This window comes from Cibotium barometz, chromosome 47 (assembly GCF_041138505.1).
Source record: "Cibotium barometz isolate CiBa-2024 chromosome 47, ASM4113850v1, whole genome shotgun sequence".
Lineage (NCBI taxonomy): Eukaryota > Viridiplantae > Streptophyta > Polypodiopsida > Cyatheales > Cibotiaceae > Cibotium > Cibotium barometz.
This window is the reverse complement of record NC_141092.1, coordinates 47,342,765-47,486,943: the sequence shown is the minus strand read 5'-3', so window position 1 is coordinate 47,486,943 and position 144,179 is coordinate 47,342,765. Positions and strand designations below refer to the sequence as shown.

Here is a 144,179-nt window from a genome sequence, read left to right as displayed (position 1 = left end):
TGATCTTTTTCTTGAGGAGAACAACCATGAGATATCGAGATCGTCATACATGCTTTTTCTTGAGTACATCAACCATCAAGGAAAAAAAAAACCAAATCACTTCCACCCTAAATAGCCTTTGAAATTCCTTCTTTTTTGACAACCAAGCCTTTTCAAAAGAGTGTGTGTGAAAGAGAGAGAAAGAGAGAGAGAGAGAGAGAGAGAGAGAGAGAGAGAGAGAGAGAGAGAGAGAGACAGAGACAGAGACAGAGACAGAGACAGAGACAGAGACAGAGACAGAGACAGAGAGAGAGAGAGAGAGAGAGAGAGAGAGAGAACCAAAGTTAAAAATCTGACCTTTTCAAAAAAAAATTGTAACGTAGAGGACACTTTAAAAACAAGGAACCGCCAAGAAATGTGGCGGGAAACATGTACCACGCAGGTGGAGGCAGCAGTGAGAGAGAGATCGGCATGTTATTTTGTCTTCATTGGGCACACATTAGAGATCCACACTATGGCAGCTATGGAAGTACCCCAACACACACACACACACACACACACACACACATATATATATATATATATATATATGTATGTATGTATGTATATGTATATATATATATATATCTATACATGTATATACATGTATATATATATATATATATACATGTATATATATATATATGTATATATATATGTATATATATATATATATATATACATGTATATATATATAGATATGTATATACATATATATACATATATATATACATGTATATATATACATATGTATATATATATATATACATGTATATATATATATACATGTATATATATATACATGTATATATATACATATGTATATATATATATACATGTATATATATATATACATGTATAAATATATATATACATGTATATATATATGTATATATATGTATATACATATCTATATATATATACATGTATATATATATATATATATATATATATATATATACATATACATGTATATATACATATCTATATATATATACATGTCTATATATATATATATATACATGTAAATACATATATATATATATATATATATATACATGTCTATATATATATATATATATACATGTATAAACATATATATATATATATATATACATATATATACATGTATATATATATATACATAAATATACATGTATATACATATATATACATGTGTATATATATGTATATACATATCTATATATATATATATATAAACATGTATATATATATATATATATATACACATATATACACATATATATACATGTATATATATATAAACATGTATCTATATATATATATATAAACATGTATATATATATATATATATATATATATATATATATATATATATATGAAAGAAAGTAACTGGGGTGGGTTAGTCCCTCACCAAGGGAGTGGCTCATGAAGGAGTCACCACTTAGCATCTCACGGGAGAAGCTCACCATTGATTCTTGGAATAGATAACATTATCATGAATGAGCCATAATCCCATTTACATTGGTATTTATACTCCACCCAAGAGTTCACACCTACTTACTAGTTGTCCATGGCCTTGGGCCCATAATGCTTTCTTACAAACCATCCCTTCCCCAATGGTTTCGTCCTCGAAACCTCAAATGAATACCCCAAATTCGGAGAAGAATGTTCCATGTGGCTGAATTTACACCAACCCATATTGCTCTATCAATGCTTCATATCCCTCCAATGCTGAAATAGGTTGCCATGAAGCTTCTTCCTTAGGTAAACCTTTCCATTGAACAAGATACTCCACCAAGGTACGAGTGCGAAGTACCTTTTTCCTTGTACCCAAGATAGCTTCTGGAATGTATTCAATCATTCCCTCTTCATTCATTGGAGGTAACTCATCAACCATTTGATCGATCATACCCACATATCCTTTCAAGTGAGAGACATGAAACACATCATGAATCTTTGTTGTAGATGGAAGTAAGAGTTGATATGCAACCTCCCCAACTCTTCGTATCACTTGATAAGGACCATAATAGCGATGAGCTAGTTTGGTGTTGGTGCTTCCCTTCAAAGACGCATATCTTGACTTTGGTATTCTCAAAAGAACCCAATCTCCCACTTTGAATTCCAATGGTCTTCGATGAACATTGGCATATTGTCTCATTTTCTCTTGTGCAACCTTCAAATTACTTTTGCATTGTTGCAACAAAGCTTGCATCCTTTCAGCTTCCTCCTTGGCATTATGGTTAGAAGTCTCATATGTACCCACCAACATAGGCAAATTGACCTTGTAACCATATAAAGCCTCAAAGGGTGACATGCCAATGCTCACATGATATGTTGAGTTGTAAGCAAACTCAGCCAAAGGTAACCAATCATCCCATGTGCTTTGAGTATCATGACAATAGTGGCGTAGATATGTTTCCACCCATTTGTTTACTCTTTCTATTTGACCATCGGTTTCGGGATGATAGGCGGTGCTTGGAGTAAGCTTGGTTCCCATATATTCAAACAATGTTCTCCAAAAAGTGCTCATGAATTTGACATCGCGATCACTCACAATTTGTGACGGCATACCATGCAACTTGAAAACCCCATCAACAAATTGCTTGGCAACATTTTGGGCTGAATATGTGACCTTGGAAGGAATGAAATGGGCCACTTTGGTCAATCTATCGACCACAACATACAAGCTATCCCACCCTTTCTTTGTGTGCGGAAGGTTAGTAATGAAATCCATTGATATATGACTCCATTTTCCTTCGGGAATGGGCAATGGCTGAAGCAAACCTCCCGGTTTATGTGTAGGATCCTTGTTCAATTGACATGACCGGCACCCACTTACATAAGCATGAATGCTCTTCCACATCCCCTTCCAAAAGAAACTTTTCCTTATTGCATCAAAGGTTTTGTAGACACCCAAATGACCAGCCATAGGAGTACAATGCATCTCTTCCATGACCTTCTTGATAAATGATGAAGTAGGAACCAAGTAGACTTTTCCTTTGTAGTAGAGGAGACCATTTTTCAGCTCATAATGGGGTAACTCTTCACATACACCTTGCTGTAATTTCTGCACTATTTGTGAGGTTTCTTCATCAAACAAGTACTCTTCTTGTATCTCCATGATCCAATCTTTATGCACCTCAGAAATAGCATACAATGAGCAGGCCCACATACGAGACAAGGAATCGGCAACCACATTTTCTTTGCCCTTTGTGTATGTGATTTCAAAATCATAGTTTTGTAGTGTTGCTACCCACCTTCTTTGCTTAGGAGACAAATTGGGTTGTGTGAGGAAATACTTCAGCACCCTATGATCACTTCTCACATAAAAATGACTCCCATATAAGTAATGGTGTCATTTCTTGATAGCATGGAGTATAGCAATCATCTCTTGCTCATACACATGGAGTTCTCTTTCTTTGTCATTCAGCTTTCTACTTTCATAAGCAATGACTCCATGGTCTTGGTAAAGTACCGCACCAATCCCTCTTCCACTTGCATCCGCCCTTATTGTGAAAGGTTTGGTGAAGTCTGGACATACCAAAATAGGTGCTCATGTGAGCATCTTCTTCATATCTTCAAAGCTTTTGTTGGCAATGGCATCCCAAAAGAAGGTTTCCTTCTTCAATTTGTCCGTCACATTGGGGCTGCAATTTCTGCATAGTGGCCAATAAAGCGCCTATAGAATGAAGATAACCCCAAAAATCCCCTCAATTGAGTAGTGTTTGAAGGAACCAGCCAATTCCTAATACATTCCACTTTCTTTGGATCCACACAAATGCCATCCTTGCTCACAATGTGACCCAAATATTCCACCTCATGTGCCATGAAGGTACATTTTGTCTCCTTAACATACAACTTGTTTTGCCTCAAGACCTCCAAAACCTCTTTCACGTGCTTCAAATGCACTTCCTCATGTTTGCTATAGATAAGTATGTCATCAAAAAAGACCAATACAAACTTGTAGAGGAAAGGTTGAAGCACTTTGTTCATCAATGCTTGAAAAGTTGCCGGTGCATTGCATAATCCAAACGGCATAACCATGAATTGGTAAAGACCCCTTTCTGTACGAAATGTTGTTTTGAACTCATCACCACTTTTCATCCTTATTTGATGGTATCCGGAACGCAAATCAATCTTTGAAAATCATGTGGCACCCTTCAACTCATCCAAAAGATCATCCACCCTTGGTATTGGAAAACGATTTTTGATGGTGATCTTATTCAAATCACGGTAATCAATGCACATGCAGAAAGTACCATCCTTTTTCTTCACAAGTAGCACCGAAGAAGCAAAAGGAGATTGACTTGGCTCAACCCATCCCATGTCAATGAGTTCTTTGACTTGCTTTGCCACCTCTTCCTTTTCAACCTTTGACAAACAATAGGGAGGCTTGTTGATTGGCTTGGCATTTGGTTCCAAATCAATAGCGTGATCAACACTCCTCTTTGGCGGCATTGATTTTGGCATGGTAAACACATCTTCATAATCCTTGAGTAGCTTAACCATGTCCACATTTTCAATGCAATCCTTTTTGCTATTATCTTCCTCTTTGCAAAGTTGTAGTACATAAACATAGCCCTCTTTCTTGAACTCTTTCTTCATTTGAGTAGCATTGATCATGAAGAGCTTGGACCCTTGCATTTCATTCAATGTAATAACCCCTCCATGATGCACAAAACTCATGAAACTTTTCTGTAAGTTCATGGTAAAAGAGTTCAAAGTGGACAGCCAATCACATCCAAGTACTATGTCAATTGGTCCCAACTCAATCACCAAAAGATCAACTTTGCAAGAGTAGCTCTTGGACAACTCCAATTCTGTACTTTGACACTTCATATTGCAACCCATTGAATCACCATTGGCCACTTGCACCATGTGCTTGTTTGGTAAAGAAGTTGGTTGCATTTTGAGAGTGTTCAAAGACCTTTTATTGACAAAACTATGCGTGCTTCCAGTATCAATGAGTGCATATGCTGTTCTCCCATTCACCTTGATCTTCAATCTCAATGTGTTGGCACCCTTACTTCCCGCATAAGCATCATGAGAGATTGTACACAAGGTAGTATGTGCACTATTGTTTTCATTCCACACGCATAGAGGCATCCCATCATCCATTTTGTCATGAGCAAACTTTAGTTTCCCACCCGGATCAAAAGGAAACTCGGGATTTTCTTCATCAAAACCATCATCATGAGAACCTCCACCCTCATGAGGATCTCCCCATCCTAAGGCATCATTGCATTCAAGGAGTTCCTCCTCCTCATGATTAGCATTGTCCTCAGTGATAATGTAGCTTATGGAAATATCCTTGGATTTGCATACTTTGAAGTGATCCTTGTTCCATTTTTCTCCACATTTGAAACATAGACCTTTGAGCCTCATTTCATGCAAACGGTCCTCCTTGATAACCTTGCTTTTTGAACCCCCATTTGCTGGCTTGGACTCATTGTATGTAGCTTTGTTGGACATAAATGGTGGTTTAAATGGAAGTCTATTAGACCCTCTACCATACACGGTAGGAAATCTTGGAAGATTAGGTCTTGTGTTTGCATGAGAACCCATGTCAGTCCTTGTGATCACTTCCCCTTTGATATTCCCTTTGCTAGCCCACTTTGTCAAATACTTCTCTTCATGAATTTCTGCAAGCATCATTGCCTTCTTCAAAGTGGCGGGTTCATGAGACTTGACATCACCACCAATAGGAGCTTTCAAGCCCCTTATATACTTGACAACAAGATAATGCTCATCAAAGTCGTCCAAGTATAATAGAAGCTTTAGAAACTTATGAGAATATTCCTTCATGGTAGTGATTTGCTTTAGCTTGTCCCATTCCACAATGTGATTGTCCCTTTGCATGCGAGAAGTAAACTCTTCTACCATGTCATTCTTGAATTCTTCCCAAGTAGTGATGACATAACCATGAGATTGCTTCCTCCTCCACCAAGTGTGAGCAAAACCTTCAAGATGAAGTGAGGGGAAGTAGACTTTGACTGAACTCCTTAAGAAAGCTACAAATTTCAATTGGACTGAAAAGCAAGATAAATCTTTTGCAACACTCAAGAATGCTTTAACACAAGCACCAGTTCTAACACTACCTGATTTTCAAAGACCATTCTTTATAGTAGTGACTGATGCTAGTGGCAAAGGATTTGGAGCTGTTCTTATGCAAGACAACCATCCTATTGCTTATCAAAGTAGAAAGCTTAAGCCTGCAGAGCAAAATTATAGCACATATGACAAGGAATTAGCAGCAGTAGTGCATGCTTTGAAAATCTGGAAGCATTACCTAATGGGCTCTGAATTTCTCATCAAGACAGATCAACAAAGCATTAGGCATTTGCTTACGCAACCTCTTATTTCCGATAGGCACATCAAATGGGCATCTTTCATTCAAAGTTTTCAACCTATGATTCAATACCAACCTCGAAAAGAAAATGTTGTTGCCGATACTTTGAGTCGAACAACATTTCCATTGTTGAAAGTGAACCATTTGTACTCATGAAAGAAACTTACGAAGTTGATCCAGATTTTTCTCAAATATGGATCAAATTGCGTGAAAACAATTGGACACCTCACGGAAGTTATTCTCATAATGATGGCTATCTTTTCTTTGAGAGAAGATTGTGTGTTACTCAACCTAATAGACAACTTGTCTTGGAAGAGATGCACCAACCACCATTTGTGGGACATAGAGGAGTTTCCGCAACACTTCAAGTAGTTTCTCGAGAATTCTATTGGCCTCATTTGAAGAATGATGTAGCTAAATTTATAGCTGAATGTAACATTTGCCAAACAATTAAAAGCTACAAGGGCAAAGCTTTGGGATTGCTTATGCCTCTACCTATTCCTGATAGACCATGGGAACAAGTGTCTATGGATTTCATTACTGGCTTTCCTACTACTTCCAGTCACCATGACATGATTTGGACAATAGTGGACAGATTTAGTAAGCAAGCCTATTTCATTCCATGTAAAAAGACACTAACTTCTCATCAAGCTGCGAACATATTTGTTAAGCAAATTTTTGTTCATCATGGACTACCCAAAGTGATAGTTTCTGATAGAGATTCTAAATTTTGTAGTCACTTTTGGGTTACTCTTTTCTCAAACTTAGGCACTAAGTTAGATTTTTCCATGGCTTTCCATCCGGAATCGAATGGACAAACCGAAGTTACAAATAGCACTATCTTAGCTATGCTTAGAGCCTATGTTTCCCAGCAACCTAGTGCATGGGATAAGTACATTAACCTACTCCAATTTGCTTATAATAATACTCCTCATACTGCTACTGGTCGAGCACCATTTGAGATCATCTATGGTAGAGCTTTGCCTATTCCAGCTACTAGACTCTCTCATAAGATTGAAGCTGCCGACCAATATGTTACAGACTTTGATCGCATTTTATCTGAAGTGCGTGATTGTATTACAAGAGCTCAAGAGAAGTATACATCTCAAGCAAATAGGAAGCGCAAAGATTTTTCATTTCAAGAAGGTGATTATGTACTTTTGAGAATTGAAAAACGGCGATTAAAGAGTGTGGAAAAATTCCATGCAGTGAAGCTAGCGCCTAGATATTATGGGCCATTTAAAATCCTTCAAAAGATTAATGATGTGGCCTATAGACTAGAGCTTCCATCTAATTGGAATATCCACAATTCTTTTCATATCCATCTCTTGAAACCTTTTCAAGGAACACTTCTAGAGGAACCACCTCTTATTGAAGGAAAGGAAGAAGTACTAGTTCCTGATGCTATCATTGACCAAGAGATAATAACAACAAGAATAGGTAATCAATACTTCAAGTATCTTTTGACTTTCAAGAATCATCCACAAGAAGATGCTAAATGGATGCCTGAGAAATTTTTCCGAGTTTACCCTGAAATTCTTCATTCTTTTCAAACCCAGCAAATCCGCAATTGAGGACAATTGCAAACTCAAGCAAGAGGGATGTCATGAGAATATATTTTAAGTCCTCTATAAAAATATTATTTATCCCCTCTTGAGTAATTTGGGGACGCCTAGGTTACTCTTGCATCATGCCAGCTAGGTTAATATCGTGGGTGATACCACTATAAATATTAATACGTGCGGTATATGACGTATGTTTGAGGCCACCTATGATTATTTCAGTTAGGTTTGTATGGCAGGGTGATTCCTGGGTACTTACGCCTGGTAGTCATGAGTTGGTGATGATTTGTGCCTGTTTAATATTTGTGGGATTAATTTAATAATTAATTGGACTTATATTTTTAGGTGATGAAGACTATGGGAATTGAAGAGTTTACTTTGGAAGAAATGTCTTGGTTCATCACATTTCATTTTTGGCAAGCATAATAGCTTGCAACCTTAGCAAATGATTTTTCCATTTTGAACTTTAGGAAAGATACATTTATTTATGTGGAATTTATTAAAGCCTATGGCTTTACCCTAGTCCCAATATTTGACACTCTATTTTTGTTAAAGAAGAGTGCCATGCTCTCTAAAAAGCACATCTTGTATATTTTGGGGGCTATGGCCTAATTTTGGTGGAAAAGAAAGCTAATAAAGAAACTCTTGTGTGGGGAGAGGCCACGCACAAGAGGGGGGAAGATTGCACCTAATATGGTCTTTTTGAGCTAAGTATTTTTGTTTAAGTATTTAATTTTTCAATTGATTTGATTTAGTTGAAGCTTACAAGCAATGGTTTCTATGGTTGAATTAATTCTTGTGAATTCTCTACTCTTCCACAATCAATTCCTAGAATAAGATTCCGGTTGCAATTATGATTTTCTTCCAATATAAAGAAGTAATATATTCCAATCAACTCTAATAATGTGACATTTAACTTGAAAGAGTGAATCGAGAAACCCAATTATTTGAAATAATAGATATAAACCCAACATTTTGTTGATATGTAGGGAGGGAGGGAAAAAAACACCGACAATTTTTCAATTCGCATACACTTTTTAAAGAAATAAATTAATAATGTACAAAAATTATGATGCTATCAAAAGATAAAGCTCCATGTACCGCCTATTTTTAAATTGACTTTAGAAAGTAACTAAAATTACACTACAAATTCAAATCTGAAATGAAGCTGTAATGCTACTTTTGTAGCGAAGTTAGGACATTTTCTGGAATATATTTATAAAAATTAAAGATAAAAATAAAGTAAATAAAGCAATACATAGTGAATTCCCAAATATATACACACCAAACATTAATAAAGCAAATAAAGCAATACATATAATTAACACACCAACCTGGCAAAGTGAAACTCAAAATAAAGCAAATATATATGCATCCCAGAGTAAAAAAAGCAAATATATATGCATATTGTATAATGTTTCTTCATGATTCTGCATGTATGTGCTTTACGGTCTACAAAGGATACAGAAAACCACGAAGATGGAATCGACAAGCTGACAACAGTAACTAAAAAAAATAGAAACATACATTTCGGGCAAGAAACAAATAAAGCATTGGGGGTGCATATTGTATAATGTTTCTTCATGGCTAATGGAAAGCGGAAGTATTGCATATTATGCATATGTTTCTTCATGCTAACTGAAAGCGAAAATATTGTATATTGCATATTATGTATATTCTAGCAACACATATGTGCTTTTCGACCCACAAACCCATCAGAAAAGCAAGAAGATGGAATCAAGAAGCTGACAGCACCAACTGTAAAAAAAGTAACATGTGATTTGGGCCAGAAACCAACTGTCAACAATCAATAAGTATAAGGATTAATTATTCAACAAATAACATCAAAAAATTTACAAATTAACAAGTTGAAGTATCAGAAGCATGCATAAAATTAAATGAAAGAAAATTACCATAGGAGCGTGCCTTCTCCTTCACTGCACGAAGGCTACGAACCGTCTGAGGGCCCTCAGGGTGGTGTGACTATTCGAGGGCAAGGTGTATTCATTTTTGCTTTGGACACAATTGACACAGACAGGTCATCTTCATGGCAAAGGAGCAGAGAAGAGGTACCACAATGATCATAATTCATCATATTACTAATGTCATCCAAAGGCTTCTTTCTAGGAGGCATGATCACAAGAAAAGGAAAAACCTATGATAAAACAAGGAGCAAAGTAAGAACTCGTATACTGCACCTCAAATAGCACGGCTCTTTAAATAGGCCATAATCATTCTGGAAACAGAAGCAAGCATGTGAACGAAAAGGAAACAAAAATAGAGAGGGCATGGACATCATGAGGAGCGCATGAAGCATGAGGAGAAGAACCACTTAAAATTAGACATCAAAACAACAATCACCCGAAAAGCATTGCAGACAGTAAGGTATAGCACCGAGCGGATGAAAAGCACAGATATAAGTACGAAAAGAAATGAAGTTTAGAGAAGACCCAACGTAGCATGGCCGACAGCTGCACAACAGCGTTGATGGAGGAAACAGAAGAAACTGTCAACTACACCTAACAGCGCACGAAGCAACACCTCTACAGACGACACGAAGCGGAAGACAGAAAACAAAGACGAAATCGACAGCTACAGCAGACGACCCTCCCGGAGAGCTAGGCGCCATAACCCAAACGAAGAAGGAAGAAGCCATGCAAACGAAGGTCATTTTTGTATTCATGCAAAGTAGACATGTGTCATGAATGCAAGGAAAAAAGTAATTAATGGACCCCCAACAAAATGTTTGGGGTGCATTTATTAAGGTTTAAGGTTCCTCCTTTTTCTAGTGCAAGTTTCATACATTCCATCCTCACAAATTCCTCCAAGGGTTCCCAGATAGGACAAGTAAATATCTCTATTTCCTATTGCTATTGAAACGGACACCTCCAAAAGCCTAGTTTTTTTTTCGATTGGAAAAGACGGGATTTTGTGTATGGAAGGTTCTGAATCTGCATTCTTCATGTTCTCAAGTGGTTTTTTGCCTTTTGTATTTGCTTTGCTCGAACCTTCAAAAAATAAAAAAACGATTATATTTAAACTTGATTTTATCATCATTGAAAATAACAAAATATAAATTAAAAATGACTGCATATCCACTCTTTGCTAATTAATTTAGTTGTTTAAAATCATTAATTTAAATTTAACATAATTGATGCTATAAAACTCAATCTATATTTTAGTTCATTTATGACATACTTTATTGCAAGATTGTGTAAATAATTAATCATAATCAATTTAATTCGGTTAATTGAGTTCGATATATTTTCATCGATTTTTTTTGTTATTTTAATCATCTTTTAAAATTTACTATAGTATTTTTTAAATTTAGTGAAGATAAGTATCTCTTAAAGTTTATTATGAAGATAATCATTACGAAATTATGGTTTTATTTATAAATAATTTTTCGTTATCAATTTAATATGTTTACTTCAGTTTATTTTAATTGACCATTTTATTCGATCATGTATGTGATAATATTACTATAGTATTTTATAAAGTTAGTATTTATTTTTATGAATTTATTTTCTAAACAAAAATTATAAAATGTTATGAATTCATTTTCAAGACAAACATTATAACTTGTTAATTATATTTTTAAAATTAATACTATTTTGGGTTTAGCTAGTAAAATAAAGATAATTTACTATTTTTAAAGAAAAAACAGAAATGAACAGTGCATGATTTCTTTAAAAAATAATTAATGGCATATATTTATACGATAATTTTCATACAATAAACAATACCTGGGAGAAAAAAAGCACATTTAAAAGAACTATATAAATCTCTGCCGTTGTAAAATAAAAAAAATAAAGACAAAACAAGATTTAGAAAATAAATAGACATGAATATAACAAATATGCACCCCAAACAATTGTTGGGGTGCATATTTGTTATATTCAAAAAAATAATTAATATCAAATAAATAGACATTAATATAACAAATAATGAAGGGAAATCATTTACTACAGAGAATTAAGAAACTTCATAAATTCAGCATATACGTTCTAGCGTAGAAAATAAAGAGAACACAAATCATTGCATGCTAGTGATGAGCGGTTTCACAAAGATTGTGAAATTCAGCTAAGCATATTATTATGCATATTATGCATATGTTTGGTAAAGGATAACTATAATTCAAAAAAAATAATCCCAACAGCACATATATTATTTTCGATCCACGAATCCATCAAAGAAACATATGGAGAAATAAGCTAATTGCACAACTGCAGAAAAAAAAACATGCGAAATAATCCAAAGAAAAAATTAATTTTCGAAGAATTTTAAGAAACAGAATCATATTAATAAATAGTAATTACGTAATAAATATAAATATGCAGAATAATTACCTGACGATCGCGCCTTCTCCTTCATTGCACGAAGACTGCGATCCGTCTGAGGGCCCTCGGGTGGTGTAACTATTCGAGGGCAAGGTGTATTTATTTCAGCTCTGGGAATAGTCGAAAAACGGACGAGTTATCTTCATGACAAAGCAACAAAGAAGAATTACCATGACAATCAAACATCATGATGTTCCTGATGTCGTCCAAAGGCTTCTTCCTAGGAGGCATGTTCAGCAGAAACAGAAGGACCAAGGCTTCTTCCTACTACAATAAAACAAAGAATAGATAAAGGCATGATCAAGACAAACAGAATGGTTCTTTAAATAGGCCCACATAATCGTTCTAGAAAGAGATTGTCACAAAAATAGACAGAGCATGGACATGACGAGGACGGCATGAAACATGTCGAAAGCACCAATTAAATTTAAACTTCGAAATAGAAATCACCTCAGAAGCACATGACCATAATAGAAATGTAGGAAAAGAAAGGAAGTTTGTAGAAGACCAACACATGACCGACAGATGCGAGAGATGCCACCACCATCTGCACCAGAAAGCGCAGCAAGAAAAAGCTACAGTCGACGTAAAGCAAAGACGAAACCAACAGCACATGAAAGAAAACTTGGAGACAATGCAGAGCGCGGGTGAAATCGACAGCACACCACAAGACCTACAGAAACCAGGAGAGAAGGGCGCCATAGTCGAAAATTACAGACAACGCAGAGCGCTGATGAAACCGACAGCACACCGCACGACCTGCAGAACCCACAAGAGAAAGACGCGAAAATTTCAGTGGGGGTTTGCATGTAAATTGGATAAATGCATGTCTGAGACACGTGTCTCAATGACATGCATCCAACCCCAACAATTGTTTGGGGTGCATAGACACATGTATCAATTTTAATTAATGCAACCCCAACAATTGTTTGGGGTGCATATAGGGTGCAAGTTGGGGAATTGATTTGTTTTTTTTATCTGAGGAATAGGTAGATGTACAAAAGAAAAAGCAAGTATGAAGATCTGGATCTCTCTAGTGGTAAGATCTCTATGTGATATACACGCACAAATGGGCATGCACACCACCCCCCACACACACAGCCTTTCTTTTTTGAAGCAAGTTGCAACTGAGCTTTTTTCAAAAGTCAAATTTGGTGTGTGAGTAGTTAAAAGATTTAAAAAGAGAATCGTAACGTAGAGGCCACTTTAAAAACTCGGAACGGCTCGCGATGCTTTTTGTTGCAGCCGAGAAATGTGGCGGGGAAAGCATGTACATTGTACCGCAGGCGGAGACAGAGAGAGAGAGATCGGCATGTTATTTTTGTCCTCAATGGGCTTGCTTTTCCTCTTCCAAAGCAATAATTAGAGGAGATCCGCAATAATATAAGCAGCTTAAGAAGCTATGGCAGTACCCAAACACGCCGCTGCTCATCATGAACATGCAGGCTTCTCCGCTGCGCGCATGCACGTCCTGCGCGCCATATGCGACACGCTCATCCCCTCCCTACCCTACGATATTCCTGCAGTCGATGCTCCGAAGCACGCGTCGGCGAAGGAAATTGCAGCGTTTTACGAACTTCGTGGATCCGACGATGGTGTCCCAGAAGAGGTACCCTAATCATAATTAAACCCACGTTGATCATAATCGGTGATAATCGAGTGATCCTTACTGATAATATCGATCACAGCATTACATTCTGTATATCTGCTGCATGCAGGTTGCGCTTAAAATGGCCAGATTTCTCCGGCCGGCAGACGTAGCGGCTGTTCGCATCATCTTATGGCTGCTTTCTACTCGGCTCGGAACCTTCGTGCTTGCCGGCAGGCTTAGCTTAACGAGAAGTTTCCCTTACGTTGAAGCCTTCCCCGGCCTTCCATTGCGCAATCGGGAGAAGATACTGCGTGCATGGTCCATCGGCTCCTCTGCAGCACTCAAAGGCTTGTTCCAAGTCTTCAAGGGGTTCGTCCTTCGGCAGTTTTACACAAAGGTAGCACACCCTTTCTTAATCATGTGTTAAACCACAATGTAGCTTTCTCACAGGCTAATTATTATCCAGTCATCTAGCAAAGATTAACGTTTCCAAACTTCTGCTAATCTCAAAATATCAGGGCTTAGACCATCCTCACTATCGGGCAGGATTGCTGCGAGAACTACAGCTCTAATTACCTTCTAATTAGCGCTTGCATTTCCATGTGGATATGGTCTCTTAGCATATACTTGCTGGGCAGGATTGCAAGAACTAGGGCTCTCCTTACCTTTTAATTAGGGCATGCAGTATTTGACTCTTAGCACATACTTGTTTTCCATTGATTATATCACAGGTTGATAAAGATGGAAAGAACCCAATTGTCTGGAAGGCTCTTGACTATTCAGGACCAGATCCAAGGTTGGCTTCTCATGTCACCACTGATGCATGTGACCAAGATCTTGAACTCAAGATAGTGGACATGAAGAATGCAGAAGCCGCACTTGCCAAATTGGGTAGATTGGGCATGATTTCAGAAAGTGATAAGCTTGACAAAGAGATCAGAATAAGCACAGATGCAGTCATCATTGGGTCTGGGTCAGGAGGGGGTGTTGTGGCGTCTCAGCTTTCAGAAGCAGGCTACAAGGTTGTGATCCTTGAGAAAGGAGATTATTTTCCTCGAACCCATTACAGTCTGTTGGAAGGCCCGTCCGGCGACATGTATGAAGGGGGCGCTTTCCTCTCTACAGTTGATGGCGGGGTTATGGTTTTGGCCGGCTCTACGGTGGGCGGTGGTTCCACCATTAATTGGTCTGCCTCCCTCAAAACTCCCCCACATGTGCTGCACGAGTGGGCATATGAGCACGGCCTGGAATTGTTCTCTAGCGAGAGGTACACCAAAGCCATGGAGAGGGTTTGTCAGAGGCTGGGAGTTCAAGAAGAAGCCGAGGAGGAAAACTTTTCCAATTCAATGCTTAGAAAAGGGTGCCATGCATTGAGCATGCATGTGGGGAAAGTGCCTCGAAATGCGCCCCCAGATCATTTTTGTGGGTGGTGTGGCATGGGTTGTAAAAGTGGGAAGAAGCAGTCAGTGAATCGAGCATGGCTGGTGGATGCAGCAAGGGTGGGGGCGATTATATTGACAGGTTGTGAGGCAAGGAGAATCATCCTGAAAAAACAAGAGGAGAGTACAAAACCCATGAGAGCAGTAGGGGTCATTGCTGAGGCATTGGAAGGGACCAATAAGATAGTAGTGGATGCAAAGGTGGTAGTGGCAGCATGTGGGGCACTATGGACTCCTCCATTGTTACGGCGTAGCGGCTTGCAGAATAACCACATAGGACAACACTTGCATCTCCATCCGGTCATGAGCACATGGGGGTACTTCAAGGAAGTGGCACCAATGGGGAGGTCATATGAGGGAGGCATCATGACTTCATTTTCTCGACAAGCGGCCAATTGGGAGTCATCAGGCTATGGGGCATTATTGATGGTACCTTCCTTGCACCCTGGTGCCTTTGCAGCATTGATGCCTTGGATCAGTGGGAGAGATGGTAAGGATACTATGCTTAAGTTTGCAAAAATTTTCCATATCATTGCCATTACTCGAGACTCAGGTTCTGGCCATGTTATTGAGGATGGTAATGGCCGCCTCTGCATCGAATACAAAATGTCTGACACGGACCGATCGAATTGTCTGAATGCGGCCTGCAATGCCCTCCAAGTTCTTGCTGCTGCGGGTGGAACAAAAGTAGGCACTCATAATGCAGATGGTGTAGCCTTTGAATGCTCCAATAATGCAAGTGAATCACACACCTTGGAGGAATTTCTTTTGGGCATCCGATCGAAGTCCCTTCGGAACTCTAGTACACCGCTCGCCTCCGCCCACCAGATGGGCTCTTGTCGTATGGGAACCTCTTCCTCCACCTCAGCGGTGGATCAATATGGTGAAACTTGGGAAGTCCAAGGACTCTTTGTTGCTGATACAAGTGTGTTTCCATCAGCTTCTGGCGTTAATCCCATGATTACCGTTCAGTCCATTGCCCTATGCACCTCCCAATCAATACTTAAATTCCTTGAAAATTGTAATTAGGGCGGAGCATGATAAACAGAAGCGATGTTTCCATCAGCTTCTGGCGTTAATCCCATGATTACTGTTCAGTCCATTGCCCTATAAACCTCCCAATCGATACTTAACTTCCTTGAAAATTGTAATTAGGGCGGAGCATGATTAACAGAAGCGACACAAGAAGTCTTTGCGCCAAGTTCGGCCATGATTATAGACCTGATCCATTGTTAAAATAAATACTTGTTTAATTAGCATGTGGACTCAAGTATTAAGACCCAACATATGGTGTTCTTGCAAAAAAACTCATCGCTCTTGCTTTTCTACCGAAAAATGATTTCTTTTTCCTCGACCCCCCTCCTTTCACACAAACTATGGTTTTGATCTTCTCACAAAAGAGGTTTATTTGTAGGATTAGAGGTTTAATTTTACAAATCCTAACAGGTTTAATTTTACAAATCCTAACACCCCAATTGATTAGAGATTACTAACACCCCCGATTGATTATATGTTACTAACACCACCAATTGATTAGAGGTTTACTTTTACATGTACTAACACCCCACATCGATCTAGCATCCAAAATAGATCAACGTCACTCCTAACCTCCCTATCATTCCCATAATGTGCTTGTATAAAAAAACAAAAGCACAAATGGGTGAAAGCATGGTAAGGATGACCCAGTGTCCTAGACATGCGCTGTTTTTTATGTAGTAAAGCAACTCTCAATTAGTGCTTAGTATATTCTATAAAAAATAAGTATAAAACCTAAGCTTACACTAAGTACATGCTTTTTTAGGCTATAGCCTTATCTTTTGACTCAAGGGAATTACACACAAATACTAGACAAGTGACACAGGGCACACTTATCTTATCCACACCTAAGAGTGGGCTCATATACACCAACACACTTATCCAATTTAGGGATTGTTCACACACACACACACACACACAAGTAGGTACACGTACACAATGGGTGCACACACAGAGACTCCGAAATATACAACAAGAACCTTTCCCCTCCCTAGGAGGTTCCCCTCCCCCGAGCGTGTATACACACTCTTATGAGTGAGTGTGTAAGTGGCCTTATCATGTTACTTCACTTGTGCTTCACTCATTATCATTAATCTACTTTAAGTTCTATGCTTCTCTTTATCTCTGCTTTCTTCGTGCATCTAATATGCTACCTTTGTTTCCACTCCAACAATTGGTATCAATGCGGCATGTTCTCTTGGTCCTCACCCCCTTGTCATCACCTCCTCAAGATGCTCTTCTAATTCTCTCAGATTGACCTATCCTCTTAGGCAAAGAAGGTATATGCTATACTAGGTTATTAACTACATTAATGAACCACTCTAGCATATGACTAGAAGTTTAGGTCGAGTGTAGCATGTTAGGTGATCACATTGAGGGGGGAGTGTTGAAAATCAACACGCTAGAGGGTGTACAAGGGGAAAATGTAGTTGGGCTTTAAAGGTTAAAAGGGCATGTAAATAGCATGTAAATGTTGCAAGTGGAGTAATAAAAGGATACAAAGCTCACCAGATCTAGGTGCCTACTACAAGTGGGCAAGTGGGCATCACAAGTCTCCAATCAACATTTATGAGAGGGAGGTGGAGGCTAGATTATAGGAATTGGATTTAGGAGAAAATTAAGCATGATAAGGTGGATGATTATCACTAACAAGAGTTATTGCCATTATCTTACATCAAGGAGTCACGGTAGATACACCAAAGGGTCATGCATTCATGATATGAAGCAATAAGTCCAAAGCTACAACTTGGACGGGCGCCCGTAATGGTGTGATGGAGTATTTATGGCGATATCCGCTTCAAGAGCATGTGGTAGTAAGTTAGGATGAAGTCCTAAGTGATGTACTTCATGGATGTATTATGAGAGTAGTCATTGTAATAGCATTAGGCCTCTTATGAGCCTAAAGTACCCGGTCGGCCATAGTTTAAGTGAGTGTGAACACTTATGGCCATGTATATAAGTGAATTTCTCTCATAATACAACATACTCTCCCATTGTGCAATTGAGTCTTGCTCTTGCTAATCTCTCTCCCTAATGCATGCTAGTGAGTGTGTGTGTGAGTGAAGTGAGGTGAGAGGAGAGACGAGGACCCGTAATGCACGCGGCGGTGTGATAACGCTCGCGGGGAGACGCGGTGAAATTGCTTCTCAAGGAGTTGTAGAGCTTGGAGACCTCAAGGGTTACAAGTTCGACAATTGGAAAGATCCTCACGACAGTACGGTTCACCAGGTAAGCTCTTTTTGGATGTGTTTCAAGGAGGGTTAGGGTGAGCCTTAACATTTTGGGCGCCACTGTCGGGGAGCCATCCCTTGACTTTTTCCATCGTTTTGTCTCTAATCTACACATAACCCATTGCCCATTATCTTGATTAGTGGTTTTCCATTTAAAAAAAAGATGTGGATTTGATGGTGATTTGTGTGAGATTTGGTGTAGAATAGCTCTTTTTTTTGTTTTTGAAAAAAGAATGCTTTTTACTTAATTTTTAGATTAATTTGTTATTTTTGTTATTGTTTTTGTGGTTTTTCATGTTCTTAGGGCTTGCACATAGTTTGTATTAGGCTTAGTTTGCATCCATTGCATCAAACAATGCAAGAGAATGCATTTCTTAGTGAATGTTAGCTCTCTTTAGTTTAAACATAGATCTAAGATCATTAATTTTAGTTTAATTATGTGTTTTTTGTTGAAATTATTTGGATTAGAGTGTTAGCAAGCATTAGGAGTAGCTTAATCTTTCAAAAAATTTCTTAAAACCATAAAAAAACCCTTGAATTTGACTAATTTCTATTAATGGATTGGTTTTTTGTCATTAAGAGTGATTAATCTTATTCAAAGAGGCTAAAAATTTAGAAAATGTGTTAATTGGGGTCTAAATTGATCATATAAGTAGTCGAAATTGGGATTTTTGAGTGTTTTGAGAGCATCTAGATGCATCAAAACACCTAATCACATCAATTGTTTGATCAATTGGAGTTTGACGCTCTTTGCTTAATTTTGCCTTAAAGAGAAGACTATAATTAGGAGTCTAATTAATCTTCTAATTTAGATTAATTTACACAATTCTTGATACACAAAGATTAGTTTTTCCTTGCTCTATCCGAATTAATTAGGGATTAGTGGTTAATTAGAGTCCTTGATTAGTGTAAAAGAGAGAAAGATTAGTGAAAGGATTAATTATGGGTTAATTTTTAATCACCTTTTTACATAATTCATTAAGGCTAATGAGCATTCAATGAGAAGATGCTCATGACTTGTCAAGTTGTCCATTTTGAGGGTCATTTATGAAGGGTATAAAGTGTGTCATTAAAGGGTTGACTTTTTTTATTCCACCTACCTTTTTTGGAAAAATGCCCTATCCCTTTCATTCTAAATTCAAAAAATATTCCACCCGAAAAGGAGAAATTCGTATTTCCCACTAGACTCCAAAAAAAAAATCGAACTTTAATCTCCACGTCAAGTCCGGTTCACGACGCGGGAAGACGTGAAACAACAGTTCACGCGAAAAAAAACACCCTCATGAACGAAAAAATCACGTGAACGAAAATCTCACGTGAACAGAAAAATCACATGAACGAAAATCTCACGTGAACGAAAAAATTACATGAACGAATAAATCACGTGAATGAAAATCCGACGTTTAAAAAAATCAAAATTTTATCCCACGTGAAGTCCAGTTCACGTGTGAAGAGTGTTTCACAGCGTGAAACAGCAGTTCACGCGGCCAAAAAATAATAATCAAAATTTAATTTCCACGTGAAGTCTGGTTCACGCATGAAGAGTGTTTCACGGCATGAAACAGCAGTTCTCGCAGCAAAAAAAATCAAAATCAAAATCAAAATTTAATTTCCACGTGAAGTCCGATTCACGCCGTGAAGTATATTTCACGGTGTAAAACAGTAGTTCACGCTCAGAAGAAAAAATCAAAATTTAATTTCCACGTAAAGTCCGGTTCACACATGAAGTGTTTCACGGCATGAAACAATTCACGTGGCCAAAAAAAAAACTCTGAAAACCACCCCTGTTTGGAGGCCCGTATCTCCTAAACCGTATATCTGATGAAAGTGCTCAGGGCTCATCGAAAAGCTGACATCGAGCTCTTCAACTTGGACTTGGTTGTCCGAAGTCAAAATCGATCATTTTGGTCTCCGACCAATAGCCTCAAAATTCGACCCAAAAATCGAGACAAAAAACAGCCTAAAAACCACAAAAAAATCGTTAAAAAAAGCGCGAAAATGACGACGAGCCATATTCGGGCTACTTTTTGAGGGTCTAAACGACAAAATCACAGACGAATCAGGAAAACAAAGTTGTAGTACTCCAAAAATACTACAACTACCTCATACACAGAGTTTTTCAAAATTTCTTTTGGATCACCCGAAAAATGTGCTACGATACAGAAAAATTTCTCAAAAAAAATTTTCGTCTTAAGACAGTGATGGAAAATAGGTTTTAGGATCTCCTCTTCCATTTGGAAAGTTCCTAGCATGAAGAGTCATTTGAGAGAGATTGTACAAACTATAGGCTTGAGAAAGCACGTATGGAATTTAATAATTCCCTTACAAGATTAAAACAATCTCTCAAAACCTCATACGGAGGAATGCGCTTCTCTCATGATAAAGTCAAAATCATATCAACACTTGCACCTTTAATGGCTCAACTTGAGTCATATAAGGACATAACGAACTACATAAACCAGGACTGTGAGGATTTGCAAGTTTCCAAACATCTCTCATTAAGAATTGTCAGAGGGCTAAGTGTTCCATTGTACGCATTGGATACTCTTGAAAAAGCTGAGACCCAAACAGAGGATGAAAGTGAATGGAAATATGAAACAGACACAGGATCTGAAGAAGCTGAAACACTTACCGAAACACCTATGGTTCCTTTGGAAGACTCTATCATGGTATGGTTGGATTTTCCTATACGAAATGATGTTCAGCGCGCAAACGCACATTGATTAGCCTTCGAGCAACAAGTCATAACATCATGACAATAGTCATGACACCTGAACTCACCCTAACAAGCAATGGTCTTGCAAAAGGAACCAATGAACAAAACATTGAAGTTCCAGGTTACTTTAGATACACTACTCAAACAATCAAAGGCGATATGGAATTTACATTTCATGTCACCTTAGATTCCCTTGAGAAAATCATTGTATTCACTCGATGAATCCATGCAAACAGTCACCTTGAATACTCTTGCATGCAATGTACAATTGCTATTTACGGGAGAAAGAAAATCATTGTATTCACTCGATGAATCCATGCAAACAGTCACCTTGAATACTCTTGCATGCAATGTACAATTGCTATTTACGAGAGAAAGAAACCTTGCAAGAGCTTGAACTTCCAACATATCTTACTAAAAAGATCCCTAGGATTCTGGTTGGATTGGAAATTGTAAATAAAATCACCACAGCTCAAGCACAGCTTTATCCAACATGAGAACACAATCTCAGGACCCTCGAGCTATGGGATTTGTTAGGTCAACCAACACTCATGGCACATCCTGAAAGGATTACCTTTACACAAGACTTGAACATGCCATGTTTGGGGTACTTTGAACATACAGTGTATATTGAAACTAACCCCCTCACTTGTTGCAAGTTTTTTGTGGTTGAGTATGTGTTGGAAGCAGATTTGATCTTGGGGCATAAATGGACTTTTGCTGCCCAAGCACCACTGTGCTTTGCTAGCGATAGAGTCATCATGATGGTCAATGACAAGAAGTTGACAATACCATACTGCGAGGAAGAGGATCAAACTTTAATGGATATCTATGATGCTAAACACAAAAGGATACTAGCCTCTTCCACAAAAGCCCCTCTACACAATGACCTACCATTTGCATCATCAACAACAATAACCAACTTCGATAAAGCCTCTACTCCATCAACCCCATCCTCACCTACAAAGTTTGATGCCAAAACCTCACAATCAGCAGCTATTCCTGAAGAATTTCCCAGAGCCCAACCATCTAACTCTAACAGGGAACTCAAAGGAAAGGCCCCAACTCTTATGCATCTTCATCGACAAACCTCACCAAAGGAGACAACCACATGCACAAAGGTCTCGTCATCGAAAACCACTCCACAAGAGACTCTAACCTCATCATCAACAATGCCAATGAGTCTCAAACCTGCAGCCTCAACGCCAACCAAAGTCAAGGAGAGCCCCAAACCTTCCACATCAACCCAAAAGAAAACTCCACCGAGAGACTACCACCATCACAATACCCTAATAGTATCAAAATGTGGGTGGAGAAGTAGCTAATTGTAGCTCAAGGCTGCTATGAAGGTGCCAACCACATGTGGGTGCCTTGACAGTCAAAATCTCTTCCTCAACGCAGCACTCAAAAGCCAAGGAAGAACAAGAGTACTTCCCAACACCGTCCATAAAAGCCTATGGGAGTTCCTCAAAGAACTCCACCAATGCAACAAGTGTGGGTACCAAAAACATTGCTGCAAGCACAAGGGTACTACCAAAGAAATACCCAAGCTTGGATCCCCAAGCACATCACAAAGTCTCCTAAGCTTGCACAAAGAAGGAATCCTCAACACCAAGCATATCGGCCACCAAATTATAGTGTTCATCAAAGATGGGTACCTGTGCCTGTGCTTCAACAACAAGGGTACTATGATGGTAATTCCATCATATGGTTGCCAAAATCGAACAATGTGAAGAAAACCTCACCACCAACTTCAACCCCAACAACTTCACCTAAAGTTCGATAAGAATAAAAGCCCAAGCAAACAAAACTACTCTCGTGCATTCAGCACCAACACAAGAGCTTGTCTGTTCAAGAAGCAGACAATCAGCAGTCTTCCCTACTACTACCTCGACATCGTTTCAATAACAAATTCAAAATCAAATACGGGGACTTAAGAGTACATCAAGAACAAAATAACAATGCTCTTGTCACCCCTCTGGAAATGATAAATGATCCATCCTAAGCATGTGCAAACCTAGTTGGTCAGTCTATGTAGATTCACGTCTGTAGTTTCACGTCATGACTTTCACGTCTTGGATCTTCACGTCATGACTTTCATGTCTACAGTTTCACGTCTGCACTTTCACGTCTTGGATCTTCACGTCATGACTTTCACATCTGCAGTTTTCTGTCTGCGCTTTCACGTCTTGGACGTCTGCTCTTTCACGCCTTGGACTTTCATGTCTGCACTTTCACATCTTGGATCTTCACGACTACTCTTTCATGTCATATGTTTCAAGTCTGATAATTCACGTCTGCACTTTCACGTCTTGGATCTTCATGTCATGACTTTCACGTTTGTAATTTCACGTCTGCTCTTTCACATCTTGGACTTTCACGACTGCTCTTTCACGCCTCAGTGTTTCACGTCTTAGCAGTTCATATGAAAAAAAAAAAGGAAAAAAAAAACAAGGTCAAATTTTGTAAAATCAAGGAGTTCCATCTCACGGCTTAAGCACCTGCACTTTCACGATTTAAGTCTCATCTCATGGATTAAGCCATATCACACAATAGCCACTATATAATTGTTAAGCCATATCACACAATAGCCACTATATAATTGTTAAGCTTATTACTTCCTATTATTTTGGCTAATCTAATGTTGCAACTGATCCATGAGTACATATCCATACTCATGCACTGGAGAACATTTGCACCAAAGCCTCACCATCGATAACTTCCAAGTACATTCTGGATGGGGGAGCCATGGTGGGCAAAAGACTGGTCAATGGTACAACCCATCGCCAGGAATTTTTCTTCAAATTACACACCTCTCCAAATGATGCCACCATCTTCACAAATCAATGATCTTCAATCCTTTAGTGAACATATATATATTAGCCTCCCAAGTCGATGTAATTCTTTCAATCCTCACCAACAAGTAGTAGCTACTTCAACACAAAGCAGTTCAATAAGAGTCTATATGACTCAATTCTTGTACTTCATGAAAATCTGCTTCTAAGAGCACCTAAATATACATAAAAACATAAAAAGCACATGGGCAAAAAAAGACAGGATCAGGTCCTACTCAACAAAATTTGACAAGAATCCTGCCACACAAAGGGACATCATCACAAACCATTAACTTCAAATGATGAATGTTGCTTCAATGAATCAAATGAGGAACTGAGAATTACCATCTCGTTTCTGATGATTAATTCTACGTTCCTCCGGATCCTTCTCTCTCTTCTCTCCCATTATTAATATCTCTTAGTGTCCCCACTAACAAAAATCACATGTAATCTTGTCGATGATTGCAAAAAACAAAGTGAAAAAAATAAAAGCCATCGACAAAGCTTGTTCATTCTCCCCACACAAAGGTTTCAACACGATCACGATGACGCAATCGTCATCATAAGAAGGAAGGGGGGAATGTTAATCCAATTCTAGGATTAACAAGAGCTACTGCCATTATCTTACATAAGGAGTCACGGTAGGTACACCAAAGGGTCATACATTCATGATATGAAGCAATAGTGTCCAAAGCTACAACTTGGACAGGCGCCCATAATGGTGTGATGGAGTATTTATGGGCGATATCCACTTCAAGAGTGTGTGGTAGCAAGTTAGGATGAAGTCCTAAGTGATGTACTTCATAGATATATTATAAGAGTAGTCATTGTAATAGCATTAGGTCTCTTATGAACCTAAAGTGCCTGACTGTCCATAGTTTAAGTGAGTGTGAACACTTATGGCCATGTATATAAGTGAATTTCTCTCATAATACAACATACTCTCCCGAGTCTTGCTCTTGCTAATCTTCTTGCTAATCTCTCTCCCTAATGCATACTAGTGAGTGTGTGTGAGTGAAGTTAGGTGAAAGGAGGGACAAGGACCCATAGTGTAATGCAGCGGTGTGACAACGCTCACGGGAGACGCAATGGAATTGCATCTCAAGGAGTTGTAGAGCTTGGAGACCTTGAGAGTTACGAGCTCGGCCATTGGAAAGATCCTCACACCAGGTAAGCTCTTCTTGGATGTGTTTCAAGGAGAGTTATGGTGAGCCTTAACACCTTGCCTCTATTGGAGCACCAATTAATGATTGACAGTTGATGATGACTTGGTTTTGGTCACTTTTATCAATAAGCATAGATGGTGTAATGGTCGATTTCCTTGTGGGCATCTTTAGTTAGTGGCTGCAACACGGTCTAAGTTTGTGTAGGCTCAAAGTCAAAGTGTCTGTTCTTGAAACCCCTAAGATTGCTTGTCTACTAGCTTTAAGGTCTCTTAGAGTAGCATATGTTGTCAACTCTATGTCCTTGGGTTGTCATTCCTAGATCAAGTCTTCTATTTTATAGGGATTCCAAGTAAATTTAATGCTCTTCCTAGCAAACTACAATTGGAGGTTACAATTGGTGAATGTCGTATAATAGGATTTGTAGTCCCCTCTATGACTACATATCCTTGTTGCATGTTAACGTTCTTATCCCTTTGATATATAGATTCCTCTCTAGGAATTGTATCTAAGGATTCTTGGCGGCTTATGCCTGTAACACTCCCTTGAGTGACATCACCTAAGTGATATAGACCTAAGCTTGGGTGATAAAAGGATCTCGGATTGTTTGATGCACTATCGGCTTCAGACATTGTGAGGAGAATTCGAAGCCCGATCCACATGACGTATAGATAGAAGAAGTGCATATAAGAGATTTTATAGATGATCCTTGATGATCGAAGTGACATGGGGCAACCAAGTGGATTTGTGCAAGTGTGAGAACAAAAAAGGATAGTGCATAGGAGAGTGAAGAAGCCGGGCGGCACAGCGCCCCAGAAGGAAATCAGGTGGCGATGGGTTAAAGACAGGGGGGGAGTGTTTTTTTGAAGTGTGGTTAATCAAGAGAAGTGGTGAGTGTGACCACAAGAGGGACTCTCCAAGAGGGTGTGGCTAGAGAGACCACCAAGGAGAGGAAAGAGAGTTGGAGCGACTGCAGTGGTGGAGAGGCCCTGTAGGTCAGCTTTCTTTGATTGAAGTTTGTTAGTGTTCCTATAGTTTTTGAAGATTTTAGAAGAGAAGACCATCGTAATGTAAGAAGGTTTGGTGGGGTTGGACCAAAGGGTGTGCTGAAGACCAGAGAGTCGGCTAGGATATGTGTGCCCTGGGTTCGATGTATAGCATCTCTATTTAGATACATTACTTAGACTAGTTCATGCTCAACTATTGCTATTAACTATCAGATGAAGATTTTAGAAGAGAAGACCATCGTAATGTAAGAAGGTTTGGTGGGGTTGGACCAAAGGGTGTGCTGAAGACCAGAGAGTTGGCTAGGATATGTGTGCCCTAGGTTCGATGTATAGCATCTCTATTTAGATACATTACTTAGACTAGTTCATCCCCAACTATTGCTATTAACTATCAGATGAAGACAATTTTGGTATGTGTTTGAAGAAGACATGCTCCTTGTGGGGCAGTGAAATCTATGAGGTTCGAAGTCGTGAGACTGAAGATAAAGCTTTGGAGAGTTGTGGGCTGAGATCTACCTGTGGGGGATCCTTGAGCTTTTTGGTGTTTTCTTCTTATGTTTGTGCCCACATCTCAAAGCTATTGAGACACTGATGTGTTTTGTCTATATGATGAATTCTAAGAGTTTGGATTGTGTCAGTTGTGTGAATGGATGCAAAGTGTTTATGTTTTGATGTTTTTGTTGTGGTACACGTGTTGCTGTGATTGAGTTCATGGAGATAGAACATCTATGTATGTCCATCTGAAATCTGGGGAGCTGGTGAGATGACTCAATCAGCATCAGTTTGAGAGAGTATAGAGTGGGATAAGGTCAATTGAGTATCAGATGAAATCACCTAAAGGTGTAGAGGGCTTGGTTTGTCTTTTTTGGGTTTGAGGAAAGTGTTTGTGAGTCTAATTTGACAGTCAGAGGATTGTCAGTAGTCAGCTCTCAATCAGCAGTCTAGTAGTCAGCAATCGGGTAGACTGAATAGTGAATTGAAAGGTGATCCAGAGTCAATTGTGAGTCAGCTATAGTCAGGTGTGAGTCAGCTATAGTCAGGTGTGAGTCAGCTTCTATGAGTCAGCTACAGTCTACAGTCAGCTAGTAAGCTATGAGTCAACTGTGAGTCAACTTCTATGAGTCAGCTGTGAGTCAACTGCAGTCAGCTAGTCAGCTAGTTAGCTGCAGTCAGCTAGGTGTCTATAGGATTGGATCCTTGTGTGGTTTAAATAGTGGACAGAAAGGTTATCCAGAGTCAATTGTGAGTCAGCTGCTACAGTCAGCTGCAGCTGCAGTCAGCTAGGTGTCTATAGGATTGGATCCTTGTGTGGTTTGAGGGTTTTGAGGGTCTAAAGGTATCAGCAGACACGGAGAAGAGGAAGTCTGATCCAACTGAGTCAACTCAATCAATTCAATCAACACAGTCGCATTTGAGTCAGATTGGGATCTACTGCTATTATCAATAGAGAATCTTTAGTGTGATAATTCTTTGAATTGCGAGCATCTTGAGATTCCGAGAGATGGCAGACAAGTGAGAGAAAGAATCTGATTCAGTTGAGGCTACTGAATCAATTGGGTCTATTTTAGATTGCTAAGTCAGATTCAATCAGTAGAGGTGTCCGGAAGTGTTAGCAAAAGGTCAACAAAGGGGTAGCAAAATGTTTGGTAAGCCTCTAGGGTTGTGGATTTCAGGTTAGCTAATTTGGAGGATTATAAAAGAGCCTGGAGGACTCATTTTAGATTGGGTCAGCATCAACTATCTGATTCCATTTACCAGTCAACTTACAGTCAGCTATGTGTGCTTGGGAGGATTCTGGTCAGCTGGATGTCAGAGGAGGTCAATTGGGCTATATAGGTGGAAGATGAAAGAGGCGTTGGAGATCAAGTCTGACTTGGGAGGACAGCTGTAGGAGTCAACGGAGTTAGATTGGAGTGCGGTGAGGTGTCTGAAAGTGTCAACTAGAGGTCTGAGGACAAGAGCAGAGCTGATTGGTGCCCTTGAAGCTGAAGCAGTCATGCCCATGAAATTCTTGGTGCTAAGTGCAAGGGTCTATGTGGACTTATCACACATACTTTGGTGCCCCCACACTGAGGATCAAAAGGTTCTTGTTTAGGGCCTTGAATGCCAGGTAGGAGACCACTTGGGAGTCCGCTCAAGCCTTTTTGATGTGATCATGGACTATCCAAAGTTTAGGGGAGTTGATGGAGAGGATCCATCTAGATTTTTGAGATAGGTGCAGTTGTTTTATCTTTTGAGGAATAGAGATTGTGAAGTGGAATGGTTGAAGGCATTTCCTTTGTTTCTTAAGGATCGCACACGCATGTGATATGAAGATTTACAGGATGACATGAGAGGCAATTGGGCATTGATGGAAGCAAAGTTTCTCCAGGGGTTTGCAAGAAAGTTAACTCTAATTGAAGCTTGGAGGAAGGTAGTTATATGTATGCATGATGATGAATGTGTAGCTGATTTCTATGAGAGATTTGAAAATGCATGGCATTCATGGGAGAGAGCAATTATACATGCTAAAGAGATGTCTTTGCCTGAATTGTATGGTGCTTATATGAAGAAGATCAGGTTACAGACATTGATTAGTTAATTGAGCCCTGTCTTGCGGGAGAAGCTGGAGTATAAGAGACCTAAGAGCTTGAAAGAAGCTCTTGAGATTACTTGCAGCAAGGAGAAGAAGCTGAGGTTCTATGCTGGTTTGTGTCGCCCATTAGCTATTCAAGGTATTGAGTTTTTAGATGCACCTTACATGATAGAGTATTGTAGTCAAAAGAAGAAGTTGGAATGTCAGCAGACTCAGTGGTGGTGCATCACGATATGTCTCGTGTTTCTGTGAGCCTAGATGTAGTGTCATGTGATTTGAAGTTTGATGAGATGAAGAAATTGCCGCTAGCACAGTGCTTGAGCGTGAAGAAAATGAAGGCTTGATTGAGAGTGATGGTGATCAGCTGCTGCTGGTAGTCGATGCAGGATTGAGTGATGGTGAAGGTTGATTGAGAGTGATGGTGAAGGTTGATTGAGTGATGGTGAAGGTTGATTGAGAGTGATGGTGATCAGCTCTGCTAGCCAATGTGGGAGACGATGCATGTGTCAATATGGAGTCAGGTAGCACCTGTGATGTCATTGATACCATGTGTGAAGATATGTTTGTGTCAATTAAGGTATGTGAAAGTGGTCAAATGAAGAAGTCTTTCACTATGGATCATGTGAATCCATGTGTTTTTCCTGGTCATCAAGAGAGCCTGGACTTGAACCAACTGAAAGGACTTGGCTTGAACCAATATGGTTCCATCAACTAGAAGTTGACCAAAAGACCTCGCTTTGAACCAAGTGAAAGAGTTAGTTAGATCATCAAAAAACCATTCTTTATAACAAAGCATTTATTTTCCAAAGTTACTAAAGTAAGACATTTTTTTATAAGCAAGTTTAGACAATGTTAACAAGTTCAATCAAAACTCTTTGTGTGTGTGTGTGTGTGTGTGTGTGTGTGTGTGTGTGAGTGAGAGAGAGAGAGAGAGGATAGTTTTGTTAATCCAAAAATGGAATTAAAAATATATTTTTTTCAATCTAAAAGCTTAGTAACCAAATTTTTTTAATGGCTAGACAAATTTTAAAAAACAAATCCCCCCTCCCCCCTCTCCAAGTGGCAAGCTCACCACACCACTAGGGGGTGGGGGAGGAGTTTTGTTTTTTTGAAATTTTTGAAAAAAAAACGCTCCCCAACCCCAAGTGGTGAACTCACCATTTGTAGGGTGGGACAAGGTGTAAGTTTTTCAAAATTCTCTCTCTCTCTCTCTCTCTCTCTCTCTCTCTCTCTCTCTCTCTCTCTCTTCTCTCTCTCTCTCTCTCTCTCTCTCACACACACACACACACATGCATGCATGCTTACACCTCTCTTTCGCTCCGTATAATGGGTAGGTGATCTTTTCACTTGGTGACTTCAATGAGTTACATCCTAGATTTGGTGGCAAAATGAGGGTAGGAGAGGGGAGAGAGAGAGAGAGAGAGAGAGAGAGAGAGAGAGAGAGAGAGAGAGAGAGAGAGAGAGAGATTCACCCCCACCCCCCAAGTTGCAAGCTCTCCACTTGGGGTTGGGGGTTTTCTTTTTTCATGAAAATTTAATTAAAAAAACCTCCCCCCACCCTAAGTGGATCGCCACTTGGGGTGGGGGAGGGGGTATTTTTTTATTATTAATTTTCTTGTAGTCACACACACACACACCTCTCTCTTCCTGAGAGAGAGAGAGAGAGAGAGAGGAGTTTTACTTAAAAAATAAATTTTAAGGAAAATAACGATATTTAATCTTAAAAAACCCTCCCCTCACCCATCCTAAGTGGCAAGCTAGGTAACTTTTTAATTTTTTATTTTGAATTATTTTAATGAAAGAACTCTCTCTCTCTCTCTCTCTCTCTCTCTCTCTCTCTCTCTCTCTCTCTCTCTCTCTCTCTCTCTCTCTCTCTCTCTCTCTCTCTCTCTCTCTCTCCGCATTCCAATGTTCTCGACGCCCATGGTCCCCCGAACACCGACCACTATCCCCTCATCATCTCTCCAGATCTAGGACATGCTCCACCGTCATTAAGCTACCTTTCCACATGACAGAGGGAGACCTCTCGAGACCACACTCATTAGCTCCATGCTTAATATCTTGGAGAGTGGTATACCATCTACTAGGGGTTGATGCTCCTCTAATGTTTCTATGTTCCTGGTATTCCATGATGAGTTTCCATGAACAGTTTGCATCACCCCAGTGAGGTAGCTATGTTTTTTTTTCTATTTTATTTTCCATTCCATGATGAGATATGCCATGAATAGTATTGTGTCACTTTGGTCTCATAGGCCCATTGGGTCTTTAGTATGCTTAATATATCTTTCTTTCTTTCTCTCTCTCCTCTCTTAGAGAGAGAGAATTAGGAGTTTTTTTTAATTAAAAAAACACCCACCTCTCTCAAACTTTTATTTTGAATAAAATTTTAAAATTCCTCTGTCTCAATCTCTCTCTCTCTCTCTCTCTCTCTCTCTCTCTCTCTCTCTCTCTCTCTCTCTCTCTCTCTCTCTCTCTCTCTCTCTCTCTCGCGCGCGATGGAGGAAGAGAGAAGCTGGAAGAGAGAGTGTGTGTGTAATAGAGAGAGAGAGAGAGAGAGAGAGACCTAGATAAGAGTTTTCATTTTTTTTAAGAATTGGAAAAAAGTAAAATCACTGCTTCAAAATAAATAAATAAACTCTATCTCTATCTCTATTAAAGTCTCTCTCAATTTAGATTTTTTTTAGAATTGGAAAAAGTAAAATCACTGTTTTGAAATAAGTCTTTCTCAGGGGTGGAGGGCAGTCTTAAAAAAAGGAGAAAGAGGTGGACAAAGTGTAGTCTTTAAAAAATAGAGAGAGAGAGAAGAGAGAGAGAGAGAGAGAGAGAGAGAGAGAGAGGGAAGAGTTAGAGAAAGAGGTTGAGACACACACACACACACACACACACACACACAGATGAATAAAGAGAAAGGGAAGAGTTAGAGAAAGAGGTTGCGAGAGAGACACACACACACACACACAGAATTAGAGGGAGAAAAGAGAGAAGATTAGAAAGAGATATTGTGAACAGAGATGATATCATAGAGAGAAAGAGAAAGAGTGAGAGTGAGATGAAGAGGATAGGATAGAGAGAAAGAGAAAGAGTGAGAGTGAGAGACAAAGAGGATAGGATAGAGAGAAAGAGAAAGAGAGAGAGTGAGAGACAAAGAGGATAGGATAGAGAAAAAAGATATTATGGATGAAGAGGATAGGATAGAGAGAAAGAGAAAGAGAGAGATGATAGGAGAGTGTGGAAAGAGAGAGAAAATCAAACCATGTTAAGGATTTTCCAGATCAGCACATGCTTCTATATAAAAGATGGCATCGTGCAACAACTAAGGAGGATGCACTAACAAAGTATATGTATATACGAATTGAGGGGGAATGGCAAGGTTGCTAATGGAAATATTGATGCCATGGATTGCTGGTTGAGTTGGTGGAATGTAAGATTTCCTCATTAGAGGCATCACCGGTAAGCAACATTAGTTTTTAACCATTCAGTGAATCGAATGATCAATGCATTAAAGCACTTGTTTTTCACATATAGGTGGTTTGATGAGAAATCCATGGATGTCATATCACTCTGGTGATCCGTGTGTGTGTGTGTGTGTGTGTGTGTGTGTGTGTGTGTGTGTGTGTGAGAGAGAGAGAGAGAGAGAGAGAGAGAGAGAGAGAGAGAGAGAAAGGGAGAGAGATAGAGAGAGAGAGAGAGAGAGAGAGAGAGAGAGAGAGAATGTGTATGTTTGAGGGAGAGAGATAAAATGTGTGTTAGAGTGAAAGAGATAAATATTTGTTTAATACCATCAGTGTGTGTGTGTGTGTGTAGTGGGGGAGATAAATATTAATTTAATACTATCAATGTGTGTGTGTGTGTGTGTGTGTGTGTGTGTGTGTGTGTGTGTGTGTGTGTGTGTGAGAGAGAGAGAGAGAGAGAGAGACACAATGGAACAAAGGAATATAATAGAGAGGGTAAGAGAGAAAGAGAGAAGAGAGAGGGAGAGAGGTAGACAGAGAAGAAAGAGAAATAGGAGGGAGAGAGAGGTAGATATATATATATATATATATATATATATATATAGAGAGAGAGAGAGAGAGAGAGAGAGAGAGAAACAGTGAGTTATGAAAAATGTTCACAAAATTGTGCAAACGACTACTCAACTCCATTTTTGGAAAAAAAACCACAAAATGTACCTTTTTTCAAATTTATGGAGACAAAAGACACACTTTCATGTCAAACATTTTAAAAAAACCACTACTTTATTGAAAAAAAAATGCATAAAACATTACTTACGTTTTACTCTAAACCCAAAAACATCCAATTGAAAAAAGAAATACAAAGGAGAAGAAACTCTTCCAATCAACTAGAAGAGTTATTGGACCTTTTGCTTAAAAATATAAATTGTTTTTTGGCGCAAGTGTCCAGAATTTTTTAACTCAAATACATACACAAGAATTTCTATATCATACAAATTAGGCATATACACACGTCGATAAATTCCACGTTAGCGTCTTATCTACAAACTGATAGGTGGTAAAATTAACGTTACTTTTAGACCCAATATAATTTGATGAAATTCTCTTACATGGGGCTAGTGCTTGTTTAAGAAAATAATTTTTTTTGTATATCCAATGGTTGAATTTAAGAATATTTTGATATTAAGACAGGTAGGTATATGGAGTCCATGGCCATAGAAGAGGTTTATTGAAAGCAAAGATGTCTCTAGATTTAGATAGAAATCCAATGATCCAAACGATCTAATTTTAGATGGTAGTGAGTACTCCAATTTATTACTTTACTTTATTTTGATATAATAGTTCGATTTTAAGTTGTAGTCTTTGCAAAAACATAGTTTTTAGTTTATAAAAGTTAGATTTTGAGCCATGAAATTAGCAATCGTCGTTTTGAAAATTTAATAAAAATTTGGATTCTAGAATCCACTTTCAACAAAGTGGATTCTGGAATCCAAAATTTTGTGGACAGACTAGGGACAGACTGACATTTCTATCGTGATTGTGAAAATTTCGTCTTAAAAAAAGAGAAATTTTGGTCCATAATGAGCAAAAATTTTACTTTTATTGGATGAAAAAATTAGTCCGTCGATGGAAAAAAATTTCGTACAAAAATTTTTCCGTCAACAATTCCATTGATGGAATTTTTTTCCGTCGAGATGAGAATTTGGATTCCAGAATCCAAATTTCCATCGAGACGGATTGAAATTTTTTCATCAAAAATTACATCGACCGACGAAAAAAAAATCGTCCATGAGAATTTGGATTCTTCAAATTTCTGTTGAGATGGATTGAAAATTCCAGACAAAAATTTGGATTCTGGAATCCAAATTCTCATCGACGAAATTTTTTTTATGTCGACGGATTTTTTTTCCCTATCGATGAGTTTTTTTCCATCAACGAAAATTTTTTTACCGTCAACGGACTAAATTTTTCGTCTAATAAAAGTGAAATTTTTGTTCATTATGGACCAAATTTTCTTTTTTTCTGACTAAAATTTCACTATCAATGTTAGCCTTTTGGATTCTAGAATCCACTTTGTCAACAAAGTAGATTCTATGGATTCTAGAATCCAAATCTCCATCAATTTTCAAAATGACAACTGTTGTCATTTTCATGGGTCAAAATATTATTGTTATAAACTAATAAATGTGTTTTTGCAAAGACTACAAATCTAAATCGAACTATTAGATCAAAATAAAGTAAACTAATAAATTGTAGTACTCACTACCGTCTAAAATTTAACCATTTGGATCGTTGGTTTTCTATCTGAATCTAGAGAAATCATTTCTTTCAATGAGCCTCTTCTATAGCCATGGACTCCATATACCTTCTTATCTTAACATCAAATATATGCTATAATTCAATTATTGGGATGAAGTGCAATGATTGGGCTGAAGTTAGTTAAATTCTTGTAAAAGAAAAAGCATATTTTTGTAATTCTAAGTAAAGAATGTATTATACATTACATAGACATGCATGAATTATTAGTGGTTTTAAAGAATATTAGATCTTGTCATTGACCTTGTTTTTTACATTTTGTTATTTGACATGAAAAGTGAAAAAAAAAATCACCTTTAAATTAGCAATATGTACATTTTTTAACAGAAGTTTGAAACTATGCTTATTTTGCAAAAGTTATAAAAACAATTCTCTTGAATGTCTCTAAAAGATTGTAAAATTGATTAATATTTAGGACTAGTGAAAAATCAAGATAGCCTGTACGACTATTCACGACTCATGAACATTTTTCATGACTCATTGTTGAGAGTGTCACATAGCCTATGAAGGTGTGTGGGAGCTTGACTAGATGTGAAGCCCAAACGTCAAAGTGCAGACGGCGAGTGCATCTAGGGTATAGGGGCAAGGGTGCCCAAGTCGGAGCACTTGGGTGGTCAGGCAAGCTTATGGGCGGCCAAGCAGGCTTACGGGTGGGTAGGTCTCTATAAGTGCCAAGAGTGTGGTGTTGTCCACACTCCCCCTCTATGGTTAGGTGGCGACTAGAGCTCCTTACCCTCTTGTGCTATCGCGAAGAGAGAGAGAGAGAGAGAGAGAGAGAGAGAGAGAGAGAGAGAGAGAGAGAGAGAGAGGGGGGGATGAAGGAGTTATGGTGGGGTAGGAAGGAGGAGAGGGGGAGGAGGGAGGAGGCTAGGTCAAGTTGGGCTAGGCGCTGGGAGGAGGAGGAGGAGGAGGGGGGAGGCTAGGTCAAGTTGGGCTCGGCTGGGAGGAGGAGGAGGAGGGGAAGAGAGAGAAGACATGGGTAACAGAGGGCTAGATTGGGAGGAGCGAGGAGGAGGGGGAAGAGAGAGAAGATAGGGGTAATAGAGGGTATAGAGAGATATTGGTTGTCAAAAAACAATTTCTCAGTGCCCACCCCTATATGATCCTAAGTAGAATCCCCACACAGATTTTTTATCAAGCTCGTGTAGAATACCTATCTTTTACTCGTTAGAAAAGGTTATGTAGCACTTCTTTCATAAGCATTATAGTTCAAGAGAGTGAAAGCCTGAGACCATATATAGCATTTATAACTAGAGAAACTCTTCATGATGTGGGAATCTAAGGGGGGAAGTGAACAACTTAGACTTTTGAAGAAACTTAAAAACAATCATATGTTTATTGTAATAATTATGTGACCTTATTGTCCTCGTTAGCTAACCATTAAAGTGATCAAGGTAATGGTGATTGGCAAGATAAAATGTGGACAAACGGTTAGTATAAGTGGATAAGAGATGTGGGATTCACTAACCACTTAAGGGCTCTTATGTTGTATTAAAATATTGTCAATCCATGGGATATGTAATGGTTTGTTTGAAAGTTGAACAACACGCTTATAAATCTTTATCATGGAATGCTACCTATCTCAATGAATTTTGAAAGCTCGTGGCATTCATGAATGACCGCATGTGAAGATTTTGGAATCATAGGAGTACTAAACACCAAGTTGTTTCACTAAAAGGTAAACCTACTATTGGTGGGTAGTGTCTCCTTGTGTGGCTTTGGTTCTTTTTCAAGGAAACTATCCCAATTACTTTCATGAAAACTAGATATGGTTTGGATTGATGGTGGTAAGTTTTGAGTTTTTTGAATTCTTTATCCCAATCTCTCAAGGGTGTAGGTTAATGGAGTATTCTTATTTCTCAAACTACGTTGGTTGACTCCTCATGTGAATACGTAAAACCACCAAGAAGAGAATTGTGTGCAATAATATCTTGAGGGCATATAGAGACATATTTGAGTAGGAGACTCTAAAATATGTAGATATCCTTGGGTATTTGGTTCAAGGATGAATAGAGAAGAATCCAAGTACGTTTGGGTCACCTTGGCATGGAGACTCAAGGTTTCTTACCAAGCTATGGAAACTATAATCAAGTTAGAGAACCTATAAGACTCAAATGAAGACTTATTCAAGATAAATCAAATTTTAACCTTATATTTTTGCATGCTTTAGATTAAGCACCATAGAAGTGCAAAGGATAGTTATGTAATCAAGACTAGAACATTGTTGTGGGATATGTAAAGCATCACTTGAAAAGGTAACTATGAGCTTGGTATCTTGAATAAGTCATAGGATGAATTCCCAAGGATCTTCCAAATTCACCTCCTTGGAGGTGAGATCATAAGAAACTCACGCCAACTCTTGTAGGCCAAGGGAGTGTCACACATACACGGTGTGAGAGAGCTACAAAATTATCCCATATGTGTATGGATAAAAATAAGACCAAAGTCCTATGCAAGCATGAGGAAGGCTCATAACTCAGAGTTAAGCATGCCTTGTTTAGATCTAGATCTAGAATGGCCTTGAGGTGGGTCAAAGGATTATCGAGCTTCTAGGCTGGTATAAGACACATGTGGTACCACAATGGTATGAGCCACATGTGGTGGTACACTAGCATGAGATGGTCTAGAGATCTAAAGGCCCTCATGCTAAGGTGGTGCATGCGTGTGTGTCTCCCAAGCTTAGGGTTATTTTGGTGTAGTGAGCCTACGACTCGGAGGTGAGTCCGTTGCTTCCTCATGTGCCTTGTGTGTGTGTGTGTGTGTGTGTGTGCACGTGCGCATTCAAGATGATATCAAGATGGCATCACGGGGATGTCATAATAAGTAGAATTTTAGTGTTGGTACCTCCCTTCAAATCTAATGGTAGCTCTCCTAAGTGACAGTTAGGAGTGGGAGGAATGGGAAAATCTAATGGTAGCTCTCCTAAGTGACAGTTAGGAGTGGGAGGAATGGGAAAATCTAATGGGGGGTCACCTTAGGCCTTACCCTAGCCCACCTCAATATAGGAGCTGCTCACATGGTTAATGATTGAACCTTGAGAAAGACATTTGTGTGCCCATGATGGTGGCTGGGTTAATACTCATAGAACCATGTGCATCTATCAAAGGAGCTTTAACAGATAAACTATAGAGATGGGAGATTATAGAATCTAGAGTGCAATAGGCACTAAGGTAGAGGATGGGTGAGTGGATGTGTTGTAGTGTGTTTATGTAAATGGGCCTTTTGCCAATGATCTTGGTCACACATGGAACCATCTAGGTGCCCATTTGTACCCCACAACCTTAAGATAGGGTGTCCAAGAGAGTAAAGTATTCTACGGGGATAACAAACCATGAAAGTGTAGCCTATTTGGTAACTATGGCAAATCTATCTAAGCCATCTTTACGACATTTAGCCTCAGAGGCCACCAACCTACATGGACATAGAGACACTCAAGCCGTTTACAGGGGCCGTACATATATGAGCTAGTCGTTTGCTCATGCATTACAATATGAGGGTGGAGCATCCATATTCACTACGGCCCCCGTTTACTCTTGATAACGGGGGCCATACATATATGAGCTAGTCATTTGCTCATGCATTATAATATGAGGGTGGAGCATCCATATTCACTACAACAAGACAATCAAATACTGACGTAAATGCTTATAAAATTTATGATTGTCTGTAATGGTGCATTCAAGTACAGTTCTGTAAAAAGATACACCATTATGCCAAATATCTAAAGATTTTATTACATTTGTATTCAATTGAAATTTTACACAAGCATAAAGAATTAATACAAACAAAGATAAATTGATGTACAAAATCAGACTTCATTACTTGATATCAAAAAAGATACATTGATACAAATTGCATGATATCAATACTTATACGATAAATGTTGTATACAAAAAAGTTGCTGCATATGCGAGCGAACTATACATGCCCAAAAGGGGGTGCAAAAAAAATCTATACAATTCCAAAACTATGCCAACTAAAGTGTGTGTCCAGTCTACAAGCTAGCCTCAACGGGGAGACTCGGGTACTGCTCTCTGCAAAAAAAACAATGTAATACCCATGAATTAGCATATATAAACTTACCGAAACCCCAAATTGGTATATGGTACAACATACTTATCGAAACCACAGCTGTGCAATCTACATTTCTGGCTCTCAATGCGCTCAAGCAAGGCATAAGTTCCATACTTGAATGCATAACACTCCTCCAACTCGGTAGCCTAGCATCCAACCACCCTCTCCTACATACATGAAAACAAAACATATAAAAACATACAACTATATGCTAATTGACGTACAAACGAGAGGCTACAGAAAGCATGGATACTTACAAAATACTCATAAAATGAATCCCATCCACCGCTCCCGAGGTGCGAGCTCCCCATGCTCTCTAGTCACTTTGCCGCTGCTTCCTTTTGTTGCAATTATCGTCGAGGGTTTTTAGCGTGCTTCCTCAGCTCCTCATCCCATCTCTCTTGGTCAACAAACGAAGGCTTTTCTCCCCCCGTTTTCACCGCTTGGGTGACATCGGACCTCTTGTGTTTTATACAATCTCTCATGAGATCGTAGATTCACTTGTTAGGTACTTCCTCGCTACCTGGGGCGGCAGGATTGAACTCGTTCTTGATTTGATTAAAAATTCTTTTTTTCTTCTCCGATGGGAGGTGGAGGAATTTGGCCAGAGTTTCACAAGCAAATACTATGCCACATAGCTCCCTCACAGGACTCTGCATCTCATGACCAACATCATCAAGAACAACCTTTCCTTCCTGCACTGTGTAAAGATGCTGATCTACATTAGGGAGAGGGCTACTACCAAAACACTGACTAGATCGACATGATGAGATGGGGGTGTTGATTGCACTATGTATGGGTGGACGCTCTCATGGAGGGGTAGATGCATCCGTGGCACTACCGCCACCACAACCACCACCACCACCCCTAACTACGGGATGGTATCGGTGTGACTGTGACCATGGTCACGGTTGCCGATGGGCCTACACCTGGCTTGCCATGGGTAAAATAGGCTCTAGCCATGGCTGCTTGCTCGAGGGTGGCTTGTGCAATGAAGGAAAACAATTGGTCAGAGCTCATTACACACAGTTGGTTGGGGGGTAATGTCGGGGTGATTTCCGGGCTATATATATGGTCCTCCATCTGCATATTTGCATGGATATGGTTATGTAGGTAGATATGCATGTTATGCACAGGAGCATATGAACATGTGACATGTGACAAATATATATATATATATATAAAGAATAAGACCAAAGGGCTTACCTCTAAGATTAATTGTCAAAGTTCTTGCATCACAAAAACAAAAAAACCGACACTAATTAGCTACATTTTAAAAGCATAAAATCAAATTAATATGGAGAGATTGGGGAGAGAAAAAAGGAGCTTACCTCTAAGAGATTAGGGATAGATAGTAAAGATATGCAACTTGCAAAAAAAAAAAGATTAGAACACTAAGCTGTTGTAAGAAAACATGAAAGCAAGAAAGATGGTGGTGTAGGAGAGTGCAGAGATGCAGGAGAGAGAGAGAGAGAGAGAGGATAACCAAAAGGTCATGTGGGGGGGGTGAAGATATGCAACCTACAAAAAAAAAAAACCTAAAAAAAGAGATTAGAACACTATGAATCTGTAAGAAATCATGAAAGCAACCAAGATGGTGGTGTAGGAGAGTGTAGGGATATAGAAGAGAGAGAGAGAGAGAGAGGACATGCAATAGGCTCGCAATAGATCATGTGGGGGGGAGGGGGGTGAACTTATCGGTGCCACAAAAGGAGAGCTTCAAAAATGAGAAAAACAAAGTTCGTGTTTCGGCTTTGTAATTTTTTCCAGTGTCAGAATAGAAGTCGAAATGTGCGTCGGAGTGAACGTCTGTAAAAGCATCAAAAATTGTGTCAAAAAATAAACTTTTCGATGTTATTTTTGACCATTGTTTCGATGAATATTCCGACAACCTTTTCGACAACGAAAGGTATTATATAGCAAAAATGTATACAACCTTTGAAATTTCCTGCCCCGACACCTTTCCCATTAGTATTTAAACTTTGGCCGACTAGACTATGGCCTAATATATAAAGGGCCATTCCTCCCCTCCCAAAAAACACAAATTTATAGTCATGGATGGTGTGAACACTATAAACATGTGAACGCCAGAATGTAGAGAAGAAATGCTTGTGCCCTTGCAATCGGTGCAAGTACCAAATCTCTTGAGACGACGAAGAATTTGCAACGACCATGTAAAGAAAAACAGTATATTTCTCGTTGAGCATCTAAATGCATTACTTGGTGTTGCGAATGTGTGTCCTCAAAATGAGCAACAGATCGATTTCTTGGACCTTCAACCCGAGCGGAGCACTAGACGGATAATAACACAAGCAAGTACTAATCAGACTTATGTTAAAGAAGAAACTATGGTGGACTCTCTAACGTACTTGGAGCAAGACATGGATGACATGATAGATGCCCTATATGACGTAGGGGATATTCAACAAAATAACACAAGAGATGGGTGATGTCCATCGACGTATGGAGAAGGCCTCAAGAAAAGAGCAAGAGTTGCATGGGCTGGCTCGTACGCCTCTGTATCATGGTGCACGTATATCTGTTTTGTGTGCATACCTCGCAATATTAAACTTGCAATCAATATTTGGATGGTTCGATACTAGCGTATCAAAACTTTTTGCATAAGTACTTATCACCCTTTCCATTTTTAATCTCTTTCTTTTACCTTTTTTAAATCATCGTTGTCAATATAACAATTCATTGAGAGATCAAATATTGCCAGAAGGCAACGAGATGCATGTGGACCGTATGCGTGCAAGAATCCATATTACAATCCATTGGTATGGACTACAATTCTTACCATGCTTGTCTAAATGATTGTGTTATCTATTGGAATGAGCATGCAAGTATTGCACAATGTCCACAGTGTGGAGAATCCAGATGTAGTAAAGATATCCAAGGAGAAAGGCTTCCTGGAAAAGTACTCACGCACTTCCCTGTCATTCCACAAATTCAAACCATGTTCGTGTAAATCCATGGCGTCTATGATGTCTTGGCATTAAATCACTAGATCCACGAATGATGTTGTGCACATGCTCGCTGATTGCCCTGTATGGAGACACATTAAAGAGAAGTGGCCAGACTGTCATGATGAGGAACCTCGTAATATTCACTTTGGGCTAGCTATGGATGGTGTGAACCCATTCGGTCTTAAAATTTCAACATGGAGCACATGGCCAGTTTATCTTGTGAACTATAATCTTTCACCGTGTGGTTAGTAATAAAGAAGGGACATCTTTTTCTCTCATTAATAGTCCCTCTGGGAAGTATAAGGTAGCCAACATGAATGTGTACTTAGCCCCATTAATAGAGGAGCTACAAAGTTTATGGGAAGGAATTGATATTCATGACATGTCAAAGAGGTTTGGACAAAGAGAGTTCTCATTATGAGGAATACTAATGTGGACTATGCATGATTGGCTAGGCTACGGAGAAGAGGCTACAGAGAATGCAGTGTGGTAAGCTATTTTGTTATTATGTAGCAACTATTGATGTATATGTGGATGGTTGTGTAATATTATTCGTTTTAATATATGTGGATGGTTGTGTAATATTATTCGTTTTAATATAGGACTATGAATCTCTGGATACAATGCATGCCCTTTGTGTGGTCCTAGATTAGATTCTCGTCATTCAAGAGGCTTGAGAAAGATGCTGTATGAGGGTCACAAGAAGTATCTACTAGAGGACCATGAGCTATGTGAGGGCTATTTGGGTCGGCCTCCTCCTACATTAAAGGCAAGCAATTGGAAGAGAGCATGGAAGGACAACAAAGGGTCTCCACCCCTTGGAATGAAGCGGCTATCCATTTTTTACCGACTACCATATTGGGAAGGTCTTTTAATTAACCATTTGCTTGACCCTATGCATATTTTTAAAAATATAGCCATAGTGCTTTAGAAGACTATTAATGGGGTCACAGAGAGCAAGGGCCAAAGGGAGGATTTACAAATAAGTGATCGTATACAACACTTATGGCCATGAACCAAAGGTGATGGTAAGTTGCTACTACCTAACGCTCCTTGGGTATTGACGAAAGAAGATAAAGTTCAAGTTAAGAAGTGCATTTTGGAGTTTCGTACTCCGATTGGATGTATGCACTGCCTAAAGGGGGCGTTTACAAAGGATAATGAGCTCTCCAGCTTAAAATCACATGATTGGCACAAGTTTTCGCAATTGGCCTTGCCTGTGGCCATAAAAGGTTGCCTCACCGACAACATAAGGGATACAATATACAAGATTGGCATCGTGGTCCATTGGATTTCATTGAAGGAGATAAGAAAAGACACTTTGGAAGTAGCTCACTTAAATTTCATAGAAGCATTACATTGGTGGAGAAGTTTCCTCTAACCAACATATTAACCATTCAAATGCATCTCCTAGTTTATGTTGTGGATGAGGTGGCTGTGGGGCAGGGGTCATCCATTCATGTTGGATGTTCTTTTTGGAGAGGTTCATGAAGACGCTAAAAGGGTTTCCGTCAAAGAGCTTGCAGAGGGAAGTATAGAAATGGGATGGCCTATGCAAGAATCCCTCATGTACATCACATAGTTTCTTAGTACCGTAGACCCTGAAATGCCTAAACTGTGGTCAACGAAAGAGGATGATAGGGTAGTTGGAGAAGAGCCACAAGGACAAGGGATTGAGAGAAGGATGGATGTGGCCTTCTGAGACAAGATCAATAAATTTTGCATCTTAAACTCAAAGATTATGCAAAAGTGGATTGAGTGGTATGGAGAGGCCAAGAACGAAAGGAATCGAGCTTGTCAAGCTTTTTGAAGGAGTCGGACTACAGCGCCAACCATACCCTTCATCACTTGTTATACTTCCAGACTTTCCATCAAGTAGATGGCTCCAAAAAACCTTACAAGAAGCAAAAATTCGTGAGATGAAGTTATTACGGATAAGGAAGAGGAGCTTGCATACGGTTGTGACTACCGTGTAGGTGATTTCATTCATTCTAAGCCTCAATATGTTCACATGTTTTCCAAATATTGTTTACAACTTCTCCATAAACTAACGATGTGTTATTTTCTTTAAGTATCAAAATTATGCAGCACTGGACACCATTTTCAAGTGAAGCGGATCGATAAGAAGAGAATAACATTCGATTGTGGTGTTAAAGCAAATTTTATGTAGGAACTTAGGACTAGTGCAAGTGATTCAAATACGGATGTGAACATGCTCGATTACTTTGGAACCATCAAAGATATCATCAAGGTTGGCTTTAGAAAGTTTCATATGCTTATCTTTGATGTTAAGTGGTTCAAGGTAGTCACAACAGGAGCACATGCAACTATATGAAGAGATAAATCCGAATTAGTTCAATTGGACTCCATAAAGATACGACACAGACCAAAAAGACACATTTGTACTACCAAAGCATTGTGAGCAAATAATCTTTAAGGAGGACCCAAGAGATCTAAGATGGTGGTTTGTAATCCAATTGCCACCACATATAGTAAACAAATATATGAAGACATGGAAATAGTAGAAGATAAAGCAGAGATTAATGTGAGCCAACAAGATCAAGTTCCACTACATGTCGAAGTACAACAAGAGCAAGGGCTAGACGAAGGTATAAAGATCAAACATTCAAACACAAGATATATCTCAAACACAGTAGACGGTGATATTGACGAAAAGCCATCAACAAATGAGGAATCAGAGCTAGAGCTAAAAGATTTAGAGGCCGACATAGATGCATCTCCTATTCCTACTACACGATTTGAAGATGGGGAGTTTTTCCTTGAAACAGATCTTTTTGGGGCCAATGATCTTTTTGAAGATGAGAGAGTTAATAATGATCAACTATGATTTTGTAAACATGCAAATATTCTCACATGCTATGATTTGATGGTAATATATTTATTGGTTTCGTTTACTTTTACAAGTATTTGTATATACCAAAAGTGAAAAAAACATATATATTGGTTAGGATATAAATAAGCTAAAAATAACAAAATTAAAATAATTTTCGACTACTATTTCCATGTCATTTTTGATGCTAATACCGACATTTTTAGCGGCACTAATATCGATAATATTTTAGACGTTATTTTGGGCACCGAAACAATCATCGAAACATAAGCATCATGTAGTAGTGTATTTAATGGTTTATTAGAAATTTAAGGTAAAAGATGGCCATTTAGATGCATACATTTATAACAATATGAGGGTGGAGCACTCATATTCAATGGTTTATTGGAAATTGAAGGTAAAGGATGGCCATTTAGGTGCATGCATTATAACAATATTCTTGTTAATATAATGTAACATAGAGGCATCAATGGACAATTTGTTTCTCTCCACCTTCAAGAAGAAAGCCAAGGAAAAGTAAAAAAAAATAGTACCATGATAAGAAGTTGCCAACATTTGCACTCTTTCTAAAAACCTTCTTGAAAGGGTTCCGAAATTGTTATTTATACTATGGTGTGAGGGCACTTTGAATTTTTTAAACAATTTATCAAATGGAAAAAAGATTTGGTTTTAGATTTGTTGAATAGATTAAAGTTTGGCATTGTAAGTGTAAGTGCCATACACTTGAAAAAAGCTAAAGAGCTTGGACTTGAAGTGCAGCAAAGAGCTTGGACTTTGAAGTGCATCAAAGATAGCAAATGGCCATAATATAAAGAGCTAGCCCAGTGCATAAATGGGTTGATAAAAGTGAGTTATGGCATGTTGCCCTAAGATGAAATGCATATGGATTACGAGAGTTATGACATGTTGCCTTAGTGAAATGTATCGTCTTGAATATTTTGATATGAAAGGGAGACTCAATGCTCACTCTTTTAAATAAAAGATGCAATTATTTTTTTCTTTACATGGTAAAAGATCATTGCCTCTAAAACATCATAGTTTTGATAACCATGATGAGTTCAACTCTTAGTAAAATAGCAAACAATTTTCAAACTTACATGTTTAAACTTAGTTAGGCTCTTGAAAAAACCACATGAGGATTTTTATCACATTGTAAAACCTATGTATCTTATTGATGCATGCATGGATACTAGTGTAATTACTAACCATCATTATTTAGGGTCCTTTTGTTTAAGAAAACAATTAATACCTTACTAGTTTATAAGTTTTACATGGTTTTAAATAAGTGCATGCCCACCACAATTGTTACAAGAGCAGGCTTGCATACCTTTAGTGGATCAATGAGAGCACCGTGGATTAAAAATGCATTTGATGAGTCCTATCATTACGTAGAAGTTAATTGTAAATGGGAAGAAAAATGGAATTGTAACTTCTAGTTCGATGAGTTCCTCTTTTTTCTCTACTACTTGTGGAGTAGTTATTGTACATGGTAACACATCATGCAAAAGGGTTGCCTTTTGATGTCACACAATCAAAAGGCATGCTTTCAGAGGGTCGCATGTTTCAATGTATGGGGTTTTTGAGACTTAATAGTCATGTTCATGTTGGAAAGTGATGGTTCGCCACCCTCTTTTTTGTAATTGTAGGAATATTGGCTAGCTTTACTTTGTAAGTTCCTTTGGATGAGAGTGCCTACTTGAGCAAGTCTTGGTTTAAATATTGAATGATGGTGGCCATTGGATTGTTTGAGCCGGCTTGGATAGATTTGGTAGACTACCAAAGATGCTAAAAAACGTTGGAAATGGATGATTTGACCATGATGTAAGATTTTTCCTTCATGCTATCTTAGTTATGTAGATTGAGCATGGCAAAGGAAATCATCAAATGATTTTTATTTAAAGAGTATGAATGTGTTTTTAAACATGCTCTATTTTCAATCCTTGCTAAACCAATCTCTATTTAGCATGGTGCAACTATCGTGTATGATATTTTTTTCCATGCTAATAATGTTAGGATAATCTAAATTGATCATGAATAAGGAAACTATGAAACAATTAAGAGAAATGTTTTTTTTTCAAAACTATGAAATAACACTTTTATGTCCTAGTGTTACAGGTTGAGGGAAATCTTCTTGAGATATCTTGTCCTCCTTCTGTTGTAGGGCCTAAACGGGTGCCTAGATGAGTCCAAATAGGCTTGAAAGCTACACTCATGTTATCGGTTGAGTTAAGTTGGAACATACTGGTGGCTGGGAATGGTTGACCAAATGTAGATTGTTGCTTCTGCACCCTTTGTGTTTCCAGTGCATAGCCTTTGTAATTTCTTATGTTGCACTAATTTACTATAATTATGTTGCACTAATTTACTATAATCATCCCCATCTCTTTTTCAATTGCAAGTTGTGCATAGTTTTGTCTATGGAAGATCCTATGTTTTGTGTTTACACACATTTTGTAGTTTTGTATATTCTAACTGAGCATGCATAAGCTTGGGCATGGGCTTCACTATGCATCAATTTGTTTTGGAAGTAGGTCACATATGGATAGTGAATTTTCATGGGCTTCATTATGCAACTCAGTTCATATTGGAAGCAAGTTGGCTATGGAAAGGGATGTTCTCTTATTCACGGGGGAGTGGGGGGATGATGTATTAGATGGATATCGTGTGTAGACTCTCGAGAGAGGCAAGAAAATCATGAAATATGATTTTTTCATAAGGACCCCTTTAAGCATGAAAACCGTGAAGTACGATTTTTTTCATAAGGACCTCCTCTTTAAGTAGCATCACGCATCCCAAACATGAGACCATTTTATTGACGTGGCGAGTTGATGTACCAGCCATAAGGACCTCCTCTTTAAGTAGCATCACGCATCCCAAACATGAGACCATTTTATTGACGTGGCGAGTTGATGTACTAGCCAAAAGCCCAAGACTCAAGTTCACATGGGAAGGAGTCATGACTATGAGGTAGGTAAGTTGTGTAGAGATGTCCTAGCCCAAGATTATGGAAAAGCTAGGTGCTCTTTAGCTTATAGCTGATGTAAAATAATAGAAAAATCCAATGTAAGTAGCCCAAGGTTCGAGAAAAGCTAAGTTCGCTGTAGCCTATAGAAGAAATTAAAATTTAGAAAAAATCCTTGTAAAAAAGATGAGAGAAGGAAAAAGGTATCCTCTAAATGTTAAATGTTCTTATTGAGAGAGTGAAGAAAAACTTATGGTTTTTCTCTTGGACTCATGTGATGCAAGGTACTAAGGTCCAATAATCAAAGGCTAGTCTCCTCAACAAGGGGGGGCAATGGCATGTGCATATTTTGACTCTGATGGTGGTTTGATGATGATGGATGTGTTGACTTTGATCGGGTAGTCTTTATACACAGGCAATAGCCGTTGATGGGTTGCCTCGCTTGCCTGGTGGTGGGTGGCCTTTAGCTACAGCGCAGAGCTCCCCCCTTTCCACGTTCTCCTTTGCACGTCTACACTCCCCCTCTTTTTTTTTTTCCCCCTCTTCCCCCTCCGCAGATCTCCTTTCTGTGATCCACTTTCCCTGTTAGCAGAAGAACGCGAAGCCATGGTCTTTTGCACGAGCCTGCCTCTCCTCCCATCCTGCCTGGATAGCAGCAGATCAGTAGTCGCTGATCGTAGCTTGCTGGCGAGCTCTAGCGACCCAGATCTAGACTGTTTTGTCACAGAAAGCAAGATTTCTTGACAACTGTTGTCCGGCATTGCACAGAGCAGCTTCAAGCATTTCTCAGGATTCTAGATCTGTAGCCCTTCGTCCTTTGATTCAGATCTTAACCATCTTTCAACAGATCAAACAAGTTTCTTCCCTCCCAGGTGAGTTTGTCTGATTAGGCATGGGGCAATTTTAGGGTTTAAGCAAGCGGACATTTCAGCTTTATGCTTGTCAGAGCGCACAAGGCTTTTGCAAGAGGGGATGATGGCTTCAGGAGGCTTGCCCCACCAGCCGCTGCCAGCCGCCTTTCTGGCACATTTTGGCAAGGATCCTCTTGGACATAGCAATGCAGGCCTGTTGGACAGCAGGGGACCTGCTACCACAGCATTGCCGCCGCCTGAACTCCTTTCCAGGCACATTGTGCCAGATGAGAGGGATGCTTTCATCTCCTGGCTCCGAGGTGAGTTTGCAGCTGCAAATGCCATCATTGACGCCATGTGCCACCATCTCCGCATGGTAGGAGAGCCTTCAGAATATGATCTTGTCTTCACCTGCATCCAACAACGCCGGTACAACTGGACCTTAGTCCTTCACATGCAGCAGTTTTTCTCAGTGGCTGAGGTTATTTATGCCCTGCAGCAAGCAACTTGGCGAAAACAACAGGCCCGGAGTGCAAACCAATCTCTTATGCAGCAGGCATTTCATATCAAGGATCCCCGAGCTCCCAACATCCTTACAGGCTTGAAGGGTGAAGCTCCTAGCTTATTTCCACAGCCTGATGTTTCTGTTCCTGATATGTCTGCTGCAATAGACAGAGATCTCTCCCCTGGTGATTCTTCTATATCTCTAGAGGTTTCAAGCAGCAAAGGAATGCAGACTCCTGTTCCTAGAATTGATGACCCTGGGGCCTCCCAAAACCTTCCAAGGTCTGGCCTTGATCCCACAGATCAGGGCTCCTCAGATTTGGGACATCGAACGATATCAGAATCTCTGGAAGGACAAAAAGCTCATACAGATGCTGAGAAGGAAGGCCTTACCGCATCGTCAAAGTCTCCGGGTATCTCTCCAAAATTTCTATCCCTCATATATTGGGCTGCCTTTTTGGTGTATAATACTAACAGATATGGTATGGTTATGCTTGCCCTTTGTTTGAAGCCTACTGCTCGCTCTTCATAGTTATACTGTAATTTCTTTGGTTCACAAGATCAACTGGTCTCTTAACATCCAAGACTTACCACAATGGAGCTAGTTGCATGTGTGTGTGTGTGTGTGTGTGTCTGTCTCTCTCGTCTTCTTCCTCCTATTTCATCCACCCTTGCTTTTTCAGGATATTTAAGACTTAACAATAGTCTGAGTGGTCACGTTGCGAACTCAAGAATAGATGCAAAACTCACTATGGATGAGAATTGTTGAGGCTAGGATGCCATCTAGGTTTGAACAAAAACAGAAGGGAATTTTACATGTAGCAATGAATGCTCCATGCAATTTCTTTGGCTCACAAGATCAACTGATCTCGGAACATCGAAGTCTGGCCACAATGGAGCTAACTACATCTCTCTCTCTCTCTCTCTCTCTCTCTCTCTCTCTCTCTTCCTCCTATTCCATCCACCCTTGCTTTTTCAGGATATTTTAGACTTAACAAAAGTGTGAGTGGCCATGTTGCAAACTCAAGAACAGATGAAAAACTCACGATGGATGAGAATTGTTTTAGCAAAAGGCTAGGATGCCATCTGGGTTTGAACTAAAAACAGAAGGGAATTTTACATGTAGCAATGTATGCTCAAGCTTGTCAGTTTAAGAACTACTACAGGGGTAAATCTTACATGTGTGGACTGAATTGCAACCACATAAGCACAAAGCTTCATTAAGATACACTATGCTGCAGTATAGAAAGTTGATTACCTTATTTTCAATGTCAAAGCACTCTCCTGCTGACGGGTAGGAAAAGAATAAATTCCTGTAGTGTCAATACCATGGGCATATTATGAGGAATATTGTTGATTTTGGAGTTGATCACCGGAGGCGCTTAATCCCTTCATTCATGCATCGAGTTATTCAGGTTTCCTCTCTTTCTTGAAGCAATTTCCAACTTCTGTCACGTTCTTTTGTACAGGATCTTTATTGTGTAAGGGTGAACTATGTTATGCCACACATTGTGTTTTGTTATGTAGAGTGATAGTAATGGCTGCTTAGAGCTTGCTGGTTTGACCTTCTGATGGTTGAACATTGACCTGAACAAGGAGTCAGAATAACGAACAACATTAACCAAACAATTCCCAACATACAAGGGTAAGAATAGAAGGATTCAGACATCTGTGTCGAAAAGTTTGAGCAAGCATGGAAATTCTAGAGTCTGTGGTCCAAGGCTAGAAGAACTAAAGAGAGACCAGTTCGCAGCCACCTTTGGTGACGTGTGCCGATGGAGTGGTTCACACAGTTCGATGATGACCACTTCGGCACATACGGAGGAACTCAGGGACACATTTCTGAAGAGGTTCCAAAAGGTCAAGATCTCACATCAACTTACAGACATCATGAGTGAGCTAAAGCAAGAAGATACGGATGTTGAGGCTTGTGCACTTCTTCTGGCACACCAACAACACTTAGCATAGCTGAGCCTGATGCTGATACAATGTTGCGTGGTCACCACACCACCAAAATATCAAGACACGGGCAATGGATATGCACATGGACATGCAAAGCCCCAGGCTCAAGCCCTGATTTGCAGCAGATAAACACTAGGCTAAGGGCATTTGCCAGGCTCAGACAGGACCAGAAGAAGCCTAGTTGGACAAGATATCAGTTGGCCAGGTGGACAGCAGTCCACAAATGAAGTCGGCAGCATTTATATGAATTTTAGGTCCACTGAAGCTAGCCAGCAGCAGTCGGCCGGTTGGACTGGCAGCCAATGAGCCTATAAAAGGCATTACCCTATTCATTGTAGAATTGTCTCACTCCTTGATGGAGTAGGGCATAGAGTAGGGTTTCTTTACCCCTTTTGGGAAGGCCTAAGGTCAAAGATATTGTAACCTTTTATATATCTATGAATATACTGAAAATACGGCCAGCTCTCTCTCTCTCTCTCTCTCTCTCTCTCTCTCTCTCAATTTCAGGTTTCGTTTTTTTCCCCTCTTGATTTTTCTGGCATTTTTTTATTTTTGTTTTTCTTCCATATCCTCGTCATCACCTTCCTTCTCTTTTCTTCTCATGCGTCCCTCCTTCCCTTTTCCATCTTCTGCCACATCTTTCACCTCTACTCCTCCTTCTGTCATTCTCTTCTTCTCTCTTCTTTCTTTCTCTTCTTCTCTTCTCTTCTTCTCCCTTCCTCTTCTTCTCCTTTTCTCTTCTTCAACTCTCTTCTTTCCCCTTTTTCTTCATACACCATCCTTCAATGTCTTAAATCTTTCTCAATTTCTATTGTAGAGTCCTTGATTGAACCACTTGTGACATCTAATCAAGCAAAATTGGCATAATGCCTCACCAAAATAAAGATAGTTCCCCGAGATGTGTGAGAAGACATCATTTTTTCATCATTACACTGTTTTTTTAGATGGCTACTATAAGTTCTTTAAGTATTTATACTTTATGAAATCATTGATTTTTTGAAACCTCGCGGTTTCTTAGCCGAGGGATGATGAAACCTTTCAAAACAAAACCCGAAAAACCTCGAAACCAAAAAAACCTCGAAACGTTTCTTGTGACTATGCTCGCACCTAAGAAGAATTTCCTAAGGGGGGGTCAAAGGTACCTCTTACCTATTGGAGGGTGTTGAGGGATACCTCTACCTATTGGAGGGTACGCCTCTACATCCTCAAGAAGCTTCTCGAAAAATCAAACTCCAAGGTGGCAGATATGAGGGCCTGACTGCCAATCCCGTTGCTGAGGATTTGGAGAAAGATGCTGGCAGTTAGAGGCGGCAGCCATACTGGGAGACAACTGTTGTAGTATAGGGTGGCGACTGCTGTAGCACAGGTGGTGCAGTCAGCGACAACTCTGGGTGGTGGTGGTAGCACGAAGGTGGCCTAGGTGGCGCAGCCGGGTGGTAGGCGGCTGATGGGGAGGATGATGAAGCTAAAGATGAAGACGGTGATGTTGATGATGATCTCCACACACTTCATGCCAAAAGAGGAGCACAAAGTACCTTTTTATACTTGGGGAGAGTCTTACTTTTTGTCAGAAAAGCTATAGTGCTTTACTCTTGTCTTTTTGATTTTATATTTTAATAATAATAAAATATTACACGTCCTTTGCCAAAGTTCTTGATTTATTGCCTTTCTAGCTTCAAGGCCTTGCTTTTTAGCCTTGGAGTTGCTTTTTGAAAAAACGGCTTTTAGCTTTTCGATCGGCTCAGTCTCCTCTTTCCAATGGTGTCCTTGGCTTGCGGTCAACTAAGTTTGACTTTTTGCTTTACATGCTTTCATCAATTTGTCATGTGTTCGGGCATGAGTTCCATCATGTGAATAAGAGCTAGGAGGGCCAAATAGCTACATTCTAGCTGTCCTCAATTGTGGAATAGAAATGTTCCATATGTTCCAAGTACTAGCCCCATCTGGTGATTTTGTGCATCTGGTCTTCCCTCATATATGTGGTGTCTTCTGCTCATCTGGCAACATCTCTATGCCTTATCTTTGACGGATGTCCTTGTTCTTGATGGTACATCTACAAGGCTTGCTACATGTGTTAGATATAATAAATGTATACTAACCTTCCGCAAAAAACTAGACACAAGCCAGTCAACAAATAAGTATACATCATTTGCGTCTACTGGGTACTCTAGGTACTAGCCAGGTAGTCTAGAGCCTGGTGGACTATCACATGCCATAAAATCCAAGCATTGTCCACACATCAAAAACATTACACAAAGTCAAAGAAATTCAAACATACATCGGTATGTAATGCATAAGTAATGATCCTCTTGTTCATGGATTGTCCTGTTTGGTTTCATCGAAAACCATGTTGAGCTATCTGGCTCCCGGGGGAAACCGCTCAAGACCGCCCGACTGTGAAATCCAATATAGTCATCTAAGCCATTTGGTCGCAATGACCGCTCGACTGTGAAATCTAATACAGTCATCTAGGTCATCGGGTCGCAATGACCGCCCGATTGTGAAATCCAATATAGTCATCTGGGCCATCTGGTCGCAATGACCGCTCAACTGTGAAGTCTAGGATATCTGGCATTGTTGCCGTTTGGTGGGTCATTTGGAATCTTTGCCTCCCATATACAAATCTTGCTCCTTGGGCTATCGGGCATCGTTGCCACCCAAAACTAGAGCATGTGCAGTTAACCATTACATATACAAAGAAGAGGACTAGAGGTACAATCCCTCCCTCTTAAATTTGTCTTGTTCACAAGACGTCTATGCCTGCACTTCAAATACATTTAGACCAACCGCTTCCTCATAAGCTCGAAGTATCTCTGGATAGTCCTTGAAGTACTTTGCTGGCATCCATTTCGCATCCAAAGGCGAGTAATTCTTAAACTTCAAGAGGAACTTTCTAACCATTGTCTTTCCTCTTTTTCTCACGGAATGGAATACAATCTCTTCCGTTTGCAAAATTTTTTCTTGTTCTTTCACTTCTTGTGGATCCTCTAATACAGGCTCCTTTGGGGGTAGTCCTGTTTCAATAGGCTGACATGGAAGGCATTATGTATCCTCCAATGATCTGGAAGGTCCAATCGATAGCATACATCGTTTATCTTCTCTATAACCTGAAAAGGTCCATAATATCTGGGGGCAAGCTTGGGTCCTTGTGCTTCTTAGCTTTAGACTTTTTGAGTCTAGCTTTTTCGAATCTCAATAAGACCCAATTTCCTTGTTCAAAAGCGACTGACCTTCTATGCTTATTTACAGCTTTCTTTTGCTTGGCTTGAGATGTCTTAATAGCCCTTCGAACCTATGCAAAAGCTATATCCAAATCTTGAACAAACTCCTCCGCATGGAAGATCTCTTCCTTGGTCTTTAGAATGGGCAACAACAATGGTTTGCCATAGATAATCTCAAAGGGAGCTTTGCCTGTCGAGGAATGAACGGTGTTGTCGTAAGCAAACTTAACCAAAGGCAAATACTTCTCCCATTGATCCTTTGATTCGAGAGCATAACACTAGCATATCCAAAATAGTGAGCTCAGTTGGCAATCTCACTTTGTCCATCTGTTTGAGGATGATAGGTCGAAGAGAAATTCAGCTTTCTTCCCATATTGTCAAAAAGAGCTCTCCAAAAGAAACTAGTAGTCCGAGGATCTCTATCCCCCACCATGGATTTGGATAATCCATGGTGCTTGAAAATTTGCTGAATAAACAATCTTGCCATATGCTTTGTGTGGATGGTCTTCTTTACTAGTGGGCTTGCTTAATGAATCTATCAATAATAGTCCATATTCCGCATTCCCAAATCCCGACTTCGGCAATCCAAATGTAAAATCCATAGCAATACTTTCCCATGAAATGTTGGGGATTGGCAAAGGTTGCAACAATCCTGCGGATTTTTGGTGATCAAACTTGACCTTTTGACAAATCAAACATTCTCTCGAACATATTGCTCAATGTCCTTTCTCATGCTAGGCCAATAGAACTAACTCTCGGAAGCTTGAGTTGTTGTCAAGATACCTCTGTGCTCCATATAAGGTGGAGCATGGCATTCCTCCATTACTTTTGGCCTCAAGTCTTTAGTTACACATAATTGGGTTTGCATCATAAGGAACCCTTCCTTGATAACATAAGAGGTCACCAAAGTCTCCATTCTGCAATCTATTCCAAGTATCTTTGAAATCCTCATCTAAGATCTTTCATCATAGCGAAGTCCATATGATATCCCATAGAAACTGCATGAGTCATGGGTCTCCGGGATAAAGTATCTGCTACTTTGTTATCTTTACCATGGGTATGTATAATTTGAAAATGAAATTGGGCCAAATAACTAGCCCATCTTATTTGCTTTTCGGACATGAAATACCTAAGACTTTGATGATCCGTCTTGATAATAAACTTGACACCCATAAGATAGCGCTTCCAAATATTTAAGGCATGAATGATAGCCACCAATTCTTTCTCATATGTAGGTGTGGTCTTTTTGTCTCCTTGAAGTCTTCGACTCTCGTAGGCCACAGCATGGTTCTCTTGATTCAAGACTGCTCCAATGCAATCTCTTGAGTTATCACATTCTACCATAAAAGGCTTTGATAAGTCTGGAATAATCAACATTGGTCCTTTGCTAGCATAGAATTTTAATGTTTCAAAGGATTCTTTTTCAGCGTTGGCCCACCCAAATCCCACGACTTTCTTTGTCAAATCATGTAGTGGACTAGCTACCACGGCAAACCACTTGATGAAGTTTCTATAGTACGAGCATAAGCCAAGGAAACTTCGAACTGCATGCACGCTAGTCAACTCTGGCCATTCCATAATAGCCTTGACCTTGTCTGGATCCATCCTGACCCCTTCCTTGGACACTAGGTGGCCCAAGTAGTGAATTTCTGACAAAAAGAACTCACTTTTCGTGTCGTTAACATATAACTTGTGCTTCCGTAGTTCCTGAAATACAATAACCAAATGCTTTTGATGCTCTTCCTCAATTCTTTGAATGCACAATAATGTCATCGAAGAAAGTAGTTGCAAACTTTCTATGTGGTCGAATTATTCTTCCGCAGTTCCTGAAATACAATATCCAAGTGCTTTCGATGCTCTTCCTCATTCTTTTAATGCACAATAATGTCATCAAAGAAAGTAGCTGCAAACTTTCTATTTGGTCGACATATTCTTTTCATCATTCGGTTGAAGGTAGGCGCGGCATTGGTAAGACCAAAAGGCATCACCAAATACTCTCAGAGTCGAAAAGTAGTCTTGAATGTGGTCTTGTAAGAGTCCTTTGGAACAATCCTGATCTGATGGTAACCACTCTTCAAATCAATCTTGCTAAAGATGGTGGCTCCATCCAGTCTATCTAGGATGTCGTCAATCCTAGGAATAGGAAACGTGTTCTTCACAATGATCTTGTTGAGAGCCTTGCAATCAATACACATACGCCAAGAACCATCCTTTTTCTAAACCAATAAGACTGGAGGGCAAAACGGTGATGAACTAGGTCTAATCAAACCCTTTTCCAATAGCTCGTTCACTTGCTTTATAATCTCCTTCTATTGTGCTTGATTCACACGATATGGAGGTGTGTTAGGAGGTGAGCTTCCTGGTATGATGTCAATTTGATGATCTTCTGATCTCTTTGGAGGTAGCTCTCGTGGAAGACTATCTGCAAAACAATCTTCATATTTCTTTAAGAAATCTTTCCTTTCATGATTAAGAGTTGGGAGTGATGCACATGGTTGATGAGTGGAATAGAATTCCCCTGAACTTCTACATCAAAAGTTACATATCTCCCTCTCTCTTGTGCTGTATTTTTTTCTGCATGCGTTTTTGCTCGTGTTTCCCAGATCTGGTCATCATCTCCGCTGCGTATTTTGACATGGTATCAGAGCCTAGGCTCTAGATAGTTCTTGGGATTTGTGTGAGCAAGAGGGGGACTGTTGTGTGGCTGATTGGTGGACTGTACGGGACTGTTCGGGAAGAGGAGAAGCAATAGGACGGCGGGCTGATTTGCTGGACAGCCACTTGCAGGTATTAGTTCTTCTTTGTTCCCACCCACCCACCCTTTTCAGAGTACATCCCCGCAATGGTAGATCTTCTTGAAATGGCCGAGAGGCGTGTGAAGATCTCGACACTCCCCACGTTCTCGGTGGACCGTCAGTTGGACGGGAGCAACTACGGCATATGGAAGGTTATGATGGAATCTGTTCTGGAGTCTTACGACCTCGCAGATTTTGTCGTTGTTGGTATTCCACGGCTGGAAGTAGAGGAAGGGGAGTTACCGTCAACCCGAAAGGACCGGGAGGCTCTGACACAGATGTGGGATCGTGTCAACGCCAGGGTCTGTCCGTTTATCTTTCTGAACTGCACACCGCAGGTGATCAATCATGCAAAGCATATGACGCTGGCCAGAGGTATATGGCAGCATTTGGCCTCTCGTTACAACAGGGTATCGCCCATGAAGAGGATTTCCTTGGAAGTACATATGCGGGTTATGAACCCTGCAAAGTCATCGACGATGCGGGAGCATATTAACAAGCTGCAGGCTCTTCAGCAGGAAGTTCTTCAAGCTGGGAAGGAGATATCGTTAGAGGACATGGCCATCACGTTGCTGTCACATTTGTCCTCTTCGTACTCAGCATTTTACTCGTCTTTGATTACCAGTGGCAGGCTCAGCACCATCACGTGGGAGGAGCTTGTGCCCATGGTCCTGGACCAGGAGGAACGATTCACGAACCCTCCTCAGGGTGGAGGTTCGGAGGCCTTAACTGGCCAACGGACGAAAGGCCGTAACACGGGCAAAGGGAAGGCTTCGTCGGAGAAGTCTTCTGAGAAGAAGACCGTTACTGACCGCGAGAAACTAAAGGCAGAGAGGACCTGTAATGATTGTGGCGAGAAAGGCCACTATTGGAGGCAGTGTCCCAAGCGGAAGATCGAGAAGGGTGAAGATTCCTCAGCAGTAATCATGAAGACTCCGGCTTTTGTGCACCTGGAGGTGATGGACACCGATGTTTCATTTTCTTCAGGCAGGGAGGAGATTGGAGGACTTTGCACCGTAACAGGTGTTGATCCTTGTGAGCAGTGTGATGCCTCTTTGACTCAGAAGCAGAATGGTTCATTGATCTGGTTGATGGACACCAGATTGGATGGGAGCTTCCTGATGTGGTAGTTGAGCTCATGGTTGCGGATGACTCTTTGGGAGGTAGGATTGCGTTTCCTGTGGTGTTTCTGCGGCATGCGAAGAATCATGGACTCTTGTACACAGGAGGGGGATTGTTGGATGGAGTCCGACTCCACGGTTGGAGTGACTCAGTTTGGGGAGGAGATCTGGACACGAGGAGATCTACTTCAGGCCTAGGAGCAGTTTTATGGAGCAGTAAGAGACAGTCATCTTTTGCCTTGTCGAGCACAGAGGCAGAGTACCAGGCTGCTTGTGATGCTGCTTGTGAGGTGGTGAGGATGCAGAGGTTGCATTGCAGGTTTGGGCTTCCACTGGAGGAACCCATGGTCATCCAGAGGCACTTTGTTCGTGAACAGATCGTTGCTGATGACATCTTGCTAGAGTTCTGTTCGACGGAGGACAATACGGTGGACCTCTTCACGAAGTCACTCTCTCAGGATTTGCTCAGGCGGCACCCCAGCTCCCTGTGGTTGGTTTCACAGCCAGGAGCTGAGAGGGGGTGTTAGAAGTCATCTCCTGTCTAGTTTTATACACCAGGGCCTTTGTTGTGGGTGTGACCGCCCTTATGAGGTGTTTTATCATTTTTCCCCACTCTCCGCATTTTTCCCCTATTTTTTCCCATTTTTTCTGTGGCTTGGGAGGCAGCCCTGAGGTGGCAAGAGGACCTAGTAGCTGGCCGATTGATGGCACTGGTCCATGACTCCATTACTGAGATGGCCGACTGCCGACACCTGGCTGACTGGTTGTTTTGCTGGTCGTGGAGATTCAGCACCAGTCGGCTGCCTGTAGCACAGGCCGACTGGTCTATGGGGCCATATAAATAGGCCCCCAGCCCCCTTGCCAGTTTTGTATCATACTCTGGGATCTTCTTGTGTATATAGAGCAGAGTTACACGCCTCTATCTCCCTCTCTCTTGTGCTGTATTTTTTTCTGCATGCATTTTTGCTCTTGTGTTTCCCAGATATGGTCATCATCTCCGCTGCGTATTCTGACATTGCTCCCTTAAAAGGAAACCTAATCTTGTTTCCAGCCCAATCAATGGCCGGATCTATCTTCTTATGCTAGGGCATACCCAAAATTACATCACAATGTGTGACTTTATCTACAACAAAGTTCTCATGGTCCACATAGTCTCCAATCTGTAAACGAAGCTTCCCCAAAATAGGGGTCACTTCTGCTGACATTCTCTCGAAGGCGACACCTGCAGAAATAGGGGCTCTGAACCTATCCAGAGGGAGGTTCATAGCTTCAACCACTGGGGGATGGATATAGTGGTGGGTAGCACTAGTGTCAAAATGGATAAGCACAGGTTGGTTTGCCACTTTGTCCCAGGACTTGAAAAGTTGCCTTCTCTCTGGCGGTGTATCATCCTGATGTTGAAGTTCCTTTGGCAATGCATCGGTTTGCGGCGGCTTGGCTTCTTGGCTTGGCTTCTCAGGACATTTTACAGCCATATGTTTCTTCTTTTCGCATAGGAAACATTTACCTTCCTTGATATACTCTTCAAGTTGCTTGCGGGATAGCTTCTTTCAGTAAACTGGAGGTTTATTCCCACTCGTCCTTCTTCTCCCGTGGTTCGTTCCTTGATTGAGATCCTGCTTTAAACCTCTTCTTTTGGGATGGATCTGGATTATTGTTCTTTGATTTGCCCACCATCCGAGGCATGTGTAGGGCTTCAGCTTGTAGAGCTTTTGTCTTGTGCTCCTTTGAAGGTTTTCGGTCCCGCCATGTAAACTGCTTGCATAAGCTTAGGTTGCAATCCATTGACAAACTTACGCATTTCCATTAGTGATGTAATGGGAGGAAATTTTAATGAGACGACTGAAAAGCTATTAAGGGAAGTTGCCACATTCTCACCGACTTTTTGCTTTACCTCATCCCATTCTTTTTGCACATCTGCTTCAAACTTTGCGGGAACTTGGAAGGAACTTCTTGTTGACCATGGTCTTGAAATCGGTCCACAACTTTGGCTCGGTCCCATCTTGCACCACCATTAGCCACTAATTCAAGGTGGCATCCTTCAAATGCATTCGAACCATACGAAGCTTGGACTTTTTAGAGAAGTCCTCGCCTCCAAAAGCGGCATCAAACTGTTTGATGAAGGATAAGGCTTTTTGGGTGTCCCGCTTTCCATAAAAGACATCGTACTTGACGCTCTTCTCTCCCGGCTTGAAGTCCACTTTGCCGGTTGTAGAAGGCTCCTTTACCTTCTTTTTCTTTTGTTGGTCCGATGAAGCTACATCCGAGAGAGTGGGCCTAGGGATAGCCTCCCTATTTCCTCCATGAGAAGCGGAATAGGTAGCTCCTTGTGCAATAGTGACTTCTTTGGCCTAGAGATGAGCTTTGGCAACTTCTACTCCTTTGGCTTCGACGGCTTGGTCCTTGATGAAGTCTTCAAACATCTGAGCTCTTCTATGGGCCTGTTCTTTCTTGGCTTCGTGAGAGATTCAACCACGTGTCCAAGAGATATAGATAGAGAGAGAGGCGAAAGAGAGAGAAGGGTGTACGGATCTTGCACAGTACACCACACTGAGTGGGGAACATGCCCCGTCCGCTTTCAAGAATTTATTCAGGAACAATCCATGGGCTTTTCCAAGCCACGACCAATACAATCAATGAATACAATATGTCAATATTAAACAAATATGTTGATGTAGAAATCTGGGTCGAAGTTCGTGTCGAGGCACAAGATCTTTGATGCCGAGCACACCACAAGGATGATCCACAAGAGTCTCCCCAGGGTAGTACTAATGTTCAAAGTCTGAATCAAATCCCAATTCTCAAAGATGTCTAAGGGAACTCAATACCCAATCTGTAGGAAAATCCTCAAGAAGCTTCTCGAAAAATCAAACTCCAAGGTGGCAGATACGAGGGCTCGACTGCGAATCCCCCTGCTGAGGATTTGGAGAAAGATGCTGGCACCTAGAGGTGGCAGAGGCGCTGCATAGGGCGGCGGCAGCTCTGGGTGACGGTGGCAGCACAATGGTGGCGTAGGTGGCACAGTTGGCGGCAAGTGGCTGATGGGGAGGATGATGAAGCTGAAGATGAAGACGGTGATGTTGATGATGATCTCCACACACTGTCTGCGAAAAGAGCAGCTCGAAGTACCTTTTTATACTTGGGGAGAGCCTTGCTTTTTGCCAGAAAAGCTATATTGCTTTGCTTTTGTCTTTTTGCTTTTATATTTTAATAATAATAAAATATTACACATCTTTTGCCAAAGTTCTTGATTTATTGCCTTTCTAGCTTCAGGGTCTTCCTTTTTTGCCTTGGAGTTGCTTTTTGAAAAAGCGACTTTTAGCTTTTTGATCCGGCACAGTCTCCTCTTTCCAATGGTGCCCTTGGCTCTGTCAAAATGAGCAGTGGAAATGAGACAAAGTACTAAGAGCAAAAAGTACATAAATGCAAGAGAGGAGAAGGTTGTATAAACTCTGCTATATACACTTGAATCCGGTACAAAACCGGTGTGGGGGGAAGAAATGCTATATATACATGTAGGGGAAGCCAGTCGGCTAGTAGGAACTGGGCCGACAGCCCCTGAATGGGCCCACGACTAGATAATATCCAGTCGGCCAGCAAATAATCAGGCGGCCAACTCATAATCAAGCGGCCAACATAAAAGTTAGTCGGCCAACACAGGTCAAGCGGCCAACTCATACAGCCCCCTCACGACTAGCAAAACTAGGAAAATATGGACAATGAGGAAAAAAATGGAGAAACTCCTACATGGGTGGGCACACCCATAACAATGGCCCTCACTTCCTACTGAGTAATATGGTACAGACAGGAGGTGACTGCTAACACCCCCTCTCAGTTCCTGGATGTGGAACCAGTCCTAGTGAGCTGGAGTGTTGACGGAGTATATGCTAAGGTAGAGGCTTCGTGAAGAGGTCCGCCACATTGTCCTCCGTCGAACAAAAGATAAGCAAGATGTCACCAACCAAAATCTTCTCACAAACAAAGTGATATTGTATCTCTATGTGCTTGTTCCGGGCATGGAAGACCGGGTTCCGAGCAATAGCTATACAGCTCTGGTTGTTGCACCGGATGACCGCGGGTTCCTTCTGTGGAAACCCAATCTCGCCAAGTAACCTCCGCAACCACACCACCTCGCAAGGAGCACCACAAGCAACCTGACACCGACACTCTACCTCAGTAGAAGACAAGGTAATAGTTGGCTGCCTCTTGTTGGTAATAGTTGGCTGCCTCTTGTTGCTCCAAGAAACCGCTCCTGAGGAGCCAAGGGTGAAGCCGTATCTTGAAGTAGATCTCCTCCCTAATCAGAGTCACTCCAACGTGGGAGATTGGCTTGGTCCTTCGCCCCCCCTCCAGTGTTATAAAAGAGTCCAAGATCCTTAGTACCGTGCAGATACCGCAAGATCCACAATCGTGCGTCCCAATGAGTCTTCAAAGGTGTCTGCATGTATGAGCTCAACAGCCCCACCAGAAAACTCAAGTCCAATTTGGTGTTTAGTAACCAAATCAATGAATTGACAAGCGTTGTCGAGATTTCGTAATTATGTAGACAAATGTTCTAATAATTTTGTGTTTACATGCAAAAAGTTCTATTTAGAATGTCTTTTGAAAGAAGTTAACTCTTCTACTCAAACGTATGAAAGTAGCTCTCCCTCCCTCCAAGACTGCATTGCAAATAATGACCATTGTTCTTTTCTGGACCTTAAGATTTCTCAATCTTCTGTTGGTTTAGGTGTAGATATATATGATAAACGTTTACAACCCGAGGATTCCAACTTAAATATCATAAGAATGCCTCACTTCACTTCTAACATTTCTAAATAACTAAATATGGCGTTGTCTCTTCCCAGTTATTTAGATTCTCTCATATTTGTTCAAACAAGTTTGCTTTTATTACTCAAGTTTGCCAACTCATCAATTTGCTTGTGCAAAAGGATTGTCACTACCAAGCAAAAAAGGAATGTCAAAAAAAAGTTTCATACAAAAAATGCAAAAATGATAAGTTTAGAATATACATGAAAATATATATTTAGGCCATGGCCTAGGCTGTGTATTGCTGGGCAGAGCGCTGCAGGCTGTGCACAGGGCAGAGATGGGTGAGGTGGTGCAGGTCAGTAATATAGACAGAGGCAGCGCAAGTTCTTCAAGGCGGCGCCAACTGATAGCGTGTTACACAGGGTAGCGCTGCTGCAATATAGGTGGCGGCGCAACACAGTAGAGGTTATAGGGCAGAGGCGCATGAGTCTCCTCCAAAATTTCCAATAAATCTTTCTATTTTCCACCGTGAGGATACAAGCTTCTTATATACTTTGGGGGGGGGGGGTTCCATGCTTTTGCCTTGCCTTGCTTTTTGCTTTGCCTCTTGCTGATGATTAATTTTCTTGCTTTTGCTTTTGTTTGATTAAATATTAATAATAGTCAAAGTTCTGGATTTGTGCTTTTACAATCTTCAAGGCCTTGGAGCTACTTTTTGAAAAAGTGGCTTTTAGCTTTTTGATCTAGTTCGATGTCCTCTTTCCAACGGTGTCCTCATCTTTTTGGTCAACGAAGTTTGACTTTTGCTTTTTCTTGCTTTTTGACCAAGACGGGTGCTTTTTTCGATGCCATCATTAGGAACCCTGAGTCCATCATCCTATCCATGTGTCCGGGCATCATAGTCACCAGAAACGTTTCGGGGTTTTTGACGTTTAGGGGTTTTTGGGGTTTCGTTTCGGCCTTCGGCTAAGAACACCAAGGTTTCGTTTTTATATATATATATATAATATAATTTTGCATTGCTAAAGTTCCAAACAATAGGAACTTTTAACATTTTTTTTTGAGAAACCAAAAAAATTAGGAGTTTCTGAAACGTCTCGGGATTTCTCACTCCAGAAATGCGTTTTCATGTGACTATGCCAGGCATGAGTTCTATCATGTGAAATAGAGCTTGGAGGACCAAATAGTTACACCTTTCCAAACAACCTGGCCTAGCAAAATGCTTACGAAACTCCACCCGCATGCCAGTCTTGCAAACCTCGTGCACTGACAAAAGATGAAAGCCAAGAGATGGGACATAAAGAACGTGGGAGGAATGCTTCCCCCCTCTGCCATCGGGAACAATCTCTAGCCTGCGCTCACTATGCATCGGGATAGTGGACTGGTCACCAATAAAGATGTGACTTGTTTTTGCCTTCGAAGATCGTGTAGCAACTCTCGGGAAGGAGTCATGTGCCTGGAAGCACCACTGTCTAGAATCCACTCCCGAGTATCCCCAACGGTGAGACCAAGCGCCTCCCTACTCGAAGAAGATGAAGCTCCGGTGTCCATAATCTCCAAGTGCACAAAAGCTAGAATCTTTCCGGTTGCAGTTGAGGAATCAACACCTTTCTCGATGCTCCGTTGAGGACATTTCCTCCAATAATGACTCTTTTGGCCACGATGGTTACAGGTTCGGTCAGTCTGGCTTCTTCTAAGAAGACTTTGCCGGTGAAGACTTCCCTTTGCCCTTGTTGTTGTTGTTGTGGCCTTTTGACCGCTGGCCAGTCAAAGCGTCAAAACCTCCACCCTATGGAGTGCTCAAAAACCGCTCTTCTTGGTCCAAAACCATCGGCACAAGCTCCTCCCATGTAATGGTGCTGAGCCTCCCACTGGTGATCAAAGAAGAATAGAAAGCTGAGTACTAAGGGGATAGATGAGACAGCAAGGTGATGGCTAGGTACCACATCTGTTGGTTTTGCTGTTGCCGGAGCCTGCACTACATCTGCTTCATCATCATCGGCTCTCTGCTCCAGCACACCAGCATTTTATCTTCAGTTCATGGGGACAACAACCCTCTTTGCTACATAGAGTACATCATCGTTTTTCTTCTACAGTTTACCTTGGGACAGCAGCCCACTCTTTGCTACAGTGTATCATCATTTTTCTTCTAGAGTTTACCTTGGGACAGCAGCCCTTTGCTCACCATCTCACATCACTCGGGACGGCAGCCCTCTCTGCTCTTCATCACCCTTCAAGTACCGCAACACCCTTGTCACACCAGTCTGCATCACTTCACCTTCTGCTGCCCACTACCACCTCGGAGTGCCTCTGCATCCATTGACGAGAGCCTTCAACACCGACCACCTCTTGCAGTGCCTTTGCCTCATATCGACGCGAGCCTTCGACATCGACCGTGCTTCAGCTCTGACCTTGTCTTTGATTCTGTACTAGTTTTCTACTACTCAGAGTCACCTCACATCAGAGGACCTCTTGTACATATTTTCACTCACCATCATACATACACTCGCTCATCCATTTCATGCTGTGTTGTTTTGCTCTGATCTTTCGTTCATCTGGTTCTTTGGACTTGCCTTCACATGGTATTAGAGCTATCGTGAGCAAAGGGATTGAAGACCCTCGAGAGCACACAACATGGATCGTCTATCCGCACTCTAGGAGGACCAATTTTTCTCACCAAAAGTTGATTCTCCAAACTCTGATCTGGACCACAAGGAATGGGACTTCTTACTCAGAGGAGAGCCCCGTCCAAGATCTTACTTTGGGAGACAATCAACCCATGTACATCTACTCACCTTTACTATCTTTGCCATCGTGATCTCCCTCTTTGACTTTATCAGACTTTGTTCTAGAGGGGGATACATTCCTTCTGCCAGTGTGTCAGTGTGGGACCTTGGCATCCTTCTTTTTTTCTCATCTTCTCTCATGGTCCCCTTTTTTGGCCTGAGAGGGGGTGTGTGAAAATGGCATTTTATCCAGCCCTAAAAAGGAGTTTTTACTGTATTTATTTGATTCTATTCTTGTCTTTAGTGTCTTGCTGCTGGCCAACTGCTCCTTGCACTGGGCCGACCAGCAGCCCACATACTATATATAGAGTCGCCTCATCATTCAGCATCTTGTACCACTTCATAGACACATCAGGTACCACATCTACTGGTGTTGCTGTTGCCGGGGCCTGCACTACATCTACTTCATCATCATCGGCTCTCTGCTCCAGCACACCAGCGTTTTATCTTCAGTTCATGGGGGCAGCAGTCCTCTCTGTGTAGTCTGCTACACAGTACACACCAGCGTTTATCTTCAGTTCATGGGGACAACAGCCCTCTCTGCTACACAGTACACATCAGCGTTTTATCTTCAGTTCATGGGGATAGCAGCCCTCTCTGCTACATAGAGTACATCATCGTTTTTCATCTAGACTTTACCTTGGGACAACAGCCCACTCTCTGCTACAGTACATCATCGTTTTTATTCTACATTTTACCTTGGGACATCAGCCCTCTCTGCTCACCATCTCATATCACTCGGGGCGGCAGCCCTCATTGCTCTTCATCACCCTTCAGGTACCGCAACACCCTTGTCACCAGAGTCTGCATCACTTCACCTTCCGTTGCCCACTACCACCTCGGAGTGCCTTTGCATCCGCTGACAAGAGCCTTCGACACCGACCACCTCTTGGAGTGCCTTTGCCTCACATCGACGCGAGCCTGTCATTGACCGTGCTTTAACTGTGACCTCGTCTTTGCTTCTGCACCAATCTTCTACTCGGAGTCACCTCACATCAGAGGACCTCTTGTTACATATTTTCACTCACCATCATATATACACTCACTCACCCATTCATGTTGTGTTGTTTTTCTCTGATCTCTTGTACATCTGGTCCTTTCGTCCTTTTGCCCTCACAGTACCTCTTGCTGAAGAGCCTGAAGTGTTGATGTGCTCCAGCATTGTCGAAGACTTTGCACGATTCATCACTCACATTTGCAATTTCCAAGGAAATCCTCTTCATGGGCGATACCCGATTGTACAAAGAATCAAAGTGCTGCCAAATCCCTCGAGCGAGCGTCATGTGTTTGATATGGTTGATCACTTGGGGTGTGCAATTAAGAAAAATGAAAGAACGCACGCGGGCATTGACACGATCCCAAAATTGTGCCTGAGCCTCCAGCTCTTTCTTGGTGGATAGTGAAAGCTCCTCATCCTCCAACTCTAGCCTTGGAACTCCAACCACAATGAAATCAGCCAAATCATAAGACTCCAAGACAGACTCCCATCATTACCTTCGAGATGCCATAGTTGTTTCCGTCCAGTCGTCGTCGGTCCATTGGGAACGTCGGGAGGGTGGGGATCTTCACATGTTTCTTTGCCATCTCGAGCAAATCTACCATCTCGGGGGTTCACGTGGTCTTGTGAAGGGAGGGAGGGTGGGTGGGGAAAAAATTATGAAGAAGAGGCTGCACCTCGATGCAAGGTGGCTGTCCAACAATGATGCCGCCTTCTACCTTCTTCTCCACGTCCCGAACAGCCCAACAATACTCCAATCAGCACTAAACGCAGCAGTACCGAATGCTCTCACCGTCTCCAAAGCTTCAAGCCACCGGGGGCTCTGATACCATGTCAAAATGAGTAGCGGAAATGAGACAAGGTACTGAGAGAAGAAAGTACAGAAATGCAAGAGAGGAGAAGGTTGTATAAACTTTGCTATATACACTTGAAGTTGTACAAAACTGGTGTAGGGGGAAAGAAATGCTATATATACATGTAGGGGTAGCCAGTCGGCCAGTAGGAACTGGGCCGACAGTCCCTAAATGGGCCCATGACTTGATAATATCGAGTCGGCCAGCATAAAAGCCAGTCAGCCAACACCAAATCAAGTCGGCCAGCAAATAATTAGTCGCCCCTCCCCCCGCCCCCTTGGACAATGAGGGAAAAAATTGAGAAACTCCTACACGGGCGGGCACACCCACAACAATGGCCCTTAGTCCCTATTGAGTAATATGGTACAGAAAAGAGATGACAGCTAACAGGCTCGTGGTCAACTAAGTTAGAATTTTTGCTTTTCCCTGCTTTTTGAGCAAATCTGGTGCTTTTTCCTGTGCCAACTTCATGAACCCTGGGGGGTCAAAGGTACACACCTCTACCTATTGGAGGGTGTTGAGGGATACCAAATGAAGTGGATGTAGAAGGAAGTCGAGAGGCTTCAAATAGAGATGGCTGTGCTGCCTTGGTTGACTTATACGTTTCTTTATGTTTTATGAGCTTCCAATGCGTTGTACTTTTAACAAAGGAAGGGTTGGCAATGGCAACGTGGAGCTCTCTTATGAACAGCCTTGTGAGCGAGGCAACCCTTCGTAATAAGAGGGCACATGCAATGGGATGTGTTGATGTAACCTTGTGTGATACACATTTGTAATAAGAGAGCATTTGCAATGGAATGTGTGGAATGTAACCTTGTCTGGTATGCAACATTTGCACATGCAGGTTATGTCACCCACATTGAATCTTGCCATGCAACCTTGAGCCCAAAGGAAAAAAGAAATTTTGGCATAAAATTAAGTGTCTAAAGTTATTTTTAGGAAAAAAATTAAAACGATAAAAAGCCTTATTTTAGCTCTTTTTTGGGATGTAAATATGAATAAATTGTATGTTGGTAAGTATTAAATGGCTTGCATAAAAAATAATCATGTAAAAAGATCTTGAAAATAGAAATGTTGGAGCTACACTTGTATATAAATGGTACTTTGTAAATAACTTTGATTGGGTATTAAATAAATAACATTACCTTGCATTACATAATTAGCATTGAGTTGGAATTTAATGAAACCAGATAAATTTCCAAGCCCCACAAATTGCCATTGTTTCAGGGAAAATTGATTTACCCAATTTCGTTTATGAGCTATGCTTGTTCACGTGCAATGCAGGAATGAGTGGGCTGTAATTTTTGGGGCAAGAAACGAGACGGCCATCGAGTATGAACAAAACAATACAGAAACACGGCTAAAGACTTGTCAAAGATCATCTTAAAAGACAATGTGTGCATAGTGAATTCGGGATTTGATGTTGCCAAGAAGGTTTCGTAGGAGTAGAGGAGAAAAATGCCCCATGATCCCATTCCCTAAAACAGGGAGTACACTTAGATTGTGTAGACTTGGAATGACCCTTGGATAAGTCCCCATGTATGGATAATTTCTCTCTAGATGATGCATATCGATTGAGTATAGAAAGTCTGTGAATTCATAGCCTCTATGCATATGGCTCTCCAAATCTGCTGTGTCATGATAATGAGGTGAGTGGGATGTCATAGCACATAGTTTATACTATGCCTGATGGAGTTGATAATTTGAAGCTTTGCGAATAGACGCCCATGGAGTCAAAATCGCCCCATGTATGGATAATTTCTCTCTAGATGATGCATATTGATTGAGTATAGAAAGTTTCTGAATTCATAGCCTCTATGCATATGGCTCTCCAAATCTGCTGTGCCATGATAATGAGGTGAGTGGGATGTCATAGCACATAGTTTATACTATGCCTGATGGAGTTGATAATTTGAAGCTTTGCCAATAGACGCCCATGGAGTCAAAATCGCACTTTGGTGTTTGTTAAGTTTGGGAAAAACCTAAGCTTTCCATTGGTATATTCACTTTCGGTGATCTTTGCTTCACATTCGAATAGGGAATGGTTTACTCTGCCCATTTTTTTCCATTACTAATGCATGCATTTGTATGGGAGGTCATGAGTGTTGTGATATCCCATGCTACTTATGTTGAAACATGAACATTGGAAGCAAAAGCCTCCTCATCCCTGGATCTGCTGTTGGATTGTCTGCAACAAGTGAAGATGTTGGGTCCTAAGAGAACTGGGCTTCAATGGTCATATTTGGGAGAAAAAGGCGAGACAGGAGAAGATGGATCTAAATCACCTTCCCACAACAAATATCTAATGCTTTTGTGTATTTGTGAAATAAAATTTAATTGCTATAACAAAAATATAAAAGTTGTTGCATAGCGCACACCAGCATAAGCTTGCAATGGACCCATCACTTCCTGAAGATTGCAACTCTGCAAGCCTAAACTATGCTGCCAATCAAGGACACAAGGCTCAATTAACATCTTTAGGGGGAGGGCCACTTCTCATAAGGGTGCCCTAGTTTGTAGGGTCAACCAGAGACATTCATCCAACTCCTCACCTTAAAAAGACCCATTACCTGGGGTGCCACCAGCACTCCGTGGTCAATGGCCACGTGGTCTCTTTCTTTGGGTGTCTATCGCTATTTTCTACTAGTGTATAGCAGATCTGTCACAAGATTCTTGGCTGGTCGTTTGACCAAGGTGGGACTTGGCTGACTAGTTTTGCAAGCTGGGTGGACAACCCTGTCCCTTATATTTTCAACCCCCCCCTCCCCTCCACTTCCCTTAGTGTTTTCTCTTCCTCTCGCTGCACATGATTAATGTTTGTGGTGTGTTCCAGCATTAATGGCTCCATGATTAAAGTTATTGTTTTTTGGTTTCTTTGTCTACTCTCAGGTCTACAGGGCTGGTATAAATTAAGTTTTTGTTAAGCTTTTCTTCTTTCCAAAATGACTCTTGTTTCTATAACTGCTCCAGGATCTTATGATGGGAAGCTGTTCAACAATGACTTTACCGCTCTTTCCAAGGAAGAGCAAGATGCACGCCTTTCTATGGTCAAAGTCTCGAAGCATTTTCAATGCTGGGAACATGTTGAAGGAAACTTGGTAAGAGGAGATAGAATTGTTGTTTCGCTTGAGAGAGAGAGAGAGAGAGAGAGAGAGAGAGAGAGAGAGAGACTTGTCTGGACTGGCTACTATTTCTGTCCCCCCTCCCCCCCCCCCCTTTTCTTGAGTTTGTTTGTGTTCTAGCCTAGCTGTTGGCCATGAGGCGTGTGTACATTACCTTTGCATAATATTACGTTCTTACCTTTACGAGAGAGAGAGAGAGAGAGAGAGAGAGAGAGAGAGAGAGAGAGAGAGAGAGAAATGAAATGAAATGTTATATTAACGTCTTCAAAAGGCCATAATGACATATGAGACCAAAAAGTTACATCATGTTGGATCTGATACAATGTCTGGATAAAAAACCAGAAAATGAAAAAATAAAGATGCTACTACTGGCACCTAGAAAATGAAATTGGAACTGGAAGGTAAACAGAAACCCTAATAGGGTGTGAATATAGTGAAGGGGGGGGGGGTACGCTATGGAGGTGAGTGGAGTACAATGAGGGGATACAATATCATGCGGGACGGGGGGTACACTATGGAGGTGCCTCCATCTCATAATACGTGCCGCATCGGACGCTGGCGGATCTCCTCAATATCCTCTGTGGTCAGCACCCTGATTGGGGCATATTCGGCATATCCTGGCCTCAGCTGGTATACCTCTATATTGGCCAATCTCAATCTCAAGCTGGTGTGAGGATGTGTGAATCTGACCAATAGCACATCGTACTGCATGAGACAAGTGTACATCCATGTAACTGGGTCTGATCACAAAACCATCTGCTGTGAGCTGAAGAAAATGCTCTCTGTAGAAAGCCATCTTCGTGCCCAGCTCCTCAGTCGGCTGTATCCATGTCCTCCTAATGTCCAGCTGAACTAAATCCTGACGGATGAGTCTGGTAATCTTTGTCCGTGTGAGAGGGTGCCTCCAGAGAATACTGGAAGGGAGGCAATCTGTCCATGCTAAAAGCATGTGCCTGGAACCAAGATGTCATTTGTCCATACCAACAAGCCGTGTCTCCCTGTAAAGCTAACTGTCGCGAGGACTCAAGGGTGAGGCGTGCATACCTGTCTCGAGGGAGATCCCACAAGCCATGTATGTAGGAGACTGATCTCGTAAGAGCCTCAATCACCAGAGGGGCAGCCGCCAGCTCTGCTCGAATAATCTCATGAGGTACCACGGCCTTGGCTCTAATAATCCTAGCAATCATAGATACCAAAGGCCTCTCCATACCTCTCCACCCGCCTGCGCTGTGATGGCCCACTGGAGGTCCCCATATCTGCACTCCATAAAGCATAGCTGATGTCACTAGAGTGTCAAAAAGCCAAAGTTTCGTTCGAGGTTCATGAAACTGAACCTGCGAACACATCCTCTCCAAACCACCCAGGGCTGCATGTGCTCTAGTCAATCTAGTCTCTGCTGCTCTCCTCATCAAAAACACTGGCCCACTGAATACTACCCCAAGATATGTATATACATTAGTATACTCCACAATCTCCTACCCATATGTAAATGTGGGAGCTGATCGCCTAACCCACTGTGGCGTGGTGTTAAACACCATAACCTTGGTTTTGCCAAGGTTGACAGACAATCCACTATCATGTGCAAACTCATGTAAAGCATCCAGATGACGCTGCATTCCCTCAGGGGAGTCAGAGATCAACACAATATCATCAGCATATAACATTAGTGGGATCCATGTACCTGCTAGCTGGGCTCCTCTGTCCCCCAATCTCTCAATGTAGTCAGAGGCCTCATCCACATACATACCAAACAATGAAGGAGATAACGGGCAACCTTGCTTCACTCCTATAGTGGAGTGAACCAAAGTAGAGACCCCCTCTGGGGTGCATACCTGTCCTGCAACTGATCATATAAAGCCATAATCCCCCATATGAGCTCTGTGGGTACCCCCATCTCCTGTAATCGCCTCATCAATCTGGCTTTGGGCACTGTATCAAATGCTTTGCGGAAGTCCACAAAGCTACAATAAATCCGTCGCCCATGCGACCTGCCCTCCTCAATAATGGCCCGCAGAGTCAAGATGTGGTCAAGAGTAGAGAAACCTCTCCTGAACGTTGCCTGTCCCTCTGCTCGAATGCCCTCTCTCTCTGCCCATCTACTCAACTGCTGCTCAAGAATGGATGCATACAATCGTGCTAGTGTGTGACCAATCATAATAGTGCGATAATTCCCTGGCTCCATAGGGTCCCTTGACTTGAAGATAGGCACGATGGTGGACCTACTCCAAGTCTCGGGTAAGCCTTCACACATAGCACGATTGAACATCACTGCTAGAAGCTCTGCCAGCATGTCTCTCGCATGAATAAAGTGCTCAGCAACCAATCCATCATGATCATATGCTCTCCCAGTCTTCATCCTATCAATGGCCTTCCTTACCATCTTTGCGGTAAAGAAAGTACATGTCTGTGGGCATGGTGCTGGCGGGTCAGGAAAAGGTGTCTGTCCAGGAACTGTATATAGAGATGCTGCATAACTACCCCAGATCTCTGTAGAAGTGATGGCCAAAGCAGGGGAGGACTCATGAAACAAACGCCAAGCCTCCCTCGAATCCTGGCTCAAGAACAGCTGGTATAATTCTTGCTCTAGCTGAGCAAGGAAGGCCCGCTTCTTCCTTCGCACAAGGCGCCGGAAGGCAATACGTGACTGTTGGTGAGTAGTGACTCCCAAAGCAACCTCCCGTTGCAGTCGGGCTCTTGTCTCTCTGCACTCCTCATCATACCAGCTGTTCTGGGGGCATACACCTAGAACGCTGTCTCTGTCCAGGCTAAGTATGTGGATATGCCTCTCTCGTTGCATCCTGTAAAGTCTCTGTCAGTATATGGGTCAGCTCCTCCAAAGGTCTCCCTGGCTCCTGTGTGTACAGACGTCTATAAATCCCATCGCTGTAGACAGCATCAGTCTCTGAAGTAAAAGTATATCGAGTGTGATTTGCCCCTCGTGTCCTCTGAGCTGTGGTAAAGTGAAAAGAGATGGTCAATGTCAACAATGCATGATCCACTACTACCCCAATGGGCCGAGATCCAACTGTGAAGTCCTCAATGCATGGAACAAAGCTCGGCATAGCCATAACATAATCCACTATGCTAGCACCATGTCTATGTGGAAAGCAAGTAAATCCAGCTGCTGACGGAAACCTCTGCAAGCCATTAAGTATGGCCAACCCATGTGCAGTCCCCATATCTACCAAATATCTCCCATACTCTGTGCACTCCACATCCTGTGAGTGTCTGTCTAATCCCATATCCAGAGTGTCCAGCTCTCTCAGCATCTCCTCTGAGGTATCATAAAAGGCTGTCTGGCGGTTGCCCGTGCGGGCATTAAAGTCCCCTAACAGGATGATGTCTCCATCCCTAGAGAACTCCCATATGTCATCATCTAGCAAAGAGAAAGGAGACTGCCCTCTAGGTGCTGCATATGTCGATGTACTAGGAGCAAAATAGCATATGGCAATATACAAGAATCTGCCTGTGTCGGCCCTCAGTCTCACCCACATATATCTGGCCTGATCATCTCTCCGAACGATGTGTAGAAGCAGTTGCAGCTCCTCCCTGAAAAGAACTGCCACCCCCCCTATTCTCTTCTACTGTGTACCGATCTCGTCCCTACTCTGCAAGCTGTCTCCCATCTGTATCCTGTCACCTGTGGCATCATTTGATCAAGGGCCTGGTGAGTCTCCGAGTAGAAGACTATATCTCTATCTCTAAAGTTGTCCTCAAAGGCACCTACATCAAGTCTGAGGGATCCATTGCAGTTCCAGGCTGCCAGCTTTAATTTGGTTCCATAGGTCTCGCACTATCATGTAGAGCGTCGCTCCACGATGACTACCCTCCCTTCTCCATAAAATGCTATCTTTCCCTTTTCTCTTGCCGCCCTAATCTCTGGCATGACTTCCTTCATATGTGCAAGCTCTGAAAGAGTAAGATCGTCACCAAGAAAAATGCCTGTATTCTTTAAAGTGGGTCGCCTCTTCAAGAACTCCTTCTTCGCCTCAATAGAGGGGAAGCGAAGTATGAGAGCTCTTTCCTTTGATGTTTCCCCGTTGCCTCCGCTTTTTTTGCCCACTCTCCAGGCTTTTGCGTGTGCCGGACTGTCAATCCCCATCAACACCATAAGCTCTTTCACCTCCTCTTCAACTTTATCCCCGTCTTTAAGGCCGGTAATCCTCACATGCAAAGCACGTGTACGTCTTCGTTGTTCCTCTTCCAAAGTAATGTTAATGATTGTAGGTGTAGGGGTTGTTATCTCCTTACCTTTACCCTTCTTGGCGACCTCTATCCACTTCTCCGCTTCATCCATCTTCCTTTGAGTCTTGGTGATGACTTCCACCCATGAGGAAGTCTTTGCTTTGTGTTGCTTCTTTTCTTCCTTAATTGCCCGTACTTGTTCCTTGATAACCTTGAGCTCTTCTATCATGGAGGGCTGAATGTCACCTTCTTCAAGTCCACCATTTGCCTTAGCCTCTGCAAGCTCCCTTTGAAGAGAGAGAAAAGAAAGAAAGATATATTAAGCGTCTACGAAAGACGCAATGGGCCTATGAGACCAAAGTGATACAATGATGTCCATGGCATACCTCATCATGGAATGGAAAATAAAACAGAAAGAAAACATAAATATAGCTCTCTCATTGGGGTGATACAAAACTGTCCATGGAAACTCGTCATGGAATACTAAGAACATAAAAACATGGGAGCAACATCAGCTCTGAGTAGATGGTATACCACTCTCCAAAATGTCAAGCATGGGGCTCACGATTATGGCCGAAAGATCTCCCTCAGCTATGCCACATGGAAAGGTAGGTCCAGAGCAGCTCGTGGATGTTCCACAAGATCCACTTTGTCGGTATCCTCCACCTCCTGGGTTGATGAGACCAAACAATAGTACAATGAATCCATGAGAAACTTGAGTTATGGAAAAAAAAACTGGAAAAAGAAAAATTTCGTCATCTATTCTGTAAACATGTGATTATGAAAATGTGTGGCTAAAAGCTTGTGATGTGGTACTAGTGCCATTCAGAGATAAAATGCATGGCCCCCTATCAATGAAGGGAACGAGTCACTCTGTCTGGGCTGTGCACTGACCTCATATGGGCTCTGTGTATCCACCGTCTGGGGGAAGCATTTCGTTGTTGTTGAAGGATCTCTTGGATCTGGGCATGGAAGGCCGCTTGGATCTAGTGGTCTGGGGGAAGTGGGTGCGTTGGAACTGGAGTGCTCTTTCCAGTGTAACTCTGGGAGTCATGGTGCTCCCAAGCTTGCTTGTATGTGCTGCCTTGTCCCTCTGGGATTCAGGGTACTGTGTGGCCTGCACCTGGTATCATGAAAGAAGCTAGTGATGGGTTGCTGTGAGGTATTGGGCGCTCAGGTCCTGGCCTCCCTAAGTAGCAGATCTCTATGCCAGCATAGCTCCATTAGGTACAGACCTAGACAGTGCAGGTTCGGAAAGTCAATGATCATGGAGAGTGGACCAAAATCAGTGGAATCCCCTCCTTATCCCATTATCCATAACATACCGGGCATCTGCAGATTTATTGGTCCTTGGTCTCCAGGGAGCATAATCTGCATATCCTGTCCTCTTGTGTGATGTCCTCGATTCTTCCGATCTCTCCTTGCAGGTGGTGTGATGAGACTTAGGATTTTCCCGATCGCAGTTTGCATGGCATGTGACGTGTGTCTATGAAGGTATCTTGGCTCCTAAATGTGTGTGTGTGAGAGAGAGAGAGAGAGAGAGAGAGAGAGAGAGAGAGAGAGAGATATTAACGTCTACAAGAGGCCAAAGTCGGCCTATGAGGCAAAAAATAATACAACTGTGTTCTTCCGGTCATCGGAAGAAAAGGAAAAGAAAGAAAAGAAAAAGTGTGCATGTGTCTGGATACAACTGTGAATCATCATGGATCGGTGGAACCCATATACAAAATATAGAAGGGGGTGGGGATTGAATGGGAGAGTTCAGGAATTAGGGTTAGAGTTCATGTGGGAGACATACACAGAGAAACAAGAGAGAGAGGAGAGTTGTGGGGATAAGTCAACTCACCAAGTGTGAGTGTGTGACTCCCCTATCACACATGTATATTGCACTAGTACACATAGTGCACTTAGTACATTAAAAGTACTAAGTGTACTATGTACTATAACTTATGGGCTTGTACACACTATAAGGGTGGGCATAATGCCTTTACCCCAACAACCTCCCACTTAAAGGCAAAGTGCCCTTAAATGAAGGAAAAGAAAAATCAGCATGTACATGATAATATACAAGGCCATATCAAGGCTGAAACTGGCCTCATCCAATGCCCATCAAGTGTCTGCAATGAGCAAACCGCTCCGGAGGCAAACTCTTTGTCAACAGATCAGCCGGGTTGTCATCCGTGTGAATCTTAACAAGCTGAATTTGCTTGTTCTCTATCACCTCTCTGATGAAGTGATACTTCACATCCACATGCTTCGTCTTTGCATGAAAGACAGGGTTCTTTGCCAACTGGATGGCACTTTGACTGTCACAATGCAACAATGGAATATCCCCTGTATAACCCAAATCAACCACTAACCGAGATAGCCATAATGCCTCCTTGCAAGCCTCTGTGGCTGCAATATACTCGGCCTCTGTAGTAGATAGGGCAGTGCACTTCTGCATCCTGGATATCCATGACACAGCACCTCCTGTGAATGTGAACACATAACCGGTAGTAGACTTCCGGTTATCTGGATGACCGGCATAATCCGAATCCGTGTAACCATGCACTAATGCATCCTGTTTGCCAAAACAAATGCACATATCCTGTGTGCCCTTCAAGTATCTCATGACACCTTTCACTGCTTCCCAATGCTTCTTGCCAGGGTTGGCCATGTATCTAGAAACCACTCCCACTGCAAATGCAATGTCCGGCCTAGTAGCAACCATGGCATACATGAGACTGCCACAAGCTGAAGCATATGGAATCTTGGCCATATCAGCCCTGCCACTATCTGACTGTGGGCTATCCATAGCACTGAGTTTCACATATGGAGGCAAAGGAGTACTAGTCTTCTTCCCCTCGTCCATATTGAACCTCTGCAAAACTTTGCCAATGTATTCCTTCTGAGACAAATACAACACATGCTGATTTCTGTCCCGAAGTATCCGCATACCCAAAATGTGATTTGCATCACCCAAATCCTTTATATCAAAGGTTTGATGCATCCTCTTTTTCAAGGCATCCATCTCTTTACGAGATTTCTCGGCAATCAACATATCATCAACATACAAGATGAGGATCAATAGACTGCCATCCAAAGCTTTCTTGGTGTATAAGCAGTGATCTATGTCACTTCTTCTGAATTTCTGGGATTTCATGAATGTATCAAATTTATGATACCATTCCCTTGGTGCCTGTTTGAGTCCATAAAGACTCTTTTTTAGCTTGCATACAAGCTTCTCCTTTCCACTCACTGCATAACCCTCTGGCTGTTGCATATATATCTCCTCATGGAGATCACCGTGAAGAAAAGCAGTCTTCACATCCATCTGAATCAAATCCAGATCATCATGTGCAACCAAAGCTAACACAGCTCTAAGTGTGGTCATTTTGACCACTGGAGAGAAGATCTCGTCAAAGTCCACACCATATTTCTGCTTGAAGCCCTTAGCCACTAACCTGGCTTTGTATCTTGGCTTTGCATCTGGTGCAACTTTGAGCCTGTAAACCCACTTGCATGGCAAAACCTTCTTGCCTGCAGGCAAATGCACCAACTTCCATGTTCCATTTTTGTGCAGAGAATCCATCTCTGACTTCATGGCACGCTCCCAAAGAGCCTTGTCTGCCCTCTGTAAAGCCTCCTTGTAACATGAGGGCTCCCCACAGTCAGTGAGCATCAAGTAGTCAACCCCTGGAACAAACCTGTCAGGGGCTGTGGAGGGTCTTGTGGACCTCCGTACCCAATGACCATCATTTGCAGGTTGCTGTCCAGCCTGCATATCACCTATTGGTGGCTCCTGTTCCATGCCATAAGGCTGAAAAATCATGCCCGGTATCTCCTCCAACTGTGGTATATCCATAAGGATATCTTCTGCCATGTCTGGCTGTCCATTTGGACCATTTTCAGCACCATTTAAGGGCTGGTTTTGCTGCTGTAATGGCTGATTTACAGCCCTTGGTTGTTGTCCATGATGTCCATCATCATCAAAGATGACTCTGCCAGGCTCCTGTTGCCTTGCAGGCTCCTTATACATGCATGTTTCATCAAAAATGACATCATTGCTGCGTATAATCTTTCTATTCACGGGATCCCAAAGTCTATACCACATTTCACCTCTGTCACCATATCCAAGGAATATGCATTTGTGAGACTTAGGATCAAGTTTGGTGCGCATTTCCCTGCGTATGTGCACGTACGCAACGCAACCAAACACTCTCAAGTGCTTGTATGACGGAGGCTTCCCTGTCCATACTTCCTCTGGCACTTTCCCACCAAGCCTCGTGTTAGGTGACCTGTTTATAAGGTGAACGGCTGTCATAACAGCTTCAGCCCAAAAACCATGAGGTAATGCAGCATGTGACAACATAGAACGGACCTTCTCCTGAATGGTCCTGTTCATCCTCTCTGCTGTCCCGTTTTGTGGAGGATCATAAGGAGTAGAGAGCTCTCTCTTGATGCCTTTAGCATCACAAAAGTCCTGAAACTGTTTGGACATATACTCTCCACCATTGTCGGAACGCAAAGCCTTCAGTGTTTTGCCAGTTTGATTCTCAACAAGAGCAACAAACTTCTCAAACACTGAGAATGTATCACTCTTCAAACGAAGAGGATAGACCCACACCTTGCGTGTGGCATCATCAATAGAAGACACAAAGTATTTTGCCCCTCCCAAAGAAAGCTGAGGCATCTCACATACATCTGTATGCACAAGCTCTAATTGAGCATCTTTCTGTCCAAGAGCTTTCTTGTGGGGGCACTGGAGTTGCCTACCATATATACAATGCTCACAAAACTGAAAACTTGAAAACTTTAGAGAAGGCAAGTAACCCAAACGAGACAATTGCTCCATTCCCTTGACACTCATGTGTCCCAACCGGCTATGCCACATAGAGATTTCCGGCAGCTCGGTTGCATTTACATTAGCATGGTGACAAACACCTGCATGCATAAAGTAAAGAGTGTCCACCTTAGACCCTCTGGCAACAACCAGTGAGCCCTTACTAATTTTCCACTTTCCACGACCAAATGTGGTAACATAATCAGCATCATCAAGCTGTCCAGTAGAAAGCAGATTCTTCTTGATCTCAGGCACATGCCTGACATCATGGAGCATAAGCTGTGAGCCATCTGAAAACACAAGCCTCACATCACCTCTGCCAAGAATCTTGCATGCATGGTTATCACCCAAATAAACCACTCCTTCATTGCCAGCAGTATACCTGACAAACAAGTCTCTGCAACCTGTGACATGAAAGGAGGCACCTGAATCAATGATCCATGAGTGCATACCATGACCACCTGTAAGAAGTGAATGGGCATCAAGTGAAGACGTAAATAGGACCTCATCCTCACTGTCACCTGCATGTGACACATTGATTTCTTCAATCTTGACTCCACTTTTGCCCTTTGGCTTTACATCTTTGGCTTCATCTTTGTCTTTGTCTTTGCCTTTTCCCTTTTCCTTTTGATCATTTTTCCATTTGTAGCATTGCTTTTTAATGTGTCCCGTCTTGCCACAATAATGGCATTCCAAATCCTTTTTGGAGCGAGACTTGCTCCTTCCCCGTTCTTGGCTTTTACCCCTTTGCTGGGATCTCCCACGTGCATTCATTGCATTGGACTTTCCAACAGAGTTGTTTTTCCTGTTCATCTCTTCTGGAAGAAGAGTACCCTCAACATCTGCATATGACAGCATAGCATTCGAATTGCTAGTGGCTGTCCTGAATGTGTCCCAACTCTCTGGCAAAGTGCATAAGAGAAAAGTGGCTTTGAACTCATCGTCCATTGCCAACTTTTGATTTATAACTTGGCTGACAATACCATTAAACTCATTGAGATGGGCTGTCATAGACGCCCCTTCCTTCACCTGAAGACCTATGAGTTTCTTCAACCAATACACTTTGCTTGAGGCACTTTGCTGGGCATACAAGTCCTGCAATCTTTGCCACATTCCCCAAGCTGTCTTCTCTTCACGAATGCTGAAAAGTAAAGAGTCTGACACAGACAACATGATAGTAGATCTTGCCAGCTCATCCATATCTTCCCACTCTTCAGCAGTAAGAGAAGCGGGCATTACACCCCTTTCTTTGATAGGCTTGTGCTGCTTCTTCTGGAGCAACACATTGTAGCACTGGGTTTGCCAAATATCATAATTATGCGAGCCTTCAAGCTTCTTGATGTGAAGCAATGAAGAGCTCTCACCTGTGGTTGCCATAGCAATATGCAACCTGTCAATGCCTGACTCCCTGCAAAATGTGCAAACACTGCACCAAAAGCACACAAAGTGCTCACAGTTGTTCTCCCAAGCTTTATCTCCCAGTGCGGAAGCACAAATGCAACTCTACTCCCACTGTATGTGATGAAATCACCAAAATCTGGTTGCTGCAGATTTAGGACAGCACCTTAAATGTGCTCTGTTACCCTTCCAAAGTACTGTACAGCAGTACTAAGTGCTCACGAATGCCAAGCTCAACAAGCATAAAATCTTGAAAAGCCCCTTGATTAGCAATTTGGCACCTTTACCTTCTCAATTGTTGATTGTACTTGCTCAATTGCAAATTCCAAAAAACAATTGAGGACAATACCTTGTAATTTTTGATTTTTCTTTTTGTTGCAAGAAAAGGGGTTGATGATTTTTGCTGTTGCAGAAAATCCGATGCTGTTGCAGAAGGGGGGTGATGAAGCTGCTGTAGCTGATGTACGGATGCTTCTGGGAGCTGCTGCCGGGTGCTGTGCTGAAGCTGATGTTTGCTGAATGGCTGCGTGCTGGTTCGTGTGCTGCTGTGAAGTGCGCCTGGCTGCTGCGAGTGGTTGCTGCTGCTGCTGCTGCTGTAGGCGCCTGGCTGCTCAGTGCTGACACGTAGTCGACCAACGCCACCAGTCGCTCGCCTGTTGTATTGACGCCTAGCGCAAGTAGCCAGCCGACGACTTCGCCTAGTAGCCTTCGCCGTGTAGCGCTACACGCTACGATGCGCTCGCTCACGCCCACTTGCTGCCTTCGCCGTCTCCGCCTAGCAGCGCTACACGATTAGCGCTGCTGTTGACGCACGTCTGCCTTGGCTGCTGCGACTGTTTCCAGCCATCCTATGCTGTCGACTGTGGTGCGCCTTCACGATTACACGCCTGCGTAGCCTTCGCTTCACACACCTTGGCCTTTCCAGAGTATACACAGACGAAAGGGAGTCTTGGGCTTTCTTTGCTCGATCAAACAGAGAGGACGGGCCTGCTCTTGCTTCTGCGCTTATCCTCCTCCTCGCCAGATACCTCAGCTTCCAGGCTTTTAAGAAAAGGATCCAACTCCTACATGGCGTTTCTGCTCGAAACAGTTCTGTCAATGCACTCTCAAATTAGAGGAATTTTGAAACCCTAAAACACAACCTGCTCTGATACCAGTTGAATGGGAGAGTTCAGGAATTAGGGTTAGAGTTCATGTGGGAGACATACACAGAGAAACAAGAGAGAGAGAGGAGAGTTGTGGGGATAAGTCAACTCACCAAGTGTGAGTGTGTGACTCCCCTATCACACATGTATATTGCACTAGTACACATAGTGCACTTAGTACATTAAAAGTACTAAGTGTACTATGTACTATAACTTATGGGCTTGTACACACTATAAGGGTGGGCATTATGCCTTTACCCCAACAGGGATGTGGATGGAGTGCTAAGGCAAGATGCATTTGTATATGCTGAAGGGGTAGTACAAGCATGCTATGTAGATCCATGTCTAACCATAAGAGGGATATAAGATATCATACATCGCCGTTGTTGAGGCTGTGAGTGGCGTGAACATGTTATCTGAGTCTGAATGAAAGCGAGCTAGCCTCTCCTGTGTCTCCATCTGGTGTCTCATTCGGATAGCTCCTATCTCTCGGTGAGACGGAGTCGGGGTGCTCTGTGTCCAGTCTGTCTAGGTCTCCTCCTGGCTCTCAATTCCTCTGCTCTCTGTGCGGTCACCCCACGTGGTACATCAGCTGGCACTGGCATAGCTCTCTGGAAGAAATCTGTGAGCTGGGATTGTCTCCCACCCCTAGTGGGAGCGGGTGTTTGGAGGAGTCTCTCTCGAGAACTATGAAGCTCTAGTAGTAGTCTGCCAAGTTGTCGCTAGTCCGAGGCCTCCATCAACTGATGTATAGAGAGAGAGAGAGAGAGAGAGAGAGAGAGAGAGAGAGAGAGAGAGAGAGAGAGAGAGAGAGAGAGAGAGAGAGAGAGAGAGAGAAATGAAATGTTATATTAACGTCTTCAAAAGACCAAAGTGACCTATGAGACCAAAGTTACAACCATGTGACATCTGATACACTGTCTGGAAAAGAAAAGAAAGAACTGAAGGTAAGTATCTAGCCCTACAATACATCACTAGGGAGCATCCGGAAGCAGCAACTAGGGAGAGTGGGAAGCTAATGCTACTAGTCAAAATGGGGTACATGAGTACATGGATACATGAATACATGAATATGGGGGAGTACAAAAGTGACAGTGAGTACAACAGTATATGGCTAGAGTCGTAATCATCCTAGGAGCTCTAGCATGGGTCTCTGTCGGATGGCGTGGATATTTGCCATAGTGAGATGCCTGGTCAGACGAGCCCGATGCCTCACAATGATGCTCTGAATCCTCCGGTGTAGGCACCGTCTCCGATGTAAGGATCTGCGAACCCTCGAGCGTCTGGATCTGCCCAAGTGGATAGCTCTCTCAACTAGAGTCCCACGGGGTGCCCACTGCTAGGCTATCGGCTGTCTCTCCTCCCGGGTAGTCCCTCTAAAGAAGTCAGTAATCTGTCTCTGTGTGGACTCCCTGCCAGTTGGGCGTCTGCTCGTGATAATGGACTCTCTGAGCCTGCGGATCTCGAGGAGATAAAAACCCAAGCATCGTTGATCACAATAGTCCATGACTCTAGCCAGTGGTCCAAATCCCTCTCTGAAAAGGCAATGGTAGTGCCCTCGAATCTCATAATATGCTGTGCAGCGACAGATGTAGTGCTCCTCCGTCTGTGGCTCTATCCAACAAATCTAACAAATCCTGTCCCGTGGAGGTATGCCTCTAAATCTTCCTGTCTCTATCTCTAACTGATGTGAAGAGGTGCGGATCTGCCCAATGGCGCACCTCAATCCATGAGACAGATGGGTATCCATGTAGCTCGGTCTAAGTATAAAGCCATCCTCAGTGGTGCGGAGAAGATGGTCTCTATAGAAAGCCATCTTCGTCCCCAAATCCTGTGAGGGCTCTAGTCATGTCCTCCTAGTGTCCAACTGAATGAGGTCCTGTTTGATGACTCTACTAATCTCAGAATGTGTCAAGGTGAGAGAGGGTGCCTCCAGAGAGTACTAGAAGGGTGGAAGTCTGTCTAAACTAAACCCGTGGAGCTCAAACCAGGATGCTATCTGCGCATACCAACATGAAGTGTCTCCCTCCATGGCTAGCTGATGAGAGGACTCTAAAGCAAGTCGTGCATACCGGTGTCGGGGAAGCTCCGAGGTGCTATGAATGAAGGACACTGGTCTGGCAAGAGCCTCGACTACAATCGGTGGTGCTCCCATCTCGGCTTTGATAATCTCATGGGGTACCGAGGCCTTAGCCCGAATCATCCTGGAGATCATGGACACAAGTGGTCTCTCCATCGATCTCCATCCATCGTATGTGCGTCTTGATCGATTGTGACGATCTAGGCTAGGCCCCCAGATCTGCACTCCATATAGCATAGCCGATGTGACCAGCGTGTCAAAAAGCTACAGTTTAGTGCGTGGCTCTGAAACTGTACCTGTGAGCACATCCTCTCTAGACCTCCCAGTGCTGCATATCCTCTAGTCAATCTGGCCTCTGCTGCCCCCCTCATGGAAAATGTGGGCCCAGTGAACACCACTCCAAGATATGTGTATGAGTCAACATACTCCACTGTCTCTTGCCCATATGTGAAAATAGGCGCTGATCTCCAGACCCACTGAGGTGTAGTGTTAAACACCATAACCTTGGTCTTACCAAGGTTAACTGAGAGCCCACTGTCCTTTGCATTAGCATGTAAAGTATCCAAGTGCCTCTGCATACCCTTTGGTGAGTCTGCTATAAGCACAATATCATCAGCATATAAGAGGAGAGGTATCCAAGTGCCAGCCAACTGGGCTCCTCTGTCCCCTCGTGTCCTAATATAATCAGAGATCTCATCAATGTTTAGTCCAAATAGAGTCGGAGAGAGCGGGCAGCCCTGTTTCACCCCTAAGTACCCTTGAAGTCCGCACCTGCCCAACTACTGTCTCATAAAGTGCCATAATACCCCAAATGAGCTCACATGGAACCCCCAAGTCTTGCAGCCTGGGCATCAGTCTAGCTCTGGGCTCTGTGTCAAACGCTTTGCGGAAATCCACAAAGCCACAGTAGATCCTCCTCCCATGTGCTCTGCCCTCCTCAATGATAGCCCTGAGGGTAAAGACATGATCCAAAGTAGAGAATCTCCTCCTGAAAGTGGCCTGTCCCTAAGCTCGGATCCCTTGTCTCTCTGCCCATCTGCTCAAGTCCTGCTCAAGAATAGAGGCATATAGCTTGGCCAGCGAGTGACCAATCATAATGGTGCGGTAGTTAGTCGGCAGGCTCGGATCTCCAGACTTGAGTACCGGCACAATCGTGGAAGTACTCCAAGTCCCAAGAAACCCCTCACACATGGCTCTATTAAACATGAGAGCTAGCAAGTCTGCAATCATATCTCTAGCATGTATGAAATGCTCGGCTACAATGCCCTCATGATCCTGTGCCCTCCCTGTATGCAATCTGTTGATGGCCCTCCTCACCATCTCTGCTGTGAAGAAGGTAGAAGTGGGTGGACAAGGCTCTGGAGGGTTCGGTAGTGGTGGTTGCTTTGGTATTGTGTAGAGGGAGGTTGCATACTCGCCCCATGTATTTGGAGAGGTAATGGCCGGAGGCGGGGGGTGCACTCTAAGCAATCTCCAGGCCTCCCCAGAATCCTGACTCAAAAACAACTGATAGATGCCTCTCTCCAGCCGAGCTAAGAATGCTCTCTTCTTCCGCCTAATGAGGGATCGGAAGATGATGCGTGACTGTCTATATGTAGTAACACCTGTGGCCACCTCTTTCTGTAGCCGGGCTCTGAGCTCCCTAGAGTCATCATCATACCAACTATTCTGGGGCATGCTCCTAGGATGTGGTCGTACTGTGGGCTGCGTGTGTGGGAAGGCCGTCGCTGCAGCTGTATGTAAAGCCTCTGTCAGGATCTGTGTGAGCTCTGCTAATGGCCTCTGTGGATCCTCTGCACTCAACAAGCTGTAGATCTCTGCGGTGTATACTCCATCAGTCTCTCTACAGAAGGTATATCTCGGCGGGTGATAGGAGGACTGCCCAACCTGGCGGGTACTGTAGTGGAAATCCACCGTAAAGGAGAGAAGTGCATGATCCACCATAACTCCGACGGGCCTGGGGCCAATTGCAAAATCCTGGATACTCGAGATGAAGGTTGGCGAGGCTAAAACATAATCCACTGTGCTGGCCCCATGTCTGTGTGGAAAGCAAGTAAAGCCACTGGCAAGTGGATACCTCTCTAGGCCATTTAAAATGGCCAGCCCATGTGCAGTCCCCATCTCCAAGAGGTATCTCCCATACTCAGTACACTCCACCTCATCTTGTGATCCCCGGGTCAAACACATCTCCTCCACATCTATCTCTCTCAACATCTCCTCCGAAGTGTCAAAGAAGGAGGTCTGGTACTGAGCCGTTCGAGCATTAAAGTCCCCAAGTATGATAACATCTCCCTCCCTGGAGAACTCCCATATGTCCTCATCTAGAATCATATATGGAGGAAAGTAACATATAGCAATGTATAGGGGTCTACCCTCATCTGCCCTCACTCTGACCCACATGTACCTCGCGCTCTCATCACGGCGCATAACATGGATGAGTGGTTGAAGCTTCTCTCTAAAAAGAACTGCAACTCCTCTAGATCCGCGACCACCATGCTTCGAACGGGCCTCCTGTCTACAAGTCATCTCCCATGTGTATCCCGCCACTCTCGGTAATGTGTTGCCTGGGGCCTAATGTGTCTCTGAGTAGAAGATGATGTCCCTATCTCTGAAGCTGTCCTCAAAGGCCCCCACATCTAGTCTCAATGCTCCGTTGTAGTTCCATACTGCAAGTCTCAGACTGGTCCCATAGGTCTCGCACTGTCAGGTGGTGTGTCTCTCTAGTATCACCACTCTGCCTCCTCTGTAAAATGCTAGCTTCCCTTTTTCTCTGGCTGCCCTAATCTCCGGCATGCACTCCCTCATATGTGCTAGCTGTGCCAAGGTGAGGTCATCTCCTAAAAAGATGCCCGTTTTCTTAAGGGCGGAGTGCTTGGCCAAGAAATCCTTCTTGGCCTCCAAGGTGGGAAAGCGTAAAATGAGAGCTCTCTCCTCCATTCTTGTCTTTCTTGCCCACTCTCCAAGCTCCCGTGTGTGTAGGCCTCGAAATGCCCATGCGTGTATATAAATCTTTGGCTTCCTCCTCTACATTGTCACCGTCCTTAAGACCCGTGATCCGCACATGAAGTTCCCTTGTCTTTTTCTTTGTTCCTCCTCAATGGTTAGGTTGATAATCTTCGAGGTAGATGTGCTTTCGGCCTCCTTGTTCTTACCTTTCTTGACCACTTCTATCCATTTCTCCGTTTCATCTACTTGCTTTTGCGTCTTCGTGAGCACCTCCACCCACGAGGAGGTCTCCCGGGCCTTCTTTTCTTCTTTCTCTTGAAGTGTTCTCACTTGGGCCTTGATGGTGTTCAGCTCCTCCATCATGACGGGCTGAATTTCACCTTCCTCGAGCTTATGTTGAGCACGTGCTTCTTCTATCTCTATCTTGAGATTTGCGATCTTTGCATCTTGGGCTGCTATCCACGCTTCAAGCTTCTTGACTTTGTCAAGAAGGCTCCGGTTGACCATATTAATTGCATTGTCCGTCTCTTTCTTGTGTTGTTGGATGGCTGCCTTGATCAGGTCTTCAATGTCGATCCTCTCCATCTTGTCTTGGGCTGAAAAAGGCTGGTTTTGGGTTAAAAATTAATTAACCCTTGGCCATAGGAAGAGCTCTGTGTGTGTCTGCAGCGCTTCCCACAGAGAGAGAGAGAGAGAGGCCAGAGGGGGCTGTTGTGAAGAGAGAGAAAGATAAGGCAGCAGGCGGGAGAGGGAAGGAGGCGGGAGAGAGAGAGAGAGAGAGAGAGAGAGAGAGAGAGTGGCGGGAGGGGGCTACGAGGAGAGAGAGAGAGAGATGGCCGAGTCCTTTTGGGGCGAGCAGGGAGAAGCTAAGAGCATGTGGGGGCGGAGTGAGAGAAGCGAAGAGAGAGGGGGAGTTGGCGGAGGGTGGAGTCGACCAGCTGGGGAATTGTGCAGCAATCGCACGGTGGGCAGCGAGCAGGAAGGGAGCGGCGGCTACACGGGAGGCGGAAGGGTCAGGCGAAGCGAAGGAGCGGCTACACGAGAGAGCAAAGGAGGTGACACGAGAGAGCAAAGGAGGCGAAGCGAAGAGAGAGAGAGAGAGAGAGAGAGAGAGAGAGAGAGAGAATAATATTAATGTCTACGAAAGAACCCAAGGGTCTATGAGACCAAAAGTGATACAAGGGTGTCATGGATATGCCGAGCCATGGAAAACTGAAAGAAAACATAAAAAGAAAACATCTAACACTAGTGTATGTACATGTAATCAGCTAATGATCCTGTTGAGATATGCCGTGATCAGCTAATGATGATACCTGCCTCGGCTAGAACTGATCTGATGGTGGAGGGAATGTTAAGCCTCTGGATGAGAGTGTGTCATGTTGGCGGAGGATCTCTTGGATTTGTCTCTGTTAGATGGAGCTCGTGGTGCTCTGGGTTGAGGGTGTGGCGTGCAAGATAGATCTCGCTCACTGCGAACTCTATGGGTGGTTGCTCTGATGTCGGAGTAGAGGCACTGGTATGGGTGGAGGACTCTGATGTGGATGTCTGGACTGCGAAGAAATCTGTGATGGCTTTCTGAGAGGGGTCCTGTCGAGGCTGAGAGAGAGAGAGAGAGAGAGAGAGAGAGAGAGAGAGAGAGAGAGAGTGAGATTGAAGTAATGACCATTTTGGCAAATTTGGTTTTGCAGATAAATGTGGTTGAAGGTTTAGAACTATATGAGAATGTGTTAAACAATCATGAGACTACACAACTGGCATACCTTATCGATGAAATCCAAGCTGCAGGAAGACGGGGAGAATTGAGTGGTATGTTTTTGTAGCATTTATGTAGACAGACAGTAAGTAAGCATTAGGAGGACCAAGCTTAATGTTATGAATTACTTGCACTATAGTTTACCTAATCAAGTATCTTGGTCCTTGTGTTTAGTCTCTTCCTTTCTCTTGATTGTTTGCTTATTTCATGAGAGCAATATAGAAAGGGTTTCAAACTGCTGGTTGCTGCCCTCCTTACCGTGCACTTGACTGGGGCAGGAGACTGGACTACTTGTGCTGGCTGTACCTTGCTAGAGGCTAGATCTGAGAGGAAAGCTTTCCAAGGTGGCTATATGCTAGACACTATAAAAGCTTGATTGAGCTGGATACTAAAAGCTGAGTGGAAATGTCTCTTTGCTCTGTGCCACGATGTTGGGGTAAAGGCATTATGCCCACCCTTATAGTGTGTACAAGCCCATAAGTTATAGTACATAGTACACTTAGTACTTTTGATGTACTAAGTGCACTATGTGTACTAGTGCAATATACATGTGTGATAGGGGAGTCACACACTCATATCATGAGTTGACTTATCCCCACAACTCTCTCTCTCTCTTCCGATGACCGGAAGAACACAGTTGTATTATTTTTTGTCTCATAGGCCGACTTTGGCCTCTCGTAGACGTTAATATATCTTTCTTTCTTTCTCTCTCCCTTCTTCTCTGTGTATGTCTCCCACACATGAACTCTAACCCTAACTCCCATTCAACTGGTATCAGAGCCTTAAGCATCTCAGCAGTGGAGCAGTCGTACTGGTCGTGCTGAATTCTGATCTGAGGGTCGCCTTGCCTTCTTTGGTCGCCTTTCTCTGCCCAGCCAACAGGCGTGGGCTGCTCAACTGCTGCCCAGCAGCTGGGCGTAGGCAGCCAGTAGCGTGGGCTGCCAAGCAGCCACGAGGACTGCCCAGCCATTCAGGCGCAGCCAGGCATCTACAGCAGCCAGGCGTCTACACGCTTAGTGCGAAGGGGAGGCAGGCGAGCGTGGAGCTTTTCGAGCGTAGCTGGAGGAGTCGGGCAGAAGTTTAGCGTTACGGCTGGCTACTAGGCGGAGTCTGCGAAGCAACGCGTTGGGCGGACAGCGCTGGCGGGCGGCGCTCAGCTCCACGTCACTTTCTCCAAGGCGGACGTCCATCGCTTCGCTCCACGTCACCGCTGACCTGCACCTGCCTCTTGGCGTCGAAGCAAGAATGCGTACCCCTCCGCCTTCATACGCGTTCTTTGCACTCGATGATCTCTCTCAGCACGGCAGCAGAGTCGGTGCAGCCGAACGTGGGCAGCTTCCACATGGTCCAGAAGCCATCTTAAGCACGCCTGAAGAGCCCTCCATCTGCACAACTAGCCACGGGCGCCTCCTCCGTTTCAATACCACTGTAGAAGCCTGACGAGCAGCAGCAGCATCATCGTGCAGCACTCTTTCTGCAGCAGCAGCATCAGCAAACCCCCCTTTCCTGCAACAAAAAATCAGAAAATTACAAGGTATTTTGCTTCAATTTTTCTTGGGATTTGCAATTGAGCACGTACAATCATCAATTGAGCACGTACAGGTGCCAATTGCTCAATTTTTGAGCAAAATTGGCAAAATTGGGTGACATTGGTCACAATCAGGATCAATTTGCAGGAAATTGGATGTCGAAATTTGGGGCTTTTGATGTAATTGTGCAATTAAGCAGTCATACATGCTGTATGATGTGAGAAATCGCACATTCGGGCAAAATTGCAGCAAATTGCAGTGCAAATCAAGGGGCTTTTGTGCCGATTAAGTTGATTTGCATGCAGGCACTCGCAGTTGATGCTTTGGGCAACGTGTTGATGCCTGTCAAGCACTCAGTGTGCCTGTAAATCAAGGGGCTTTCATGTATTGGATGTATATGTGGCCAGGGGGAAGCACCGTGAAGACTTTGGATGCCTTCATGTGCGTCAATGTACCATGTATGATCAGCAATTGATCTTAAATCAAGGGGCTTTTCAAGATTTTATGCTTGTTGAGCTCGGCAAAACAGCAGGCAAGACTTTTATGCCTTGAATCCTCAGAAATCAGCATGGAGTCAAGGGGCTTTTGCCCAATTTCTGTTCGGAACTGTTGTATGCAGTGTTCGGGATTGTAAAAGTCTGATTTTCACTCATTTGGACAGCCAGGAGAGCATTTATTGCTACTGTACCTACTGGTACAGATTTGGCACAGCTTTGTGCAAGTTTTGGCATGGCTGTACACTGATTTGAGTGAGGAAAAGGTTCAATTTCAGCTGCTGTACTTGCCGGTACAGGTTTGGTACATCATTGGTGAGCACTTGGTACTGTTGTACAATACTTTGGAAGGGCAACAGAGCACATTCAAGGTGCTGTCCTAAATCTGCAGCAATCAGATTTTGGTGATTTCATCACATACAGTGGGCGTAGAGTTGCATTTGTGCTTCCGCAGTGGGAGATAAAGCTTGGGAGAACAACTGTGAGCACTTTGTGTGCTTTTGGTGCAGTGTTTGCACATTTTGCAGGGAGTCAGGCATTGACAGGTTGCATATTGCTATGGCAACCACAGGTGAGAGCTCTTCATTGCTTCACATCAAGAAGCTTGAAGGCTCACATAACTATGATATTTGGCAAACCCAGTGCTATAATGTGTTGCTCCAGAAGAAGCAGCACAAGCCTATCAAAGAAAGGGGTGTAATGCCCGCTTCTCTTACTGCTGAAGAGTGGGAAGATATGGATGAGCTGGCAAGATCTACTATCATGTTATCTGTGTCAAACTCTTTACTTTTCAGCATTCGTGAAGAGAAGACAGCTTGGGGAATGTGGCAGAGATTGCAGGACTTGTATGCCCAGCAAAGTGCCTCAAGCAAAGTGTATTGGTTGAAGAAACTCATAGGTCTTCAGATGAAGGAAGGGGCGTCTATGACAGCCCATCTAAATGAGTTTAATGGTATTGTCAGCCAAGTTATAAATCAAAAGTTGGCAATGGACGATGAGTTCAAAGCCACTTTTCTCTTATGCACTTTGCCAGAGAGTTGGGACACATTCAGGACAGCCACTAGCAATTCGAATGCTATGCTGTCATATGCAGATGTTGAGGGTGCTCTTCTTCAAGAAGAGATGAATAGGAAGAACAATTCTGTTGAAAAGTCCAATGCAATGAATGCACGTGGGAGATCCCAGCAAAGGGGAAAAAGCCAAGAACGGGGAAGGAGCAAGTCTCGCTCCAAAAAGGACTTGGAATGCCATTATTGTGGCAAGAAGGGACACATTAAAAAGCAATGCTACAAATGGAAAAATGATCAAAAGGAAAAGGGAAAAGGCAAAGACAAAGACAAAGATGAAGCCAAAGATGTAAAGCCAAAGGGCAAAAGTGGAGTCAAGATTGAAGAAATCAATGTGTCACATGCAGGTGACAGTGAGGATGAGGTCCTATTTACGTCTTCACTTGATGCCCATTCACTTCTTACAGGTGGTCATGGTATGCACTCAAGGATCATTGATTCAGGTGCCTCCTTTCATGTCACAGGGTGCAGAGACTTGTTTGTCAGGTATACTGCTGGCAATGAAGGAGTAGTTTATTTGGGTGATAACCATGCATGCAAGATTCTTGGCAGAGGTGATGTGAGGCTTGTGTTTTCAGATGGCTCACAGCTTATGCTCCATGATGTCAGGCATGTGCTTGAGATCAAGAAGAACCTGCTTTCTACTGGACAGCTTGATGATGCTGATTATGTTACCACATTTGGTCGTGGAAAGTGGAAAATTAGTAAGGGCTCACTGGTTGTTGCCAGAGGGTCTAAGGTGGACACTCTTTACTTTATGCATGCAGGTGTTTGTCACCATGCTAATGTAAATGCAACCGAGCTGCCGGAAATCTCTTTGTGGCATAGCCGGTTGGGACACATGAGTGTCAAAGGAATGGAGCAATTGTCTCGTTTGGGTTACTTGCCTTCTCTAAAGTTTGCAAGTTTTCAGTTTTGTGAGCATTGTATATATGGTAGGCAACTCCAGTGCCCCCACAAGAAGGCTCTTGGACAGAAAGATGCTCAGTTAGAGCTTGTGCATACAGATGTATGTGAGATGCCTCAGCTTTCTTTGGGAGGGGCAAAATATTTTGTGTCATTTATTGATGATGCGACACGCAAGGTGTGGGTCTATCCTCTTCGTTTGAAGAGTGATACATTCTCAGTGTTTGAGAAGTTTGTTGCTCATGTTGAGAATCAAACTGGCAAAACACTGAAGGCTTTGCGTTCCGACAATGGTGGAGAGTATATGTCCAAACAGTTTCAGGACTTTTGTGATGCTAAAGGCATCAAGAGGGAGCTCTCTACTCCTTATGATCCTCCACAAAATGGGACAGCAGAGAGGATGAACAGGACCATTCAGGAGAAGGTCCGTTCTATGTTGTCACATGCTGCATTACCTCATGGTTTTTGGGCTGAAGCTGTTATGACAGCCGTTCACCTTATAAACAGGTCACCTAACACGAGGCTTGGTGGGAAAGTGCCAGAGGAAGTATGGACAGGGAAGCCTCCGTCCTACAAGCACTTGAGAGTGTTTGGTTGCGTTGCGTACGTGCATATACTCAGGGAAATGCGCACCAAACTTGATCCTAAGTCTCACAAATGCATATTCCTAGGATATGGTGACAGAGGTGAAATGGGGTATAGACTTTGGGATCCCGTGAATAGAAAGATTATACGCAGCAATGATGTCATTTTTGATGAAACATGCATGTATAAGGAGCCTGCAAGGCAACAGGAGCCTGGCAGAGTCATCTTTGATGATGATGGACATCATGGACAACAACCAAGGGCTGTAAATCAGCCATTACAGCAGCAAAACCAGCCCTTAAATGGTGCTGAAAATGGTCCAAATGGACAGCCAGAGATGGCAGAAGATATCCCTATGGATATACCACAGTTAGAGGAGATACCGGGCATGATTTTTCAGCCTTATGGCATGGAACAGGAGCCACCAATAGGCGATATGCAGGCTGGACAGCAACCTGCAAATGATGGTCATTGGGTACAGAGGTCCACAAGACCCTCCAGAGCCCCTGACAGGTTTGTTCCGGGGGTTGACTACTTGATGCTTACTGACTGTGGGGAGCCCTCATGTTATAAGGAGGCTTTACAGAGGGCAGACAAGGCTCTTTGGGAGCGTGCCATGAAGTCAGAGATGGATTCTCTGCACAAAAATGGAACATGGAAGTTGGTGCATTTGCCTGCAGGCAAGAAGGTTTTGCCATGCAAGTGGGTTTACAGGCTCAAAGTTGCACCAGATGCAAAGCCAAGATACAAAGCCAGGTTAGTGGCTAAGGGCTTCAAGCAGGAATATGGTGTGGACTTGGATGAGATCTTCTCTCCAGTGGTCAAAATGACCACACTTAGAGCTGTGTTAGCTTTGGTTGCACATGATGATCTGGATTTGATTCAGATGGATGTGAAGACTGCTTTTCTTCACGGTGATCTCCATGAGGAGATATATATGCAACAGCCAGAGGGTTATGCAGTGAGTGGAAAGGAGAAGCTTGTATGCAAGCTGAAAAAGAGTCTTTATGGACTCAAACAGGCACCAAGGGAATGGTATCGTAAATTTGATACATTCATGAAATCCCAGAAATTCAGAAGAAGTGACATAGATCACTGCTTATACACCAAGAAAGCTTTGGATGGGAGTCTATTGATCCTCATCTTGTATGTTGATGATATGTTGATTGACGAGAAATCTCGTAAAGAGATGGATGCCTTGAAAAAGAGGCTGCATCAAACCTTTGATATAAAGGATTTGGGTGATGCAAATCACATTTTGGGTATGCGGATACTTCGGGACAGAAATCAGCATGTGTTGTATTTGTCTCAGAAGGAATACATTGGCAAAGTTTTGCAGAGGTTCAATATGGACGGGGGGAAGAAGACTAGTACTCCTTTGCCTCCATATGTGAAACTCAGTGCTATGGATAGCCCACAGTCAGATAGTGGCAGGGTTGATATGGCCAAGATTCCATATGCTTCAGCTTGTGGCAGTCTCATGTATGCCATGGTTGCTACTAGGCCGGACATTGCATTTGCAGTGGGAGTGGTTTCTAGATACATGGCCAACCCTGGCAAGAAGCATTGGGAAGCAGTGAAAGGTGTCATGAGATACTTGAAGGGCACATAGGATATGTGCATTTGTTTTGGCAAACAGGATGCATTAGTGCATGGTTACACGGATTCGGATTATGCCGGTCATCCAGATAACCGGAAGTCTACTACCGGTTATGTGTTCACATTCACAGGAGGTGCTGTGTCATGGATATCCAGGATGCAGAAGTGCACTGCCCTATCTACTACAGAGGCCGAGTATATTGCAGCCACAGAGGCTTGCAAGGAGGCATTATGGCTATCTCGGTTAGTGGTTGATTTGGGTTATACAGGGGATATTCCATTGTTGCATTGTGACAGTCAGAGTGCCATCCAGTTGGCAAAGAACCCTGTCTTTCATGCAAAGACGAAGCATGTGGATGTGAAGTATCACTTCATCAGAGAGGTGATAGAGAACAAGCAAATTTAGCTTGTTAAGATTCACACGGATGACAACCCGGCTGATCTGTTGACAAAGAGTTTGCCTCCGGAGCGGTTTGCTCATTGTTGCAGACACTTGATGGGCATTGGATGAGGCCAGTTTCAGCCTTGATATGGCCTTGTACATGCTGATTTTTCTTTTCCTTCATTTAAGGGCACTTTGCCTTTAAGTGGGAGGTTGTTGGGGTAAAGGCATTATGCCCACCCTTATAGTGTGTACAAGCCCATAAGTTATAGTACATAGTACACTTAGTACTTTTAATGTACTAAGTGCACTATGCAGACAGACGGCCAGACAGAGATATACAAACAGTTGGCCTTTGATGTGCTGAAGTGTTATGTCCACGATCATCAAGGTAAGTGGGAATCGTATTTGCCTTTAGTTCAAGCTGTTTTGAATGACTCTTTTTCTTTAGCTATTGGCAGGACTCCATATGAGGCAGCGTTTGGAAGACCTTTCCAGTCGTTGTTAACCAGGACTTCGTCTTCAGTACCGGAGGCAAACAGAGTGACGGAGTCTTACCAGGAGATCTTAGAGTCAGTAAAAGATAGATTGGCTAAAGCGCAAGAGGCCTACACTCAACAGGCCAATAAAGACCGAAGGCACATGAAGTTTTTGGAAGGGGATTGGGTTTATCTTCGGATAATGAAGCAAAGATTGAAGCAGGTGGGCAAGCGATGCCCAAAGTTGTCTTTTAGGAGCTTTGGACCTTTTCCCATCTGGAAAAAGATTAATGAGGTGTCTATGCAGTTAAAGCTACCTCCGAGTTGGACTATGCACGATGTATTTCATGTCAGTTGGTTAAAGCCATATGCAGGTCCAGCCCCTTCAGAGGTCAAAGACGAAGCGGAACCAGACATTGTGGATGAAGCATAAATTATGGTTCCAGAACAGATCCTTCTGCACCGTTTCAAGCATGGCTCCGACCGACGACTACGACAGTTCCTCACGAAGTTTCAGGCCCGAGGAACTCATGAAGCGGTATGGCTCGACAAAGAGTTTTTCGAAGACTATCCGGCGTTATTGACGGATTATTTGGAGGCTATGCAGTTTTCATTAAGTTAAGCAAATGGGGATGTCACGTGCATCCCGCACTTGGATGCCACGTAGACATTTCTGTACAGAAGGTGCAGGACCTGGGATGGTGAATTGGTCCCATGTGAGTCCAGTCCGGGACGAGTCAGCCAGGGATCCATCTCAGTTGTCCGAGGTCAAGTGTGCATTGTCCTGCACAGGAGTCTAAGGTCAGGTGTGCACTGTCCTGCACATGAAACAGTGCCAGTCCGCGCTGCGAGCTCCCTCTGGAATGATGTCAGTGATTATGTGTATCTGGTATGGTACCGGATGCCAGATCGCTGAGTAGTTAGTTAGGGTTTGCGTTTAGAACAAGGGGCCAGCCCATAGGGCTACTCGGGGTCTTTGTGTGGGCATGGGGATAGTGTGGAACCACCCCCATGAGGGCCAGGAAGGCCTTGGTTGAACCCACCAGCCATGGAGGAGCTGTAGGACAGCCCTAGGGGCAGGCCAGGGGTAGCCGACTGATTATCCAGCCATGGGAGGGGTATAGGGCAAGTATGGGGCAGCCCATACAGGCTGCCCAGTTCCCAAACAGCCTAGAAAAGGTGCCCAAACTTGACTTAAAGCAGGCGCCTGATGTCCAGCCAGCCAGGAAGAGATGCGCAGACTTACGGGATTTTTTCCAGCATTTAATGGGATTTTTCAGCATTTAATGCTGGATTTACAGTCGTGGGACAGAATATTGCTGGCCACCTGGATTTACAGCTGGCCGACTGCTCATGATTGGGTAGTATAAATAGTGGAGGCCACAATCCCATTCATTCATCTCATTCTCCACCAAGAGCTCAAGCATAAGAGGCTAGACAAAGCCAAGAGGGTGCAAGCAAAAAGGGGTGAAGGATTCAGGTCAAGGGCAGGGTATTCCCAGCCAAGAAAAGGTCCAAGATTGCTATATTTTCTTTCAGATTTCTCATCATTCTAATAAAGCAAATACACCATCCATGGTGGGGTCCCTACAGAGGGAAATTGGAACCCAATACTGTGTCCTCTCCACCTCTCTCTCTCTCTCTCTCTTTCTCTCTCTTTTGCACTTCTCCTTCCAGTTTGTGCGTTAATTTCCGTCGCAAAAAGAGTGCTGAATTTTGAGTATTGAAGTTACCGATTCTTCTCCGAAGCTTCCGCATATTACATATGCCTTGGTCGAGTGCAGTCGATGTTGTAGAAGCCCTGGCTGCCAATCTGCATTAGGTATGTCCATGAGCAATGCACATGACATCCCTTCCTACTAAACTTGATGACGGGCTTCCAACGTTCGACCTTGGATGATGGTCATCATCCTTTCATGTCCTCATGGAATCCATTGTCATCCTTCAAATCTGGGTAGCTTCCTTCCGAAAACTTTGCCATACACTGGATGCCCTCCGATTTTGGTGTAGATATGTGCATCTATTCTGTCTTGTCCCCTTGGTCCTTCATGCCCCGTCCTTGAACACTTTTTTTGGTCTTCTTTTCTTGAGTATTGAGTTTGGTATCCTCACTCCACCCCTTGGATGATCATATCCCTTCGAACCGTTTTCCTGAAAGCCTTTGCTAAATCTGGCTGCGAGTCTGCATTAGGTATGTCCATGAGCAATGCATCCCTTCCTACTAAACTTGATCACGGGCTTCCAACGTTTGACCTTGGATGATGGTCATCATCCTTTCATCTCCTTATGGAATCCGTTGTCATCCTCCAAATCTGGGCAGCATCCTTCTGAAAACTTTGCCATACTCTGGATGCCCTTCGATTTTGCTGTAGATCTGTGCATCTATTCCGTCTTGTCCCCTTGGTCCTTCATGCCCCGTCCTTGAACACTTTCTTTGGTCTTCTTTTCCTGAGTAGAGTTTGGCATCCTCACTCCACCCCTTGGATGATCATCATCCCTTGGAACCGTTTTCCTGAAAGCCTTTCCTGGTATGCCCCAACTGGCATCTGACTCACAGGGCTGCTATTCCCCTTGGGTCTTGTGGAACACCACCAACCAACCACTTGGGAACTTCTTCTTGGTCTTTTTTTTTTTTTTCCGAGAAAAGATCCTTTCATTAGTTATATAAAAACGCCCGAAGGGCTACAAAAGATCGCTCCTGCTCCTAAGAAAGAGAGAGCAGCGAATACATCATGGCAGCCCGGGAGACTCTCCCTAGGTGCTGCAAAATACAAGCATCAGTATAAAAAACTGAGCGGCTAAATCATACAATGGGGAGGGGGGGCGGGGGGGGGGAAGAGCCAAACAGGTGGCCTGTAGTGCCAACGGGGGGATCCCATGTGTAAGGTGTAGAAAGGGCCACAGCGCCAAGTGGTGTGAAAGGCCTGGCGCCGTAAGATCGCCTCATCCGAGTCTCCCCGGATGCGGTCGTACTGTCCTCGCAGGGTGTGGATCAACTCCTGCCAAATCCCCCGTACAGTCTCTGCTGGTGGCTCCAATCTCCCCTCAAAGGCCGTGAAGCACCGGGCCCTCCAGGTGAACCAGATGGTGAGGCTGCTGAGGAGCTCCCATCGTAAATCCCTCTCCTGTGTCCAGCTGGCGGACGAGAAATCCGATGCCGGAACCAGGCGAGGCTGGCCCCTAATAAATCTGATGGCGTGACTGCCCTGCTCCATCTCATAGCCCATAGCAGGCCCTGACGAAGTCGACCAAGCAGCGGCACCCCACGTAAACATACCCTCTGGAGAGAGGGGGGCCAGAATACGCAGCATCCGCAGCCAAATCTGCTGTGCCTGAGGGCAGTCCCAAAGGCCGCATCGGACGCAGGCCGCCGGAAGACCGCTGTAAACAAGCCAAGTGCCAACTGCTGAGCCCCTGTAGGCGACCAGCCACTGAAAAGCCGAGATCCTGCGGGCCTGCCGACTAGCCCAGAGCCGAGCCCAGAAATCCTCCAGGAAATCCTGTGAGAGTCCCTGTAGACGCCAATGCCCCACTGCCGCTGGAGAAACCGTCCTCCTCGCCGTCAAAATATGCCGTCCCAGCCGAACAGTATACTGGAAAAAGGTGATCTCTGTGGCCTCAAGGGATGCATAAGGATCATGCCACTCGTACTCCCCGGGGTCCCACTGTAGCCGGGCCAAGGGGCGCGCTGCATATGCCCATATGCACCAATCCGGGAGCACATCAGCAGGGTCGGGGTCAATATGCCACTTCCGAGAAGCGGCGGCCACTACCCGAATCCTCTGAAAGGTGCACTCTGCAACCACCACAGGCGACTCCACCTCCACTCTCTGGAGTCTGCCCTCATCCTGAATCTCATAGTAGAGGCATCTGCCATTCTCAGTGCTAGCTCTGACAGCAATCAGGATCTCCAACTGTGTAAAGGCTCCCATCCACCGTGGGGCCACTGGCTCGAGAGGCGTGAACCACTCTTCTGTGAGTGCCTCCTGTATATCATCCCTCATAATCAACCCCCCTCTGAAGTGACTCAGCCTCTCCACCTGGATCTCCTCTGGTAGACTGTAGAAAGCCTGCCAGTCTCCAAAACTACGAGCTGGGCCTGCCGCTAAAGGTCCCCAGGCTAGACGAGGCCGAGAACCTAGCATATGACCCTGCTCCGTGCGAACCGCTGGGCTCCAGATGAGCGGCTGTCTGGCCCGCTCCTCAACACAAGAAGGAGGCCGCTGAGAGAGCCCCGGTCTCAGCAGCTCCCAAGCTCTCAGGATACTCAAAGCAAATCTGTCCTCCCATCCTCTACTGAGGCCTGTCCTCCTCATCTCTATGAAGATCCAGCGAATCTCTGGTGCCCAAGTACCCCCTGCTGGGGGCGCCCGAGCCTGCAGTCGCTGCAAGAGGAGCTCTTTCCAAGGCTCAGCGCCTGGAAGCAACCCCCGAACAATAAGCTTCCCCAATAAGGCTCTACTCTGATCGACTGGATCTATAATGCCCAAACCGCCCTGAGCCAGTGGAAGTGTAATAACTGCCCATGCAACCTTTGCCCGAGCTGGCTGACCGTCCCTCCCGGACCACAGAAAGTTCCTGATCAGCCTCTGTACCTGGCTGATGCAAGAGCTCGAGAAAATCCAGCAAGACGTAATGTACCACATGGTCGCTAATAACACCTGATTTGCCACCACCACCCTCCCAGCCAAGGATAGTCGAGCTGTACTCCAATACAATAGCTTCTTCCGAATGCTCAGAAGAAGCGGGGCAATCTGCTGCTCAGGTGACAAATCTAGGCCAATCTGGCATCCCAAATACCGCACTGCTGTGCCTGGAGGAATCCATCTAAAACCGGGGTCCGGACTCCATGCCGGAGTGGGAGCGCTACTGATCCAAAAGGCCACTGTCTTGCGCCAATTGATCAGTGCTCCCGAAGCTGCACTAAAAACCTGGAGCGATTGCTCAGCCCGAATAAGATTGGCCTCATGGCCATGCAAAAATAAGCCCGTGTCGTCTGCAAACTCAGCATCAAGCAGGTCCTCCCCCCGGACTGGGAGCTGCAGTCCTCGCAAACCAACCTCTTCTGCCGTCAAATACATACTCATAGCCTCCGCAAAGAAGAGAAAAAGGAAAGGGGCGAGAGGACACCCCTGACGGACTGATCTGGTCAGCTCAAAACTCGGCCCCCGTCCTCCTGCAATCAGCACCTGGCTGCGAGCTGTGGAATACAGAGCTGCCACCCCTCTGATCCATCCTGGCTCAAAGCCCAGGCGAAGCATAGTGTCCTCTAAGAAACCCCAATCAACTCTATCGTATGCCTTCTCAAAATCGAGAAGCATCACGACCAAGTCCTCGCCAAGAAATCTAGCTCGGGCCGTCGCCTCCCAGAAAGTAAAGATGTTGTCAAGGATACTGCGCTCCTTGACAAATCCTGTGTGAGTAGCATGAATCAACTCCCCCAAGAAGGGCTGGATCCTCAAACTCAAGGCCTTTGCTAAGACCTTGTAGACAGTATTGAGGATCGTAATAGGCCTCCAATGTCGAATGTCATCTGATACTCCCTCCCCCTTGGGGATAAGATAGATCAAGCCCTCTAAAAAGCTCTGCGGCATCACCCCAGTGTCCAAAACATGCTGAAAGCCCCTGCGGAGGCCTGGCCCCAAAAGGTCCCAATAGCGCATAAAAAAGGCCGGCGTCAGTCCGTCCTCCCCTGGGCAACTATGTCGCGGCAGGACCCTCAAGGCCTCGGCAAGCTCAATCTCTGACAGAGGCGCGCCTAGAACTGTACGCATATGGTCTGTGACCCTCCTCTGCACATGGGCCCACACAGTCTGTCTGCAAACATCTCGATCCTCAGTGGCTGGCTCCGCTGAAAGCAGGTCACTATAAAATGCAGTAGCAATGGCTCTGATCTCCCCGAGCTCAGTAGCTACCGATCCATCCGGTCTACCAAGCTGGCGGACTCCTGCTTGCGCATGACGGGGTCCAGTGATCTCAAAAAACTCTCCAGTCACTCTATCACCAAGCTGCGTCCACTGAGAGGCCTGACGACGATAGTAAAACTCATGTCTCTGCTCCTCTACCTCTCTAACCTCCTGGCGTGCCTGGCTCAGCTGGGACGCCACCCACTCACATGCAGGCTGCTGCTCCTGAAGGCGCTGTAGCGAAGCAAGGCTGCGTCTCAGCCGTTGCTCCCGCTCGCGAATCTCTCCCAGTCGTGTCAAAGCTGCAGCGTGTAGAAAAGAGCTAAGATCAATGAGTCCCTGGGCACACTGGCCCGCTGCATCTTGGTCAAAGCACTGACTATCATGCCAGATCCTCTCAATGTCCTCAGCGAGACTGGGATCTCTGGGATCCTCAACTGCAAGCTGGGCTCCCGTGTCCCCTCCTCCAATGTCAGTATAACTGGCGCATGATCTGAAAATGAGGTGCCAGCGAGAATGCCGACGGAGCCCCCTCGCTCCCCTAACCAGTCGCCCACATAAAAGCGATCAATCCGTGATAGATTAGTCCCTCCCTGCCGGCGATCCGACCGAGAGAAGCTAAGACTGTCCTGAGACCGGGAGAAAGCCCCATGCTGCCATGCATAAGTGATCCTCAATGACATGCAAAACCGGTCCCAAGCTGCAAGCTCCGTGCCGTGCACTGTAACATGACTGCCTCCCACCCTATCTGCCGGGTCCTCAAGCATGTTGAAGTCTCCCCCAACACACCAATGTGCGGCCTCTGGCAATGCATCTGTAACCTGAGTCCAGAACTCTGCTCTGGCACTAGCATGATTGGGCGCATAGATGTTGAGCACACCCAATAGCTCATCATGCATCCTCAGAATGACATACTGTGCTCTACCAGGCACAATGATCCCTCGATCCACAATGGCCTGCCGCCATACATCTGCAATAACCATGCATACTCCTCCCTGTCCACCCAAAGGACCAAACCCTGCAGACCAAAAAGTGTCCCATCTACCAGGCATCACCGAACCATATCTTCGGATCCTGCTCTCACCCAAGTGGTGCTCCTGCATCATCAAAATATCAATGCTGCCACCAACCAAGCATCTCTGAAGCTCCTGCCTCAAGCAACCTCGATAGCGTATAAAGTGTGCTCCGCCAAGGCCCTGTACATTCCATGAGATGATCCTCATGGATGCCCTGCTGAGGTGGATGCTGTCTCAGCCGTTCGGCGGGCCTTCGCAAGCGGCTTGGATGGAGAGTAGTGCCCATCCGAACGGCTGCGAATCTGCCCACCCGGTGTACTGCAAGAATCTCGGATCAGGCGCCAGTGGCTGTGGCCAATGGCGACTGCCTCCTGCTCTGACAGAGCAACCTCGTGTATACTCACATATCCAGGGTCGCGTGCCAAGTCTGCCACTATGCGCACGACCAAATGCCGAATCCCTGAGGTATCCACACTCCCGGGATCCAAGAAAAAATGAGCCAACTCCCAAAGTCGGCCTATCACATCTGTCACCTCCAGATCGCTCATGTGATGAGAAAACTCAACTGCCTGAGTCTTCAAAGTGCTGAGAGCGAGCTCTAGAGTCCACTCCCGGTCACAAGGTCCACAAAGAGGGAACGAGAAGGCCACCGCTGAGTCTAGTGCCTCCTCCCCGCGGGCCGGAGGTATCACTACATGAACTCGGATGGGTGCTGGCTCATGGGGGCCCTCTGCTCCAAAAAGCCGTGTGAAGGTATAATCAAAAGCCTCCGAGCGCTGTCTAATGCCAAGGCGACTCAGCCGACTGCGGATAGATGAAATCCGTGAGGCCCTAATCGGCATAGGTCTCCTCCGTGATGCTCGAGCGAGGTCAGTGCTCAGCGCTCTCCGGACTGCAGGTGAGCGCCAGGGAACTGCCAGGGCCTCCCGGGAAGGTGAGGCGGGCGGAGGGGGAGGAGGGGGAGGCGAGGGAGGTGAAGAGGGAGCCGCTGCCGAAACCGGAGCGGAGACGGGAGGAGGCGAAGGTGGAAGCGAGGCGGTGGGAGGGGACGGGGGTGGGGGGGGTGAAGGAGGGGGTGCTGGCATCTCCTGGTCCTCAGTCGCTGCAGGGGTCTCCTCCTGAAGGGGAGCAAAGCTGTTCCTCACGGGAACCCAGTGGGGCTGAGACTGTGGCTGCTGCTGCAGCGGTCTTTGGGCGTGCTGCTGTGGCTGTCTCCCTCGGCGGCGCCCCTGTCCAGGCTGCCACTCCGAGGTCTCTGTGGCCTGAGCAGGTGTCCCGGACGCAGCCTGCCGAGCCGAATCTGTGGGCGGGCCATCAGCAGCCTGCTGCTGTGGTGAGGGTCGAGGTCTCCTGCGAGGGCAGGCCTTGGCCAGATGACCGACCTGCCTGCAAATGAAGCACTGGTTCGGGAGCCCCGAGAACTCCACTCTCTGATCTATCCACCCCCCCCCTATCCTAGGTAGCTGAATGACCTTAGGAAGGGAGGAGATGTCAGACACCAACACTCTGACCGAAGGTAGCCCAGCTGCTTTGGCCACCACTGAAGCAGCTGAGGGGCCCGTCTCTAGTACCGAGCCCACCAATGCTCCGAGCCTGGAGAGGAGCGGAAGATACTCCCGGCGGAGACCAGGGAAACAAACTGTAATATGGAAGAGGCGCTCTCCCTGCTCCGCCGCTGCTGGGTCAAATCCATGCTGCCAAGGTCTGAAGAAAGCCCGAGCACCCCTGATGTCCAGAGGACTCATGGCAAGGACCTTGGCAACGCTCTGGGCGGCCTCGAACTCGATCTGATAATGGCCCCGGCCCAGGAGCTGTACATCCAGGATCTTGCCCACATCTGCAAGAAGGCGAGCCTGAAGAAGATCCCTGATCTCCCCTGTGCTGGGGCGAGTGCCGACTATACGGCAGATGGTGGAATGAGCCTGGAGGCGTTCCACCTCTGCGGTGAGGCTCGCTTCCTCTTTCGGCGAAAGAGAAAGCCTGATGGGGATGTCCTCGGGGGCGGGCGAGGGGGCTGCGGAAGAGTCCCTCTGAGGCAAGGCGGGAGGAGTCTCCATCAGAGTTTGAAGCTCAGGCGAAGGCGAGGCGAAGGCGGAAATCCTGCAAGAAACGGGCTGCACACAAAGAGGCGGGAGACCGGATGAAAATGAAAAAACAAAACCCCCTGGGGGTGAAAAACACAGCATGAAAGAGGAGGGAGGGGGCGAAAAAACGAAGGGAAAGCCCTTGGGGGGGGGGGCGGGGCGGCAACAACGCGCAAGGGAGGGGGGGGGGGCGGGGCGTTGCTGAAGGGAGGCAGGCGCAAACAGGCGAAGAGGGGGGGGCGAACAGGCGAAAAAGGGAGGGGGGGCGAGCAGGCGAAGAGGGGGGGGGGGGGGGGCGAACAGACGAAGAGGCTAGGAGGGGGGGGGACGAGATGGCGAGGAGGGGGGAGGCGCAGCAGCGAGGAAGGAGGGGCGCAACGGCGAGAAGAAGGGGGGGGGGCACAGAAACGATGGCAGGCGGGGGGTGGAAGGAACGCGAGGGAGGGAAAGCGATGGGCGCGCAGCGCAGGGTGGAGGCGGGAGCTTCAGCACTTCTTCTTGGTCTTGTGTTACTCTCCTTGGACTTGAAACCTTCATCTGGGACACTTCAGCAGTTAGCATTGCTGAACCTGCTGTAATACAAATGTCACACGGAAGCTCTGATGTTCTTTTAGCCCTAAATGCTTTTCACACGAACACTAATGCAATCATGTAGAAGAGAGAAGGAGAGAAGAGAGCAAGAATTTTCCTAAATCCTAGTGTATATTCATATATTAGCCTTGGTCCTGAAGCACACCTAAAAGGAATCCTTGACTATCCTATTCCCTATTGGGTGATTGGGACCACATTGGGTGTACTGTGTATGCTCCATCTACTCTCTTGCTCCATCTGCTCTCTCTTTGTCTCGTATCTGCTCTTTCCCCATAATCAACAATAAACGCGCCTAGGCTTGCAAATCATGGATCAACGTCTGCTCACAAATGATTGGGAGTATGACGCATCCATAGAGAGTCGAGACTCTTGTGGATTTTGCCATAGGCCAAGTGTATGGTGTTAGTTGGGAAGGGATTGTCCAATCCATATCTGGGGCCACAACAGAGGAGGAATAATTTTAGGGTATCTGCGATTATATATATATAGGGTCATTGAACATGAAAGGATCCAAAGACCTATGGTGCAACCCTAACCACAAGTTACAACAAAGAAGCTTCGACTACGTTGCATGTAACACTAGGTCACCTAGTTAGGTCTACAATTGCAGAAGTCCAATAAAGGCTGCATGTCTAGGTCATAGTGACCAGTTTTCCGCATCTGGAAGTGGGGAGAATGATGTTTCCTTGTGCTCCAAGTAAGTTGGAGGGGATGCCACGTGCATCACTTACGTGAGTGCCATGTGGACATGCGTTTTAGCATTAGGAGACTCAAGGGAAAATGTAAGTGCAGAAACAGATGCGTTTGGAGCATATTTGACAGCCCAATAGGTGCTTAGAAGTGCCCAAGACATGCACCCATTACGTAAGTGCCATGGGGACATGATTATTAGCAATAGGAGACTGAATGGCAAGTATTGGACCAAAATATTTCTTTGCTATTAATTAATTAATTAGTTGGTAGAAGGGAGGTAACCTTAGACATGGAATAAGAGGAGGATTAGACCTTAGAACAATTGTAAAAAAAAATATCTCGATTCTTCCCTAGCGCTAACTTTCTGGAGTATTCGATCAAGGGTTTAAAAGCCCAACGTTGCCTCGTATTCAAGCTGGGGCAAAGCCAGAGAGAGAGAGAGAGAGAGAGAGAGAGAGAGAGAGAGAGAGAGAGCACCGTATATAGAGATGCAGAGCGAGAGAAAAAGACGAATGCAGGGTGTAAATATATATTTTTTTCTTGCTTGCGAGTCCGAAGAGAGAGAGAGAGAGAGAGAGAGAGAGAGAGAGAGAGAGAGAGAGAGAGAGAGAGAAGACGACGATCAAATAAACCTTAGCTTGTGATTAATTTAAAGCTTGACACGGTCGGGACTAATTAAGTAATTGGGCCCTCGCCTGAATAGGGGTAGTAACAAAACAGATTAATTGGAGCTCTTGCCCAAAACAGATTCGATTGGAGAAGATTTGATAGCCCAATAGGCATGTAGAAGTTCCCAAGACATGCACCCATGGGTTGTATCTTTTGGGCACAACATGAACACAAGGAATGACATTTACGATAATATTTTTGGGTCTAAATGTGATGGCCAACTAGAAAATGATCAGCCATCTGAACATATGAATACATAGTTAAAGAAAGAGATGAAACCATCCATATGCTGGTGTCACACATGGACAGACACACACGAGACTCCGAAATACCCAATAGCGTGGAAGCCTTGTTGTACCTGATCTAGCTCTAAGCCTTTGATTAGGAACACTAATGCAAACACAATGAATAGACATCAGAGAGAAGAGAGAGATGAACTATATTTTTAGTATATTGATATGATACAAAAAGATGTTTTTTGACTGTACAACTTCAGTGTTGTCTTTGGCCTTCCCAAAATGGTAAACAAAAGACCCTATCTAGATTGACTAAGAACTGTCCTTGAGGTGGGGATCAGATGCCTATGACTGAATTTGTGCATGTTATTTATAGGCTCTTAGGAACATCCATGCAGCTATCCGACTGCTGTCAGCCAGCAGAAATAAGCACAAAAATTTATATAATATTATTAAATGCTGCTTTGTCTATTTGTTGCTCTTGACTTGGCCAACTCATGGGCTGTCTTCAGGGACTTCTTCTTTATTTGCCAGAGCGCGTTATGTACTCTAAAACTGTTGACTAAACATGGATTAGGTAGGAGATTAGCCATGTCCACGTGTGCACGTGACATTCCCTTGTGCTAAACTTGATGATGGGTTGGAGACTGCTTCCTCTTGACTCCGTACTTTTACTTGATTTTTGACGTTTGCTTTGAGAATTGTGCATCCGTTCCACTTTGTCCCCATGCTTGCAATCCTGTTCCCTTAACACATCTATGGTCTCCTGCTGATGATCATGCCTGTTGCTCCACCTTTGGAACTGATCCGAGAGCCAATGGTATGCTCCTTTGAGCACACACTCCTAGGGAATGCTTTTGTCTGGCTTTGTTTGCCGTAGACCACCTCATAAATGCTACCCTTGGCTGCATTCTTCCATGGATCTGTGCACCTTTTCTTGGGACAATTGAGTGCTTAGATGGCTTATAGTCTGAATGCTCTAATAACAATGTTGCATGCCCAGAAGCCTTGCTGTACTTGGTCCAGCCCCTAACCTAAGCCTACTGATTAGGAACACTAATGCAAATACAATGAATAGCCAGTGGAGAGAAGAGAGAGATGAACTGCATTTTTAGTATATTGATATGATACAAAAAGATGTCTTTGACTGCACAACTTTTGTGTGGTCTTCGGCCTTCCCAAAATGGTAAACAAAAGACCCTATCTAGACTGACTATGACCTGCCCCTGAGGTGGGGATCAAATGCCTATGATTGAACTATTGCTTGTTATTTATAGGCTCTTAGGAACATCCATGCAGCCATCCGACTGCTGTCAGCCAGCTCCCTCAAAAACAAAAAAAGTTTCTTGCGAGAAAGTGTGCATGCTTAAGGAGTTCTAAATTCCTATTTTTTGCTTTTCAGAATTTAGACGACTGAGTTTGAGTTGTTTCTTGTTTCAGAGAAGACATTTGTTGCCGACAAGAGAATAACAGGAAGTTCCAAGGAAACTCTCCAGTTTGGACCTGACAAAAATAACAACCCAGGTATTAAGCTTTTGGATTAGCACCATGTTCTTTGCATGTCTGACTGGATATTTGGACTTTGGCTGTTGACCTGAGGGGAGGGTCGGCATCAATTGGCATTGCCAGCCCCAAGTGTGCCCCCCCGTCCCCCCTCTCCCTCCTCTCTTAATCCGAAATAAACCGGTCATCTGATCTTACCATTTTCTCCCTTGCAGGAGGATTAATAGAACCAATGCCGATAGTTTTCAACTCTCTCATTGACCGTCTCATTCAGTGGCACATACTTCCTGCAAGCAAAAGACCCGACTATTGTAGCATTAAGGTTTTAGAAGAGGTAGGGTCAAACCTGAGCCAAGCTGCTTGTGCACATCACAGGAATTGCATAATGATTCTAAGCTCTTGTTGCTAATTGTGCTTGTATAAAATTAATCTATTTTCTATACCAAAGGTGATCCTTGCCTATGAGGATTTGACTTGTTTACTTACAATGACAGGGTGAGGATTGCCCTCCTTTTATACACTATCAACACTTAGATCCATATTTTTGCTGTTTCTTCTTGATGGCGGAGTGTACTCTTGTTATGGGGCATAATTTATCCATGGACAGTGGGGACTACAAAAGCCGATTCAAACTCTTACTTCCTTCAGGGTATGATTGCTATACTGAAAGACACCTCTTGTTTTTTTGCCTTTCAAAACACGTGTACATACTGGTACAACCATGCACCCACCTATGTGCGCAGGCATATGCACACGTGTATGCAAATGTTTACTCCCACAGAAGAGAAGTTGCATATCCTTGATTTGCGTAGTGGTGTCTTTGACACCCTTGTTTTAAACACATTTCTACACAGGCGCTCAAACCTCCACCCATCAGACAGGCAAGGGGTTGGAGGGAAGAGATCCCCTCCCCAAGGCTTATGGGCCAGAGCACATTTGTAAAGGGAAGTCTACAAAAACTAAGAACGAGTACATATGATCATGATTGGATGTCAGAAACATACCTAATAAAAGTCTCCCAATTACAGGAAAGCTCCATCATGTACAAGCCCAAACATTTATGATCTCGATACTGCATCACCTGTGAGAGGGGGCCAAAACCATCTTAGAAGAGGCAATGAAATCTCCATAGTAGAGTGAGCATCTACATACGTAATGCTTCTGCGTCTCAATCTCTCCAGTCCTGCGTGCTCATGCCTCTCGTGGAATGCTCTTAGCTCTCCTAGACTCAATTTAAAGGTTGTGTAGGAAGTTTGCTACAAATGCGAGAAGTTTCATAAATGTTTCATACAAGGGGGTTTGGGGGGGGGGGGCAGGTTGGGATACCAGGTCAAAAAAATCATATATAAACGTTTCATACAAGGGGGTGGGATACCAGGTCAAAAAAATCTCCAAATGCCAGAAGTTTCATAAACGTTTCATACAAGGGGGGAGTACCAGGTGAAAAAAATCATATATATGCTACCTATTTTATGTGAGAATGCTGAAGTATGAATAACTATCTCCGTGCCTGGCCTCTATACAAGGAGTGTTTGTTGGCTGCCACCTGGTGAGGTGTTGAGAGTATGCTACCTATTTTATGCCAAAATGCTGTACAGGAAGCTATGAAACAATCAACTTCAAGAGAAAACGTCTCCAAATGCTAGAAGTTTCATAAACGTTTCATACAAGGGGGGAGTACCCGGTGAAAAAAATCATATATATGCTACATATTTTATGTGAGAATGCTGAAGTATGAATAACTATCTCCGTGCCTGGCCTCTATACAAGGAGTGTTTGTTGGCTGCCACCTGGGTGAGGTGTTGAGAGTATGATCTTGGTTTTACCAAGATTCACCGTGAGAGCCCTCTCGTCACAAAAAATCTAAAGTGCATCTAGATGTCTTTGCAACCCCTCCGCTGAATCTGAGATCAGGACTATGTACTTGCATAAAAGAGAATGGGCAATTCTGTTTGGACTAGCTGTGCCCGTGTACCTCCCAATCTGTTGATGAAATCTAAGATCTCATCAATGTATAGCCCAAAGACTGGGAGAGAGTGTGAGCCCTGTTTGACATCAATGGTGCTACAAATCTCACTTGACATAGCACTTCAAGCCCAAACCCAGCCAAACATTTTCCCATTAGAGTGCCATCATCCCCCATATTATTACTGGTGGAAAGGGAGCTCTTGTAGGTGAGTGAAATGCTGTGATCTCGGCACTGAGTCAAAGGCCTTCTTGAAATCCATGAAGCAACAAAAGGCCCATTTCTTATGTGCTCTTGCCTTCTCAATGGCAGCCTGTAGTGTAAAGGTGTGGTCTAATAGCTCCTCCTAAATTGTGGCCCTTTGTCGGTGTCCCTCTGCCTGTGAACTAATCTGATACTCCAAGATTTCTCCATAAATCTTGGTCAATATGTGGCGAATCTTGATGGTTCAGAAGTTATTACAGTTCAAGGGGTCCCTTGCTTTATGAATGGGAATGATGGTGTGGGTACTCGAGGATGGGGGAAACCCTCACAAGAGCCCTATTTAAGATGTGAGCTAGGGTAGGAGCCAAGGTCTTCCAAACATGTTCTAGATGTTCGGTGCGAAGGTCTACATCATCCTTGGCTCTACTATTGTGTAGCTTTCTTTAGTAGGCCATTCGTGACATTAGAGGTGGTAAAGAGGATGGCAGATGCAGGGGGTGGGATGTAAGCTATGTCAAATAGGGCCTAATTTGGGATGTCCTAGAGGTTGTGGGCATGAGTTTTCTATGTGGAGAGGTCAATGATGGGGGTGGACTGCTTTTATTCAATGATGTGCCAAGTGTCAAGATTGCTCCATAAATCTTGGCCAATATGTGGCGAGTCATGATGGTTCAGAAGTTACCCACCCGGTCCTTCCCTAGTCTGATTATCACCCACTGCATCCTCCTTGGAACTATGGTGCGGGAATCCACCACCGTTGGAAGAAGCTACTCACTAACATAGATACACACATCACCTTGGATCCCAGATGGGATGAAGGCGCGTGACCAAAAAGGTGTGACTCCTGCCTTGCAAAATCTTTCCGCATTTGCAAGTACGACCAGTTAACAAATGATGCTCTTGCAGGAAGAGGATGACGATAGAGCCTCCCACTAAGGCTCTCTGCGACTCGTCACAAAGGACCCCCTGCCTAGAGCGACATTGCAGGCCGCCCAATCCTTGAATGTTCCAAGTGACTATCCGCATCACAGGGATCTAGTGGGGTGAGATCTGTCTGTGCTGCCTTCCACCTGTGAGACTTGGGCAAGGGTTTTGGTGGGGAGCAGTCATAGCTGTCCTAGTGAGTAGATGACCAAGGTGTTTGTAGCGTACGCCAAGCTAGGACCGTGTGAAACAACGGGGCCTTCTTTATAGCTGAGTTTAGTGAGTCTTTAGCAATCCTTTACACAACATACATGAAATGAAAGAGTAGTCGAGCCACTTTTGGTCTCAGAGACCCCTTTTTTTGTAGACGGTTATAGAACCTTCTTTCTGGATCCTCATACTCAAACCACCACCATGTGGAAAGCATGTGAGTTTGCTGGATGAGGGCCATCGTGATAATTTATTATATATAAACAGCTCATGCATAGCACCCATCTCTAATAGGAATCTTCCATAGTTAGTCATGGGTGCAATGTTATGTGAGGTCTGCTGAATATCCAAGTCCTGTGTCATAGATGCCACATCTTCACTCAGGGCAAAGTTTCGCGATGATCTTGGTAAACCACCCATGTTCTCGCTTTGCGACTTTTCGTCAACTTGAATCATCCCAATTTTACTCTTCGCCACTTGCATGGTGTGGGGTCATCTCCCACATAGATCTTGGTTCCTTTGAGAGTCTGCCTCTTCTTCAGGATTTCCATTCGAGCTTAGGCATCCTTAAATTCAAAGAGAAGGGGCGTGTGCTTGGAGGGCATGGAAATAAAGCAGTGTCTAGGTGGTCTCCTTCCTGTTGTTTGTGTGCCTTAGAAGAGGGCCTGAGTGCAAGCAAATAGGTATGGCGACATCGATGCAGAGGCGGCAAGGATGGCAAGATGACAAGAAGCAGAGGAGCAGGATAAGGAAGGCAGCAGGTGTAGAGACTCGTGAGGAGAGAAAAATTTCAAGTCTAGGAATTGAGGTGTGAGCTTGCACACTTGCTTGTGCTTTTTATGGATATTATTATTCATCCTGTTGGTTTCTATTCAGCTACATTTTCTGTGCAGGTCTTGAAGCAATCCTTGTTCTTAATTATTTATATAAATGTGGAGCAGGTGTGCATTAGTAATACAAGGAAACAGTGCTGATGTGGCTACCCGAGCAATACTTGCATCACCAGGAAAGCGGATCATGATTACTTTTGCAAAACTTCTTGGCAGTAAAGTCTCTGATGTGTGCTCTTTGGGTGGCAAGTTTGCGCATCCTGCACCAACAACTACTGCCCCCACATCAACAGCAACGGCATGGTCGCCAGTTGGTCTACACGGTGGGGCTTCTGGTGTCCAGGGAATAGTGCCTGCAGTGGTGAAGCATTATGGAATGGCAACTGCTTCTGGTGTGTTGCCCATACCTTCTGTACGGCCGTTTTTATACTCACCTCACCATATTCCTCAACATTTGGCGGCTGCCCCCGTAAGTGTGCAAGCAGTTATCCCTGCAGGCCAAGCACGGACTTATCCACCCATGGGTGCCTTGAGTCAGGGATGGTCTGCTGTTCCTCGAGCTCCGAGACCACCGAATACTGGTACAGGCGTCTTCTTTCCGTCCAGTGGTTCTTCTGGTGGTAGTCCTGGGCAACTGCTTGGTCCTCACATGCAGGCAGGAGCTACCATCGTGTCACCACTCTCACAGAAACCTGAACCTTCGGTAGCTTTTACACCATCTACAACAGAGGCATCTAACTTTGCATACCCACCAAGCAGGATTCCGAGACCTTCAACAGCAACTGACCAGAGTGATCACTTGGTTGAACGAGCCGAATCCTTCCCGCCCTGGCACTCTCCAGGTTCCAACGAGCCTATTATACCTAGGAAAGGGACACGCAAGGAGCCTGCAAATGCTGGCCTCAAATTAGAGGCCAACGGTAACAACAGGAACAACAAAGATGAGCAGCATCAGCAGCAGAGAGGTTTCCATCGTTCCAACAAATCAGGTGGAGGCAAAATTTAAAATCTTTTTTGGCTGGAGGCATTGGTTTGGTGAGGGTGATGATTTTAGCAAAAAAAAATTATTTTCCCACCAGGCTTGCAGTTTTCTGTTGCCTTTGTAAGCTTTATTTGTTCCCTTCACAAAAGCTTTTCATTTGTTGACATTGATTTATTGTTATTTGAGCTACAATTCACATTGAAAAAAGGATTCTTGTTCATGTGGGAGTTTCCACTTCAGAGATTTGATTTAAGAGTTTTTTTTTAAGAGCTAATGTACATGATGGGAGGTGTGTGTTCGTGTGCTCGTGCTCTTTTTATTACATTCACTAGGACAACGGTGAACGCTTTTGCTTCTTGTTTTAAGAATAGGTATGTCTTATTCAAATATGATTTGTGGTTTCTATGGATGGCAAAAATGAGTGCTTAACTACGTAGGAATATGACCACCCCGGTGTGTCCAAGCTTGTTATGTTTCGAAGCAGCAGCACACTCCTTACATGATGCTCTTGTCACTCAGTGAATGCAAAGGCTTCTAATCACAAGGATAATAGGCTTTTTGGGTCTTGGCTAGCAGAGAAGCTGTATACAAAAGCAATGAATCTCATCCACGCTTATTGAGAAGCTGCATATAAAGAAAGTACTTACACTCTCCATCTGTCCCCCCCCCCGTTCTCTCTCTCTCTCTCACACACACACACCCCGTCTATTTTGTGTGCCCCGCCCCCCCCCCCCCTCCCCCCTCCCTCTCCCCCCTCTCTCTCTCTCTCTCTCACACACACACACACACACATTTTTTTTAGTAATGATTATATTAGAACTGGGAAACATCAATGCGAGGTGAAAACCCACGAAGTAATATGCACTGCACAATGGCGAGTCCCGAAAGGACCCATATTAGAGTTCCTAAAAAACGCTCAAAGAAAGTGACAAAGTCAACAAATCAACATCTTGGCTCGCATAACAACCGTGCAGTGTCTGTCTCGCAAGGAGAGGTTGAACGAGGTCTCTGACGTATGTTGTGCAGACATGAATCGGTTTTGGCTGCTCCAAATTGTCCACAGCCTAGAACCGTACTGAGGAGAAGAACGCAACATAAGGACGGTTGGCACTCCCATCCTCTGCTGTGTGTCCATCCCTTGCACCGCCTTCCCAAACTTGTGGTACGCCTTCTTGGACTTGCTTTTCGGCGACTGGCTACTGCCGTGCATCCCCACCCACGATGCCTTCTGTCAGCCCTTGCAACTAGCTACTGTCGTGCACCCCCAGCCAATGCCTTGCCTTGCCTACAGCGGAGAGAATCGACTCTACCACCCGTCACTTTATATCAAGGATGCGATTCAGATCGCTTTTCTCCAAAAACTAAAAGCAATAGTAAAAGCACATCCTCCAAATAAGAATTATTATTTTATCATCAAAGGATTTAAAACCTTATAAACTTAAATCCTTTTGTCCCCTTCACACTTGGGTTGGCCACATAGGTTTCTTTCTCGATTCCAATCTGATGTCTTTCATACTGTCCATCTCGTGCTCGTGCCCGTGCCCACCTGCTTACTGTCCAGAGGAAAACACAGGGTCGTAACATACCCCCCTCTTGAAAAATAGCAAGCGTCCTCGATTGCACTCAATTACACAGTAGGCATCCTATGAGCAAAGACTCCCCATATGACAAAAGCAATGACCATCAAGTGCATCTGGGTGATGAAACAATCATCCTGGACAATAAGGCCACATTGTCACGTCAAAGTGACAAACAACTCTTGTTTGTTCCTTCAGAACCTGCAGCAAAAGTCTAAAACCAAGTGGAAACACATAACCTGTGTTAGCCAAAAACAAAACCATGCATCATTCTACATATGACAAACATATGCATGATACATATATGCATTCGCAAACAATATGCTCCTCAAGATGCTCTACCTACTCCAAAATAACAGTCTCAGAGCTGCTCGCAAGCCTTACACCCATGGATATCCCGTAGGACCCACAATTGGAGGTACAAACATGAGCATATGAAGACGCTCAATGCATCTAAACTATACATCCACGAAGTACTTCCCACATATGTTTCATGGCTATCCCGCAAGAGTCACACCCAGTGGTGCATCCATGCACATAATAAAGTACTAGATGTATCATACCAACATACATGCCTCACACGACAATCCAGAGTATTACTCATGTATTCTCAAGGGTACCAAGATCCAATGGCACCAGAATACAATAATACCTCAAAAAGTGTATGCATACATGCACAAATAGAGTTCGATCCATATATCTATGAACCAAACCAACTCTAGGACTGCACGCAAGACTTATGCCCTTCATAGAGTCTCGAAGTGTTAGCTCAACTTGCTGCAAACTTTGAGCTCAACCAAACCATGCCATTCCAAAGGAGACCAACTCCACAAATAGCATCATCTCAATATCCAATTGACCAACACCCTGGTCAAGAATAACCAGAACCATATGACAAAGATCAACATCCCAATCTTTTTCAGTCATACCTTAGTTCCAAAGGCTGTGACTAGTACACAATATCATAGAAGTCCCATAAGCAGATGTATTGTCAGCCTCAGTACCTTTGGGTGAATACAAAGATGTCACCAAGCGACTCCTAGATGACAACTGAGCGTGTCTGTAACAAGGGAGCGGAGGTTGTACCCCCCTCTTCAGCATCAGGCAATACTCTAGACCAATGCTCTGCTGAACCTGAATGAGCCATAACAAGAGTCTTCTCCAACTCAAAGGCATCAAGATAAAGTTGCAATATCTTAGGTGAATCTGCTAAGTCACCCTCCTCCATCCACTTGAATCCATCGGTGAATAGTTCTTGAACTTCACAAGATAGCGATGGGAAACTTTACCTTGTATCTTTCTTCCCTGGTGTGCTAGTATCTACTCCGGAATAAGAAACTCATCAAGTTCCTCCACTTCCGGTTGAGCCTCATCTGATACATCCTCAGGCACCCAAAACCTGCTTGCACTCCACCCAAGTGGTAAGGACAAGTCCCCAATGAAGCATAGTAGATCACCATTGCTAAACATAGAAAGAAGCTGCCTTCCGAACACATGAAGCCTCCGTGAAGATACCACTGGCGACAAAGTGTCAAAAGCCATAGCGTTCAACCCAAGTTTTGCACCATAACACTTCAAGTGCTTCTTGTTCTTGGCCGACTACTTCTTGTCCTTGGTGTCTTTTCTCTTGAGCTTCATCTTTATCTTTTTCTCTTCACCTCATATAGGCAAAGACTCATAATCCTGCAGTGTCTCCTGCACTTCCTTTTCACTTTCCAAATGTTGAAGCTTTTGATGTGACAACCACGCGCTTGCCTTCTTGAGAAAGTAGACGATATCCCGGCAATGGAACCATGAAACCGGCCTTTAGAAATTTGACGGGCGGTGAAACAAACACTCGCACACAAAACTCTTCAACACCTTTGAGGACCTGAATAGGAAAATAAACAGGGGAGCTACAGTGCTCCTGCAAAACAGTACACGGACACACCGATTGGCCCCAAAATGCAGCGGCATCCCTTGCGGTATTGCTTTACTTGATCAAATTTGAGTACAAAGTACAACTTGTAGAATCCTCCACCAATAGGATCCCTTATAGTTTCACCTAGGTCTTCCACACGAGTGCTTAGCAAGCCTTACCCCATGTCTTCTTCATCAAGAGCCATTCGCAAAGCCTTAACCCTTGATCTTTGTCTTCAAAAAGCCTTCAAGACAAGTGTTCTAGGACCTCGTACACACTCAAGGCTCAAGACTTGCTAGCCGGCACCTCTCATGGCGCCCTTGCTCTCTTGCAAGTCTACCTTAGATGTGTCCCATGATCCAAGTCCTTCCACTTGGTAGCCAAGGCACTTTTCATAACACCCTTGCTCTCTTCGTTAGGAGAGGCTCACAGCTTTTACTTCACATAAGCCATACTCAATAGAGACCTTGACTTTGGAGGGATTGATAGCGATCTCATGGCTGGTGCGGGTGCCTTAGTCAAGGCACGCGGTAGTGTCCTCAGAGGCGGTCTGATGTCCCGTAACAAAAAGGTGCTGCATGCGAGGGGGCGAAGGGTACCCGGTGAGCTTGTCCATAGGCCCGCTCCCATCCTGCTGGTCTAAGCCTGTCCGGTCTGGCTTGGGAGATTCCCCCCAGCGATGTGGCTTGATCCATGCTCTCCAGAAAGTCGCCCGCTTGGCTGCTTCCACACACGCAGTCGACACACCAGCATGTGGCCTGCTCCATGTCCGCCAGCACTCGACTGGTTCGTTGCTGTGCGCCCATCCCTGCACCGCCTTCCCAAACCTGTGGTACACCTTCTTGGACTTACTTTTTGGTGACTGGCTGCTACCGTGCATCCCCACCCACGATGCCTTCTCTTAGCCCTTGCCACTGGCTACTGTCGTGCAACCCCAGCCAACGCCTTGCCTTGCCTACAGTGGTGCCTCAGTTGCCGTGCGCCAACGACCAGCCGACCAAAGAGAAGAAACGCCATACACCGCCACCTCGACTCTACCACCCTTCGCTTTATATCAAGGATGGGATTTAGTTCGCTTTTCTTTAAAAACTAAAAGCAATAGCAAAAGCACATCCTCCAAATAAAAACTATTATTTTATCATCAAAGGTTTTACAACCTTACAAACTTAAATCCTTTTGTCCCCTTCACACTTGGGTTGGCCACACATAGGTTTCTTTCTCGATTCCAAACTGATGTCTTTCACATTGTCCATCCCGTGCCCGTGCCCACCTGCTTAATGTCCAGAGGAAAATAGAGGGTCGTAACACCTCCACCATAGTAATGGTTTTACCAAGTGCCAGAGATCATTACATACAGGCGTAATCCATGGGGGTGGCTGCAACCTCACATATAAATTCTTAGCTGTTATGGCATCCAAAGGCACCACCAAGACTTTCGAGTCAGCCAGGCGGTCATGCATATGAAGCGGCGGTATTGGTGCAAAGGGGGACAACAACTCACATATCTCACACCACAAAGGTCTATAATACATACCCAATCCAAAGGTAGGTCGAGCCATAGGGAAGGACTTAATGTTCCAGCTTGGTCCACCACATCATGGATCTCAATTATGCCCTTTTTTGCGTAGAAGAGAGCTTTTCTTGGCTGTATGAAAGCCAATGGGGGCGGGCAAGAGCTGTAGTCTAATGTATGCTTTCATCCGCCTTAAGCGAATTCCCTCGCACCATGTCACAACCATTCCATGTCGCATGCTGTAATACTTTCTTCTAGTCTTGAATAAGGTGCGTGCTGTACAGGCAACCAGGTATCTTTCCAACAAAACGACCAAACACTACCTCCCAGTGTGTAGTAGTGCAGTCACCAAAGCTTGAGGATCTCATCCTAACACACATGGCCGGTTGCATCCATGACCAAGGCTGTTGCTACGCTGCGAAATCTGACAACAAAGTAGCTTTTTGTGCAAGGACATGTATATGTATGTTGAGAATGTTCAGTCCACCATGCATACGGGGAGTACATAGGTTTGCCATTGACAATAGCCTGAGTGCTCTCTACGGTGTTTTGATTTCCAAAAGATCTCTAATGTTTCTGACATAAAGGCATCATTCTGATCTCACGGCCAAAACATAGGAGGTAAAAAGAGCTGAATATATGCAATGAGTAGGGATATTTTCTAGTGCACATGCAAAGGCCAAGTGGCAAGCTTCTAGTAGTAGTACTTCCCTTTTATTCGCTATAATATCCAGTTTGCCTGTGCATTAGTAGGAGTGTTGACAACTTGCTGAGGAAGAAGCTCTTGGTATTGCTAAAGAACAGCCGGTTGCAAATGACAAGGGAAAACTAGATAAATGGAAAGTGAGAGCCGAGGAGAAATGCTTGCGGGATAAGGCCTGCTTCTCTAAACAATTCTTCCGATAGCTCCACCATGCTTGACAGAAAGATAACATTAAGAGGGTTAAAATAGACACACACACACACACACACTCTCATTCACCGTGTTATGGTTCACTAATGTTAACTCAGTTTTCCACATACTGTAGAGCTTAACTTGAGCGTTTAAGAAAATTTAATGTTCTTTTTTTCTATTTAATGTTTTTTAGAAGGTAAAAATTATTAATAAATCATGTCTATTTTTTATGAACCTCATATTAAATTATAGTTTAAGGTGATAAGGGATTGATAGAGCAATGTGGTGCTAAGGTTAAATTTTAGTTGTAAATAACAACTAGATCTTTATGAATCTTTATTGGAGTTTTGTGATAAGTTAAATTGAATCTAGTAGTTTGTAGAGACACAAATTTGTTGAATACTAGGCTTGTAGTGTTCATTGAAATGCATCTAATAAATATGAGTAAAAGGAGGCTCATTTTTGCCCCTCCCAAGTTAAAAATCCTTTATTGGTGATAAAAACCTCACTCGATCCTAATATCAAGCCTACATAGGATTGGTATTTGCTAGGCTTGGTAGAGTAGGAGCCATAGGCCTAGTTGTGGTTGGATGATGTCTACCACATGATACACTCCACGTGTATCATGTGGTAGACGTGATACACGTGTGTAGCCACTTCATACACTGCACGTGTCTAGCCACCTCATCATAGTGGAGCATAAAAAATGCCCACTAATCACATCATCATGTCACCTCTACATGCCATGTCAGCAATGTTACCACTTAATAATGCCACATCATTGTTGTAAAAAAGGCATGCCATCTCTTTCATTGCCACATCATACACATTAACACATCATCAAACACACATCACATGCTACATTAGCACATGTAGGCGCCCTCTATGACATGCCACAAGTCCGTGTCATGAGATTACGTGCATCTCACCCATGTCATGTCATCAAAGCACTACCATGTTAGCAAATTGGTATCATATCGAGTTGACATGTTAATCACACCATGCATGGATGTATGCATAAATCATGTTACCAAAATGCATGCATATGGCATGTGAAGGGCCATAGCAAGCATGCATGAATGCATATATATATATATATATATATATATATATATATATGTCATGTACCCATGGCATGCATGCATGCCATGGATACGTGTATACATGATATCCAAGCTAAAGACTTAAACTTTAGACCTTAGTATATCGGGTTTAAAAAAAATGTATTTACTTTGTAATAAATTAAACCTTTAACTTATTAAAGATAAAAAACTATTAAATTAAATAAAACATAAGTCTTATTAAACAATTCATGAAATAAGTATCTAATCAAAAAGAAAAATTATAAGATTTGATACATGCATATGGCATGTTAAGTATAGCTTGCATGCATGAATGTATATATATATGTGTGTGTGTGTGTGTGATGTAATCATGGCATGCATGTATCCATGCATATGATGGATACATGTATACATGATATCCAAGCTAAAGATATATCGGGCTTTCAAAAAAATATATTTACATTCTAATAAATTAAACCTTCAAGGTCTAAAGACTTAAACTTTTAGACCTTAGTATATTAGATTTTTATAAAAATTTATTTACATTGTAATAAATTAAACCTTTAGCTTATTAAAAATAAAAAACTATTAAAATAAATAAGTTTTAAACTTCATGAAATATATACCTAATCAAGGAAAAAAATTACAAAATTTGATAAAAACTATTAAAATAAATAAGTTTTAAACTTCATGAAATATATACCTAATCAAGGAAAAATTACAAAATTTGATAAAAATAATTCAACTTAGAAATTAAATTAAAAAGAATTTTAAATTATAAAAACTAAATTGTATTAAAAATATCATGATATAAGATTAAAGAATAAGTGCCAGTGTGGTGATAGCTCAAGAGGTAAAGGTGCTTGTTTTAGGACTAGGAGGTCTTGGGTTCAAAAACCCACAAGGTGCTTCCTTGGTGACATCATCTACGGTCGGGTGCCTATGTGCCATGAAAAACGATAACTATGGAAGGATCTTAGGCTCGGTGATAGTTGAAGTGGTAATGGTGCTTATGTAAGATTAGAAGGTCTTTGGTTCTTGGTGGTGGCGACATCACCTAGGGGTGCGTGCCTCTATTGGGCATGAAAAATGATAACTATGGGAGGATCTTAGGCAATAGTCTAGTCGGGGAAAAAGGATTAAAAATCAGTATTTTATTGAATTTTATAGAGTTAAAATATAAATAAAATTTAGGAATATATATAATAAATTAAAGAATTATAATTATTTAAGTTTATATTTAAAAATTATATGTTTTTAGTGATTTATCAATACATATCCATATGAATCAATCAAATAATTTAATTTGTCACTTAGAATTGGATTTCATCCAATCATGGTTTAGATACCTTTGGATTAAGATTACACAACTAAACTTTTCAATCATTCAATAAAAAATGTTTTATTAACTACATCCACAAACATCTTAGATAGTGTTTTTTTCTACGTAAGGACACACAATTATAGTTCATTTCATCAATCATGTTTCTTTTTAATGTCTCTAGCTTTGCACAAATGGGTTCCCAAAGTCATGGAAATAGAAAGCTTGATAGAAATACGATCTCCCCTATCCATGAGGTTCATAAAGTGGAGAGGAGGAGCTAAACTCATGATCAAAAGAGAGTACCCCCCACTAACATAGCTTCTTATTCTCTTTATTTTGATTTTCATGCTAACAGTCTTGCCCCCCTTGCCTCGAGGGGGGCAGTTGCCTTGAAGCCTATTGTGAGCGGCTTCATTGACGTAACAACACCACCTTGTCGCTTTTACTAGAAGATTATACTCATCAAGATGTTTTGGCATAGCTCACTGTAAAACAAAATATGAAGATCTTATTAGGATTGAGAATCCAATGTTGTGACCCAAGATCTTTCTCACGATTTTGATGCAAATGACATCCCTTAACCCAACAACAAGGTTGTTCCTTGAAAAGGTTGTAGTATATCTCTACGTAACCTCCCATATATGCCATATCCAATAAGGGAACCTATGTTGGAATGAAAAGAGCTCATGACAATGGTAGGGAAAGGAACTCTGTGGGAGAATGCGGATGTCAGTATAAAGCTTGTAAATCCTCATTTTACTGGATTTGCTTCTTGAGATTTGAGTAGTCACATGTATGATTGCATATAGTTACAGGTGATGGAAGAAAGAGCATCTTGTGCAAACATGAGGTGGCCATTTGAAGATAAAGACAAATAATGTAACCCAAGGCAATTGAAGCAAGAGCATCCCGTGCAAACATGGGGTGGTTATTTGAAGATAGAGACAAATGATGTCAAACCATAAATTAAAGATCTGACATACACCTCGAATGGGAAAAGAGTTTCTTATAATACAAGAGTATGGGAAGAATAAATATATGGTCTTTTCCAATGCAACGGGTGAACTCTCTCTTCATGCCAATCAACAAGAGGTTCACCCCAATGATAGTAGCAGTTGAGCAAAGGAAAGACTCTCATTCATGCTATGAATTTCCATTATTTAATCTAGGTCATTTTGACAACATTGAGAGTTAGAGACAAGGCTTTCTTTTGTGGATCAGAGCTTGGGTGCAAGAGGATACCCGATTTAGCAATAGTAGCATCATGGTGTTTTATGAAGTTGATCTTAGTATTAGTTAACTAGAAAAAGGAAACAATTGAAAATTTTGACAAGGAAACACTATGTTTTAATATGAACAGGGGTCTAGGAGGAGCAACAAATTTTGTACTATTATCATCGTGTTCAACGCTTGCCAAGGTATATGCACATAACATTTGAAGACATGATTGATGTATCAAAGTTCCAAGGAATTATATCCATCAAGTAGGGGGGGTGTTAACCCCATTTTGGGCTTAACAAAGGCACTTCCAATTGCAAGTTTACACGAGAAGCACAATAAGTGTCATGTAAATACACTTTAAACATTGTACATATTATGAGAAAAGTTGACAAATGACCAAGCTTAATAAGTTAGGGTTTAATTTTGGGAGCCCAAGTGTGAATAAGGGCCAGTTGTATATAAGTGAATTTCCTGTAATATAATGACATAATCTCCCTTTATACTAAGTGAGATCTAGTTATCTTCTTGCTCTTTGCTCTTGTTTTTGGATGAGAGAGAGAGAGAGAGAGAGAGAGAGAGAGAGAGAGAGAGAGAGAGAGAGAGAGAGAGTTGAGAGGAGATAATGGTAACTTCTTGCACATGTGCCTCTTTATGCTCTTGTTTTTGGATGAGATTGGAGTTACCACCAATGATTGGTGGTGCTTAGGGGTCATCAACAATATCTTGGGCTAGAAGCAAGGTAAGAATCCCATGAGAGTTCTAGTTTACATGTGTGCTTGAATGGGAGAGTTCTTAAAAGAGTAGAAATATTCCATTAGAGAGAGAGAGAGAGAGAGAGAGAGAGAGAGAGAGCAAAAACACAAATTGAAAACCATTAGTATTACAATCCACACAATTCAAGATGTACAATTCAAGATGTAACACTCTTTGCCTTGATTATTTGCATTCGCAAGATCACATAGAAGCATGTGTCTTGCACAAAGGTCAAAATGATGTTTATATATATAAATTTAACATGTATTGTATTCTAGTACAAAATGCATAATATGAGAAATGTGATTTTTTTTCAAGTTTCACATTTTCATATGAAGTTTAGTTCTCTTTTGTACATTGTTTAAAAAAAAATGAAGTTTTCTTTGTACATAGAATACTTGACGTTTCACATAATTATTTACTCAAAATTTTGCCTCCTCCATTCCAGGTATCACCCATATTTTTTAAACACTTTGAGTTATTAACTTAAAAAAAAGGCCAATAGAGGAGATAACATAGAGATGGAAAGGTGAGAGAAAAGAAGAAGTGAAGCAAAGAAAAAAGACAAAAGAAGAAGTAGTGGAATAAGAAAAACAAAGACCGCCAATGAAGACAAAGACGAAGTGAAACAAAGAAATAAGACATAAGAAGCAGTGGAATAAGAAAAACGGAGACCACTAACGAACACAAAGAAGCAAGAAGAAGACCCCACTAAGAAGATGACTGGAAGGCAAAGTAAAGCCAAAAGAAAAGGTAGGCCAATAAAAAGAGAAGGCAAAAAATTAAGGAGAAGAAACTGGAAAGAAAGTGAAGAGATGGAAGAGAAAAAAGAAGTATAATAGAGAAGAAGTAGTAAACCGAAGAAGAAAGAAGTAGTAGACCAAGAAGAAAGCAAGAAGGTTGGTTGGGAAGAAAAGATGAAGAAAGAACAACCGGGCAAGAAAGTGGAAAAAGATATGGAAGCAAACAAATAGAAAGAGAAGTGAAGAGTGTTAATCTATGGGATCCCCTTTTAATCAAAGTGAAGTTGGACCTCATGAAGGTGGTTAAAGTCCCCACCCACTCCTCCATAGTTCCAAGAAATCATACTATTGGAAGCTACCCATGAACCCACTACTTGTACAATTGGTTAATGATTACAATACTTTGTAATCATTAACCAATTAGGATCTTGAATGTAAGTGACATTCAAAGAGGTATAAGCAATTGTGCCAACTTAGATACGTTATGTTGAGAGAGTAGAAGTTATTGAGTAGAGAATAGCCAATAGAGAGTATTTAGCTAAATAGTGAGTACTAATAGAGAGAGGTCAAAACAAACTCACTCACTCCATAGTGTATATTACTGATACACAATAATATGTACAACAATCAATCTTGTCTCTTATTAGCTATGATATAGTCATGTGCATATGCGCCTAACTGTGAAATCTTTTCATTGCATCTGCTTAGTTTCTTCTAGTGGTTTGGCAGAGTACTCTACGTCAGTGTATGTGTTGGATTGCATTGTTTGACTTAGACGATCTTGCACATTGAGCATTTAAGAATTTTTCGGATCCATTTGTCTTGTTGTGTCAATTGTGACACTTAACACTTTTGGTGATCCTTTTGGGGAGGAACACACCGAGTGCTATCAAAGGATCTTCTAGAGCATTGAAGTAGAATCTAGAGTAGAAGAGTGTTAGTGTTGAGGGTGTAGATTCCAAAAGAATCCTAGTAGATAGAGAAGAAGCTCCAACATAGGAGAGCTCAAGAAACAAAAATCCATGCAAGAATTGATGTAGAATCAAGAAGAATCTCAAGAACAAGAAGAAAAGTTGCAATAGGAGAACTAGTTAGGATTCTAACAGCAATTTTAAGAAGAGAAACCCGAACAAGGAGTCATAAATGAAAAAAAACACATTAGCTATAAAAAATTCCCAACATACAAGGGTAAGAATACCATATATGTCAAAATTTTTGAGCAAGCATGGAAATTTTAGAGAGTTCGTGGTCTAGGCTAGAAGAACTAAATAGAGACCAGTTCGTAGCCACCTTTGGTGGCATACCGATGGAGTGGTTCACAAAGTTTGATGATGACTGTTCACCAAAATGAACATGCTTCCTTGCACAAGAGAGAGAAGAGAAGAGAAAGAATACAATTCAAGGGTCGGTTTGAGAACTAGCATTTAGCCAACTCTAATGAGGGTTAGCTCCTTGATGTGAGTCTGCTAGGGGCTCACTGCACCAACACGTGTCACTCAAGTGGAGCTTTCCACAAGCTAGGTGAGGAGCAAAGAGAGAAGGAGCTATGGAGAGCTCAACTCCTACTACATACCGATGGGAGAGGGAAACTCTTTGGGGAGTACGGGCAAGCCTAATCCTAGATGGAGGGATAAAGGGAGTGATGGTGGTGTGGGTGAGGGAGGTGGAGAGGTAATATGAAGTGTTGTAGAAGGAAAGGGAAAAAAGGATAAGGTGGTGGTTGAAGAGGTGGAAGGAGGGAAAATGGTGCTCGAGAGGATTTTTGTGTGGAGAATGCAGGGTTTCAAGGAGTGGTTTTGGGCACCAGTGTTGGGTGCAACAAGAGAGTCAGGTGATAAGGGCATGATGGGATATCAGTGGTGGAGATAGTGGGCGGGGGTTGTGTGGCCTTGGCTTCATTCTAGATCTTTGCTTTCCCCTCATCCTTCATAGTGTTAGTGGTGGCAGCAGCTAGGGCTTTCCTTGATCTCTATTGAAATTGTCACAGTGTGGGGAGCTTGGAAACAGGGGGTATGTTGGTAGTCGTGGTAACCAGATTTGCCGATTGCCCTCATAGAACTTTTGGGGAGTGAGAAGAGGTTTAGGGACCCACCTGAGGTAGTTGTTGCACGTTGAGGCTGAGGTAGGTGGGGATGATCTTGGTGTGGTGGCTAGATGTCCTCGATTTGGTGGGCTTCTGGTGGCTACCATATTAGAGGCCACAGTGAGAGTCCACCACTCTGACGAGGAATAGGAGATTTTGGGTGGCTGAAGCATAGGGTTTTGCCAAGGTTTTAGGAGATAGATTGGATCTTTGGAGAATCCATAGAGTTTTAGCCGCATCTCATAATAACCCTAGGCAATGAGAATTTTGTTGGGTACCCAACAGTGAGAATTACTGGGTTGGGTGGTATGGGGGTGAGTTGGTATCTGCTTGCAGTTAGTAGTGCTAGTAGATTTAGCGGTGATACTGGGCTGAATTGGCGAGGTCTGAGTTGTATGGAGGTGCGGGGGATGAGGCTTGTTGAGTGGATGGGGTATTTTGGTGAAGGAGAGGCCTCTTTTTGGGTGGAATATTTCTATATTGATTGGTAAGTAGGGTGATTGGTAAGTAGGGTGATTGGGCTGGTGAAGGGAAGGGATTACCTTGCGGAGGTAAGCTGGGTGGCTTTGGTTCTTTGTTTGTCATAAGGACGATAACTTGTCTTGAGGCTAATTGTAGTGCTGTCGTCCTTGAATCCTAATGAATTTGACACCGGTTGTGTCCCATCCATCCACGTCCTAGAAGGATACTTTCATCCATTGTCCCTACATGCATGACATAGAACTTGCCTTCCAAGGGGTTATTCCCAATGTGAAATAGAGCTGTAACAACTCCTTAACATTGGACTGAATGTGAAGCAACAATAGTGACGATGGCTGGGGTATTTAATAAGGTTGGGATCCCAAGGGAGTGCCATGTGTCATAAGACATTAAACTGTGGTTAGCACTTGTATATCAACAAGTGCTAGTTTTTGTGTGAAACTTGCCGGAGTGCGCAGGTTTCACTTCCTAGCCCTCTTCTTCAAGGTACTTGGGCCATGTTTACTATGATTTGTTGCCCCTAAACTTTGCATGCCATTCCTTGGCTTCACATTGTGCCATTTTTTTCATCTCTTCGTGTTGATGTTTTTTCTTCTTCTTGAGGTGAATGTCTCTTAAGGGTGTTTTGCATGAGTGGGCCGTAGTAGTGTTTTAGTTTACCACCATTGAAATAATCGGCCATCTTGACACTGTCGAGGGTTTTGATGCGTATTGCATGTTGTGGGGTTATTTCAGTCACTAGATAGGAAAGTTCCTAGGCCTCTCTATTTGAGTGCTGTTTTGTGATTTTTAGTGTTGTAGAGGAGGAACATATCCCCCTTGTGGGGTTATTTCAGTCACTAGATAGGAAAGTTCCTAGGCCTCTCTATTTGAGTGCTGTTTTGTGATTTTTAGTGTTGTAGAGGAGGAACATATCCCCCTTGTGGGGTTATTTCAGTCACTAGATAGGAAAGTTCCTAGGCCTCTCTATTTGAGAGCTGTTTTGTGATTTTTAGTGTTGTAGAGGAGGAACATATCCCCCTTGTTCATTTCCTTGTCCTTGAGCTAGTTATCAAACCATTACTTGCGCCTTAGTTTTTCTACCAACATTCCATACACAGCTCTAAGACATGTTTTATCAAGCTTCCAGAACTCCCAGAGCTGGTCTCTCCAAGAGTGAGTTTTTCCCATACAACCACTCTTAAGCTTGGCACCATGAATTCCATAGGTTAAGCTGAAGGGTGTCATGTTAATGGCCACTTTGTATGCGGTATGATAAGCCCAAAGTACTGCTGGCAACTTTTTTTCCCAATTGTTGTGGCTTGCCTCTACTACAGTTTTGATCAGGATAGTGCATAGGATCTTATTTGTGATTTCTGTTTGGCTATTGGCTTGGGGTAGTAGGGAGAGGATTTTTGATGTGTGACCAATAATTCTTCTAACAAGAATTGTATAACTTCATTAATGAAGTGTGTACCATTATCACTCACTAGCTCAAGAGGGCACCCAAAGTGAGTGATCATGCACTCATAAAGGAAATTTATCGTGGACCTTGCATCAGATTTTCTAGTAGCCCTAGATTCGACCCATTTTTTGCAATAGTCCAGGCTGCTTATGATGTACCGTGCCTGTGTATGTCGGGCAACTGGACTACTGCCCCCCACAAAATCAATACCCCATTTCTCAAATGGTTGTAAGGTCATGACAAGATTTAGGGGCATTCTATTCTTATTATGTGTAATGGATACCCATTGACATTCATCACATCATTTGATGTATTTAGCAGCTTCTCCAAACAAGGTGGGCCACCACAGGCTTGCATGTAGGATTTTTCGAGTAGTGATATCTACTGAGAAGTGTCCTCTTGTAATTCTAGAGTGGGCTTTCTCCAAAATAGAGACATATTCATCCTCACGGACACATTGTCTAATGATTCCGTCTTCTCCTTACTTGTAGAGTTGCCCTACGAGATTAGCTGATACGAGGCAACTTTTTTGATGATGCATCTTGCTTAGTCCTTGTTGATTGGTGCTTCGGTGGGTCTCCCACTCATAGGATGGATCTTTGAAGTGCTTAAGTTGACCCTTAGAATTTGGTCTTTCTTTCAAATGTAGTTATGATCCGTGTCCCAGTCATGGATCATTTTGGGTTCTCTCATGAAGGGACATCCCAAGATGCAATCATAAGAAACAAGCTCCTGGTCAAGGTTCATCACCACGAAGGTGTATCGCGGAAGTTGGTTCCAAGCATCTTAATCCTCAAATCCCACAAAAGTCCTATGGGCTTTGCGGTGGCTTCATCATCAGCAAGTTTCATGATTAATGCCGTGTCATCCATAGGAGGTTTTCCCCATTTCTCCCAACGTTGTTTGGTAACAATGCTTACTTCGGCCCCACCATCTAGGATGGTGGTGACTTGAAGGTCAAATTTCATCTCCTTTAAAGTACATACCTACCTTGTTTACTTTGATCGTGGGAATGCCGGTGATTCCATTTGGTTCTATGAATCTATCCTCATCGATCTGGTCGGAACTCCCTAGCTTGGCCAATTCTTCCATTCCTACTCCAAGCCATCCTTCCATCCAATATTTTAGTAGACTCAGGATGCCTTGAAGTAAGTTGCCACAATGGGAATCTGTACTTGTGAAGAGAGGAAGGAGGAAAAAACTGCAATGTCTCTTGGGGAATGGGTGCAGGTACGTGGATTGGATTATCCCTATTTTTGCTTAGGCTCTTCAGGGTGTAGGGTATTAGGATATGAGCTTTCGTGTTTGTTCTTTTTGGGTGATCGTTCCTCAAGTTTTTGAGATACTTAGCAAACAAGGTCTACTTGGTGCAGGGCTACGCTAGCTTTTGGTTGTATGTGGGAGTGCTTGGTTGTCAAGACCTCTGTGAAGCTCTTGGTTTTCTTGAGTTGGTTGTAATTGTGGTATAGTAAACCCTTCCATAGCATGTGTTGCTTGAGGTTCCTCCTCAAATTGCACTTGATACTCCATAACCAACTCATGAGCGGCCTTTAGCTTTTCCTTCTCCTCGTCCATGGGGTTTGGGTATTCAGCTAACTTTTGGGGTAGCCGATTGGGATCTATTTGGATTCTCACTTGCTAATTGTAGCATCTTCTCCTCATTGGATGAGGAAGGTGGTGGTTCCATCATCAGACTCACTCTTTATGACCACACGGCGATCCCCTTTACGGATCTTTATGGCCTTTTTGCGCATGCTTGTTCATGGAAATTTTAGGGGTAAAATCCTTGCACATTCAAGGGTCTCTTGGTTTTGTGATGTAAACGCTTCGGCAGCAGTATGAGCTATGTCTCTCCTTCTACTTTGCATTTTGGTAACCGCATTAGAGGTACAGTGCGTATGAAGCCATCTCCTTCTACTTTGTATTTTGGTAACCACATTAGAGGTATAGTGCGTATGAAGCCATCTCCTTCTGCTTTGCATTTTGGTAACTGCATTAGAGGTATAGTGCGTATGAAGCCATCTCCTTCTACTTTGCATTTTGGTAACCGCATTAGAGGTACAATGCGCATGAAGCCATCTCCTACACTTAGCAAGTTAAGGTTGGTGTTAGGTTTAGCTTCATTTCCCTTCCCAAGTGTACCCATTCTCAATGGACAATCCTTGTATATATGGTCTATACCACATTCTGTGCATAAATGAGTTAAGGCAGAAGTACTCACAGGAGCACTAGCCATCCCTTTCTTGATTGGACACCCAGCTATTCGATGAGGTCCTGCAAAATGATAGCATTGCATAGGTGGTTGTTTAGCCATATTATTCAAGTGTCATCCCCGTGGGGTTGGGGTTGCTAGGTACATGGGGTACATGTGCTCACCCTACATCACGTAATGACTTAGGATCTACAAGGGTGGACTACTTGACTCAATGGGTTCAAAGGTGGTATTATTAATTTCTTCTCCCTCCTCACCTTCTTCAAACATCTTTCTCAGGTCAACTGGTGAACAAGGGTCACTCGAGGTAATGGTGGTTGCATGACGAAAGAAATAGGGGTGGTAAGGGTTCCTTGGGCACCCTAAGAATTCCTTTGGGGGGCACTTCATGGCATGGTTGAGGTGCATTGTGTTGCAATAGGGCTGGCAATGCCAATGGTTGTCTAGGGTTTGGAGGAAAAGCCTAGGATAGAGCCCGTGCTTGAGTAGCCCCACCTCTGGTAGTAAGAACAATAGAGACTAGGTAAGGGTCTCAAATGTGGACACTCCGTACTAGTGTAGTTAGCTTGACAAATTGGGCACCATACTAGTTCTCTCTTAGGGTAAATATCGGGTTGCCCCACTTGGTCACAACCTTGGCTTGTTCTCCAGTGTTGGGTTATTTGCTGTATTAGTGTAGTTGCTAACTGCTCCACCTCTTGAAGAGGACTCTTTTCCCTTTCAGATTTTGTGCTTGTGGTTTTGAAGGAAGCTTCATAAGTGCCCTCGTGCAGTTCTCAAGAATGAGTTCCCTTGAAATTGTTCTCAAAATCCATGGCACTTCTATAGCATGGCTCGAAGAAAGTGTGGGCGAGAGCATATAGGGAGTTATGTAAGGCTACATCTTCAAGGCCCTCTAGGAATCACTCTATCAGTCTTTCATTAGAGAACTTGTCTCTATCATTACAGCTAGTGGACATATCTCGCCTGATTGATGTAGTCTCGGATGGATTCTTACGTTATGCAATTTTTTGATTGGACTCCATTGAGTTCCTTGTCTTGAATATCCCACTTTGAAAGCCTCTTTCAAGGCATCAAAGGTAGCCTCGTCTTTCCACATTTAATGATCGAAACAACTGTCCTGCTTTTTCATCCAAGGTGAGGCCAAAGGTACTCACCTTAACCTGATCACCCACATGGCTAAATGCCTCACAAGTTTGATTGAACATTTGTAGATGAGGTATGGGTCTCTAGTCTCATCAAACTTAAAGATCAATTTGGAGATGTGGAATGGTTTATTTCTCTCCTATCTTGGCCCTGGATGATCGAGTGCAAGTGGAGCAATTTTTGAAGCTATCCCCTCTCCATTTACATGGCTATCCTCAACATTTCCGGCATCAGTCCTGCTGCCAAAGCTGGAGTTGGCGCAGGTTGGGGCATGATAGGTGTGGGAGCTAGGCCTGGAGGATAGTATCCCATTTGCAGCCCTTGCCTCAGTGGTGGGCTCACGTGTTATTTGTAGGGATTAACATGGTATCTAGTATACATTTCGTGAGGTGGGTAGTGGTTAAGCACTTGTTAAGTGTTGGCTGAAATGTTTAGGGTGGGCTTGTTCTGGTGGTAAGAGGTCCTTGGCCCTTAGTGAACTATCTCCTAACCTAGGTTTGGTGTTGGCCTACGATCAGGGTACAAATCTGCCATTACAATAGTCAGTATGGCTCCCCAGACTTCTGGATTAGTCTAGTTTAGGTTACTAGAACTTTTCCCCACCTCTAGTCTAGGGTCTAGTTGGATTAGTCTAGATTGGGTTACTAGAACTCTGCTCCCCCACCTCTAGTTTAGGGTCTAGTAGGTGGTGTGACTATTCTCTTTGGGGATGATTAAACTCAATGTGCTCGGTTTCTCCTCTAGTTTCTTTGTGATTTCAGCCCTTTCTAGATGATTTTTTATGTTTTTCTTTTTGTGGATGGCTTAGGCTAATCCCAAGCTATCCAATGATTCCTAAAATTCCTAAATTAAACCTAATGATCTAAGATTAATTATGAGATTAAGCTAGTATGTAGTTTTTAGCTAGTTGAAGAAAAACAAGAAATTAATGGATTCAAGAGAAAGATAAGGGCACTTACTTATAGTTCCTGCTTTTGATGTAGCTCCCCAAGCTCCTCATGCTCCATTGTGTGAAGAGAAACAAAATCAAACCAATCAAACATGCATCTCAAACATACTTCTCTTGGTGGATTTATATTCCAACCAGGAAAATCAAGACTCTAGCTGCATGATAGCATGTGGAGGACCCTAAGCTAAATGTGAATCTCGACAGTGGCAGTGCCAAAGTTGTTCACCAAAATGAACATGCTTACTTGCACAAGAGAGATATAAGAGAAGAGAAAGAATACAATGCAAGGGTTGGTTCGAGAACTAGCAACCTTAATGAGGGTCAACTCCTCAATGTGAGGCCGTTCGCTAAGGGCTCACTCCACCACCACCTGTGTCACTCAAGTGGAGGTTTCCACACGATAGGTGAATGGTTAGCGTGGTTTGCATGAAAATGAGTTACATGAAGCGTAACCACACTTAAAAATAATGTTAACTAGAGTGGTTAACAATGACCACTTTGACACATATAAGGAATTGAGGGATGTATTTCTAAAGAGGTTCCAAAAGGTCAAGACCTCACATCCATTTGTAGACATCATGAGGGATCCAAAGCAAAAAGATATAGATATTGAGGCTCATGTTGTAAAATTTGTAATCCCTAAGGAAGAGAATGAATGAAGCAAATAGAAACTCTAAAGAATTCATGGAAAAATGGTTCACAAAGGGGCTGAATCTGAATCTCCGACCTTCAATTGCCATTGTAAATGTGGAATAGATGGGATTTTATGAGCATGTGGAAGCAGCAAACAAAGAGAGCCGAGAATAATCAATACAAGAAAACAAATTAAAAAGTCTTGCACATCCGCTTAATTGTATAATCTTCTTTCATTACATCTGTTTAGTTTCTTCTAGTAGTCATGTCAGAGTACTTTTTTATCGGATTGCATCATCGACAAACGGTCTTGCAAATTTGGCATTTAACCTTTACCAGATCCATCCTAATCATCAGTAGACATCCTATCTTGCTATTTTTGAATGACCCTTGACACTCTTAAAAGTTTTAGGGGCCCAATGCCCTGATGGCCACATCAACACATAGAGGTTGGTTGGCATACGCATACAGGTTAGTTCTGATTAGACATGAGACAAAGAGCCAAAGAAATAAATGGAACACATAATGAATGAGTCTCATTGCAAAAAATACATGTAAGAGAAATAACATGTATTAAGTTATAGCCTCTAGTTGATAATACATGTTAACTATCCTTTTGATTAACATTTCTCATTTACCATCTATCATCAGTCACATTGGTATACACACAGAGGATTTTATAGCTGAATGCTAAGGTGGCAAGTGGTGCTCTTTAATGACCTATTTTGGCGTGCCATATCATAACTACTTATGCCCCATTACTTCTCATCACATGAGTGTGACCTTGTAGGTTCTTGAATGAACATCTTAGGTGGCAGATTATTCCTAGGTGTTTGTGGCCATATCTACAAGTGCTATCCTATGCTAACACCTATCGTGCCCCTATAATGGTTGTGAGGTACATCTGCCAAAATGTACATCCTAGTACATACAAGGCATACCATTTCAAATTATACAAGATGATTAACTACATGTATTGGAATGTTATAGAGGGAAAATAGAATCTTGAGATTAGTGCAGTTTGCATGTCAAGGTAGATTTTAGAGTATCTTTTGTTAGTGAAGAGCATGAGTTTAGGCCATCAAAATAGGCTCCAAAGAAAATGATGTTTATATAGGATTAGACTGAGAATTTTGAGATCAGTGCTTGGATCCAAATATCTCTCTTTAGGTAGGATCGGCTTTAGGGAGACTATCCTTGTCATCTTGTATGCATTAACTTTTGGCCAGTAGTGCCTTTTATTGGCCAATCACCATGTACAATGGATGAGTGATTCGGGTGTCATGCACAAGGAAGTGTCCATCATAGATGGCATTATTTTGTACAACAGACATACACTCCATTTTTTTTGTTTGTGCAAATTTTGGTAGGTTTTGTGTTCTATAATTATGTTGAAGCTGACGGCAGACCCTGGCATGTAAGGTTTGATTCCTTCTGCTGTCTAGGGTGTCTACTACTAACTATGCACTTCCATGTGAAATTTTTTCATGGAGTGTCCTTTGTGTTAAAACCTCTTGAGCAGATCTAGTTCATTCTTCTTGGGGCTCCCTTAGATTGGAATCATTTGAAGGATTGTAATGGCTCCACTCGATATGTCTAACCCGATGACTGTAGTGCTCCTCTGCATGAGCATATATTACATATTCGAGGCTTAATCTATCACACTGGTGCCTGTAAGTTAGAGGTAAAAGGCCATAGTTGGATGCTTTTTTGAGGAAAGGATTCATGTGGCCTTACATGAGAATATTGGTGTGAGAAGGTGCACCAATTTAGATTTCCCATTAGACATGCATCTTTGGATTAGTATCCTTTGATGCAATGGTTGGATCGAAAGCCATCTTGTAAATGTGTGCCTCCTTAGTGCTCCTCCTTAGTGCCCATTGTTCCATGTGCAAGAGATGCATTTGCACCTATAATGTACCTTCCATTATTATCAATGTTTTATTTTGGCTCTTCAATTAGGTTTGGGTAGCATTGCCAATCTACCTGATCATGGGAATCATTACACAAGGTCTCCTCACACTACAACACAACCCACCCCGTATAGCGATGACGCTTGCTTACGTGTCGCTATGGGTGTTGTTATGGGTATCACTATAGTGCGTCACTTATGTGACTCTAGTAACGATGCCTAGCCGTCGCATAAGAGTTGACAAAGCATCGCCGCCTTAAGCGACAGAAAAAGCATCGGGTGTTTATATGTAAGCGCATAAGAGTACAAAGTATATAAAGTGATCAAATGTATACAAAGTATATAAAGTGATCAAATGTCTACAAATGGTAGAATGTGAGGCCAACATAGTCTACCTAATTCTATACTCATATCTATGAGTAATAGTACATATAACTATGTACAATGCCTCCGAATACAAAATGGGGCTCAAGACAAGCTAGGGATCTAGAGAAAGGAGAAGGAGGATCCTCTAGTCTCCATGATCCTTACTCTCGTTGTCCTCATGATCATTGTCCCCCGATGCAAGCTACTCCGTTAACATAGATGTTCACCCAATGGCACTCTGTCGATCTACCTTTGTCATGTCCTCGTGGGGTGAAACTCCTATGGTTTAGAAAACTTAATTAGTTGATGTTTTAATACTTTAATTAGAAGTCAAATGTAATTTAATCTAGATTACTTACAAAAGTAGCTGGTGGAGGTAGCTAGGTCTTCACATGCCTATAACCCTGATAGGTGGCCGTCTCTATCTCCTCAGGAATAGTCCTTCACCTTTTATTTAAAAACCACATAGATTATTGGTTGATATAAAGAACATATGATACATTTATGATGAAAATCACACTTTTAATATAAAAAAATATCTTTTATGCATATGTTTATGCATATAAATCATTTATGATGAAAATCACTCTTTTAATATAAAAGAATTTCTTTTATGCATCCATTTATGCATAAAAATCATTTATGATGAAAATCACACTTTTAATATAAAAATATATCTTTTATGCATCCATTTATGCATAAAAATCATTATGACGAGAATCACACTTTTAATATAAAAAATATCTTTTATGCATATGTTTCTGTATATAAATCATTTATGATGAAAATCACTCTTTTATGATCAAAATAAAATTTCAATAAGCTTCCTTCTATACATAGAATTTAATTCTAAAGAAAGTAACTCTTCTTTTTATAAAATATTTTTAGTAAGCATTTTTCTATACCTAGGATGAAAAATAACACTTTAAGAATACATATACGATGGGTATTACTCTTTAAAAAAAAAAAAAGTAAAACTTATTTTTCACAATTTTAGAAAATTTTGCCATAACCTCCTTTGTATGGCTGACCTTTTTTTAATTTTTAACTCTCTAAAATTAATTAGAAGTTCACCAAGAGTATTTAAATCATTCTAATGTAAACATTTTCTACTTATCAAAGAGAAACATTATGAAAAACTTGATTTTATCCATTAATCATTCATCTAGGATAAAGAATGGTTGGATTTACTAAAGAAGAGAGGGGAATGCCTTTTTTCAATGAGGCATAACATCATATTCATATTAGAGAAGACAAAAATCATAAAAAACCATAAAATGAAATAGAAAAGAGAAGAATCTCCAACTTACAAGGAGAATTTGAGAGCTTTCCTTTGGCTTGATGGTTTGAGGGATCTACTCTTATTTGAAATAAGAGTGGCCACCAATCTTTAGAAGAGGGAAGGTCAAAAACTAATGAATTATGAGTAAATTCACAATTTTTGGCTCTTGGAAGAAGTAGGGTAACAGTGCAAAAAAACTATTGAGCTTCAGCAAAGGGGAAGGCTTCTATTTATAGGAAAAAGTAAGCTTCTAACCAAGCCAACTGATTCGAGAATTTTCTAGATCAGTTTGGTCAATTTTTGACCATTTTTGGGTCAGTTTAGAAATAAAAATATCTCATTATTTGGGAGTTTAAAACTCTCCCACACATGTGAAATAGGCACCTCCTTCATGAGGGCAATTTCCCTATACTAAGGTGTCAAAAAGGCATCATTCCTTCTAAATATCTCTCTTTTTTAACTATTAACCTTGTCCTTAGTCAACTCTTCATCTTATGTGAGTATTTACTCATTTTTGGGGGATTTTCCTTTTATTCTTCCATTTATCTCCTCCCTACATTTGGATGAATCTTATTGGTCCATAGGAACCTTAATTTAAAATTTTGAAAAAATCTTGACCCCAAGATAAGGCCTCTTGAACAGATTATACTTGATTTCTAATGCACCTTCTGAAAATCTTTTTGAATTTTTATTTTGGGAGAACTTATTTTAATAAGAAGAGATATTTTTCCATCCAAAAATATTTAAAAACTTAATTATCTCTCTCTAAAAGATTTCTCTCTCTAGGCCAAAACTCGTAGAAACAAGATCTTTTATATTTCTAAAGAGGGATTTGATTACAGGAGAAGATGCTGGACATCTTGAGAGGTTGGGGAGGAGTCTTACATTCTCCCCCACTTGAAAAACGCGAGATGTCCTCATCTCGCAAACTGGGGGTAATCCCGCAACAGATCGGCTTCATTCTCCCATGTGGCATCTTCAAAAGGATAGAACTTCCATTTTACCAATAATTCTCTGAGAATTCTGTTTCTGAGAATCTTTTCTCGAACATCAAGAATTTCTTCAGGTTGGAGTTCCATCTGCCGGTTAGGATTTCATCATCAAGCACATGATTTGGGCTTGGCACATATTTCTTTAGAAGGCTTACATGAAATACATTATGAACTTTGAGATGAGGAGGCAGAAGAAGTTCGTAGGCTAAGTCACTTCTTTTCTTTGTAATTAGATATGGCCCACAATATCTGGAGGATAACTTCTTGTAATTTCCAAGAGTTAGAGAACTTCTTTTGGGCCGTACTCTAATGAAGACCATATCTGCTTCTTCAAACTTTCTCTCTGCCCTCTTCTTATTTGCATACTGCTTCTATCGATCGTGGTGGGTAGCTTTAATATCTTTACAAATTGACTGCATTTGCTGCTCCATGTCGTCAAGCATCTGTCTGGACATCTCGACCCTAATCAATGGGTCAACGAAGTTAATGGAGTTAAGCAGTCTTGTCCATATAGAGCTTTAAAAGGGCTCATCCCAATACTTCTGTGATAAGAAGTATTGTAGGCGAACTCGACTAGGTACAGATAGCTTAGGCACTTCTTGGGTTCCCTGTCCACAGCATGACTGAAGTATATCTTGGATTACTTGGTTTACCCTTTTAGTTTGACCATCGGTCTCAGGGTGGTAAGCTATGCTGAGATCCAAGAAAGTTTCCACTGCTTCGAAAAATGCAGTCCAGAACCTTGAAGTAAACTTGGGATCTCGATCACTTACTATTCTCCTGGGTAGGCCATGCAATCTGAAGATTTCTTTGAGGAACACTCTGGCCACATCCACTGCAATGTAGGTTTCTTTTACTGGAATCAGATGGCAACTTTGGTTAGTCTGTCAACTACCACAAAAATGGAGTTGTAACCTGATTGCACTGAAGGTAATCCAGTAATAAAATCCATACTGATGCATTTCCACTTCATCTGAGGGATGTCCAATGGATGTAACTTCCCAGGCATTTTTACTCTTTCAGCTTTTGACTTTCTGGCATGTCAGACATTGACGTACATGATTCAGTACATCCTTTTTCAGACCAGGCCAAAAGAAGCTTTTCTTTACAGACATGTAGGTTTTGATGAAACCTAGATGTCCTGCTATAAGGCTGTCATGGGCTTCATTCAGAATTTGACCCTTGGTTCCCTCATCATTGGGAATGCATAGCCTACAATTATAATACATAATGCCATCATCCAAGTTGTACCCTTGAACTCTGTTCAACTCCTGTGGAGTTTTGCTTTCCTGCATAAGTAGGGTAGCAATAGGGCCAAAGAATCTATCCTGCATGATCTCTCTTGCTTCACTAATCAAAGGATTTGATGCTACAGTAATTGCAAGCAAGGAGGCTTTTCTGCTGAGGGCATCTGCTACCACATTTTCTTTGCCTGGGCGGTACTACTTGATTTCAAAATCAAATTCCTGCAGGGTCTGCATCCACCTTCTTTGGCGCATGTTGAGATCCTTCTAAGTGAAGATCCACTTTAAGCTCTGATGATCTGTCATCAAAGTGAATCTTTGTCCCAATAGGTAATGTCTCCACAACTTCAAGGCATATACTACTGAAAGTAGTTCCAGGACATGGATAGCATAATTCTTCTCATGCGTTCTGAGTTTTCGGGATTCATAGGCCACTGCATGACCTTCCTGCATGAGTGCACCTCCCAGGGCAAAACCACTTGCATCAGTTACTACCTCAAAGGGTAGAGAGAAATCTGGTAGCTTCAAAACGGGATTGGTTACCAAGGCGGTCTTCAGCTTATTAAAAGCACTCTGGCACACCTGGCAGACCATTGAAACAGAATATTCTTCTTGAGAAGATTAGTTAGGGGGGAAGCTATGAGAGTATACTTTGGTATAAAAATTCTATACCAACCAAGTAAATCCCAAGAATCCTCTAACTTCTTTCACTGTCTTTGGTTCAGGCCAATCTATGATTGCTTGGACTTTTGCGGAATCTAGAGAAATTCCATCTTTGGATACCAGAAAGCCCAAGTATTCAACATGGTTGGTAGAGAAAGTGCATTTGCTCTTTTTTGCAAAGAGTTGGTGCTTCCTTAGAATCTTAAGAACTTTTCTGACATGAGCTTCATGGTCAGCTGCATTCTTTGAGTAAATCAGAATACCATTAAAGAGAACAAGAACAAAATCATCCAAGTATTCTCTGAGAATGTCTTGCATTAAGCGATTGAATGTAGCTGGGGCATTTGTCAATCCAAACGGCATGACAGTGAATTCATAATGCCATATCTTGCTATCCTGATCTGGTAATAACTTGATTTTAGATCTATCTTAGTGAAGATCTGGGCTCCACTTAGTCTATCCAGAAGCTCATCAATTCTAGGAATAGGATACTTATTCTTAACTGTCAGTTGATTTAGACCTCTATAGTCCACACAGAGTCTAAGTGTTCTATCTTTCTTTTTCTGAAAGAGAACTGGCGCACCCCAAGGTGAAACACTGGGTCTTACAAACCCTTGTTCTAACAGCTGTCTAAGCTGTTCCTTGAGTTTGATGGCGTCATGAACTGGCATTTTGTACGTGCGTAGGGATACTGGCTGAGCTCCTGGGGTCAATTCTGTCACATGATCTACTTCTCGAATTGGAGGCATCTCTGTTAATTCTACTGGGAATAAATCATCATAATCACTTAACCATTCAGGTTCTTTAGCTTTTAACTTTGAGTCTACCGGATTCATTTTGACAAGATAAATGCGCTGCTTCTTTCTAAGTCCTTTCAGTAACTTAGAAGCCTTTACTAACTGCAGATTTGGGGATCCTGAAATTCCGATTCCTTGAACCTTGTTTCCGTGAAGGTCACAGAAGGAAATGGTTCCATTATGACAGTGAATGTCAGCTTGATTTTTGTGGAGCCAATCCATTCCAAGGATCCCGTCAAAAACTCCCAAAGATATAACTCTGAATTGACAGTCAGTTAAACTCCCATCTAGGTTGAATTGAATACGTTCTGTTTCAAGGTGAGTGAAAAGAATCTTCCCACTTTCCAATTCAACTTGCATAGGTTTCCCTAATTTTTGATCTAAGACTAGCTTACACAAGCATCCAGGGGAAATGAATGAATGAGAACTGCCTGAATCAATCAAAAGCTTAAAAGGTTTACCTTGATACTCTACCGGAGTATGGATGACTGAGAACTGACAGCGGTTAGGCCCTTGGTTTTCAATTGTAGCATAGATCTTCCCTCTTTCCTCTTCTACTACATTTGAAATTGTGACTGCTCTGGCTGCTGCAGTCTGAGGTGGAACTCTTTCTCTTTGGTTGCCTCAGTTTTGGGAAGGAGTTATGAGGTTACTCTGGATAGAGGCAGATGGCTGAATTGGAGTTCTTCTGGGGTTTCCCTGGCTTGGGCGAGACGGACCCTAATTAGATTGGTATATGAAGGAGTTGGTCTTTAAACTCAGGGTCCTTGACTTCCCTGTCCCCTTGACATGGCAGGAGTCGGGCAATCTTTCTGCTGGTGACCAAAACCTTGGCATCCAAAACATCGGTTTTCACTTTTGAGCTCATCCCTCTGATTTCTTGAAAGAGGTGGGGCTCCTGAGAAAGTTTTCTGGGGGAAGGATCTTCCTTCACTTCGGAATCTTCCTGCATCCTGATTCTGATTCAGGCCTTGCTGCCTCTTCAGGGGTGGAAAGTTTGAAGTACTTCCCTGGGTTTGGAATCTTTTAAAGTTAGAGGGTGCAAGCTTCAACGAGACCTTTTATCCACTCGCATTTACCCATATCCACATCACATTCATTCACATCTCATCCATTCAGACCACATCACATTCACTCACATCACATCTCATCCATTCAGACCACATCACATTCACTCACATCACATCTCATTCATTTTTCCTCACATCTCATTTATTCACATCTATCCCGATTCACATCCCATCACATCATATTCATTCATATCCATCGCATTCACATTCATTCATATCCATCGCATTCACATTCATTCATATCCATCGCATTCACATTCATTCATATTCATCGCATTCTCATTCATTCATATCCATCATATTCACATTCATTCATATCCATCACATTCACATCCACATATATTTATGACACATCACATTCTCATTCATATCCATCACATTCACATTCATTCATATCCATCACATTCACATCCACATATATTTATGACACATCACATCTCTTTCCATCACATCACATTCTTTCACATACACATCTATATCCATTATTTCACATACTCATTCACATCAATTCTTTCACATACTCATTCACATCAATTCTTTCACATATACATTCACATCAATTCTTTCACATATACATTCACATCCATTCTTCACTTATACATTTACATTCATTTTCATCACATATCATCCACTCATATCCTATATCATTCATTTACATCCTGATTCACATGACATCACATCTCATCCATCCATTCATATCCTATATCATTCATTTACGTCTTGATTCACATGACGTCACATCTCATCCATTCATTCACATCTATCTGATTCACATCACATCTTATCACATCTACTCACCTCACATCTCATCACCTCTATTCACATCACAACCACCCATCCATTCATTCACACTTATCTGATTCTCATCACATCTCATTACATCTATTCACCTCACATCTCATCACCTCTATTCACATCACATCCATCCATCCATTCATATCTATCTGATTCACATCACATCACATTTATTCACCTCACATCTCATAACATCTATTCACCTCACATCTCATCACCTCTATTCACATCACATCCATCCATCCATTCACATCTATCTGATCACATCGTGCATCTCATCACATCTATTCACCTCACATCTCATCACCTCTATTCACATCACATCACAACCACCCATCCATTCATTCACACTTATCTGATTCTCATCACATCTCGTTACATCTATTCACCTCACATCTCATCACCTCTATTCACATCACATCCATCCATCCATTCACATCTATTTGATTCACATCTCATCACATCTACATCTCATCACCTTTATTCACATCACATCCATCCATCCATTCACATCACATCTCATCACATCTATTCACCTCACATCTCATCACCTCTATTCACATCACAGCACATCCATCCATTCACATCACATCCATCCATCCATTCACATCTATCTGATTCACATCACATCTATTCACCTCACATCTCATCACCTCTATTCACATCACATTCATCCATCCATTTACATCTATCTGATTCACATCACATCTCATCACATCTATTCACCTCACATCTCATCACCTCTATTCACATCACAACCACCCATCCATTCATTCAAACTTATCTGATTCTCATCACATCTAGTCACCTCTATTCACATCACAACCACCCATCCATTCATTCAAACTTATCTGATTCTCATCACCTCTATTCACATCACAACCACCCATCCATTCATTCAAACTTATCTGATTCTCATCACGTCTAGTTACCTCTATTCACCTCACATATCATTACCTCTATTCACATCACATCCATCCACCCACTCACATCTATCTGATTCACATCACATCTCATCACATCTATTCACCTCACATCTCATCACCTCTATTCACATCACATCCATCCATCCATTCACATCTATCTAATTCACATCACATCCATCACATCTATTCACCTCTATTCACATCACATCCATCCATCCATTCACATCTATCTGATTCACATCACATCTCATCACATCTATTCACCTCACATCTCATCACCTCTATTCACATCCATCCATCCATCCATTCACATCTATCTGATTCACATCACAACTTATCACATCTATTCATCGCACATCTCATCACCTCTATTCACATCACATCCATCCATCCATTCACATCTATCTGATTCACATCCATCCATTCACATCTATCTGATTCACATCACATCTCATCACATCTATTCACCTCACATCTCATCACCTCTATTCACATCACATCACATCCATCCATCCATTCACATCTATCTGATTCACATCACATCTCATCACATCTATTCACCTCACATCTCATC

At 42.8% G+C, this 144,179-nt stretch overlaps 2 protein-coding genes and 1 pseudogene across 2 annotated transcripts; 2 read left to right on the top strand and 1 right to left on the bottom strand.

Moving 5' to 3' along the window:
• The first annotated feature begins 13,656 nt into the window (after positions 1–13,656).
• Positions 13,657–16,382, top strand: LOC147611780 (long-chain-alcohol oxidase FAO1-like). The gene is made up of 3 exons (XM_086784956.1): positions 13,657–13,863; positions 13,973–14,242; positions 14,577–16,382. The coding sequence occupies exons 1-3, from the start codon at positions 13,657–13,659 to the stop codon at positions 16,311–16,313; spliced, it is 2,214 nt and encodes a 737-aa protein (XP_086641082.1). The 3' UTR covers positions 16,314–16,382.
• A 31,403-nt stretch (positions 16,383–47,785) lies between these two features.
• On the top strand, positions 47,786–113,896 carry LOC147611778 (uncharacterized). The gene is made up of 7 exons (XM_086784836.1): positions 47,786–49,237; positions 70,283–70,410; positions 88,702–88,819; positions 108,443–108,526; positions 108,721–108,839; positions 109,000–109,154; positions 112,751–113,896. Exons 1-7 carry the CDS (start codon positions 48,442–48,444, stop codon positions 113,643–113,645), a joined length of 2,295 nt encoding a protein of 764 aa, XP_086640962.1. The 5' UTR covers positions 47,786–48,441; the 3' UTR covers positions 113,646–113,896.
• LOC147611779 (uncharacterized) lies at positions 81,811–87,598 on the bottom strand (annotated as a pseudogene).
• Positions 113,897–144,179: the final 30,283 nt, after the last annotated feature.

Bases quoted from the DNA above. Each gene is read 5' to 3' on its own strand.
- LOC147611778 (XM_086784836.1), top strand. From the start codon at position 48,442: ATGATGGCTTCAGGAGGCTTGCCCCACCAGCCGCTGCCAGCCGCCTTT. The intron at 108,840-108,999 runs GTAGGGTCAAAC...TTACAATGACAG, and splicing joins GCATTAAGGTTTTAGAAGAG to GGTGAGGATTGCCCTCCTTT. The intron at 109,155-112,750 runs GTATGATTGCTA...AATGTGGAGCAG, and splicing joins AAACTCTTACTTCCTTCAGG to GTGTGCATTAGTAATACAAG.
- LOC147611780 (XM_086784956.1), top strand. From the start codon at position 13,657: ATGGCAGTACCCAAACACGCCGCTGCTCATCATGAACATGCAGGCTTC. The intron at 13,864-13,972 runs GTACCCTAATCA...TGCTGCATGCAG, and splicing joins ACGATGGTGTCCCAGAAGAG to GTTGCGCTTAAAATGGCCAG. The intron at 14,243-14,576 runs GTAGCACACCCT...ATTATATCACAG, and splicing joins TTCGGCAGTTTTACACAAAG to GTTGATAAAGATGGAAAGAA.